Source organism: Pristiophorus japonicus, chromosome 25, assembly GCF_044704955.1.
Source record: "Pristiophorus japonicus isolate sPriJap1 chromosome 25, sPriJap1.hap1, whole genome shotgun sequence".
NCBI classification, from domain to species: Eukaryota; Metazoa; Chordata; class Chondrichthyes; family Pristiophoridae; genus Pristiophorus; species Pristiophorus japonicus.
In genome coordinates, this window is record NC_092001.1 from 31,769,080 (window position 1) to 31,913,258 (window position 144,179).

The window sequence follows — 144,179 nt, forward strand, 5'->3', positions numbered from 1 at the left end:
CCTGAGACATCAAATCCAGGACCACTTACACTGAGACATCAAATCCAGGGACCCCTTATACTGAGACACCAAATCCAGGGAACCCTTACACTGAGGCATCAAATCAAGGGACCCCTTACACTGCGACACCAAATCAAGGGACCCTTTGCATTGAGGCACCAAATCCAGTGAGCACTTACACTGAGACATCAAATCCACGGACCACTTACACTGAGACATCAAATCCAGTGAGCCCTTCCACTGAGGCAACAAATCCAGGGACCACTTCCACTGAGACACCAATACCAGGGACCACTGACACTGAGGCATCAAATCCAGGTACCCCTTACCCTGAGACATCAAATCCAGGACCACTTACACTGAGACATCAAATCCAGGGACCCCTTATACTGAGACACCAAATCCAGGGAACCCTTACACTGAGGCATCAAATCAAGGGACCCCTTACACTGCGACACCAAATCAAGGGACCCTTTGCACTGAGGCAACAAATCCAGGGAGCCCTTACACTGAGGCACCAAATCCAGGGAGCACTTACACTGAGACACCAAATCCAGGGACCGCTTACAATGAGGCATCACAGCCAGGGACCCCTTGAATTGAGGCACCAAATCCAGTGAGCACTTACACTGAGACATCAAATCCACGGACCACTTACACTGAGACATCAAATCCAGGGAGCCCTTCCACTGAGACATCCAATCCAGGGACCCCTTACACTGAGGCAACAAATCCAGGGACCACTTCCACTGAGACACCAATACCAGCGACCACTGACACTGAGGCATCAAATCCAGGGACCGCTTACACTGATACACCAATCGAGGGACCACTTATACTGAGGCATCAAATCCAGGGACCCCTTACACTGAGGCATCAAATCCAGCGACCACTTACTCTGAGACACCAAATCCAGGACCCCTTACAATGAGGCATCAAATCCTGGGACCCCTTACAATGAGGCTTCAAATCCTGGGACAACTCACACTGAGTAATCAAATTCAGAGATCCCTTACACTGAGGCATCAAATCCTGTGACCAGTTACAATGATGCACCAAATCCAGGGACCCCTTGCACTGCGAAACCAAATCAAGGGACCCTTTGCACTGAGGGATCAAATCCAGGGAGCCCTTACACTGAGACATCAAATCCAGGGACCCCTTAGACTGAGACACCAAATGCAGGTACCCCTTACCCTGAGGCATCAAATCCAGGGACCACTTACAATGAGTCATGAAATCCTGGGACCCCTTACACTGAGACATCAAATTCAGGGACCCCTTACACAGATGCATCAAATCCAGGGATCCCTTACACTGAGGCATCAAATGCAGGGAACCATTACCCTGAGGCATCAAATCCAGGGAACCCTTATATTGAGACACCAAATCCAGGGAACCCTTACACTGAGGCATCAAATCCAGGGGCCTTTTTACACTGATGCATCAAATCCAGGGACCCCATTACACTGCGACATCAAATCCAGGGACCCCTTACACTGCGACATCAAATCCAGGGACCCCTTACACTGAGGCACCAAATCCAGGGACCCCTTACACAGAGGCACCAAATTCAGGGACCCCTTACACTGAGGCATCAAATCGAGGGACCACTTCCTCTGAGACAGCAAACCCAGGGACCACTGACACTGATGCATCAAATCCAGGGACCCCTTACACTGAGACACCAAATCGAGGGACCCCTTATACTGAGGCATCAAATCCAGGGACCCCTTTCACTGAGGCATCAAATCCAGGGAACCTTTACACTGAGGCATCAAACCCAGGGACCCCTTTCACTGAGGCAACAAATCCAGGGACCCCTTACACTGAGACATCAAATCCAGGGACCCCTTACAATGAATCACCAAATCCAGGGACCCCTTACACTGAGGAATCAAATCCAGGCACCCCATACACTGAGACACCAAATCCAGGGAACCCCTCCACTGAGGCATCAAATTCAGCGACCCCTTACACTGAGGCATCAAATCCAGGGAGCCCATACACTGAGGCATCAAATCCAGGTAGCCCATGCACTGAGGCATCAAATTCAGGGACCCCTTACACTGAGGCATCAAATGCAGGGACCCCTTACCGAGGCATCAAATCCAGGACCACTTACACTGAGACACCAAATCCAGGGACCCTTACACTGAGGCAACAAATCCAGGGACACCTTACATTGAGACACCAAATCAATGGAAAATTGACACTGAGGCATCAAATCCAGGGACCCCATACACTGAGGCAACAAATCCAGGGACACCTTACACTGAGGCATCAAATGCAGGAACCCCTTACCGAGGCATCAAATCCAGGACCACTTACACTGAGATACCAAATCCAGGGACCCTTACAATGAGGCAACAAATCCAGGGACCCCTGACACTGAGGCATCTATTGCAAGTACCCCTTACCCTGAGGCATCAAATGCAGGGACCCCATTACACTGAGGTATCCAATCCTGGGACCCCTTACACTGCGACACCAAATGCAGGGATTCCTTGCACTGAGGCATCAAATCCAGGGAACCCTTACACTGAGGCATCAAATCCAGGGACCCCTTACACTGAGGCATCAAATCCTGGGACACCTCACAATGAGGCTTCAAATCCTGGGACCCCTCACACTGAGGCATCAAATCCAGGGACCCCTTACACTGAGGCTTCAAATCCAGGGATCGCTTATACTGAGGCACCAAATCCAGCGACATCTGACAGTGAGACACCAAATCCAGGGACCCCTTGCACTGAGACATCAAATCCAGGGTCCCCTTACACTGAGACACCATATCCAGGGACCCCATTACACTGAGGCATCCAATCCTGGGACCCCTTACACTGAGACATCAAATCCAGGGACCCCTGACACTGAGGCACCAAATCCAGGGACACCTTACATTGAGACACCAAATCCAGGGACCCCTTGCACTGAGACACCAAATCCAGGGACAACTTGCACTGAGGCTTCATATCCAGGGACCCGATACACTGAGGCAACAAATCCAGGGACCCCATACACTGAGGCAACAATCCAGGGATCCCCGACACTGAGGCATCAAATGCAGGGACCCCTTACCCTGGGGCATCAAATCCAGGTCCACTTACACTGAGACACCAAATCCAGGGACCGTTACTCTGAGGCAACAAATCCAGGGACTCATTACACTGAGGCATCAATTGCAGGTACCCCTTACCCTGAGGCATCAAATCCAGCGACCCCTTACACTGAGGTATCAAATCCAGGGACCCCTTACAATGAAACACCAAATCCAGGGAACCCTTACACTGAGGAATCAAATCCAGGCACCCCTTACACTGAGACACCAAATCCAGGGAACCCCTCCACTGAGACATCCAATCCAGGGACCCCTTACACTGAGGCATCAAATCCAGGGAGCCCATACACTGAGGCATCAAATCCAGGGAGCCCATACACTGAGGCATCAAATTCAGGGACCCCTTACACTGAGGCATCAAATGCAGGGACCCCTTACCGAGGCATCAAATCCAGGACCACTTACATTGAGACACCAAATCCAGGGACCCTTACACTGAGGCAACAAATCCAGGGACACGTTACATTGAGACACCAAATCAATGGAAAATTGACACTGAGGCATCAAATCCAGGGACCCCATACACTGAGGCACCAAATTCAGGGACCCCTTACACTGAGGCATCAAATCGAGGGACCACTTCCCCTGAGACAGCAAACCCAGGGACCACTGACACTGATGCATCAAATCCAGGGACCCCTTACACTGAGACACCAAATCGAGGGACCCCTTACACTGAGGCACCAAATCCAGGGACCCCTTACACAGAGGCACCAAATTCAGGGACCCCTTACACTGAGGCATCAAATCGAGGGACCACTTCCCCTGAGACAGCAAACCCAGGGACCACTGACACTGATGCATCAAATCCAGGGACCCCTTACACTGAGACACCAAATCGAGGGACCCCTTATACTGAGGCATCAAATCCAGGGACCCCTTACACTGAGGCATCAAATCCAGGGAACCTTTACACTGAGGCATCAAACCCAGGGACCGCTTTCACTGAGGCAACAAATCCAGGGACCCCTTACACTGAGACATCAAATCCAGGGACCCCTTACACTGAGGAATCAAATCCAGACACCCCTTACACTGAGACACCAAATCCAGCGAACCCCTCCACTGAGGCATCAAATCCAGGGACCCCTTACACTGAGGCATCAAATCCAGGGAGCCCATACACTGAGGCATCAAATCCAGGGAGCCCATACACTGAGGCATCAAATCCAGGGACCCCATTACACTGAGGCATCCAATCCTGGGACCCCTTACACTGAGACATCAAATCCAGGGACCCCTGACACTGAGGCACCAAATCCAGGGACACCTTACATTGAGACACCAAATCCAGGGACCCCTTGCACTGAGACACCAAATCAAGGGACAACTTGCACTGAGGCTTCATATCCAGGGACCCCATACACTGAGGCAACAAATCCAGGGACCCCATACACTGAGGCAACAATCCAGGAATCCCCGACACTGAGGCATCAAATGCAGGGACCCCTTACCCTGGGGCATCAAATCCAGGTCCACTTACACTGAGACACCAAATCCAGGGACTCATTACACTGAGGCATCAATTGCAGGTACCCCTTACCCTGAGGCATCAAATGCAGCGACCCCTTACACTGAGGTATCAAATCCAGGGACCCCTTACAATGAAACACCAAATACAGGGAACCCTTACACTGAGGAATCAAATCCAGGCACCCCTTACACTGAGACACCAAATCCAGGGAACCCCTCCACTGAGACATCCAATCCAGGGACCCCTTACACTGAGGCATCAAATCCAGGGAGCCCATACACTGAGGCATCAAATCCAGGGAGCCCATACACTGAGGCATCAAATGCAGGGACCCCTTACCGAGGCATCAAATCCAGGACCACTTACATTGAGACACCAAATCCAGGGACCCTTACACTGAGGCAACAAATCCAGGGACACGTTACATTGAGACACCAAATCAATGGAAAATTGACACTGAGGCATCAAATCCAGGGACCCCATACACTGAGGCACCAAATTCAGGGACCCCTTACACTGAGGCATCAAATCGAGGGACCACTTCCCCTGAGACAGCAAACCCAGGGACCACTGACACTGATGCATCAAATCCAGGGACCCCTTACACTGAGACACCAAATCGAGGGACCCCTTACACTGAGGCACCAAATCCAGGGACCCCTTACACAGAGGCACCAAATTCAGGGACCCCTTACACTGAGGCATCAAATCGAGGGACCACTTCCCCTGAGACAGCAAACCCAGGGACCACTGACACTGATGCATCAAATCCAGGGACCCCTTACACTGAGACACCAAATCGAGGGACCCCTTATACTGAGGCATCAAATCCAGGGACCCCTTACACTGAGGCATCAAATCCAGGGAACCTTTACACTGAGGCATCAAACCCAGGGACCGCTTTCACTGAGGCAACAAATCCAGGGACCCCTTACACTGAGACATCAAATCCAGGGACCCCTTACACTGAGGAATCAAATCCAGACACCCCTTACACTGAGACACCAAATCCAGCGAACCCCTCCACTGAGGCATCAAATCCAGGGACCCCTTACACTGAGGCATCAAATCCAGGGAGCCCATACACTGAGGCATCAAATCCAGGGAGCCCATACACTGAGGCATCAAATCCAGGGACCCCATTACACTGAGGCATCCAATCCTGGGACCCCTTACACTGAGACATCAAATCCAGGGACCCCTGACACTGAGGCACCAAATCCAGGGACACCTTACATTGAGACACCAAATCCAGGGACCCCTTGCACTGAGACACCAAATCAAGGGACAACTTGCACTGAGGCTTCATATCCAGGGACCCCATACACTGAGGCAACAAATCCAGGGACCCCATACACTGAGGCAACAATCCAGGAATCCCCGACACTGAGGCATCAAATGCAGGGACCCCTTACCCTGGGGCATCAAATCCAGGTCCACTTACACTGAGACACCAAATCCAGGGACTCATTACACTGAGGCATCAATTGCAGGTACCCCTTACCCTGAGGCATCAAATGCAGCGACCCCTTACACTGAGGTATCAAATCCAGGGACCCCTTACAATGAAACACCAAATCCATGGAACCCCTCCACTGAGGCATCCAATCCAGGGACCCCTTACAATGAAACACCAAATCCAGGGAACCCTTCCACTGAGGAATCAAATCCAGGCACCCCTTGCACTGAGACACCAAATCCAGGGAACCCCTCCACTGAGACATCCAATCCAGGGACCCCTTACACTGAGGCATCAAATCCAGGGAGCCCATACACTGAGGCATCAAATTCAGGGACCCCTTACACTGAGGCTTCAAATGCAGGGACCCCTTACCGAGGCATCAAATCCAGGACCACTTACACTGAGACACCAAATCCAGGGACCCTTACACTGAGGCAACAAATCCAGGAACACGTTACATTGAGACACCAAATCAATGGAAAATTGACACTGAGGCATCAAATCCAGGGACCCCATATACTGAGGCACCAAATTCAGGGACCCCTTACACTGAGGCATCAAATCGAGGGACCACTTCCCCTGAGACAGCAAACCCAGGGACCACTGACACTGATGCATCAAATCCAGGGACCCCTTACACTGAGACACCAAATCGAGGGACACCTTACACTGAGGCACCAAATCCAGGGACCCCTTACACAGAGGCACCAAATTCAGGGACCCCTTACACTGAGGCATCAAATCGAGGGACCACTTCCCCTGAGACAGCAAACCCAGGGACCACTGACACTGATGCATCAAATCCAGGGACCCCTTACACTGAGACACCAAATCGAGGGACCCCTTATACTGAGGCACAAAATCCAGGGACCCCTTACACTGAGGAATCAAATCCAGGGAACCTTTACACTGAGGCATCAAACCCAGGGACCCCTTTCACTGAGGCAACAAATCCAGGGACCCCTTACACTGAGACATCAAATCCAGGGATCCCTTACAATGAAACACCAAATCCAGGGACCCCTTACACTGAGGAATCAAATCCAGACACCCCTTACACTGAGACACCAAATCCAGGGAACCCCTCCACTGAGGCATCAAATCCAGGGACCCCTTACACTGAGGCATCAAATCCAGGGAGCCCATACACTGAGGCATCAAATCCAGGGAGCCCATACACTGAGGCATCAAATTCAGGGACCCCTTACACTGAGGCATCAAATGCAGGGACCCCTTACCGAGGCATCAAATCCAGGACCACTTACACTGAGACACCAAATCCAGGGACCCTTACACTGAGGCAACAAATCCAGGGACACCTTACATTGAGACACCAAATCAATGGAAAATTGACACTGAGGCATCAAATCCAGGGACCCCATACACTGAGGCAACAAATCCAGGGACCCCATACACTGAGGCAACAAATCCAGGGACACCTTACACTGAGGCATCAAATGCAGGAACCCCTTACCGAGGTATCAAATCCAGGACCACTTACACTGAGATACCAAATCCAGGGACCCTTACAATGAGGCAACAAATCCAGGGACCCCTGACACTGAGGCATCTATTGCAGGTAACCCTTACCCTTAGGCATCAAATCCAGGGACCCCATTACACTGAGGTATCCAATCCTGGGACCCCTTACACTGCGACACCAAATCCAGGGATTCCTTGCACTGAGGCATCAAATCCAGGGAGCCCTTACACTGAGGCATCAAATCCAGGGACCCCTTACACTGAGGCATCAAATCCTGGGACACCTCACAATGAGGCTTCAAATCCTGGGACCCCTCACACTGAGGCATCAAATCCAGGGACCCCTTATACTGAGGCACCAAATCCAGCGACACCTGACAGTGAGACACCAAATCCAGGGACCCCTTGCACTGAGACATCAAATCCAGGGTCCCCTTACACTGAGACACCAAATCCAGGGACCCCATTACACTGAGGCATCCAATCCTGGGACCCCTTACACTGAGACATCAAATCCAGGGACACCTTAATTGAGACACCAAATCCAGGGACCCCTTGCACTGAGATACCAAATCAAGGGACAACTTGCACTGAGGCATCATATCCAGGGACCCCATACACTGAGGCAACAAATCCAGGGACCCCATACACTGAGGCAACATTCCAGGGATCCCCGACACTGAGGCATCAAATGCAGGGACCCCTTACAATGAAACACCAAATCCAGGGAACCCTTACACTGAGGAATCAAATCCAGGCACCCCTTACACTGAGACACCAAATCCAGGGAACCCCTCCACTGAGGCATCCAATCCAGGGACCCCTTACACTGAGGCATCAAATCCAGGGAGCCCATACACTGAGGCATCAAATCCAGGGAGCCCATACACTGAGACATCAAATTCAGGGACCCCTTACACTGAGGCATCAAATGCAGGGACCCCTTACCGAGGCATCAAATCCAGGACCACTTACACTGAGACACCAAATCCAGGGACCCTTACACTGAGGCAACAAATCCAGGGACCCCTTACACTGAGGCATCTATTGCAGGTACCCCTTACCCTGAGGCATCAAATCCAGGGACCCCATTACACTGAGGTATCCAATCCTGGGATCCCTTACACTGAGACATCAAATCCAGGGACCCCTTACACTGAGGCACCTAATCCAGGGAGCCCATACACTGAGGCACCAAATCTACCTAACCCTTAATCTGAGGCACCAAATCCAGCGACCCCATTACACTGATGCGTCAAATCCTGGGACCACTTACACTGAGGCATCAAATCTCAGGGACCACTTACACTGACGCACCAAGTGCAGTGACCCATTACACTGAGGCATCAAATCCAGGGACCACTTATACTGAGGCACAAAATCAAGGGACCCCTTAAACTGAGACATCAAATCCAGGGACCCCTTACACTGAGGCATCAAATCCACGGACCCCTCACACTGAGGAATCAAATCCAGTAACCCCTTACACTGAGGCATCAAATCCAGGGATCCCTTACACTGAGGCAGCAAATCCAGGGACCACTTATATTGAGACATAAATCCAGGGACCCCTGACACTGAGGCAGCAAATTCAGAGATCCCTTACACTGAGACAACAAATCCAGGGACCCCTTACACTGAGGCATCAAATCCAGCGACCCCTTACACTGAGGCATCAAATCCAGGGACCCCTTACACTAAGGCACCAAATCCAGGGAACCCTGAGACTGAGACACCAAATCCATGGACCCCTTACACTGAGGCATAAAATCCAGGGACTTCTTACACTGAGGCATCAAATGCAGGTAACCCTTACCCTGAGGCATTAAATCCAGGGACCACTTACACTAATGCATCAAATCCAGGGACCCCTGACACTGAGACACCAAATCCAGTGACCCTTTACACTGAGGCGTCAAATCCAGTGACCAGTTACAATGATGCATCAAATCCAGGGAGCCCATAAACTGAGGCATCAAATTCAGGGACCCCTTACACTGAGGCACCAATTCCAGGGACCCCATTACACTCATGCATCAAATCCAAGGACCCCTTACACTGAGGCACCAAATCCAGGGATTCCTTGCACTGAGACACCACATCCAGAGAAGCCTTACACTGAGGCACCAAATCCAGTGACCCCTTACACTGCGACACCAAATCCAGGGATTCCTTGCACTGAGGCTTCAAATCCAGGAACCCCTTATGCTGAGGCACCAAATCCAGCGACACCTTGCACTGAGACACCAAATCCAGGGACGCCATTACACTGAGGCATCCAATCCTGGGACCCCTTACACTGAGACATCAAATCCAGGGACCCCTGACACTGAGACACCAAATCAAGGGACAACTTACACTGAGGCATCATATCCAGGGACCCCATACACTGAGGCAACAAATCCAGGGACCTCATACACTGAGGCAACAAATCCAGGGATCCCCCTACACTGAGGCATCAAATGCAGGGACCCCTTACCCTGGGGCATCAAATCCAGGACCACTTACACTGAGACACCAAATCCAGGGACCCTTACACTGAGGCAACAAATCCAGGGACTCATGACACTGAGGCATCAATTGCAGGTACCCCTTACCCTGAGGCATCAAATCCAGGGACCCCTTACACTGAGGCAGGAAATCCAGCGACCCCTTACACTGAGGTATCAAATCCAGGGACCCCTTACACTGACACATCAAATTCAGGTACCCCTTACACTGAGGCATCAAATGAAGGTACCCCTTAAACTGAGGCACCAAATCCAGGGACGCCTTACACTGAGGCATCAAATCCAGGGACCCCTTGTACTGAGACATCAAATCCAGGGACCACTGACACTGAGGCACCAAATCCAGGACCACTTACACTGAGACACGAAATACAGGGACCCTTTCACTGAGGAAAACAAATCCAGGGAACCCTTACACTGAGGCATCAATTGCAGGTACCCCTTACACTGAGACATCAAATCCAGGACCACTTACACTGAGACATCAAATCCAGGAACCCCTTACACTGACACATCAAATCCAGGGACCCCTTACACTGAGACATCAAATCCAGGGAGCACTTACACGGAGGCACCAAATCCAGGACCACTTACACTGAGACACGAAATACAGGGACCTTTTCACTGAGGAAAACAAATCCAGGGACCCCTTACACTGAGGCATCAATTGCAGGTACCCCTTACACTGAGACATCAAATGCAGGACCACTTACACTGAGACATCAAATCCAGGAACCCCTTACACTGACACATCAAATCCAGAGTCCCCTTACACTGAGACATCAAATCCAGGGAGCACTTACACGGAGGCATCAAATGCAGGGAACCCTTACTCTGAGGCATCAAATCCAGGGACCACTGAGACATCAAATCCACGGACCACTTACACTGAGGCAACAAATCCAGGGAGCCCTTCCACTGAGGCAACAAATCCAGGTACCACGACCACTGACACTGAGGCATCAAATCCAGGGACCCCTTACACTGATACACCAATCGAGGGACCCCTTACAATGAGGCATCAAGTCCATGGACCCCTTACACTGAGGCATCAAATCCAGCGACCACTTACACTGAGACACCAAATCCAGGACCCCTTACAATGAGGCATCAAATCCTGGGACCCCTTACAATGAGGCTTCAAATCTTGGGACAACTCACACTGAGGCATCAAATCCAGGGACCCCTTACACTGAGGCACCAAATCCAGGGACACCTTCCATTGAGACACCAAATCCAGGGACCCCTTACACTGAGGCATCAAATTCAGCGACCACTTACACTGAAACACCAAATCCAGGGACCACTTACATTGAGACATCAATCCAGGGACCCCTGACACTGAGGCATCAAATTCAGAGAACCCTTACACTGAGACATCAAATCCAGGGACCCCTTACACTGAGACATCAAATCCAGGGACCCCTTAAACTGAGGCACCAAATCCAGGGACCAGTTACAATGATGCACCAAATCCAGGGACCATTTGCACTGAGACATCAAATCCTGGGACCCCTTACACTGAGGCATCAAATCCAGGGACCACTTCCACTGAGACACCAAACCCAGGGACCACTGACACTGAGGCATCAAATCCAGTGACCCCTTAGACTGAGACACCAAATCGAGGGACCCTTTATACTGAGGCATCAAATTCAGGGAGACCTTACAGTGAGGCATGAAATCCAGGGACCCCTTACACTGAGACACCAAATCCAGGACCCCTTACAATGAGGCTTCAAATCCTGGGACCCCTCACACTGAGGCATCAAATCCAGGGACCCCTTACACTGAGGCTTCAAATCCAGGGACCCCTTACACTGAGGCCCCAAATCCAGCGACCCCTTACAGTGAGACACCAAATCCAGGGAACCCTTGCACTGAGACATCAAATCCAGGGACCCCTTACACTGAGACACCAAATCCAGGGACCCTTACACTGAGGCATCAATTGCAGGTACCCCTTACCCTGAGGCATCAAATCCAGGGACCCCTTACACTGAGGCATCAAATCCAGGGACCCATTACACTGAGACATCAAATTCAGGGACCCCTTACACAGATGCATCAAATGCAGGGAACCCTTACACTGAGGCATCAAATCCAGGGAGCCCTTACACTGAGACACCAAATCCAGGGACCCCATTACACTGCGACATCAAATTCAGGGACCATTTACACTGAGGCACCAAATCCAGGGACCCCTTACACAGAGGCACCAAATTCAGGGACCACTTACACTGAGACATCAAATCGAGGGACCACTTCCACTGAGACAGCAAACCCAGGGACCACTGACACTGATGCATCAAATTCAGAGATCCCTTCCACTGAGACATCAAATCCAGGGACCCCTTAAACTGAGGCACCAAATCCAGGGACCCCTTACACCGAGGCATCAAATCCAGTGACCAGTTACAATGATGCATCAAATCCAGGGACCACTCACACTGAGGCATCAAATCCATGGACCCCTTACATTGAGGCACCAACTCCAGGGACCTCTTACACTGAGACATCAAATCCATGGGGCACTTACACTGAGGCATCAAATGCAGGTACCCCTTACCCTGAGACATCAAATTCAGAGACCCCTTACACTGAGACATCAAATCCAGGGACCCCTTACACTGAGGCATCAAATCCAGGCACCCATTACACTGAGGGAACAAATCCAGCGACCACTTACACTGAGGCACCAAATCCAGGGACCACTTACATTGAGACATCAATCCAGGGACCCCTGACACTGAGTCATCAAATTCAGAGATCCCTTACACTGAGGCACCAAATCCAGGGACCACTTACATTGAGACATCAATCCAGGGACCACTGACACTGAGTCATCAAATCCAGTGACCCCTTAGACTGAGGCACCAAATCGAGGGACCCTTTATACTGAGGCATCAAATTCAGGGAGCCCTTACAGTGATGCATCAAATCCAGGGACCCCTTGCACTGAGGGATCAAATCCAGGGACCCCTGACACTGAGGCATCATATCCAGGGACCACTTACACTGAGACACCTAATCCAGGGACCCTGACACTGAGGCAACAAATCCAGGGAGCACTTACACTGAGGCATCAAATGCAGGTACCCCTTACCCTGAGGCATCAAATCCAGGACCACTGACACTGAGACACCAAATCCAGGGACCCCTTACACTGCGGCAACAAATCCAGGGACCACTTACACTGAGGCATCAATTGCAGGTACCCCTTACCCTGAGGCATCAAATCCAGGACTCCTTACACTGAGACATCGAATCCAGGGACCCGTTAAACTGAGGCATCGAATCCAGGGACCCCTTACACTGAGACATCAAATTCAGGGACCCCTTACACAGATGCATCAAATCCAGGGAGCCCTTACACTGATGCATCAAATCCAGGGACCCCTTACACTGAGACATCAAATCCAGGGACCCCTTACACTGAGGCACCAAATCCAGGGACCCCTTCCACAGAGGCACCAAATTCAGGGACCCCTTACACTGAGGCGTCAAATCTAGGGACCACTTCCACTGAGACAGCAAACCCAGGGACCACTGACAATGATGCATCAAATCCAGGGACCCCTTACACTGAGACACCAAATCGAGGGAACCCTTTTACTGAGACACCAAATACAGTGACGCTGACACTGAGGCATCAAATCCAGGACCCCTTACAATGAGGCATCAAATCCTGGGACCTCTTATACAGAGGCATCAAATACAGCGACCACTTACAATGAGACACCAAATCCAGGTACCCCTTACACTGACGCATCAAATCCAGGGACCACTTACACTGAGGCACCAAATCCAGGGAGCCCTGACACTGAGACACCAAATCCAGGGACCCTTTACACTGAGGCATCAAATCCAGTGACCAGTTACAATGATGCACCAAATCTAGGGACCCTTTACACTGAGACATCAAATCCAGGGACCACTTATAATGAGGCAACAAATGCTGGGACCCCTTACACTGAGACATCAAATCCAGGGACCCCTTACACTGAGACACCAAATCCAGGGAACCCTTACACTGAGACACCAAATCCAGGGAACCCTCACACTGAGGCATCAAATCCAGGGAACCCTCACACTGATGCATCAAATCCATGGACCCCTTACACTGAGGCATCAAATCCAGGGAGCCCATACACTGAGGCATCAAATCCAGGGAGCCCATACACTGAGGCAAGAAATTCAGTGACCCCTTACGCTGAGGCATCAAATCCAGGGAGCCCTTACACTGTGAGACCAAATCCAGGGACCCCATTACACTCATGCATCAAATCCTGGGACCCCTTGCACTGATGCATCAAATCCAAGGATCCCTTACACTGATGCATCAAATCCAGAGATCCCTGTCACTGCGACACCAAATCAAGGGACCCTTTGCACTGAGGCATCAAATCCAGGGACCCCTTACACTGAGACATCAAATCCAGGGACCCATTATACTGAGGTATCAAATTCAGGGACCCCTTACACTGAGGCATCAAGTGCAGGGACCTCTTACACTGAGACATCAAATCCAGAGACCCCTTAAACCGAGGCATCAAAACCAGAGACCACTTACACTGAGACATCAAATCCAGGGACCATTTACACTGAGGCATCAAATCCAGGGACCACTTCCACTGAGACGTCAAATCCAGGGAACCCAAGCACTGAGACACCAAATCCAGGGACCCCTTACACTGAGACATCAAATCCAGGGACCCCTTACACTGAGACATCAAATACAGGGACCCCTGACACTGAGACATCAAATCCAGGGAGCACTTACACTGAGACATCAATCCAGGGACCCCTAACACTGAGGCACCAAATCCAGGGAGCCCTGAGACTGAGGCATCAAATCCAGGGACTCCTTACACTGAGGCACCAAATCCAGGGACCATTTACACTGAGGTACCAAATCCAAGGACCCCTGACAGTGAGACACTAAATCCAGGGACACCTTACACTGAGACACCACATCCAGGGACCCCATTCACTGAGGCATCAAATATATGGACCACTTACACTGAGGCAAAAAATCCAGGGACCCCTTACACTGGTGCATCAAATCCAGGGATCCCTTGCACTGAGGCATCAAATCCAGTGACTCCTTACACTGATGCACCAAATCCAGGGAATCATGTACTGAGGCATCAAATCCAGGGACCACTTAGACTGAGGCATCAAATCCATGGACCCCTTACATTGAGGCACCAACTCCAGGGACCTCTTACACTGAGGCATCAAATCCGAGGACCCGTTACACTGAGGCATCAAATCCGCAGACCCCTTACCCTGAGGCATCAAATCCAGGGATCCTTTACACTGAGGCATCAAATCCAGTGACCCCTTACACTGAGGCATCAAATCCAGGGACCCCTGACACTGAGGCATTATAATCAGCGACCCCTTACACTGAGGCATCAAATTCAGGGACCCCTTACACTGAGGCATCATATCGAGGGAGCCCTTGCACTGAGACACCACATCTAGGGACCCCTTACACTGATGCATCAAATCCAGGGACCCCTTACACAGACATCAAATCAACGGAACCCTTACACTGAGACACCAAATCCAGGGACACCTTACACTGAGACACCACATCCAGGGACCCCATTCACTGAGGCATCAAATATATGGACCACTTTCACTGAGGCAAAAAATCCAGGGACCCCTTACACTGATGCATCAAATCCAGGGATCCCTTACACTGAGGCATCAAATCCAGGGACTCCTTACACTGATACACCAAATCCAGGGAATCATGTACTGAGGCATCAAATCCAGGGACCACTTAGACTGACGCATCAAATCCATGGACCCCTTACATTCAGGCACCAACTCCAGGGACCTCTTACACTGAGGCATCAAATCCAGGGACCCGTTACACTGAGGCATCAAATCCGAAGACCCCTTACCCTGAGGCATCAAATCCAGGGACCCCTTACACTGAGGCATCAAATCCAGGCACCCCATTACACTGATGCATCAAATCCAGGGACACCTTACACTGAGGCATCAAGTGCAGGGACCCCTTAAACTGAGACATCCAATCAAGGGACCCCTTATACTGAGGCATCAAATCCAGCAAACCTTTAAACCGAGGCATCAAATCCAGGGAACCCTAACACCGAGGCATCAAATCCAGGGACCCCTTACACTGAGACATCAAATCCAGGGACCCCTTGCACTGAGACACCAAATCCAGGGTCCCCTTGCACTGAGACACCAAATCCAGAGACCCTTTACACTGAGACATCAAATCCAGGGACCCCTTACACTGAGACATCAAATCCAGGGAGCATTTACACTGAGACATCAAACCAGGACCCCTTACACTGAGACATCAAATCCAGGGACCCCTAACACTGAGGCACCAAATCCAGGGACCCCTTACACTGAAGCATCAAATCCAGGGACCCCTTACACTGAGGCATCAAATCCAGGGACCTCTTACACTGAGGCATTATAATCAGCGACCCCTTACACTGAGACATCAAATTCAGGGACCCCTTATACTGAGGCACCAAATCCAGGGACACCTAACACTGAGACATCAAATCCAGGGACGCCTTACACTGAGACACCAAATCCAGAGACCCCTTAAACTGTGGCATTAAATCCAAGGACCCCTTGCACTGAGGCACCAATTCCAGGGATTCCTTACACTGAGGCACCAAGTCCAGGGACGCCTGACACTGAGACACCAAATCCAGGGACCCCTTGCACTGAGGCATCAAATCCAGGGACCCCTTACACTGAGACATCAAATCCAGGGACCCCTTACACTGAGGCATCAAATCCAGGAACCCCTTACATTTAGGCATCAAATCCAGCGACCCCTGACACTGAGGCATCAAATCCAGGGACCACTTACACTGAGAAATCAAATTCAGGGACCCCTTACATTTAGGCATCAAATCCAGCGACCCCTGACACTGAGGCATCAAATCCAGGGACCACTTACACTGATAAATCAAATTCAGGGACCCCTTACACTGATGCATCAAATCCAGGGACCGCATTACAGTGAGGCATCAAATACTGGGACCCCTTACACTGAGGCATCAAATCCTGGGACCGCTTACACTGAGGCACCAAATCCAGGGACCCTTTACAATGTGCCATCAAATCCAGGGACCCCTTACTCTGAGCATCATATCAATGTGCCCCTTACACAGAGGCACCATATTCAGGGACCACTTTCACTGAAGCATCAAATCCAGGGACCCCTTACACAGACACTAAATCAAGGGAAAACTTATACTGAGACATCAAATCCATGGATCACTTACACTGAGACACCAAATCCAGGGACCACTAACACTGAGGCATCAAATCCAGGGACCCCTTTCACTGAGGCATTAAATCCAGGGACCCCTAACACTGAGGCTTCATATCCAGGGACCCCTTACGCTGAGGCTCCAAATCCAGGGACCCTTTACACTGAGGCAGCAAATCCAGGGAGCCCTTACACTGAGACACCAAATCCAAGCACCCCATTACACTGAGGATCAAGTGCAGGGGCCCCTTAAACTGAGATATCCAATCCAGGGATCCCTTACACTGAGGCATTAAATCCAGCAAACGCTTAAACCGAGGCATCAAATCCAGGGAACCCTAACACCGAGGCATCAAATCCAGGGACCACAGACACTGAGACATCAAATCCAGGGAAAATTTACACTGAGGCATCAAATCAGGGGACCCCTTACACTGAGGCATCAAATCAGGGAGCACTTACACTGAGACATCAATCCACGGACCCCTTACACTGAGACATCAAATCCAGGGAGCCCAGACAGTGAGGCATCAAATCCAAGCGACCCCTTACACTGAGACACCAAATCCAGAGACCGCATTACACTGAGGCATCAAATCCAGGGACCACTGACACAGAGACACCAAATCCAGGGACCCCTAACACCGAGGCATCAAATCCAGGGACGCCTTACACTGAGGCATCAAATCCAGGGAACCCTTAAACTGAGCCTTCAAATCCAGGGAGCCCATACACTGAGGCATCAAAATCAGGGACCCCTTACACTGATGCATGAAATCCAGGGAGCCCTTACACTGAGACACCAAATCCAGAGACCACTTAAACTGTGGCATTAAATCCAAGGACCCCTTGAACTGAGGCACCAAATCCAGGGATTCCTTACACTGAGACACCAAATCCAGGGACCCCTTGTACTGAGGCATCAAATCCAGGGAACCCTTACACTGAGGCATCAAATCCAGGAACCCTTACACTTAGGCATCAAATCCAGCGACCCCTGACACTGAGGCATCCAATCCAGGGACCACTTACACTGAGAAATCAAATTCAAGGAACCCTTACACTGATGCATCAAATCCAGGGACCCCTTACACTAAGGTATCAAATCCAGGGAGCCCAGACAGTGAGGCATCAAATCCAGCGACCCGTTACACTGAGACACCAAATCCAGGGACCGCATTACACTGAGGCATCAAATCCTGGGACCCCTTACACTGAGGCACCAAATCGAGGGACCACTGACACTGAGGCACCAAATCCAGGGACCCTTTACAATGAGGCACCAAATCCAGGGACCCCTTAAAATGTGCCATCAAATCCAGGGACCCCTTACTCTGAGCATCATATCAATGTGCCCCTTACACAGAGGCACCATATTCAGGGACCACTTTCACTGAAGCATCAAATCCAGGGACCCCTTACACAGACACTAAATCAAGGGAAAACTTATACTGAGACATCAAATCCATGGATCACTTACACTGAGACACCAAATCCAGGGACCACTAACACTGAGGCATCAAATCCAGGGACCCCTTTCACTGAGGCATTAAATCCAGGGACCCCTAACACTGAGGCTTCATATCCAGGGACCCCTTACGCTGAGGCTCCAAATCCAGGGACCCTTTACACTGAGGCAGCAAATCCAGGGAGCCCTTACACTGAGACACCAAATCCAAGCACCCCATTACACTGAGGATCAAGTGCAGGGGCCCCTTAAACTGAGATATCCAATCCAGGGATCCCTTACACTGAGGCATTAAATCCAGCAAACGCTTAAACCGAGGCATCAAATCCAGGGAACCCTAACACCGAGGCATCAAATCCAGGGACCACAGACACTGAGACATCAAATCCAGGGAAAATTTACACTGAGGCATCAAATCAGGGGACCCCTTACACTGAGGCATCAAATCAGGGAGCACTTACACTGAGACATCAATCCACGGACCCCTTACACTGAGACATCAAATCCAGGGAGCCCAGACAGTGAGGCATCAAATCCAAGCGACCCCTTACACTGAGACACCAAATCCAGAGACCGCATTACACTGAGGCATCAAATCCAGGGACCACTGACACAGAGACACCAAATCCAGGGACCCCTAACACCGAGGCATCAAATCCAGGGACGCCTTACACTGAGGCATCAAATCCAGGGAACCCTTAAACTGAGCCTTCAAATCCAGGGAGCCCATACACTGAGGCATCAAAATCAGGGACCCCTTACACTGATGCATGAAATCCAGGGAGCCCTTACACTGAGACACCAAATCCAGAGACCACTTAAACTGTGGCATTAAATCCAAGGACCCCTTGAACTGAGGCACCAAATCCAGGGATTCCTTACACTGAGACACCAAATCCAGGGACCCCTTGTACTGAGGCATCAAATCCAGGGAACCCTTACACTGAGGCATCAAATCCAGGAACCCTTACACTTAGGCATCAAATCCAGCGACCCCTGACACTGAGGCATCCAATCCAGGGACCACTTACACTGAGAAATCAAATTCAAGGAACCCTTACACTGATGCATCAAATCCAGGGACCCCTTACACTAAGGTATCAAATCCAGGGAGCCCAGACAGTGAGGCATCAAATCCAGCGACCCGTTACACTGAGACACCAAATCCAGGGACCGCATTACACTGAGGCATCAAATCCTGGGACCCCTTACACTGAGGCACCAAATCGAGGGACCACTGACACAGAGACACCAAATCCAGGGACCCCTTACACTGAGGCACCAAATCCAGGGACCCCTTACACTCAGGCACAAAATCCAGTGACACCTTACACTGATGCATCAAATCCAGGGACCCCTGACACTGAGACATCAAATCAAGGGAACCCTAACACTGAGGCATCAAATCCAGGGACGCCTTACACTGAGGCATCAAATCCAGGGAACCCTTACACAGACATCAAATCAAGGGAACCCTGACACTGAGACATCAAATACAGGAACCCCTGAGACTAAGGCATCAAATCCAGGGACCCCTTACACTGCGACACCAAATCAAGGGACCCTTTGCACTGAGGCAACAAATCCAGGGAGCCCTTACACTGAGACACCAAATCCAGGGACCGCTTACAATGAGGCATCACATACAGGGACCCCTTGAATTGAGGCACCAAATCCAGCGTGCACTAACACTGAGACATCAAATCCAGGGACCACGACCACTGACACTGAGGCATCAAATCCAGGGACCCCTTACACTGATACACCAATCGAGGGACCCCTTACGCTGAGGCACCAAATCCAGTGACCCCTACATTGCGACACCAAATCCAGGACCCCTTACAATGAGGCATCAAATCCTGGCACCCCTTACAATGAGGCTTCAAATCCTGGGACAACTCACACGGAGACATCAAATCCAAGGACCCCTTACACTGAGGCATCAAATCCAGGGACCCCTTACACTCAGACACCAAATCCAGGGATACCTTACATTGAGACACCAAATCCAGGGACTCCTTACACTGAGGCATCAAATCCAGCGACCACTTACACTGAGACACCAAATCCAGGGACCCCTGACACTGAGGCATCAAATTCAGAGATCCCTTACACTGAGACATCAAATCCAAAGACCCCTTAAACTGAGGCACCAAATCCAGGGACACTTTACACTGAGGCATCAAATCCAGTGACCAGTTACAATGATGTACCAAATCCAGGGACCCCTTGCACTGCGAAAATAAATCATGGGACCCTTTGCACTGAGGCATCAAATCCAGGGACCCCTTAAACTGTGGCATCAAATCCAGGGACCACTTCCATTGAGACACCAAATCCAGGGACCCTGACACTGAGGCAACAAATCCAGGGGGCACTTACACTGAGGCATCAAATGCAGGTACCCTTACCCTGAGACATCAAATTCAGAGACCCCTTACACTGAGACATCAAATCCAGGGACCCCTTACACTGAGACATCAAATCCAGGCACCCATTACACTGAGGGAACAAATCCAGCGACCACTTACACTGAGGCACCAAATCCAGGGACCACTTACATTGAGACATCAATCCAGGGACCCCTGACACTGAGTCATCAAATTCAGAGATCCCTTACACTGAAGCACCAAATCCAGGGACCGCTTACATTGAGACATCAATCCAGGGACCACTGACACTGAGTCATCAAATCCAGTGACCCCTTAGACTGAGGCACCAAATCGAGGGACCCTTTATACTGAGGCATCAAATTCAGGGAGCCCTTACAGTGATGCATCAAATCCAGGGACCCCTTGCACTGAGGGATCAAATCCAGGGACCCCTGACACTGAGGCATCATATCCAGGGACCACTTACACTGAGACACCAAATCCAGGGACCCTGACACTGAGGCAACAAATCCAGGGAGCACTTACACTGAGGCATCAAATGCAGGTACCCCTTACCCTGAGGCATCAAATCCAGGACCACTTACACTGAGACACCAAATCCAGGGACCCCTAACACTGAGGCAACAAATCCAGGGACCACTTACACTGAGGCATCAATTGCAGGTACCCGTTACCCTGAGGCATCAAATCCAGGACTCCTTACACTGAGACATCGAATCCAGGGACCAGTTAAACTGAGGCATCGAATCCAGGGACCCCTTACACAGATGCATCAAATCCAGGGAGCCCTTACACTGAGACATCAAATCCCGAGACCCCATTACACTGCGACATCAAATCCAGGGACCCCTTACACTGAGGCACCAAATCCAGGGACCCCTTCCACAGAGGCACCAAATTCAGGGACCCCTTAAACAGAGGCACCAAATTCAGGGACCCCTTACACTGAGGCGTCAAATCTAGGGACCACTTCCACTGAGACAGCAAACCCAGGGACCACTGACACTGATGCATCAAATCCAGGGACCCCTTACACTGAGACACCAAATCGAGGGAAACCTTTTACTGAGACACCAAATACAGTGACCCTGACACTGAGGCAACAAATCCAGGGACCACTTACACTGAGGCATCAAATCCTGGGACCTCTTATACATAGGCATCAAATCCAGCGACCACTTACAATGAGACACCAAATCCAGGTACCCCTTACACTGATGGATCAAATCCAGGGACCACTTACACTGACGCATCAAATCCAGGGACCACTTACACTGAGGCACCAAATCCAGTGACCCCTTACACTGCGACACCAAATCCAGGGACCCTTTACACTGAGGCATCAAATCCAGTGACCAGTTACAATCATGCACCAAATCTAGGGACCCTTTACACTGAGACATCAAATCCAGGGACCACTTACAATGAGGCAACAAATGCTGGGACCCCTTACACTGAGACATCAAATCCAGGGACCCCTTACACTGAGACACCAAATCCAGGGAACCCTTACACTGAGACACAAAATCCAGGGAACCCTCACACTGAGGCATCAAATCCAGGGAACCCTCACACTGATGCATCAAATCCATGGACCCCTTACACTGAGGCATCAAATCCAGGGAACCCATACACTGAGGCATGAAATTCAGTGACCCCTTAAGCTGAGGCATCAAATCCAGGGAGCCCTTACACTGTGAGACCAAATCCAGGGACCCCATTACACTCATGCATCAAATCCTGGGACACCTTACACTGATGCATCAAATCCAAGGACCCCTTACACTGATGCATCAAATCCAGAGATCCCTGACTCTGCGACACCAAATCAAGGGACCCTTTGCACTGAGGCATCAAATCCAGGGACCCCTTACACTGAGACATCAAATCCAGGGACCCATTACACTGAGGTATCAAATTCAGGGACCCCTTACACTGAGGCATCAAGTGCAGGTTCCCCTTACACTGAGACATCAAATCCAGGGACCCCTTAAACTGAGGCATCAAATCCAGCGACCCCTTAAACCGAGGCATCAAATCCAGAGACCACTTACACTGAGACATCAAATCCAGGGACCATTTACACTGAGGCATCAACTCCAGGGACCCCTTCCACTGAGACATCAAATCCAGGGACCCCAAGCACTGAGGCATCAAATCCAGGGACCCCTGACACTGAGACATCAAATCCAGGGAGCACTTACACTGAGACATCAATCCAGGGACCCCTAACACTGAGGCACCAAATCCTGGGAGCCCTAACACTGAGACATCAAATCCAGGGACCCCTTACACTGAGACACCAAATCCAGGGAACCCTGAGACTGAGGCATCAAATCCAGGGACACCTTACACTGAGGCACCAAATCCAGGGACCATTTACACTGAGGTACCAAATCCAAGGACCCCGGACAGTGAGACACCAAATCCAGGGACACCTTACACTGAGACACCACATCCAGGGACCCCATTCACTGAGGCATCAAATCCATGGACCACTTACACTGAGGCAAAAAATCCAGGGACCCCTTACACTGATGCATCAAATCCAGGGATCCCTTACACTGAGGCATCAAATCCAGGGACTCCTTACACTGATACACCAAATCCAGGGAATCATGTACTGAGGCATCAAATCCATGGACCCCTTACATTGAGGCACCAACTCCAGGGACCTCTTACACTGAGGCACCAAATTCAGGGACGTCTTACACTGAGACACCAAATCCAGGGACCCCTGACACTGAGGCATTATAATCAGCGACCCCTTACACTGAGGCATCAAATTCAGGGACCCCTTACACTGAGGCATCATATCCAGGGAGCCCTTGCACTGAGACACCACATGTAGGGACCCCTTACACTGATGCATCAAATCCAGGGACCCCTTACACAGACATCAAATCAACGGAACCCTTACACTGAGACACCAAATCCAGGGAGACCTTACACTGAGACACCAAATCCAGGCACCCCATTACACTGATGCATCAAATCCAGGGACACCTTACACTGAGGAAACAAATTCAGGGACCCCTTACACTGAGGCATCAAGTGCAGGGACCCCTTAAACTGAGACATCCAATCCAGGGACCCCTTACACTGAGGCATCAAATCCAGCAAACCCTTAAACCGAGGCATCAAATCCAGGGAACCCTAACACCGAGGCATCAAATCCAGGGCCCCCCTACACTGAGACACCAAATCCAGGGACCCCTAACACTGAGGCACCAAATCCAGGGACCCCTTACACTGAGGCATCAAATCCCGGGACCCCTTACACTGAGGCATCAAATCCAGGGACCTCTTACACTGAGGCATTATAATCAGCGACGCCTTACACTGAGACATCAAATTCAGGGACTCCTTATACTGATGCATTAAATCCAGGGACCCCTTACACTGAGCCTTCAAATCCAGGGAGCCCATACACTGAGGCATCAAATTTAGGGACCCCTTACACTGATGCATGAAATCCAGGGAGCCCTGACACTGAGACACCAAATCCAGAGACCACTTAAACTGTGGCATTAAATCCAAGGACCCATTGCACTGAGTCACCAAATCCATGGATTCCTTACACTGAGACACCAAATCCAGGGAATCATTACACTAAGGCACCAAATCCAGGGACGCCTGACACTTAGGCATCAAATCCAGCGACCCCTGACACTGAGGCATCAAATCCAGGGACCACTTACACTGAGACATCAAATCCAGGGACGCCTTACACTGAGACACCAAATCCAGAGACCCCTTAAACTGTGGCATTAAATCCAAGGACCCCTTGCACTGAGGCACCAATTCCAGGGATTCCTTACACTGAGACACCACATCCAGGGACCCCATTCACTGAGGCATCAAATCCATGGACCACTTACATTGAGGCAAAAAATCCAGGGACCCCTTACACTGATGCATCAAATCCAGGGATCCCTTACACTGAGGCATCAAATCCAGGGACTCCTTACACTGATACACCAAATCCAGGGAATCATGTACTGAGGCATCAAATCCATGGACCCCTTACATTGAGGCACCAACTCCAGGGACCTCTTACACTGAGGCACCAAATTCAGGGACGTCTTACACTGAGACACCAAATCCAGGGACCCCTGACACTGAGGCATTATAATCAGCGACCCCTTACACTGAGGCATCAAATTCAGGGACCCCTTACACTGAGGCATCATATCCAGGGAGCCCTTGCACTGAGACACCACATGTAGGGACCCCTTACACTGATGCATCAAATCCAGGGACCCCTTACACAGACATCAAATCAACGGAACCCTTACACTGAGACACCAAATCCAGGGAGACCTTACACTGAGACACCAAATCCAGGCACCCCATTACACTGATGCATCAAATCCAGGGACACCTTACACTGAGGCACCAAATCCAGGGACCCCTAACACTGAGGCACCAAATCCAGGGACCCCTTACACTGAGGCATCAAATCCCGGGACCCCTTACACTGAGGCATCAAATCCAGGGACCTCTTACACTGAGGCATTATAATCAGCGACGCCTTACACTGAGACATCAAATTCAGGGACTCCTTATACTGATGCATTAAATCCAGGGACCCCTTACACTGAGCCTTCAAATCCAGGGAGCCCATACACTGAGGCATCAAATTTAGGGACCCCTTACACTGATGCATGAAATCCAGGGAGCCCTGACACTGAGACACCAAATCCAGAGACCACTTAAACTGTGGCATTAAATCCAAGGACCCATTGCACTGAGTCACCAAATCCATGGATTCCTTACACTGAGACACCAAATCCAGGGAATCATTACACTAAGGCACCAAATCCAGGGACGCCTGACACTTAGGCATCAAATCCAGCGACCCCTGACACTGAGGCATCAAATCCAGGGACCACTTACACTGAGACATCAAATCCAGGGACGCCTTACACTGAGACACCAAATCCAGAGACCCCTTAAACTGTGGCATTAAATCCAAGGACCCCTTGCACTGAGGCACCAATTCCAGGGATTCCTTACACTGAGACACCAAATCCAGGGAACCATTACACTAAGGCACCAAGTCCAGGGACGCCTGACACTGAGACACCAAATCCAGGGACCCCTTGCACTGAGGCATCAAATCCAGGGACCCCTTACACTGAGACATCAAATCCAGGGACCCCTTACACTGAGGCATCAAATCCAGGAACCCCTTACATTTAGGCATCAAATCCAGCGACCACTGACACAGAGACACCAAATCCAGGGACCCCTTACACTGATGCATCAAATCCAGGGACGCCTTACACTGAGGCATCAAATCCAGGGAGCCCAGACAGTGAGGCATCAAATCCAGCGACCCCTTACACTAAGACACCAAATCCAGGGACCGCATTACACTGAGGCATCAAATCCTGGGACCCCTTACACTGATGCATCAAATCCAGGGACGCCTTACACTGAGGCATCAAATCCAGGGAGCCCAGACAGTGAGGCATCAAATCCAGCGACCCCTTACACTAAGACACCAAATCCAGGGACCGCATTACACTGAGGCATCAAATCCTGGGACCCCTTACACTGAGGCATCAAATCCAGGGACCACTGACACAGAGACACCAAATCCAGGGACCCCTTACACTGAGGCACAAAATTGAGTGACCCCTTACACTGATGCATCAAATCCAGGGACCACTTACACTGAGACATCAAATCAAGGGAACCCTTACACTGAGGCATCAAATCCAGGGACAACTGAGACTGAGGCACAAAATCCAGTGACCCCTTACACTGATGCATCAAATCCAGGGACCACTTACAATGAGGCACCAAATCCAGGGACACCTGACACTGAGGCATCAAATCCAGAGACCTCTTACACTGAGGCACCAAATTCAGGGACGCCTTACACTGAGGCATCAAATCCAGGGACCCGTTACACTGAGGCATCAAATACAGGGATTCCTTACACTGAGGCATTATAATCAGCGACCCCTTGCACTGAGGCATCAAATTCAGGGACCCCTTACACTGATGCATCAAATCCAGGGACCCCTGACACAGACATCAAATCAAGGGAACCCTTACACTGAGACATCAAATAGAGGAACCCCTGAGTCTGAGGCATCAATTCCAGGGACCCCTTACACTGAGGCACCAAATCCTGGGACCCCTTACACTGAGGCACCAAATCTAGGGACCACTTACACTGAGGCATCAAATCCAGGGACCCTTTACAACGAGGCACCAAATTCAGCGACCCCTTAAAATGTGGCATCAAATCCAGGGACCCCTTACTCTGAGCATCATATCAATGGGCCCCTTACCCAGAGGCACCAAATCAAGGGAAAGATTACACTGAGGCATCAAGTGCAGGGACCCCTGAAACTGAGACATCCAATCCAGGGACCCCTTACACTGAGGCATCAAATCCAGGGAACCCTTAAACCGAGGCATCAAATCCAGGGAACCCTAACACCGAGGCATCAAATCCAGGGACCACTGACACTGAGACATCAAATCCAGGGACCATTTACACTGAGGCATCAAATCCAGGGACCCCTTACACTGAGACGTCGAATCCAGGGACCCCTTGCACTGAGACACCAAATCCAGGGCCCCCTTGCACTGAGACACCAAATCCGGAGAACCTTTACACTGAGACATCAAATCCAGGGACCCCTTACACTGAGACATCAAATCCAGGGAGCACTTACACTGAGACATCAATCCAGCGACCCCTTACACTGAGACATCAAATCCAGGGACCCCTAACACTGAGGCACCAAATCCAGGGACCCCTAACACTGAGACATCAAATCCAGGGACGCCTTACACTGAGGCATCAAATCCAGGGACCCCTTGCACTGAGACATCAAATCCAGGGACCCCTTACCCTGAGACATGAAATCCAGGGACACCTTACAGTGAGGGATCAACTCTAGGGACCCCTTAACTGAGACATCAAATCCAGGGACCCCTTAACTGAGACATCAAATCCAGGGACCCCTTGCACTGAGACTTCAAATCCAGGGAACCGTGACACTGAGAGAGAAAATCCAGGGACCCCTTACACTGAGGCATCAAATCCAGGGAACTCTTACACTGAGGCTTCAAATCCACGGACCACTACACTGAGGCACAAAATCCAGGGACCACTTACACTGATGCATCAAATCCAGGGACCCCTTAAACTGAGGCACCAAATCCAGGGACCCCTTACACTGAGGCATCAAATCAAGGGAACCCTTACACTGAGACATCAAATCCAGGGACCGCTGACACTGAAGCACCAAATCCAGGGACCCCATTACACTGATGCATCAAATCCTGGGACCCCTGACACTGAGGCATCAAATCCAGGGAACCCTTAAACCGAGGCATCAAATCCAGGGAACCCTGACACCGAGGCATCAAATCAAGGGACCACTGACACTGAGGCATCAAATCCGGGGAACCCTTACACTGAGGCATCATATCCAGGGACCCCTAACACTGAGGCACCAAATCCAGGTACCCCAAACACTGAGACATCAAATCCAGGGACGCCTTACACTGAAGCATCAATCCAGGGACGCCTTACACTGAAGCATCAATCCAGGGACTCCTTACACTGAGACATCAAATCCAGGGACTCCTTACACTGAGACATCAAATCCAGGGACCCCTACACTGAGGCATTATAATCAGTGACCCCTTACACTGAGACATCAAATTCAGGGACCCCTTATACTGATGCATCAAATCCAGGGACCCCTTGCACTGAGACATCAAATCCAGGGAACCCTGACACTGAGACAGCAAATCCAGGGACCCCTTACACTGAGGCATCAAATCTAGGGAACCCTTGCACTGAGGCATCAAATCCAGGGAACCCTTACACTGAGGCTTCAAATCCACGGACCACTACACTGAGGCACAAAATCCAGGGACTACTTACACTGATGCATCAAATCCAGGGACCCCTTAAATTAAGGCACCAAATCCAGGAACCCCTTACACTGAGGCATCAAATCAAGGGAACCCTTACACTGAGACATCAAATCCAGGGACCCCTTACACTGAAGCACCAAATCCAGGGACCCCAGTACACTGATGCATCAAATCCTGGGACCCCTTACACTGAGGCATCAAATCCAGGGAACCCTTACACTGAGGCATCAAATCCAGGGAACCATTACACTAAGGCAACAAATCCAGGGACGCCTGACACTGAGATACCAAATCCAGGGACCCCTTGCACTGAGGCATCAAATCCAGGGACCCCTTACACTGAGAAATCAAATCCAGGGACCCCTTACACTGAGGCATCAAATCCAGCGACCCCTGACACTGAGGCAACAAATCCAGGGACCGCATTACACTGAGGCATCAAATCCTGGGACCCCTTACACTGAGGCATCAAATCCAGGGACCACTTACACTGAGGCACCAAATCCAGGGACCACTGACACTGAGGGATCAAATCCAGGGACCCTTTACAACGAGGCACCAAATTCAGCGACCCCTTAAAATGTGGCATCAAATCCAGGGTCCCCTTACTCTGAGCATCATATCAATGGGCCCCTTACACAGAGGCACCAAATCAAGAGAAAAATTACACTGAGGCATCAAGTGCAGGGACCCCTGAAACTGAGACATCCAATCCAGGGACCCCAAACACTGAGACATCAAATCCAGGGACGCCTTACACTGAGGCATCAAATCCAGGGACCCCTTACACTGAGACATCAAATCCAGGGACCCCTTACACTGAGACATGAAATCCAGGGACCCCTTACACTGAGGGATCAACTCTAGGGACCCCTTAACTGAGACATCAAATCCTGGGACCCCTTACACTGAGGCACCAAATCCAGGGATCCCATTACACTGAGGCATCAAATCCTGGGACCCCATACACTGAGACACCAAATCCAGCGACCCTTTATACTGAGGCATCAAATCCACGGACCACTTACACTGAGGCACAAAATCCAGGGACCCCTTACACTGAGGCATCAAATCCAGGGAATCCTTACACTGAGCCATCAAATCCTGCGACCACTTACACTGAGGCATCAAATCCAGGGACCCTTTACAACGAGGCACCAAATTCAGCGACCCCTTAAAATGTGGCATCAAATCCAGGGACCCCTTACTCTGAGCATCATATCAATGGGCCCCTTACACAGAGGCACCAAATCAAGGGAACAATTACACTGAGGCATCAAATCCAGGGAACCCTTAAACCGAGGCATCAAATCCAGAGAACCCTAACACCGAGGCATCAAATCCAGGGACCACTGACACTGAGACATCAAATCCAGCGACCATTTACACTGAGGCATCAAATCCAGGGACCCCTTGCACTGAGACGTCAAATCCAGGGACCCCTTGCACTGAGACACCAAATCCAGAGACCCTTTACACTGAGACATCAAATCTAGGGACCCCTTACACTGAGACATCAAATCCAGGGAGCACTTACACTGAGACATCAATCCAGGGACCCCTTACACTGAGACATCAAATGCAGGGACCCCTAACACTGAGGCACCAAATCCAGGGACCCCTAACACTGAGACATCAAATCCAGGGACGCCTTACACTGAGGCATCAAATCCAGGGACCCCTTACACTGAGACATCAATCCAGGGACCCCTTACCCTGAGACATGAAATCCAGGGACCCCTTACACTGAGGGATCAACTCTAGGGACCCCTTAACTGAGACATCAAATCCAGGGACCCCTTGCACTGAGACATCAAATCCAGGGAACCCTGACACTGAGACAGCAAATCCAGGGACCCCTTACACTGAGGCATCAAATCTAGGGAACCCTTACACTGAGGCATCAAATCAAGGGAACCCTTACACTGAGACATCAAATCCAGGGACCCCTGACACTGAAGCACCAAATCCAGGGATCCCATTACACTGATGCATCAAATCCTGGGACCCCTTACACTGAGGCATCAAATCTAGGGAACCCTTAAACCGAGGCATCAAATCCAGGGAACCCTGACACCGAGGCATCAAATCCGGGGAACCCTTACACTGAGGCATCATATCCAGGGACTCCTTACACTGAGACATCAAATCCAGGGACCCCTACACTGAGGCATTATAATCAGTGACCCCTTACACTGAGACATCAAATTCAGGGACCCCTTATACTGATGCATCAAATCCAGGGACCCCTTGCACTGAGACATCAAATCAAGGGAACCCTTACACTGAGGCATCAAATCCAGGGACCCCAGACACTGTGGCACCAAATCCAGGGACCCCATTACACTGATGCATCAAATCCTGGGACCCCTTACATTGAGGCATCAAATCCAGGGACCACTTACAATGAGGCACCAAATCCAGGGACACCTGACACTGAGGCATCAAATACAGGGACCCCTTAAACTGAGGCATCAAATACAGGGACCCCTTACACTATGGCATCAAATACAGGGATCCCTTACACTGAGGCATTATAATCAGCGACCCCTTACACTGAGGCATCAAATCCAGGGACCCCTTACACACACATTAAATCAAGGAACCCCTGAGTCTGAGGCATCAAATCCAGGGACCCCTTACACTGAGGCACCAAATCCAGGGATCCCATTACACTGAGGCATCAAATCCTGGGACGCCTTCCACTGAGACACCACATCCAGGGACCCCTTATACTGAGGCATCAATTCAACGGACCACTTACACTGAGGCACAAAATCCAGGGACCACTTACACTGAGGCACAAAATCAAGGGACCCGTTACACTGAGACATCAAATTCAGGGACCCCTTAAATTGATGCATCAAATCAAGTGATCCCTTACACTGAGGCATCAAATCCACGGACCCCTTACACTGAGGCATCAAATCCAGGGACCCCTTACACTGAGACATCAAATTCATGGACCCCTTCAATTGATGCATCAAATCAAGGGATCCATTACACTGAGGCACCAAATCCAGGGACCCCTTACACTAAGGCACCAAATCCAGGGACCCCTGAGACTGAGACACCAAATTCATGGACCCCTTACACTGAAGCACCAAATCCAGGGACCACTTACATTGCGACACAAAATCAAGGGAACCTGAACATTGAGGCATCAAATCCAGGGACCCCTTAACCTGAGCCATCATATCCAGGGTACCCTTAGACTGAGGCACCAAATCAAGGGACAACTTCCACTGAGGCATCAAATGCAGGGAACCCTTACCCTGAGGCATCAAATCCAGGGACCACTTACACTGAGGCATCAAATCCAGTGACCAGTTACAATGATGCACCAAATCCAGGGATCACTTACACTGAGGCATCAAATCCAGGGACCCCTTACACTGAGACACAAAATCCAGGGAACCCTTACACTGAGGCATCAAATCCAGGGAGCCTTTACACTGAGGCATCAAAATCAGGGACCCCATTACACTCATGCATCAAATCCAGGGACCCCTTACACTGAGGCACCAAATCCAGGGATTCCTTACACTGAGGCACCAAATCCAGGGATTCCTTACACTGAGACATCAAATCCAGGGACCCCTTACACTGAGACGTCGAATCCAGGGACCCCTTGCACTGAGACACCAAATCCAGGGCCCCCTTGCACTTAGACACCAAATCCGGAGAACCTTTACACTGAGACATCAAATCCAGGGACCCCTTACACTGAGACATCAAATCCAGGGAGCACTTACACTGAGACATCAATCCAGCGACCCCTTACACTGAGACATCAAATCCAGGGACCCCTAACACTGAGGCACCAAATCCAGGGACCCCTAACACTGAGACATCAAATCCAGGGACGCCTTACACTGAGGCATCAAATCCAGGGACCCCTTGCACTGAGACATCAAATCCAGGGACCCCTTACCCTGAGACATGAAATCCAGGGACCCCTTACAGTGAGGGATCAACTCTAGGGACCCCTTAACTGAGACATCAAATCCAGGGACCCCTTGCACTGAGACTTCAAATCCAGGGAACCCTGACACTGAGAGAGAAAATCCAGGGACCCCTTGCACTGAGGCATCAAATCCAGGGAACTCTTACACTGAGGCTTCAAGTCCACGGACCACTACACTGAGGCACAAAATCCAGGGACCACTTACACTGATGCATCAAATCCAGGGACCCCTTAAACTGAGGCACCAAATCCAGGGACCCCTTACACTGAGGCATCAAATCAAGGGAACCCTTACACTGAGACATCAAATCCAGGGACCGCTGACACTGAAGCACCAAATCCAGGGACCCCATTACACTGATGCATCAAATCCTGGGACCCCTGACACTGAGGCATCAAATCCAGGGAACCCTGACACCGAGGCATCAAATCAAGGGACCACTGACACTGAGGCATCAAATCCGGGGAACCCTTACACTGAGGCATCATATCCAGGGACCCCTAACACTGAGGCACCAAATCCAGGTACCCCAAACACTGAGACATCAAATCCAGGGACGCCTTACACTGAAGCATCAATCCAGGGACTCCTTACACTGAGACATCAAATCCAGGGACTCCTTACACTGAGACATCAAATCCAGGGACCCCTACACTGAGGCATTATAATCAGTGACCCCTTACACTGAGACATCAAATTCAGGGACCCCTTATACTGATGCATCAAATCCAGGGACCCCTTGCACTGAGACATCAAATCCAGGGAACCCTGACACTGAGACAGCAAATCCAGGGACCCCTTACACTGAGGCATCAAATCTAGGGAACCCTTACACTGGGGCATCAAATCCAGGGAACCCTTACACTGAGGCTTCAAATCCACGGACCACTACACTGAGGCACAAAATCCAGGGACTACTTACACTGATGCATCAAATCCAGGGACCCCTTAAATTAAGGCACCAAATCCAGGGACCCCTTACACTGAGGCATCAAATCAAGGGAACCCTTACACTGAGACATCAAATCCAGGGACCCCTTACACTGAAGCACCAAATCCAGGGACCCCAGTACACTGATGCATCAAATCCTGGGACCCCTTACACTGAGGCATCAAATCCAGGGAACCCTTACACTGAGGCATCAAATCCAGGGAACCATTACACTAAGGCAACAAATCCAGGGACGCCTGACACTGAGATACCAAATCCAGGGACCCCTTGCACTGAGGCATCAAATCCAGGGACCCCTTACACTGAGAAATCAAATCCAGGGACCCCTTACACTGAGGCATCAAATCCAGCGACCCCTGACACTGAGGCATCAAATCCAGGGACCGCATTACACTGAGGCATCAAATCCTGGGACCCCTTACACTGAGGCATCAAATCCAGGGACCACTTACACTGAGGCACCAAATCCAGGGACCACTGACACTGAGGGATCAAATCCAGGGACCCTTTACAACGAGGCACCAAATTCAGCGACCCCTTAAAATGTGGCATCAAATCCAGGGTCACCTTACTCTGAGCATCATATCAATGGGCCCCTTACACAGAGGCACCAAATCAAGAGAAAAATTACACTGAGGCATCAAGTGCAGGGACCCCTTACACTGAGACATCAAATCCAGGGACCCCTTACACTGAGACATGAAATCCAGGGACCCCTTACACTGAGGGATCAACTCTAGGGACCCCTTAACTGAGACATCAAATCCTGGGACCCCTTACACTGAGGCACCAAATCCAGGGATCCCATTACACTGAGGCATCAAATCCTGGGACCCCATACACTGAGACACCAAATCCAGCGACCCTTTATACTGAGGCATCAAATCCACGGACCACTTACACTGAGGCACAAAATCCAGGGACCCCTTACACTGAGGCATCAAATCCAGGGAATCCTTACACTGAGCCATCAAATCCAGGGACCACTTACACTGAGGCATCAAATCCAGGGACCCCTTACACTGAGACATCAAATCCAGGGACCCCTTACACTGAGACATGAAATCCAGGGACCCCTTACACTGAGGGATCAACTCTAGGGACCCCTTAACTGAGACATCAAATCCTGGGACCCCTTACACTGAGGCACCAAATCCAGGGATCCCATTACACTGAGGCATCAAATCCTGGGACCCCATACACTGAGACACCAAATCCAGGGACCCCATACACTGAGACACCAAATCCAGCGACCCTTTATACTGAGGCATCAAATCCACGGACCACTTACACTGAGGCACAAAATCCAGGGACCCCTTACACTGAGGCATCAAATCCAGGGAATCCTTACACTGAGCCATCAAATCCTGCGACCACTTACACTGAGGCATCAAATCCAGGGACCCTTTACAACGAGGCACCAAATTCAGCGACCCCTTAAAATGTGGCATCAAATCCAGGGACCCCTTACTCTGAGCATCATATCAATGGGCCCCTTACACAGAGGCACCAAATCAAGGGAACAATTACACTGAGGCATCAAATCCAGGGAACCCTTAAACCGAGGCATCAAATCCAGAGAACCCTAACACCGAGGCATCAAATCCAGGGACCACTGACACTGAGACATCAAATCCAGGGACCCCTTGCACTGAGACGTCAAATCTAGGGACCCCTTGCACTGAGACACCAAATCCAGAGACCCTTTACACTGAGACATCAAATCCAGGGACCCCTTACACTGAGACATCAAATCCAGGGAGCACTTACACTGAGACATCAATCCAGGGACCCCTTACACTGAGACATCAAATGCAGTGACCCCTAACACTGAGGCACCAAATCCAGGGACCCCTAACACTGAGACATCAAATCCAGGGACGCCTTACACTGAGGCATCAAATCCAGGGACCCCTTACACTGAGACATCAAATCCAGGGACCCCTTACCCTGAGACATGAAATCCAGGGACCCCTTACACTGAGGGATCAACTCTAGGGACCCCTTAACTGAGACATCAAATCCAGGGACCCCTTGCACTGAGACATCAAATCCAGGGAACCCTGACACTGAGACAGCAAATCCAGGGACCCCTTACACTGAGGCATCAAATCTAGGGAACCCTTACACTGAGGCATCAAATCCAGGGAACCCTTACACTGAGGCTTCAAATCCACGGACCACTACACTGAGGCACAAAATCCAGGGACCACTTACACTGATGCATCAAATCCAGGGACCCCTTAAACTGAGGCACCAAATCCAGGGACCCCTTACACTGAGGCATCAAATCAAGGGAACCCTTACACTGAGACATCAAATCCAGGGACCCCTGACACTGAAGCACCAAATCCAGGGATCCCATTACACTGATGCATCAAATCCTGGGACCCCTTACACTGAGGCATCAAATCTAGGGAACCCTTAAACCGAGGCATCAAATCCAGGGAACCCTGACACCGAGGCATCAAATCCGGGGAACCCTTACACTGAGGCATCATATCCAGGGACTCCTTACACTGAGACATCAAATCCAGGGACCCCTACACTGAGGCATTATAATCAGTGACCCCTTACACTGAGACATCAAATTCAGGGACCCCTTATACTGATGCATCAAATCCAGGGACCCCTTGCACTGAGACATCAAATCAAGGGAACCCTTACACTGAGGCATCAAATCCAGGGACAACTGAGACTGAGGCATCAAATCCAGGGACCCCAGACACTGTGGCACCAAATCCAGGGACCCCATTACACTGACGCATCAAATCCTGGGACCCCTTACATTGAGGCATCAAATCCAGGGACCACTTACAATGAGGCACCAAATCCAGGGACACCTGACACTGAGACACCACATCCAGGGTCCCCTTACACTGAGGCATCAAATCCACGGACCACTTACACTGAGGCACAAAATCCAGGGACGCCTTACACTGAGGCATCAAATCCAGGGACCCCTTACACAGACATTAAATCAAGGAACCCCTGAGTCTGAGGCATCAAATCCAGGGACCCCTTACACTGAGGCACCAAATCCAGGGATCCCATTACACTGAGGCATCAAATCCTGGGACGCCTTCCACTGAGACACCACATCCAGGGACCCCTTATACTGAGGCATCAAATCCACGGACCACTTACACTGAGGCACAAAATCCAGGGACCACTTACACTGAGGCACAAAATCAAGGGACCCGTTACACTGAGACATCAAATTCAGGGACCCCTTAAATTGATGCATCAAATCAAGTGATCCCTTACACTGAGGCATCAAATCCACGGACCCCTTACACTGAGGCATCAAATCCAGGGACCCCTTCAATTGATGCATCAAATCAAGGGATCCATTACACTGAGGCACCAAATCCAGGGACCCCTTACACTAAGGCACCAAATCCAGGGACCCCTGAGACTGAGACACCAAATTCATGGACCCCTTACACTGAAGCACCAAATCCAGGGACCACTTACATTGCGACACAAAATCAAGGGAACCTGAACATTGAGGCATCAAATCCAGGGACCCCTTAACCAGAGCCATCATATCCAGGGTACCCTTAGACTGAGGCACCAAATCAAGGGACAACTTCCACTGAGGCATCAAATGCAGGGAACCCTTACCTTGAGGCATCAAATCCAGGGACCACTTACACTGAGGCATCAAATCCAGTGACCAGTTACAATGATGCACCAAATCCAGGGATCACTTACACTGAACATCAAATCCAGGGACCCCTTACACTGAGACACAAAATCCAGGGAACCCTTACACTGAGGCATCAAATCCAGGGAGCCTTTACACTGAGGCATCAAATTCAGGGACCCCATTACACTCATGCATCAAATCCAGGGACCCCTTACACTGAGGCACCAAATCCAGGGATTCCTTACACTGAGGCACCAAATCCAGGGATTCCTTACACTGAGACATCAAATCCAGGGACCCCTTACACTGAGGCATCAAATCCTGGGACCCCTTACAATGAGGCTTCAAATCCTGGGACCCCTCACACTGAGGCATCAAATCCAGGGACCCCTTAGACTGAGGCACCAAATCCAGCGACACCTGACGGTGAGACACCAAATCCAGGGACCCCTTGCACTGAGACATCAAATCCAGGGACCGCTGACACTGAGACACAAAATCCAGGGACTCCTTACACTGAGGCATCAAATCCAGGGACCCTGACACTGAGGCAACAAATCCAGGGACTCCTTACAATGAATTATCAAATACAGCACCCCTTACAATGAGGCTTCAAATCCGGGGACCCCTCACACTGAGGCATCAAATCCAGCGACCCCTTGCACTGAGACATCAAATCCAGGGACCCCTTACACTGAGACACCAAATCCAGGGACCCCATTACACTGAGACACCAAATCCAGGAACCCCTTACACTGAGGCATCAAATGCAGGGACCCCTGAGGCATTAAATCCAGGACCACTGACACTGAGACACCAAATCCAGGGACCTTTTCACTGAGGCATCAAATCCAGGACCCCTTACACTGAGACATCAAATCCAGGGAGCACTTACACTGAGGCATCAAATGCAGGGAACCCTTACCCTGAGGCATCAAATCCAGGGAACCTTTATACTGAGACACCAAATCCAGGGAACCCTTACACTGATGCATCAAATCCAGGGTCCCTTCACACTGAGACACAAAATCCAGGGAGCCCTTACACTGAGGCACCAAATCTAGGGACCGCTTACAATGAGGCATCACATCCAGGGACCCCTTGAATTGAGGCACCAAATCCACGAACCACTTCCATTGAGACATCAAATCCAGGGAGCCTTTCCACTGAGACATCAAATCCAGGGACCCCTTGCACTGAGACATCAAATCCAGGGACCCCTTACACTGAGACACCAAATCCAGGGACCCCATTACACTAAGGCATCCAATCCTGGGACCCCTTGTACTGAGACATCAAATCCAGGGACCACTGACACTGATGCACCAAATCCAGGGACACCTTACATTGAGACACCAAATCCAGGGACCCCTTACACTGAGGCATCAAATCCAGGGAACCCTCACACCGAGGCATCAAATCCAGGGACGCCTCACACTGAGGCATCAAATCCAGGGAACCCTTACACTGAGACATCAAATCCAGGGAACCCTTACACTGAGGCATGAAATCCAGGGAACCCTAAAACTGAGCCTTCAAATCCAGGGAGCCCATACACTGAGGCATCAAAATCAGGGACCCCTTATACTGATGCATGAAATCCAGGGAGCCCTTACACAGACACCAAATCCAGGGAACCATTACACTAAGGCACCAAATCCAGGAACCCCTTACACTTAGGCATCAAATCCAGCGACCCCTGACACTGAGGCATCAAATCCAGGGACCACTTACACTGAGAAATCAAATTCAAGGAACCCTTACACTGATGCATCAAATCCAGGGACCCCTTACACTGAGGTATCAAATCCAGGGAGCCCAGACAGTGAGGCATCAAATCCAGCGACCCGTTACACTGAGACACCAAATCCAGGGACCGCATTACACTGAGGCATCAAATCCTGGGACCACTGACACAGAGACACCAAATCCAGGGACCCCTTACACTGAGGCACAAAATCCAGTGACCCCTTACACTGAGACATCAAATCAAGGGAACCCTTACACTGAGGCATCAAATCCAGGGACACCTGAGACTGAGGCACCAAATCCAGGGAACCCTTACACTGATGGATCAAATCCTGGGACCCCTTACACTGAGGCATCAAAACCAGGGACCACTTACATTGAGGCATCAAATCCAGGCACCACTTACAATGAGGCACCAAATCCAGGGACACCTGACACTGAGACAGCACATCCAGGGTCCCCTTACACTGAGGCATCAAATCCACGGACCACTTACACTGAGGCACAAAATCCAGAGACCTCTTGCACTGAGGCACCAAATTCAGGGACGCCTTACACTGAGGCATCAAATCCAGCGACCCCTTACACTGAGGCATTATAATCAGCGACCCCTTACACTGAGGCATCAAATACAGGAACCCCTGAGACTGAGGCATCAAATCCAGGGACCCCTTACACTGAGGCATTATAATCAGCGACCCCTTACACTGAGGCATCAAATACAGGAACCCCTGAGACTGAGGCATCAAATCCAGGGACCACTTACACTGAGGCATCATATCCAGGGACCCTTTACAACGATGCACCAAATCCAGGGACCCCTTACTCTGAGCATCATATCAATGGGCCCCTTACACAGAGGCATCAAATCCAGGGACCCCTTACACTGAGACACCAAATCCAGGGACCCCTTACTCTGATGCATCAAATCCAGGGACCCCTTACGCTGAGGCACCAAATCTAGTGACCCCTACATTGCGACACCAAATCCAGGGAGCCCATTACACTGAGGCATCAAATTCAGGGACCCCTTACACTGAGGCACCCTGTGCAGGGACCCCTTACACTGAGACATCCAATCCAGGGAACCCTTAAACCGAGGCATCAAATCCAGGGAACCCTAACACCGAGGCTTCAAATCCAGGGACACCTCACAGTGAGGCATCAAATCCAGGGAACCCTTATACTGTGGCATTAAATCCAAGGACCCCTTGCACTGAGGCACCAAATCCAGGGACCCCTTGCACTGAGGCATCAAATCCAGGGAGCCCAGACAGTGAGGCATCAAATCCAGCGACCCGTTACACTGAGACACCAAATCCAGGGACCCCTTAAACTGAGGCACAAAATCCAGGGACCCCTTACACTGAGGCACAAAATCCAGTGACCCCTTACACTGAGACATGAAATCAAGGGAACCCTTACACTGAGGCATCAAATCCAGGGACAACTGAGACTGAGGCATCAAATCCAGGGACCCCAAACACTGAGGCACCAAATCCAGGGAACCCTTACACTGAGGCACCAAATTCAAGGACCCCATTACACTGATGCATCAAATCCTGGGACCCCTTACACTGAGGCATCAAATCCAGGGACCACTTACAATGAGGCACCAAATCCAGGGACACCTGACACAGACATCAAATACAGGGACCCTTACACTGAGGCATTATAATCAGCGACCCCTTACACTGAGGCATCAAATTCTGGGACCCCTTACACTGAGGCATCAAATCCAGGGAGCCCTTACACTGAGACACCACATCTAGGGACCCCTTACACTGATGCATCAAATCCAGGGACCCCTTACACATACATCAAATCAAGGGAACCCTTACACTGAGACATCAAATACAGGAACCCCTGAGACTGAGTCATCAAATCCAGGGAACGCTTACACTGAGGCATCAAATCCACGGACCACTTACACTGAGGCACAAAATCCAGGGACCCCTTACACTGAGACATCAAATCCAGGGAATCCTTACACTGAGGCATCAAATCCTGGGACCGCTTACACTGAGGCACCATATCCAGGGACCACTTACACTAAGGCATCAAATCCAGGGACCCTTTACAACGAGGCACCAAATCCAGGGACCCCTTACTCTGAGCATCATATCAATGGGCCCCTTACACAGAGGCATCAAATCCAGGGACCCCTTACACTGAGGCATCAAATCCAGGGACCCCTTACACTGATGCATCAAATCCAGGGACCCCTTACGCTGAGGCACCAAATCTAGTGACCCCGACATTGCGATACCAAATCCAGGGACCCTTTACACTGAGGCATCAAGTGCAGGGACCCCTTAAACTAAGACATCCAATCCAGGGACCCCTTACACTGAGGCATCAAATCCAGGGAACCCTAAAATCGAGGCATCAAATCCAGGGACCACTGACACTGAGACATCAAATCCAGGGACCATTTACACTGAGACATCAAATCGAGGGACCCCTTACACTGAGGCATTATAACCAGCGACCCCTTACACTGAGACATCAAATCCAGGGACGCCTTACACTGAGGCACCAAATTCAGGGACGCCTTACACTGAGACATCAAATCCAGGGACCCCTTACACTGAGGCATCAAATCCAGGGACCCCTTACACTGAGGCATTATAATCAGCGACTCCTTACACTGAGGCATCAAATACAGGAACCCCTGAGACTGAGGCATCAAATCCAGGGACCCCTAACACTGAGGCACCAATTCCAGGGACCACTTACACTGAGGCATCATATCCAGGGACCCTTTTCAACGAGGCACCAAATCCAGGGACCCCTTACTCTGAGCATCATATCAATGGGCCCCTTACACAGAGGCATCAAATCCAGGGACCCCTTACACTGAGACACCAAATCCAGGGACCACTAACACTGAGGCTTCAAATCCAGGGACCCCTTACTCTGATGCATCAAATCCAGGGACCCCTTACGCTGAAGCACCAAATCTAGTGACCCTACATTGCGACACCAAATCCAGGGACCCTTTACACTGAGGCAGCCAATCCAGGGAGCCCTTACGCTGAGAAACCAAATCCAGGCACCTTATTACACTGAGGCATCAAATTCAGGGACCACTTACACTGAGGCATCATGTGCAGGGACCCCTTAAACTGAGACATCCAATCCAGGGACCCCTTACACTGAGGCAACAAATCCAGGGAACCCTTAAACCGAGGCATCAAATCCAGGGAACCCTAACACCGAGGCATCAAATCCAGGGACGCCTCACACTGAGGCATCAAATCCAGGGAACCCTTACACTGAGACATCAAATCCAGGGACCCCTTGCACTGAGGCATGAAATCCAGGGAACCCTTAAACTGAGCCTTCAAATCCAGGGAGCCGATACACTGAGGCATCAAAATCAGGGACCCCTTACACTGATGCATGAAACCAGGGAGCCCTTACACTGAGATACCAAATCCAGAGACCACTTAAACTGTGGCATTAAATCCAAGGACCCCTTGCACTGAGGCACCAAATCCATGGATTCCTTACACTGAGACACCAAATCCAGGGACCCCTTGCACTGAGGCATCAAATCCAGGGACCCCTACACTGAGGCATCAAATCCAGGAACCCCTTACACTTAGGCTTCAAATCCAGCGACCCCTGACACTGAGGCATCAAATCCAGGGACCCCTTACACTGAGGTATCAAATCCAGGGAGCCCAGACAGTGAGGCATCAAATCCAGCGACCCGTTACACTGAGACACCAAATGCAGGGACCGCATTACACTGAGGCATCAAATCCTGGGACCACTGACACAGAGACACCAAATCCAGGGACCCCTTACTCTGAGGCACAAAATCCAGGGACCCCTTACACTGAGGCACAAAATCCAGTGACCCCTTACACTGAGACATCAAATCAAGGGAACGCTTACACTGAGGCATCAAATCCAGGGACACCTGAGAGTAAGGCATCAAATCCAGGGACCCCAAACACTGAGGCACCAAATCCAGGGAACCCTTACACTGAGGCACCAAATTCAGGGACCCCATTAAACTGATGCATCAAATCCTGGGACCCCCTTACACTGAGGCATCAAATCCAGGGACCACTTACAATGAGGCACCAAATCCAGGGACACCTGACACTGAGACATCAAATACAGGGACCCCTTACGCTGAGGCATAAAATCCAGGGAGCCCTTACACTGATGCATCAAATCCAGGGACCCCTTACACTGCGACACTAAATCAAGGGACCCTTTGCACTGAGGCATCAAATCCAGGGATCCCTTACACTGAGGCACCAAATTCAGGGACACTTACACTGAGGCATCAAGTCCATGGACCACTTCCAGTGAGACACCAAACCCAGGGACCATTGACACTGATGCATCAAATCCAATGACCCCTTACACTGAGACACCAAATCGAGGGACCCCTTGCACTGAGGCACCTAATCCAGGGAGCCCATACACTGAGGCACCAAATCTACGTAACCGTTACACTGAGGCATCAAATCCAGGGACCACTTAAACACCAAATCCAGGGACCCTTTGCACTGAGACACCACATCCAGGGACCCCTTACAGTGCGGCATCAAATCCAGGGACCACTTACACTGAGGCACAAAATCAAGGGACCCCTTAAACTGAGACATCAAATCCAGGGACCACTTACACTGAGGCATCAAATCCAGGGACCCATTACACTGAGGCATCAAATCCAGTGAACCCTTACACTGCCACACCAAATCTAGGGACCCTTTACACTGAGGCATCAAATCCAGTGAACAGTTACAATGATGCACCAAATCCAGGGACCCCTTACTCTGAGGCATCAAATCCAGGGATCCTTTACACTGAGGCATCAAATCCAGGGACCCCTTACACTGAGGCAACAAATCCAGGGACCCCTTACACTGAGATATTAAATCCAGGGACCCCTTACAATGAAACACCAAATCCAGGGAACCCTTACACTGAGGGATCAAATCCAGGCACCCCTTACACTGAGACATCAAATCCAGGGACCCCTTACACTGAGGCATCAAATCCAGGGAGCCCATACACTGAGGCATCAAATCCAGGGAGCCGATTAGAATCATGCATCAAATCCTGGGTCCCCTTACACTGAGGCATCAAATCCAAGGACCCCTTACACTGAGGCACCAAATCCAGGGATTCCTCACACTGAGACACCAAATCCAGAGACGCCTTGCACTGAGGCATCAAATCCAGGGACCCCTTACACTGCGACACTAAATCAAGCGACCCTTTGCACTGAGGCATCAAGTCTGGGGATCACTTCCACTGAGACACCAAACCCAGGGACCACTGACACTGATGCACCAAATCGAGGGACCCCTGAATCTGAGGCATCAAATCCAGGGACCCCTTATACTGAGGCATAAAATCCAGGGACCCCTTACACTGAGGCATCAAATCCAGGGACCACTTACACTGACACACCAAATCCAGTGACACCTTACATTGAGACACCAAATCCAGTGACACCTTACATTGAGACACCAAATCCAGGGACCTATACACTGAGGCAACAAATCCAGGCCCACTTACACTGAGACACCAAATCCAGGGACCCTTACCCTGAGGCAACAAATCCAGGGACACCTTACATTGAGACACCAAATCAATGGACAATTGACACTGAGGCAACAAATCCAGGGAGCCCATACACTGAGGCACCAAATCCAGCGAGCCCATTACACTGATGCATCAAATCCTGTGACCACTTACACTGACGCACCAAGTGCAGGGACCCATTACACTGAGACACCAAATCCAGGGACCCCTTGCACTGTGGCACAAAATCAAGGGACCCCTTACACTGAGGCATCAAATCCACAGACCCCTTACACTGAGACATCAAATTCAGGGACCCCTTAAATTGATGCATCAAATCAAGGGATCTCTTGCACTGAGACACAAAATCCAGGGACCCCTGAGACTGAGACACCAAATCCATGGACCCCTGACACTGAGGCATAAAATCCAGGGACTTCTTACACTGAAGCATCAAATCCAGGGACCCCTTATATTGCGACACAAAATCAAGGGAACCTGAACATTGAGGCATCAAATCCAGGGAGCCCTTACACTGAGGCACCAAATCCAGGGACACTTTACAATGAGGCACCAAGTCCAGGGACCACTTATACTGAAGCATCAAATCTAGGGACCCCTTACACTGAGGCATCAAATGCAGGGAACCCTTACATGAAGGCACCAAATCCAGGGACCCCTGACACTGAGACACCAAATCCAGTGAGCCCTTACACTGCGACACCAAATCCAGGGACCTTTTACACTGAGACATCAAATCCAAGGGACCACTTACACTGAGGCACAAAATCAAGGGACCCCTTAAACTGAGACATAAAATCCAGGGACACCTTACATTGAGACACCAAATCCAGGGACCCCTTGCACTGAGACACCAAATCAAGGGACAACTTACACTGAGGCATCAATTGCAGGTACCCCTGAGGCATGAAATCCAGGGACCACTTGCACTGAGACACCAAATCCAGGGACCACATTACACTGAGGCAACAAATCCAGGGACCACATTACACTGAATCATCAAATCCAGGGACCACTGACACTGATGCACCAAATCCAGGGACACCTTACATTGAGACACCAAATCAAGGGACAACTTTCACTGAGGCATCATATCCAGGGACCCCTTACACTGAGGCATCAAATGCAGGGACCCCTGAGGCATCAAATCCAGGACCACTTGCACTGAGACACCAAATCCAGGGACCCTTTCACTGAGGCAACAAATCCAGGGATCCCTTACACTGAGGCATAAATTGCAGGTACCCATTACACTGAGACATCAAATTCAGGTACCCCTTACACTGATGTGTCAAATCCAGCGACCCCTTATACTGAGGCATCAAATCCAGGACCCCTTACACTGAGACATCAAATCCAGGGACCCCTTACACAGAGGCAACAAATCCAGGGACCACTTCCACTGAGACACCAATACCAGGGACCACTGACACTGAGGCATCAAATCCAGGGACCCCTTACACTGATACACCAATCGAGGAACGACTTATACTGAGACATCAAATCCAGGGACCCCTTACACTGAGGCATCAAATACAGTGAGCTCTTACACTGAGACATCAAATCCAGGGACCCCTTACACTGAGGCACCAAATCCAGGCACCACTTACATTGAGACATCAATCCAGGTACCCCTGACACTGAGGCATAAAATTCAGAGATCCCTTACACTGAGACATCAAATCCAGGGAGCCCTTATACTGAGGCACCAAATCCTGGGACCCCTGACACTGAGGCATCAAATCCAGGGACCACTTACACTGAGACACCAAATCCAGGGACCACTTACATTGAGACATCAATCCAGGGACCCCTGACACTGAGTCATCAAATTCAGAGATGCCTTACACTGAGACATCAAATCCAAAGACCCCTTAAACTGAGGCATCAAATCCAGGGACCCTTTACACTGAGGCATCAAATCCAGTGACCAGTTACAATGATGCACCAAATCCAGGGACCCCTTGCACTGCGAAACCAAATCAAGGGACCCTTTGCACTGAGGCATCAAATCCAGGGAGCCCTTACACTGAGACATCAAATCCAGGGACCACTTCAACTGAGACACCAAACCCAGGGACCACTGACACTGAGGCATCAAATCCAGTGACCCCTTAGACTGAGACACCAACACGAGGGACCCTTTATACTGAGGCATCAAATTCAGGGAGCCCTTGCAGTGAGGCATCAAATCCAGGGACCCCTTGCACTGAGGGATCAAATCCAGGGACACCTTACACTGAGGAATCAAATCCAGGGACCACTTACACTGAGACACCAAATCCAGGGAGCCCTTACAGTGAGGCATCAAATCCAGGGATCCCTCACACTGAGGCATCAAATCCAGGGACCTCTTACACTGATGCATCAAATCCAGGGAACCCTGACACTGCGACACCAAATCCAGGGTCCCTTCACACTGAGGCATCAAATCCAGTGACCACTTACACTGAGACATCAAATCCAGGGAGCACTTACACTGAGGCATCAAATGCAGGGAACCCTTACCCTGAGGCATCAAATGCAGGGAACCCTTACCCTGAGGCATCAAATCCAGGGACCGCTTACAATGAGGCATCAAATCCAGGGACCGCTTACACTGAGGCATCAAATCCAGGGACCTCTTACACTGAGGCACAAAATCCAGGGACCCCTTCCACTGATGCATCAAATCCAGGGACCCCTTACAGTGAGACACCAAATCCAGGGAACCCTTACACTGAGGCATCAAATCAAGGGAACCCTTACACTGAGACATCAAATCCAGGGACCACTTACACTGAGGCATCAAATGCAGGGACCCCATACACTGAGGCAACAAATCCAGGGACCACTTACACTGAGGCATCAAATGCAGGGACCCCTTACCGAGGCATCAAATCCAGGACCACTTAGGCACAAAATCAAGGGACCCCTTAAACTGAGACACCAAATCCAGGGACAATTGACACTGAGGCATCAAATCCAGGGACCCCATACACTGAGGCAACAAAACCAGGGAGCCCATACACTGAGGCATCACATCTAGGGACCCCTGACACTGATGCACCAAATCCAGGGACCCCTTGCACTGAGGCATCAAATCCAGGGACCACTTACACTGAGACACCAAATCCAGGGACCCCTTACAATGAGGCATCAAATCCAGGGACCGCTTACACTGAGGCATCAAATCCAGGGAGCTCTTACACTGAGGCACAAAATCCAGGGACCCCTTACACTGATGCATCAAATCCAGGGACCCCTTACAGTGAGACACCAAATCCAGGGAACCCTTACACTGAGGCATCAAATCGAGGGAACCCTTACACTGAGACATCAAATGCAGGGACCTCACACACTGAGGCAACAAATCCAGGGACCACTTACACTGAGGCATCAAATGCAGGGACCTCTTACCGAGGCATCAAATCCAGGACCACTTAGGCACAAAATCAAGGGACCCCTTAAACTGAGATACCAAATCTAGGGACAATTGACACTGAGGCATCAAATCCAGGGACCCCATACACTGAGGCAACAAAACCAGGGAGCCCATACACTGAGGCATCACATCTAGGGACCCCTGACACTGATGCATCAAATCCAGGGACCCCTTACACTGAGACATCAAATACAGGGACCCCTTGCACTGAGACATCAAATCCAGGGACCCCTGACACTGAGACACCAAATCCAGGGACCCCTTGCAATGAGACACCAAATCAAGGGACAACTTACACTGAGGCATCAAATCCAGGGACCATACACTGAGGCAACAAATCCAGGGACCCCATACACTGAGGCAACAAATCCAGGGACCCCTTACACTGAGGCATCAAATGCAGGGACCCCTTACCCTGGGGCTTCAAATCCAGGACCACTTACACTGAGACACCAAATCCAGGGACCCTTATACTGAGGCAACAAATCCAGGGACTCCTTACACTGAGGCATCAATTGCAGTTACCCCTTACCCTGAGGCATCAAATCCAGGACCCCTTACACTGAGACATCAAATCCAGGGACTCCTTACACTGAGGCAGGAAATCCAGCGACCCCTTACACTGACACATCAAATTCAGGGACCCCTTACACTGAGGCATCAAATGAAGGTACCCCTTAAACTGAGGCACCAAATCCGGGGACCCCTTACACTGAGGCAACAAATCCAGGGACCACTTACACTGAGACACCAAATCCAGGGACCCTGACACTGAGGCAATAAATCCAGGGACTCCTTACACTGAATCATCAAATACAGCACCCCTTACAATGAGGCTTAAAATCCTGGGACCCCTCACACTGAGGCATCAAATCCAGGGACCCCTTACACTGAGGCACCACATCCAGCGACCCCTTGCACTGAGACATCAAATCCAGGGACCCCTTAAACTGACGCACCAAATTCATGGGACCCCTTACACTGAGGTAGCAAATCCAGGGACCCCTTACACTGACACATCAAATTCAGGTACCCCTTACACTGATGCATCAAATCCAGGGACCCCTGACACTGAGGCATCAAATCCAGTGACCAGTTACAATGATGCACCAAATCCAGGGATCACTTACACTGAGACACCAAATCCAGGGAACCCTTACACTGAGGCATCAAATCCAGGCACCCCTTACACTGAGACACCAAATTTAGGGAACCCTTACACTGAGGCATCAAATCAAGGGATCCCTTACACTGAGACATCAAATCCAGGGAGCTCTTACTCTGCGACATCAAATCAAGGGACCCTTTGCACTGAGGCAACAAATCCAGGGAGCCCTTACACTGAGGCATCAAATGCAGTGAGCTCTTACACTGAGACATCAAATCCAAGGACCCCTTACACGGAGGCATCAAATCCAGGGACGCCTACACTGAGACATCAAATCCAGGGACACCTTACATTGAGACACCAAATCCAGGGACCCCTTACACTGAGGCATCAAATCCAGTGACCCCTTAGACTGTGACACCAAATCGAGGGACCCTTTATACTGAGGCATCAAATCAAGGGACCACTTACACTGAGACACCAAATCCAGGGACCACTTACATTGAGGCATCAAATGCAGGTACCCCTTACCCTGAGGCATCATATCCAGGACACCTTACAATGAGTCATCAAATCCTGGGACCCCTTACAATGAGGCTTCAAATCCTGGGACCCCTCACACTGAGGCATCAAATCCAGGGACCCCTTACACTGAGGCTTCAAATGCCGGGACCCCAACACTGAGGCACCAAATCCAGCGACCCCTTACACTGAGGCAACAAATCCAGGGACCCCTTACCCTGAGGCATCAAATCCAGGACTACTTACACTGAGACATCAAATCCAGGGACCCTTTAAACTGAGGCATAAAATTCAGGGAACCCTTATACTGAGACAACAAATCCAGGGAACCCTTATACTGAGGCATCAAATCCAGGCATTCCTTACACTGACACACCAAATCCAGGGAAACCTTACACTGAGGCATCAAATCCAGGGACCCCTCACACTGAGGCATCAAATCCAGGGACACCTTACACTGAGGCAACACATCTAGGGACCCCTTACACTGATGCATCAAATCCAGGGACCCCTTACACAGACATCAAATCAAGGGAACCCTTGCACTGAGACATCAAAGACAGGAACCCCTGAGTCTAAGGCATCAAATCCAGGGACCCCTTACACTGAGGCACCAAATCCAGGGACCACTTACACTGAGGCATCAAATCCTGGGACCCCTTTCACTGAGACACCAAATCAAGGGAAAACTTATACTGAGGCATCAAATCCATGAACCACTTACACTGAGAAACCAAATCCAGGGACCACTAACACTGAGGCATCAAATCCAGGGACCCCTTTCACTGAGGCATCAAATCCAGGGACCCCTTATACTGATGCATCAAATCCAGAGACCCCTTATGCTGAGGCACCAAATCTGGTGACTCCTACATTGCGACACCAAATCTAGTGACCCTTTACACTGAGGCAGCAAATCCAGGGAGCCCTTACACTGAGACACCAAATCCAGGCACCCCATTACACTGATGCATCAAATCCAGGGACCCCTTACACTGAGGCATCAAGTGCAGGGACCCCTTAAACTGTGACATCCAATCCAGGGAACCCTTACACTGAGGCATCAAATCAGGGACCCTTTACACTGAGGCAGCAAATCCAGGGAGCCCTTACACTGAGACACCAAATCCAGGCACCCCATTACACTGATGCATCAAATCCATGGACCGCTTGCACAGAGGCATCAAATTCAGGGACCCCTTACACTGAGGCATCAAGTGCAGGGACCCCTTAAACTGAGACATCCAATCCAGGGACCCCTTACACTGAGGCATCAAATCCAGGAACCCTAAAACCGAGGCATCAAATCCAGGGAACCTTAACACCGAGGCATCAAATCCAGGGATCACTGACACTGAGACATCAAATCCAGGGACCATTTACACTGAGGCATCAAATCCAGGGACCACTTACACTGAGACGTCAAATCCAGGGACCCCTTGCACTGAGATACCAAATCCAGGGCCCCCTTGCACTGAGACACCAAATCCAGGCACCCCATTACACTGATGCATCAAATCCATGGACCGCTTGCACAGAGGCATCAAATTCAGGGACCCCTTACACTGAGACATCAAATCCAGGGACCCCTTACACTGAGACATCAAAACCAGGGAGCACTTACACTGAGACATCAATCCAGGGACCCCTTACACTGAGACATCAAATCCAGGGACCCCTAACACTGAGGCACCAAATCCAGGGACCCCTAACACTGAGACATCAAATCCAGGGACAGCTTACACTGAGGCATCAAATCTCAAGGACCCCTTACACTGAGGCATCAAATCCAGGGACCCCTTACCCTGAGACATAAAATCCAGGGACCCCTTGCACTGAGACATCAAATCCAGGGAACCCTGACACTGAGACAGCAAATCCAGGGACCCCTTACACTGAGGCATCAAATCTAGGGAACCCTTACACTGAGGCATCAAATCCAGGGAAACCTGACACTGAGGCTTCAAATCCCCAGACCACTACACTGAGGCACAAAATCCAGGGACCCCTTACACTGATGCATCAAATCCAGGGACCCCTTAAACTGAGGCACCAAATCCAGGGACCCCTTACACTGAAGCATCAAATCAAGGGAACCCTTACACTGAGACACCAAATCCAGGGACAATTGACACTGAGGCATCAAATCCAGGGACCCCATACACTGAGGCAACAAATGCAGGGACCACTTACACTGAGGCATCAAATGCAGGGACCCCTTACTGAGGCATCAAATCCAGGACCACTGACACTGAGGCAACAAATCCAGGGACACCTTACATTGAGACACCAAATCAATGGACAATTGACACTGAGGCATCAAATTCAGGGACCCCATACACTGAGGCAACAAATCCAGGGAGCCCTTACACTGAGACATCAAATGCAGTGACCCCATTACACTGAGGTATCCAATCCTGGGACACCTTACACTGAGACATCAAATCCAGGGACCCCTTACACTCAGGCACCTAATCCAGGGAGCCCATACACTGAGGCACCAAATCTACGTAACCCTTAATCTGAGGCACCAAATCCAGCGACCCCATTACACTGATGCATCAAATCCTGGGACCACTTACACTGAGGCATCAAATCTCAGGGACCACTTACACTGAGGCACAAAATCAAGGGACCCCTGAAACTGAGATATCAAATCCAGGGACCACTTACACTGAGGCATCAAATCCACAGACCCCTTACACTGAGGCATCAAATCCAGGGACCCCTTACACTGAGGCATCAAATTCAGGGACCCCTGAAATTGATGCATCAAATCAAGGAATCCCTTACACTGAGGCACCAAATCCAGGGACTCCTTACACTGAGACACCAAATCCAGGGACACCTGAGACTGAGACACCAAATCCATGGACCCCTTACACTGAGGCATAAAATCCAGGGACTTCTTACACTGAAGCATCAAATCCAGGGACCCCTTACATTGCGACACAAAATCAAGGGAACCTGAACATTGAGGCACCAAGTCCAGGGACCCCTTACAATGAGGCATCAAATCCAGGGACCACTTATACTGAAGCATCAAATCCAGGGACCCCTTACACTGAGGCATCAAATCCAGGGACCCGTTACACTGAGACACCAAATCAAGGGACAACTTACACTGAGGCATCAAATCCAGGGTGCCCTTACACTGAGGCATCAAATGCAGAGAACCCTTACCCTGAGGCATCAAATCCAGGCACCCATTACACTGAGGGATCAAATCCAGGGACCACTAACACTAATGCATCAAATCCAGCGACCCCTGACACTGAGACACCAAATCCAGTGACCACTTACACTGCGACACCAAATCCAGGGACCCTTTACACTGAGGCATCAAATCCAGTGACCAGTTACAACGATGCACCAAATCCAGGGACCACTTACACTGAGGCATCAAATCCAGAGACCCCTTACACTGAGACACAAAATCCAGGGAACCCGTACACTGAGGCATCAAATCCATGGAGCCCATACACTGAGGCATCAAATCCAGGGACCCCTTACACTGAGGCATCAAATCCAGGGATTCCTTACACAGACATCAAATCCAGGGACCCCTTACACTGAGGCATCAAATCCTGCGACCTCTTACAATGAGGCTTCAAATCCTGGGACCCCTCACACTGAGGCATCAAATCCAGGGTCCCCTTAGACTGAGGCACCAAATCCAGGGACCCCTTGCACTGAGACATCAAATCCAGGGACCCCTGACACTGAGACACCAAATCCAGGGACACCTTACATTGAGACACCAAATCCAGGGACCCCTTGCAATGAGACACCAAATCAAGGGACAACTTACACTGAGGCATCAAATCCAGGGACCCCATACACTGAGGCAACAAATCCAGGGACCCCATACACTGAGGCATCAAATGCAGGGACCCCTTACCCTGGGGCTTCAAATCCAGGACCACTTACACTGAGACACCATATCCAGGGACCCTTATACTGAGGCAACAAATCCAGGGACTCCTTACACTGAGGCATCAATTGCAGTTACCCCTTACCCTGAGGCATCAAATCCAGGACCCCTTACACTGAGACATCAAATCCAGGGACTCCTTACACCGAGGCAGGAAATCCAGCGACCCCTTACACTGACACATCAAATTCAGGGACCCCTTACACTGAGGCATCAAATGAAGGTACCCCTTAAACTGAGGCACCAAATCCGGGGACCCCTTACACTGAGGCAACAAATCCAGGGACCACTTACACTGAGACACCAAATCCAGGGACCCTGAAACTGAGGCAATAAATCCAGGGACTCCTTGCACTGAATCATCAAATACAGCACCCCTTACAATGAGGCTTAAAGTCCTGGGACCCCTCACACTGAGGCATCAAATCCAGGGACCCCTTACACTGAGGCACCACATCCAGCGACCCCTTGCACTGAGACATCAAATCCAGGGACCCCTTAAACTGACGCACCAAATTCATGGGACCCCTTACACTGAGGTAGCAAATCCAGGGACCCCTTACACTGACACATCAAATTCAGGTACCCCTTACACTGATGCATCAAATCCAGGGAGCACTTACACTGAGGCATCAAATGCAGGGAACCCTTACCCTGAGGTATCAAATCCAGGGAACCCTTATACTGAGACACCAAATCCAGGGAACCCTGACACTGCGACACCAAATCCAGGTTCCCTTCACACTGAGGCATCAAATCCAGTGACCAGTTATAATGATGCACCAAATCCAGGCACCCCTTACACTGAGACACCAAATCCAGGGAACCCTTACACTGAGGAATCAAATCCAGGGATCCCTTACATTGAGACATCAAATCCAGGGAGCCCTTACACTGCGACATCAAATCAAGGGACCCTTTGCACTGAGGCAACAAATCCAGGGAGCCCTTACACTGAGACATCAAATCCACGGACAACTGACACTGAGGTATCAAATCCAGGGACCCCTTACACTGAGGCATCAAATGCAGTGAGCTCTTACACTGAGACATCAAATCCAAGGACTCCTTACACGGAGGCATCAAATCCAGGGACGCCTTACACTGAGACATCAAATCCAGGGACACCTTACATTGAGACACCAAATCCAGGGACCCCTTACACTGAGGCATCAAATCCAGTGACCGCTTAGACTGAGACACCAAATCGAGGGACCCTTTATACTGAGGCATCAAATCAAGGGACCACTTACATTGAGACACCAAATCCAGGGACCATTTACATTGAGGCATCAAATGCAGGTACCCCTTACCCTGAGGCATCATATCCAGGACCCCTTACAATGAGTCATCAAATCCTGGGACCCCTTACAATGAGGCTTCAAATCCTGGGACCCCTCACACTGAGGCAACACATCTAGGGACCCCTTACACTGATGCATCAAATCCAGGGACCCCTTACACAGACATCAAATCAAGGGAACCCTTAAACTGAGACATCAAATACAGGAACCCCTGAGTCTGAGGCATCAAATCCAGGGACCCCTTACACTGAGGGACCAAATCCAGGGAACCCTTACACTGAGGCACCAAATCCAGGGATCCCATTACACTGAGGCATCAAATCCTGGGACCCCTTACACAGAGACACCACATCCAGGGACCCCTCACACTGAGGCACCAAATCCAGCGACCCCTTACAGTGAGACACCAAATCCAGGGAACCCTTGCACTGAGACATCAAATGCAGGGACACCTTACACTGAGACACCAAATCCAGGGAGCCCATTACACTGAGGCATCCAATCCTGGGACCCCTTACACTGAGACATCAAATCCAGGGACCCTTACACTGAGGCATCAAATCCAGGGACCCCTTTAACTGAGGCATCAAATCCAGGGAACCCTTACACTGAGGCATCAAATCCAGGCATTCCTTACACTGAGACACCAAATCCAGGGAAACCTTACACTGAGGCATCAAATCCAGGGACCCCTTACACTGAGGCATCAAATCCGGGGAGCCCATACACTGAGGCATCAAATCCAGGGACCCCTTACACTGAGGCAAAACATCTAGGGACCCCTTACACTGATGCATCAAATCCAGGGAACCTTTACACTGACATCAAATCAAGGGAACCCTTACACTAAGACATCAAATACAGGAACCCCTGAGTCTGAGGCATCAAATCCAGGGACCCCTTACACTGAGGCACCAAATCCAGGGAACCCTTACACTGAGGCACCAAATCCAGGGATCCCATTACACTGAGGCATCAAATCCTGGGACCCCTTACACAGAGACACCACATCCAGGGACCCCTCACACTGAGGCACCAAATCCAGCGACCCCTTACAGTGAGACACCAAATCCAGGGAACCCTTGCACTGAGACATCAAATGCAGGGACACCTTACACTGAGACACCAAATCCAGGGAGCCCATTACACTGAGGCATCCAATCCTGGGACCCCTTACACTGAGACATCAAATCCAGGGACCCTTACACTGAGGCATCAAATCCAGGGACCCCTTTAACTGAGGCATCAAATCCAGGGAACCCTTATACTGAGACAACAAATCCAGGGAACCCTTACACTGAGGCATCAAATCCAGGCATTCCTTACACTGAGACACCAAATCCAGGGAAACCTTACACTGAGGCATCAAATCCAGGGACCCCTTACACTGAGGCATCAAATCCGGGGAGCCCATACACTGAGGCATCAAATCCAGGGACCCCTTACACTGAGGCAACACATCTAGGGACCCCTTACACTGATGCATCAAATCCAGGGAACCTTTACACTGACATCAAATCAAGGGAACCCTTACACTGAGACATCAAATACAGGAACCCCTGAGTCTGAGGCATCAAATCCAGTGACCCCTTACACTGAGGCACCAAATCCAGGGAACCCTTACAATGAGGCACCAAATCCAGGGATCCCATTACACTGAGGCATCAAATCCTGGGACCCCTTACACTGAGACACCACATCCAGGGACCCCTTACACTGAGGCATCAAATCCTGGGACCCCTTACACTGAGACACCACATGCAGGGACCCCTGACACTGAGGCATCAAATCCACGGACCACTTACACTGAGGCATCAAATCCAGGGAATCCTGACACTGAGGCATCAAATCCTGGGACCGCTTACACTGAGGCATCAAATCCAGGGACCCTTTACAACGAGGCACCAAATCCAGGGACCCCTTAAAATGTGGCATCAAATCCAGGGACCCCTTACTCTGAGCATCATATCAATGGGCCCCTTTCACAGAGGCATCAAATCCAGAGACCCCTTACGCTGAGGCACCAAATCTGGTGACTCCTACATTGCGACACCAAATCTAGGGACCCTTTACACTGAGGCAGCAAATCCAGGGAGCCCTTACACTGAGACACCAAATCCAGGCACCCCATTACACTGAGGCATCAAGTGCAGGGACCACTTAAACTGTGACATCCAATCCAGGGAACCCTTACACTGAGGTATCAAATCCAGGGAACCCTAACACCGAGGCATCAAATCCAGGGACCATTTACACTGAGGCATCAAATCCAGGGATCTCTTACACTGAGACGTCAAATCCAGGGACCCCTTGCACTGAGACACCAAATCCAGGGAACCCTTACACTGAGGCATCAAATGCAGGGAACCCTTACCCTGAGGCATCAAATCCAGGGAACCCTTATACTGAGACACCAAATCCAGGGAACCCTTACACTGATGCATCAAATCCAGGGACCACTTACACTGAGACACCAAATCCAGGGACCCCTGACACTGCGACACCAAATCCAGGTTCCCTTCACACTGAGGCATCAAATCCAGTGACCAGTTACAATGATGCATCAAATCCAGGGACCACTTACACTGAGACACCAAATCCAGGGAACCCTTGCACTGAGTTATCAAATCCAGGCAACCCTTACACTGAGACACCAAATCCAGGGACCCTTTGCACTGAGGCAAAAAATCCATGCATCCCTTACACTTAGGCACCAAATCTAGGGACCGCTTCCAATGAGGCATCTCATCCAGGGACCACTGACACTGAGGCATCAAATGCAGTGAGCTCTTACACTGAGACATCAAATCCAGGGACCACTTACATTGAGACATCAATCCAGGGACCCCTGACACTGAGGCTTCCAATCCAGGGACCCCTTAAACTGAGGCACCAAATCCAGGGACCCCTTACACTGAGGCATTAAATCCAGGCACCCATTACACTGAGAGAACAAATCCAGGGACCATTTACACTGATGCATCAAATCCAAAGACCCCTGAAACTGAGGCACCAAATCCAGGGACCCTTTACACTGAGGCATCAAATCCAGTGACCAGTTACAATGATGCACCAAATCCAGGGACCCCTTGCACTGCGAAACCAAATCAAGGGACCCTTTGCACTGAGGCATCAATTCCAGGGAGCCCTTACACTGAGACATCAAATCCAGGGACCCCTTACACTGAGACATCAAATCCAGGGACCACTTCCACTGAGACACCAAACCCAGGGACCACTGACACTGAGGCATCAAATCCAGTGACCCTGACACTGAGGCAACAAATCCAGGGACCACTTACATTGAGGCATCAAATGCAGGTACCACTTAACCTGAGGCATCATATCCAGGACCACTGACAATGAGGCAACAAATCCAGGGACCCCTTACCCTGAGGCATCAAATCCAGGAGTACTTACACTGAGACATCAAACATAGGGACCCCTTAAACTGAGGCATCAAATCCAGGGACCCCTTAAACTGAGGCATCAAATCCAGGGACCCCTTAAACTGAGGCATCAAATCCAGGGACCCCTTAAACTGAGGCATCAAATCCAGGGACCCCTTACACTGAGGCATCAAATGCAGGGAACCCTTACTCTGAGGCATCAAATCCAGGGAACCCTTACACTGATGCATCAAATCCAGGGACCACTTACACTGAGACACCAAATCCAGGGACCCCTGACACTGCGACACCAAATCCAGGTTCCCTTCACACTGAGGCATCAAATCCAGTGACCAGTTACAATGATGCATCAAATCCAGGGACCACTTACACTGAGACACCAAATCCAGGGAACCCTTGCACTGAGTTATCAAATCCAGGCACCCCTTACACTGAGACACCAAATCCAGGGACCCTTTGCACTGAGGCAAAAAATCCATGCATCCCTTACACTTAGGCACCAAATCTAGGGACCGCTTCCAATGAGGCATCTCATCCAGGGACCACTGACACTGAGGCATCAAATGCAGTGAGCTCTTACACTGAGACATCAAATCCAGGGACCACTTACATTGAGACATCAATCCAGGGACCCCTGACACTGAGGCTTCCAATCCAGGGACCCCTTAAACTGAGGCACCAAATCCAGGGACCCCTTACACTGAGGCATTAAATCCAGGCACCCATTACACTGAGAGAACAAATCCAGGGACCATTTACACTGATGCATCAAATCCAAAGACCCCTGAAACTGAGGCACCAAATCCAGGGACCCTTTACACTGAGGCATCAAATCCAGTGACCAGTTACAATGATGCACCAAATCCAGGGACCCCTTGCACTGCGAAACCAAATCAAGGGACCCTTTGCACTGAGGCATCAATTCCAGGGAGCCCTTACACTGAGACATCAAATCCAGGGACCCCTTACACTGAGACATCAAATCCAGGGACCACTTCCACTGAGACACCAAACCCAGGGACCACTGACACTGAGGCATCAAATCCAGTGACCCTGACACTGAGGCAACAAATCCAGGGACCACTTACATTGAGGCATCAAATGCAGGTACCACTTACCCTGAGGCATCATATCCAGGACCACTGACAATGAGGCAACAAATCCAGGGACCCCTTACCCTGAGGCATCAAATCCAGGAGTACTTACACTGAGACATCAAACATAGGGACCCCTTAAACTGAGGCATCAAATCCAGGGACCCCTTAAACTGAGGCATCAAATCCAGGGACCCCTTAAACTGAGGCATCAAATCCAGGGACCCCTTAAACTGAGGCATCAAATCCAGGGACCCCTTACACTGAGGCATCAAATGCAGGGAACCCTTACTCTGAGGCATCAAATACAGGAACAGTTATACTGAGAAAACAAATCCAGGGAACCCTTACACTGAGGCATCAAATCCAGGCATCCCTTACACTGAGACACCAAATCCAGGGAACCCTTACACTGAGGCATCAAATCCAGGGGCCTTTTACACTGATGCATCAAATCCAGGGACCCCTTACACTGAGGTATCAAATCCAGGGAGCCCATACACTGAGGCATCAAATCCAGGGAGCCCATACACTGAGGCATCAAATCCAGGGACCCCTTACACTGATGCATCAAATCCAGGGACCCCTTACACTGAGGCACCAAATCCAGGGAACCCTTACACTGAGGCACCAAATCCACGGACCACTTACACTGAGGCACAAAATGCCGGGACCCCTTACACTGAGGTATCAAATCCAGGGACCCCTTACACTGAGGCATCAAATCCAGGGAATCCTGACACTGAGGCATTAAATCCTGGGACCGCTTACACTGAGGCACCAAATCCAGGGACCACTTACACTGAGGCATCAAATCCAGGGACCCTTTACAACGAGGCACCATATCCAGGGACCCCTTACTCTGAGCATCATATCAATGAGCCCCTTACACAGAGGCATCAAATCCAGGGACCCCTTACACTGAGACACCAAATCAAGGGAAAACTTACACTGAGGCATCAAATCCATGGACCACTCACACTGAGGCATCAAATCCAGGGACCCCTTTCACTGAGGCATCAAATCCAGGGACCCCTTACACTGATGCATCAAATCCAGGGACCCCTTACGCTGAGGCACCAAATCTAGTGACCCCTACATTGCGACACCAAATCCAGGGACCCTTTACACTGAGGCAGCAAATCCAGGGAGCCCTTACACTGAGACACCAAATCCAGGCACCCCATTACACTGATGCATCAAATCCAGGGACCCCTTACACTGAGGCATCAAGTGCAGGGACCCCTTAAACTGAGACATCAAATCCAGGGACCCCTTGCACTGAGACACCAAATCCAGGGCCCCCTTGCACTGAGACACCAAATCCAGAGACCCTTTACACTGAGACATCAAATCCAGGGACCCCTTACACTGAGACATCAAATCCAGGGAGCACTTACACTGAGACATCAAATCCAGGGAGCCCGAACACTGAGAAATCAAATCCAGGGACGCCTTACACTGAGACATCAATCCAGGGACCCCTTACACTGAGACATCAAATCCAGGGAGCCCGAACACTGAGACATCAAATCCAGGGACAGCTTACACTGAGGCATCAAATGCAGGAACCCCTTACACTGAGGGAACAACTCTAGGGACCCCTTAACTGAGACATCAAATCCAGGGACCCCTTGCACTGAGACATCAAATCCAGGGACCCCTTACACTGAGGCATCAAATCTTGGGAACCCTTACACTGAGGCATCAAATCCAGGCATCCCTTACACTGAGACACCAAATCCAGGGAACCCTTACACTGAGGCATCAAATCCACGGGCCTTTTACACTGATGCATCAAATCCAGGGACCCCTTACACTGAGGCATCAAATCCAGGGAGCCCATACACTGAGGCATCAAATCCAGGGAGCCCATACACTGAGGCATCAAATCAAGGGAGCCCTTACATTGAGACACCAAATCCAGGGACCCCATTACACTGCGACATCAAATCCAGGGACCCCTTACACTGAGGCACCAAATCCAGGGACCCCATTACACTGCGACATCAAATCCAGGGACCACTGACACTGAGGCACCAAATCCAGGGACCCCTTACACTGAGGCATCAAATCGAGGGACCACTTCCACTGAGGCATCAAATCCAGGGACCCCTTACACTGAGGCATCAAATGCAGGGAACCCTTACTCTGAGGCATCAAATCCAGGAACAGTTATACTGAGAAAACAAATCCAGGGAACCCTTACACTGAGGCATCAAATCCAGGCATCCCTCACACTGAGACACCAAATCCAGGGAACCCTTACACTGAGGCATCAAATCCAGGGGCCTTTTACACTGATGCATCAAATCCAGGGACCCCTTACACTGAGGTATCAAATCCAAGGAGCCCATACACTGAGGCATCAAATCCAGGGAGCCCATACACTGAGGCATCAAATCCAGGGACCCCTTACACTGAGGCATCAAATCCAGGGAGCCCTTACACTGAGGCAACACATCTAGGGACCCCTTACACTGATGCATCAAATCCAGGGACCCCTTACACAGACATCAAATCAAGGGAACCCTTACACTGAGACATCAAATACAGGAACCCCTGAGTCTGAGGCATCAAATCCAGGGACCCCTTACACTGAGGCACCAAATCCACGGACCACTTACACTGAGGCACAAAATGCCGGGACCCCTTACACTGAGGTATCAAATCCAGGGACCCCTTACACTGAGGCATCAAATCCAGGGAATCCTGACACTGAGGCATTAAATCCTGGGACCGCTTACACTGAGGCACCAAATCCAGGGACCACTTACACTGAGGCATCAAATCCAGGGACCCTTTACAACGAGGCACCAAATCCAGGGACCCCTTACTCTGAGCATCATATCAATGGGCCCCTTACACAGAGGCATCAAATCCAGGGAACCCTTACACTGAGACACCAAATCAAGGGAAAACTTACACTGAGGCATCAAATCCAGGGACCCCTTTCACTGAGGCATCAAATCCAGGGACCCCTTACACTGATGCATCAAATCCAGGGACCCCTTACGCTGAGGCACCAAATCTAGTGACCCCTACATTGTGACACCAAATCCAGGGACCCTTTACACTGAGGCAGCAAATCCAGGGACCCCTTACACTGAGACATCAAATCCAGGGAGCACTTACACTGAGACATCAATCCAGGGACCCGTTACACTGAGACATCAAATCCAGGGAGCCCGAACACTGAGACATCAAATCCAGGGACGCCTTACACTGAGACATCAATCCAGGGACCCCTTACACTGAGACATCAAATCCAGGGAGCCCGAACACTGAGACATCAAATCCAGGGACAGCTTACACTGAGGCATCAAATGCAGGAACCCCTTACACTGAGGGAACAACTCTAGGGACCCCTTAACTGAGACATCAAATCCAGGGAACCCTGACACTGAGACAGCAAATCCAGGGACCCCTTACACTGAGGCATCAAATCTTGGGAACCCTTACACTGAGGCATCAAATCCAGGCATCCCTTACACTGAGACACCAAATCCAGGGAACCCTTACACTGAGGCATCAAATCCACGGGCCTTTTACACTGATGCATCAAATCCAGGGACCTCTTACACTGAGGCATCAAATCCAGGAAGCCCATACACTGAGGCATCAAATCCAGGGAGCCCATACACTGAGGCATCAAATCCAGGGAACCTTTACACTGACATCAAATCAAGGGAACCCTTACACTGAGACATCAAATACAGGAACCCCTGAGTCTGAGGCATCAAATCCAGTGACCCCTTACACTGAGGCACCAAATCCAGGGATCCCATTACACTGAGGCATCAAATCCTGGGACCCCTTACACTGAGACACCACATCCAGGGACCCCTTACACTGAGGCATCAAATCCTGGGACCCCTTACACTGAGACACCACATGCAGGGACCCCTGACACTGAGGCATCAAATCCACGGACCACTTACACTGAGGCATCAAATCCAGGGAATCCTGACACTGAGGCATCAAATCCAGGGACCCTTTACAACGAGGCACCAAATCCAGGGACCCCTTAAAATGTGGCATCAAATCCAGGGACCCCTTACTCTGAGCATCATATCAATGGGCCCCTTACACAGAGGCATCAAATCCAGAGACCCCTTACGCTGAGGCACCAAATCTGGTGACTCCTACATTGCGACACCAAATCTAGGGACCCTTTACACTGAGGCAGCAAATCCAGGGAGCCCTTACACTGAGACACCAAATCCAGGCACCCCATTACACTGAGGCATCAAATTCAGGGACCCCTTACACTGAGGCATCAAGTGCAGGGACCACTTAAACTGTGACATCCAATCCAGGGAACCCTTACACTGAGGTATCAAATCCAGGGAACCCTAACACCGAGGCATCAAATCCAGGGACCATTTACACTGAGGCATCAAATCCAGGGACCTCTTACACTGAGACGTCAAATCCAGGGACCCCTTGCACTGAGACACCAAATCCAGGGAACCCTTACACTGATGCATCAAATCCAGGGACCACTTACACTGAGACACCAAATCCAGGGACCCCTGACACTGCGACACCAAATCCAGGTTCCCTTCACACTGAGGCATCAAATCCAGTGACCAGTTACAATGATGCATCAAATCCAGGGACCACTTACACTGAGACACCAAATCCAGGAAACCCTTGCACTGAGTTATCAAATCCAGGCACCCCTTACACTGAGACACCAAATCCAGGGAACCCTTACACTGAGACACCAAATCCAGGGACCCTTTGCACTGAGGCAAAAAATCCATGCATCCCTTACACTTAGGCACCAAATCTAGGGACCGCTTCCAATGAGGCATCTCATCCAGGGACCACTGACACTGAGGCATCAAATGCAGTGAGCTCTTACACTGAGACATCAAATCCAGGGACCACTTACATTGAGACATCAATCCAGGGACCCCTGACACTGAGGCTTCCAATCCAGGGACCCCTTAAACTGAGGCACCAAATCCAGGGACCCCTTACACTGAGGCATTAAATCCAGGCACCCATTACACTGAGAGAACAAATCCAGGGACCATTTACACTGATGCATCAAATCCAAAGACCCCTGAAACTGAGGCACCAAATCCAGGGACCCTTTACACTGAGGCATCAAATCCAGTGACCAGTTACAATGATGCACCAAATCCAGGGACCCCTTGCACTGCGAAACCAAATCAAGGGACCCTTTGCACTGAGGCATCAATTCCAGGGAGCCCTTACACTGAGACATCAAATCCAGGGACCCCTTACACTGAGACATCAAATCCAGGGACCACTTCCACTGAGACACCAAACCCAGGGACCACTGACACTGAGGCATCAAATCCAGTGACCCTGACACTGAGGCAACAAATCCAGGGACCACTTACATTGAGGCATCAAATGCAGGTACCACTTACCCTGAGGCATCATATCCAGGACCACTGACAATGAGGCAACAAATCCAGGGACCCCTTACCCTGAGGCATCAAATCCAGGAGTACTTACACTGAGACATCAAATATAGGGACCCCTTAAACTGAGGCATCAAATCCAGGGACCCCTTAAACTGAGGCATCAAATCCAGGGACCCCTTAAACTGAGGCATCAAATCCAGGGACCCCTTACACTGAGGCATCAAATGCAGGGAACCCTTACTCTGAGGCATCAAATACAGGAACAGTTATACTGAGAAAACAAATCCAGGGAACCCTTACACTGAGGCATCAAATCCAGGCATCCCTTACACTGAGACACCAAATCCAGGGAACCCTTACACTGATGCATCAAATCCAGGGACCCCTTACACTGAGGCACCAAATCCAGGGAACCCTTACACTGAGGCACCAAATCCACGGACCACTTACACTGAGGCACAAAATGCCGGGACCCCTTACACTGAGGTATCAAATCCAGGGACCCCTTACACTGAGGCATCAAATCCAGGGAATCCTGACACTGAGGCATTAAATCCTGGGACCGCTTACACTGAGGCACCAAATTCAGGGACCACTTACACTGAGGCATCAAATCCAGGGACCCTTTACAACGAGGCACCAAATCCAGGGACCCCTTACTCTGAGCATCATATCAATGAGCCCCTTACACAGAGGCATCAAATCCAGGGACCCCTTACACTGAGACACCAAATCAAGGGAAAACTTACACTGAGGCATCAAATCCATGGACCACTTACACTGAGGCATCAAATCCAGGGACCCCTTTCACTGAGGCATCAAATCCAGGGACCCCTTACACTGATGCATCAAATCCAGGGACGCCTTACGCTGAGGCACCAAATCTAGTGACCCCTACATTGCGACACCAAATCCAGGGACCCTTTACACTGAGGCAGCAAATCCAGGGAGCCCTTACACTGAGACACCAAATCCAGGCACCCCATTACACTGATGCATCAAATCCAGGGACCCCTTACACTGAGGCATCAAGTGCAGGGACCCCTTAAACTGAGACATCAAATCCAGGGACCCCTTGCACTGAGACACCAAATCCAGGGCCCCCTTGCACTGAGACACCAAATCCAGAGACCCTTTACACTGAGACATCAAATCCAGGGAGCACTTACACTGAGACATCAAATCCAGGGAGCCCGAACACTGACACATCAAATCCAGGGACGCCTTACACTGAGACATCAATCCAGGGACCCCTTACACTGAGACATCAAATCCAGGGAGCCCGAACACTGAGACATCAAATCCAGGGACAGCTTACACTGAGGCATCAAATGCAGGAACCCCTTACACTGAGGGAACAACTCTAGGGACCCCTTAACTGAGACATCAAATCCAGGGACCCCTTGCACTGAGACATCAAATCCAGGGACCCCTTACACTGAGGCATCAAATCTTGGGAACCCTTACACTGAGGCATCAAATCCAGGCATCCCTTACACTGAGACACCAAATCCACGGGCCTTTTACACTGAGGCATCAAATCCACGGGCCTTATACACTGATGCATCAAATCCAGGGACCCCTTACACTGAGGCATCAAATCCAGGGAGCCCATACACTGAGGCATCAAATCCAGGGAGCCCATACACTGAGGCATCAAATCAAGGGAGCCCTTACATTGAGACACCAAATCCAGGGACCCCATTACACTGCGACATCAAATCCAGGGACCCCTTACACTGAGGCACCAAATCCAGGGACCCCTTACACTGAGGCATCAAATCGAGGGACCACTTCCACTGAGACAGCAAACCCAGGGACCACTGACACTGATGCATCAAATCCAGGGACCCCTTACACTGAGACACCTAATCGAGGGACCCCTTATACTGAGGCATCAAATCCAGGGACCCCTTACACTGAGGCATCAAATGCAGGGAACCCTTACTCTGAGGCATCAAATCCAGGAACAGTTATACTGAGAAAACAAATCCAGGGAACCCTTACACTGAGGCATCAAATCCAGGCATCCCTCACACTGAGACACCAAATCCAGGGAACCCTTACACTGAGGCATCAAATCCAGGGGCCTTTTACACTGATGCATCAAATCCAGGGACCCCTTACACTGAGGTATCAAATCCAAGGAGCCCATACACTGAGGCATCAAATCCAGGGAGCCCATACACTGAGGCATCAAATCCAGGGACCCCTTACACTGAGGCATCAAATCCAGGGAGCCCTTACACTGAGGCAACACATCTAGGGACCCCTTACACTGATGCATCAAATCCAGGGACCCCTTACACAGACATCAAATCAAGGGAACCCTTACACTGAGACATCAAATACAGGAACCCCTGAGTCTGAGGCATCAAATCCAGGGACCCCTGAGTCTGAGGCATCAAATCCAGGGACCCCTTACACTGAGGAACCAAATCCAGGGAACCCTTACACTGAGGCACCAAATCCACGGACCACTTACACTGAGGCACAAAATGCCGGGACCCCTTACACTGAGGTATCAAATCCAGGGACCCCTTACACTGAGGCATCAAATCCAGGGAATCCTGACACTGAGGCATTAAATCCTGGGACCGCTTACACTGAGGCACCAAATCCAGGGACCACTTACACTGAGGCATCAAATCCAGGGACCCTTTACAACGAGGCACCAAATCCAGGGACCCCTTACTCTGAGCATCATATCAATGGGCCCCTTTCACAGAGGCATCAAATCCAGGGAACCCTTACACTGAGACACCAAATCAAGGGAAAACTTACACTGAGGCATCAAATCCAGGGACCCCTTTCACTGAGGCATCAAATCCAGGGACCCCTTACACTGATGCATCAAATCCAGGGACCCCTTACGCTGAGGCACCAAATCTAGTGACCCCTACATTGCGACACCAAATCCAGGGACCCTTTACACTGAGGCAGCAAATCCAGGGAGCCCTTACACTGAGACACCAAATCCAGGCACCCCATTACACTGATGCATCAAATCCAGGGACCCCTTACACTGAGGCATCAAGTGCAGGGACCCCTTAAACTGAGACATCAAATCCAGGGACCCCTTGCACTGAGACACCAAATCCAGGGCCCCCTTGCACTGAGACAGCAAATCCAGAGACCCTTTACACTGAGACATCAAATCCAGGGACCCCTTACACTGAGACATCAAATCCAGGGAGCACTTACACTGAGACATCAATCCAGGGACCCGTTACACTGATGCATCAAATGCAGGGAACCCTTACACTGAGGCATCAAATCCACGGGCCTTTTACACTGATGCATCAAATCCAGGGACCCCTTACACTGAGGCATCAAATCCAGGGAGCCCATACACTGAGGCATCAAATCCAGGGAGCCCATACACTGAGGCATCAAATCCAGGGAGCCCTTACATTGAGACACCAAATCCAGGGACCCCATTACACTGCGGCACCAAATCCAGGGACCCCTTACACTGAGGCATCAAATCGAGGGACCACTTCCACTGAGACAGCAAACCCAGGGACCACTGACACTGATGCATCAAATCCAGGGACCCCTTACACTGAGACACCTAATCGAGGGACCCCTTATACTGAGGCATCAAATCCAGGGACCCCTTACACTGAGGCATCAAATGCAGGGAACCCTTACTCTGAGGCATCAAATCCAGGAACAGTTATACTGAGAAAACAAATCCAGGGAACCCTTACACTGAGGCATCAAATTCAGGCATCCCTCACACTGAGACACCAAATCCAGGGAACCCTTACACTGAGGCATCAAATCCAGGGGCCTTTTACACTGATGCATCAAATCCAGGGACCACTTACACTGAGGTATCAAATCCAGGGAGCCCATACACTGAGGCATCAAATCCAGGGAGCCCATACACTGAGGCATCAAATCCAGGGACCCCTTACACTGAGGCATCAAATCCAGGGAGCCCTTACACTGAGGCAACACATCTAGGGACCCCTTACACTGATGCATCAAATCCAGGGACCCCTTACACTGAGACATCAAATACAGGAACCCCTGAGTCTGAGGCATCAAATCCAGGGACCCCTTACACTGAGGCACCAAATCCAGGGAACCCTTACACTGAGGCACCAAATCCACGGACCACTTACACTGAGGCACAAAATGCCGGGACCCCTTACACTGAGGCATCAAATCCAGGGAATCCTGACACTGAGGCATTAAATCCTGGGACCGCTTACACTGAGGCACCAAATCCAGGGACCAGTTACACTGAGGCATCAAATCCAGGGACCCTTTACAACGAGGCACCAAATCCAGGGACCCCTTACTCTGAGCATCATATCAATGGGCCCCTTACACAGAGGCATCAAATCCATGGACCACTTACACTGAGGCATCAAATCCAGGGACCCCTTACACTATTGCATCAAATCCAGGGACCCCTTACGCTGAGGCACCAAATCTAGTGACCCCTACATTGCGACACCAAATCCAGGGACCCTTTACACTGAGGCAGCAAATCCAGGGACCCCTTGCACTGAGACACCAAATCCAGGGCCCCCTTGCACTGAGACAACAAATCCAGAGACCCTTTACACTGAGACATCAAATCCAGGGACCCCTTACACTGAGACATCAAATCCAGGGAGCACTTACACTGAGACATCAATCCAGGGACCCCTTACACTGAGACATCAAATCCAGGGAGCCCGAACACTGAGACAGCAAATCCAGGGACGCCTTACACTGAGACATCAATCCAGGGACCCCTAACACTGAGACATCAAATCCAGGGAGCCCGAACACTGAGACATCAAATCCAGGGACGGCTTACACTGAGGCATCAAATGCAGGAACCACTTACACTGAGGGAACAACTCTAGGGACCCCTTAACTGAGACATCAAATCCAGGGACCCCTTGCACTGAGACATCAAATCCAGGGAACCCTGACACTGAGACAGCAAATCCAGGGACCCCTTACACTGAGGCATCAAATCTTGGGAACCCTTACACTGAGGCATCAAATCCAGGCATCCCTTACACTGAGACACCAAATCCAGGGAACCCTTACACTGAGGCATCAAATCCACGGGCCTTTTACACTGATGCATCAAATCCAGGGACCCCTTACACTGAGGCATCAAATCCAGGGAGCCCATACACTGAGGTATCAAATCCAGGGAGCCCTTACATAGAGACACCAAATCCAGGGACCCCATTACACTGCGACATCAAATCCAGGGACCCCTTACACTGAGGCACCAAATCCAGGGACCCCTTACACTGAGGCATCCAATCGAGGGACCACTTCCACTGAGACAGCAAACCCAGGGACCACTGACACTGATGCATCAAATCCAGGGACCCCTTACACTGAGACACCTAATCGAGGGACCCCTTATACTGAGGCATCAAATCCAGGGACCCCTTACACTGAGGCATCAAATGCAGGGAACCCTTACTCTGAGGCATCAAATCCAGGAACAGTTATACTGAGAAAACAAATCCAGGGAACCCTTACACTGAGGCATCAAATCCAGGCATTCCTTACACTGAGACACCAAATCCAGGGAACCCTTACACTGAGGCATCAAATCCAGGGGCCTTTTACACTGATGCATCAAATCCAGGGACCCCTTACACTGAGGTATCAAATCCAGGGAGCCCATACACTGAGGCATCAAATCCAGGGAGCCCATACACTGAGGCATCAAATCCAGGGACCCCTTACACTGAGGCATCAAATCCAGGGACTCCTTACACGGAGGCATCAAATCCAGGGACGCCTTACACTGAGACATCAAATCCAGGGACGCCTTACACTGAGACATCAAATCCAGGGACACCTTACATTGAGACACCAAATCCAGGGACCCCTTACACTGAGGCATCAAATCCAGTGACCGCTTAGACTGAGACACCAAATCGAGGGACCCTTTATACTGAGGCATCAAATCAAGGGACCACTTACATTGAGACACCAAATCCAGGGACCATTTACATTGAGGCATCAAATGCAGGTACCCCTTACCCTGAGGCATCATATCCAGGACCCCTTACAATGAGTCATCAAATCCTGGGACCCCTTACAATGAGGCTTCAAATCCTGGGACCCCTCACACTGAGGCAACACATCTAGGGACCCCTTACACTGATGCATCAAATCCAGGGACCCCTTACACAGACATCAAATCAAGGGAACCCTTACACTGAGACATCAAATACAGGAACCCCTGAGTCTGAGGCATCAAATCCAGGGACCCCTTACACTGAGGCACCAAATCCAGGGAACCCTTACACTGAGGCACCAAATCCAGGGATCCCATTACACTGAGGCATCAAATCCTGGGACCCCTTACACAGAGACACCACATCCAGGGACCCCTCACACTGAGGCACCAAATCCAGCGACCCCTTACAGTGAGACACCAAATCCAGGGAACCCTTGCACTGAGACATCAAATGCAGGGACACCTTACACTGAGACACCAAATCCAGGGAGCCCATTACACTGAGGCATCCAATCCTTGGACCCCTTACACTGAGACATCAAATCCAGGGACCCTTACACTGAGGCATCAAATCCAGGGACCCCTTATCTGAGGCATCAAATCCAGGGAACCCTTATACTGAGACAACAAATCCAGGGAACCCTTACACTGAGGCATCAAATCCAGGCATTCCTTACACTGAGACACCAAATCCAGGGAAACCTTACAATGAGGCATCAAATCCAGGGACCCCTTACACTGAGGCATCAAATCCGGGGAGCCCATACACTGAGGCATCAAATCCAGGGACCCCTTACACTGAGGCAACACATCTAGGGACCCCTTACACTGATGCATCAAATCCAGGGAACCTTTACACTGACATCAAATCAAGGGAACCCTTACACTGAGACATCAAATACAGGAACCCCTGAGTCTGAGGCATCAAATCCAGTGACCCCTTACACTGAGGCACCAAATCCAGGGAACCCTTACACTGAGGCACCAAATCCAGGGATCCCATTACACTGAGGCATCAAATCCTGGGACCCCTTACACTGAGACACCACATCCAGGGACCCCTTACACTGAGGCATCAAATCCTGGGACCCCTTACACTGAGACACCACATGCAGGGACCCCTGACAATGAGGCATCAAATCCACGGACCACTTACACTGAGGCATCAAATCCAGGGAATCCTGACACTGAGGCATCAAATCCTGGGACCGCTTACACTGAGGCATCAAATCCAGGGACCCTTTACAACGAGGCACCAAATCCAGGGACCCCTTAAAATGTGGCATCAAATCCAGGGACCCCTTACTCTGAGCATCATATCAATGGGCCCCTTACACAGAGGCATCAAATCCAGAGACCCCTTACGCTGAGGCACCAAATCTGGTGACTCCTACATTGCGACACCAAATCTAGGGACCCTTTACACTGAGGCAGCAAATCCAGGGAGCCCTTACACTGAGACACCAAATCCAGGCACCCCATTACACTGAGGCATCAAATTCAGGGACCCCTTACACTGAGGCATCAAGTGCAGGGACCACTTAAACTGTGACATCCAATCCAGGGAACCCTTACACTGAGGTATCAAATCCAGGGAACCCTAACACCGAGGCATCAAATCCAGGGACCATTTACACTGAGGCATCAAATCCAGGGACCTCTTACACTGAGACGTCAAATCCAGGGACCCCTTGCACTGAGACACCAAATCCAGGGAACCCTTACACTGAGGCATCAAATGCAGGGAACCCTTACCCTGAGGCATCAAATCCAGGGAACCCTTATACTGAGACACCAAATCCAGGGAACCCTTACACTGATGCATCAAATCCAGGGACCACTTACACTGAGACACCAAATCCAGGGACCCCTGACACTGCGACACCAAATCCAGGTTCCCTTCACACTGAGGCATCAAATCCAGTGACCAGTTACAATGATGCATCAAATCCAGGGACCACTTACACTGAGACACCAAATCCAGGGAACCCTTACACTGAGGCATCAAATCCAGGCACCCCTTACACTGAGACACCAAATCCAGGGAACCCTTACACTGAGGAATCAAATCCAGGGATCCCTTACATTGAGACATCAAATCCAGGGAGCCCTTACACTGCGACATCAAATCAAGGGACCCTTTGCACTGAGGCAACAAATCCAGGGAGCCCTTACACTGAGACATCAAATCCACGGACAACTGACACTGAGGTATCAAATCCAGGGACCCCTTACACTGAGGCATCAAATGCAGTGAGCTCTTACACTGAGACATCAAATCCAAGGACTCCTTACACGGAGGCATCAAATCCAGGGACGCCTTACACTGAGACATCAAATCCAGGGACACCTTACATTGAGACACCAAATCCAGGGACCCCTTACACTGAGGCATCAAATCCAGTGACCGCTTAGACTGAGACACCAAATCGAGGGACCCTTTATACTGAGGCATCAAATCAAGGGACCACTTACATTGAGACACCAAATCCAGGGACCATTTACATTGAGGCATCAAATGCAGGTACCCCTTACCCTGAGGCATCATATCCAGGACCCCTTACAATGAGTCATCAAATCCTGGGACCCCTTACAATGAGGCTTCAAATCCTGGGACCCCTCACACTGAGGCAACACATCTAGGGACCCCTTACACTGATGCATCAAATCCAGGGACCCCTTACACAGACATCAAATCAAGGGAACCCTTACACTGAGACATCAAATACAGGAACCCCTGAGTCTGAGGCATCACATCCAGGGACCCCTTACACTGAGGCACCAAATCCAGGGAACCCTTACACTGAGGCATCAAATCCTGGGACCCCTTAAAAGAGACACCACATCCAGGGACCCCTCACACTGAGGCACCAAATCCAGCGACCCCTTACAGTGAGACACCAAATCCAGGGAACCCTTGCACTGAGACATCAAATGCAGGGACACCTTACACTGAGACACCAAATCCAGGGAGCCCATTACACTGAGGCATCCAATCCTGGGACCCCTTACACTGAGACATGAAATCCAGGGGCCCTTACACTGAGGCATCAAATCCAGGGACCCCTTTAACTGAGGCATCAAATCCAGGGAACCCTTATACTGAGACAACACATCCAGGGAACCCTTACACTGAGGCATCAAATCCAGGCATTCCTTACACTGAGACACCAAATCCAGGGAAACCTTACACTGAGGCATCAAATCCAGGGACCCCTTACACTGAGGCATCAAATCCGGGGAGCCCATACACTGAGGCATCAAATCCAGGGACCCCTTACACTGAGGCAACACATCTAGGGACCCCTTACACTGATGCATCAAATCCAGGGAACCTTTACACTGACATCAAATCAAGGGAACCCTTACACTGAGACATCAAATACAGGAACCCCTGAGTCTGAGGCATCAAATCCAGTGACCCCTTACACTGAGGCACCAAATCCAGGGAACCCTTACACTGAGGCACCAAATCCAGGGATCCCATTACACTGAGGCATCAAATCCTGGGACCCCTTACACTGAGACACCACATCCAGGGACCCCTTACACTGAGGCATCAAATCCTGGGACCCCTTACACTGAGACACCACATGCAGGGACCCCTGACACTGAGGTATCAAATCCACGGACCACTTACACTGAGGCATCAAATCCAGGGAATCCTGACACTGAGGCATCAAATCCTGGGACCGCTTACACTGAGGCATCAAATCCAGGGACCCTTTACAACGAGGCACCAAATCCAGGGACCCCTTAAAATGTGGCATCAAATCCAGGGACCCCTTACTCTGAGCATCATATCAATGGGCCCCTTACACAGAGGCATCAAATCCAGAGACCCCTTACGCTGAGGCACCAAATCTGGTGACTCCTACATTGCGACACCAAATCTAGGGACCCTTTACACTGAGGCAGCAAATCCAGGGAGCCCTTACACTGAGACACCAAATCCAGGCACCCCATTACACTGAGGCATCAAATTCAGGGACCCCTTACACTGAGGCATCAAGTGCAGGGACCACTTAAACTGTGACATCCAATCCAGGGAACCCTTACACTGAGGTATCAAATCCAGGGAACCCTAACACCGAGGCATCAAATCCAGGGACCATTTACACTGAGGCATCAAATCCAGGGACCTCTTACACTGAGACGTCAAATCCAGGGACCCCTTGCACTGAGACACCAAATCCAGGGAACCCTTACACTGAGGCATCAAATGCAGGGAACCCTTATACTGAAACACCAAATCCAGGGAACCCTTACACTGATGCATCAAATCCAGGGACCACTTACACTGAGACACCAAATCCAGGGACCCCTGACACTGCGACACCAAATCCAGGTTCCCTTCACACTGAGGCATCAAATCCAGTGACCAGTTACAATGATGCATCAAATCCAGGGACCACTTACACTGAGACACCAAATCCAGGGAACCCTTACACTGAGGAATCAAATCCAGGGATCCCTTACATTGAGACATCAAATCCAGGGAGCCCTTACACTGCGACATCAAATCAAGGGACCCTTTGCACTGAGGCAACAAATCCAGGGAGCCCTTACACTGAGACATCAAATCCACGGACAACTGACACTGAGGTATCAAATCCAGGGACCCCTTACACTGAGGCATCAAATGCAGTGAGCTCTTACACTGAGACATCAAATCCAAGGACTCCTTACACGGAGGCATCAAATCCAGGGACGCCTTACACTGAGACATCAAATCCAGGGACACCTTACATTGAGACACCAAATCCAGGGACCCCTTACACTGAGGCATCAAATCCAGTGACCGCTTAGACTGAGACACCAAATCGAGGGACCCTTTATACTGAGGCATCAAATCAAGGGACCACTTACATTGAGACACCAAATCCAGGGACCATTTATATTGAGGCATCAAATGCAGGTACCCCTTACCCTGAGGCATCATATCCAGGACCCCTTACAATGAGTCATCAAATCCTGGGACCCCTTACAATGAGGCTTCAAATCCTGGGACCCCTCACACTGAGGCAACACATCTAGGGACCCCTTACACTGATGCATCAAATCCAGGGACCCCTTACACAGACATCAAATCAAGGGAACCCTTACACTGAGACATCAAATACAGGAACCCCTGAGTCTGAGGCATCAAATACAGGAACCACTGAGTCTGAGGCATCAAATCCAGGGACCCCTTACACTGAGGAACCAAATCCAGGGAACCCTTACACTGAGGCACCAAATCCACGGACCACTTACACTGAGGCACAAAATGCCGGGACCCCTTACACTGAGGTATCAAATCCAGGGACCCCTTACACTGAGGCATCAAATCCAGGGAATCCTGACACTGAGGCATTAAATCCTGGGACCGCTTACACTGAGGCACCAAATCCAGGGACCACTTACACTGAGGCATCAAATCCAGGGACCCTTTACAACGAGGCACCAAATCCAGGGACCCCTTACTCTGAGCATCATATCAATGGGCCCCTTACACAGAGGCATCAAATCCAGGGAACCCTTACACTGAGACACCAAATCAAGGGAAAACTTACACTGAGGCATCAAATCCAGGGACCCCTTTCACTGAGGCATCAAATCCAGGGACCCCTTACACTGATGCATCAAATCCAGGGACCCCTTACGCTGAGGCACCAAATCTAGTGACCCCTACATTGCGACACCAAATCCAGGGACCCTTTACACTGAGGCAGCAAATCCAGGGAGCCCTTACACTGAGACACCAAATCCAGGCACCCCATTACACTGATGCATCAAATCCAGGGACCCCTTACACTGAGGCATCAAGTGCAGGGACCCCTTAAACTGAGACATCAAATCCAGGGACCCCTTGCACTGAGACACCAAATCCAGGGCCCCCTTGCACTGAGACAGCAAATCCAGAGACCCTTTACACTGAGACATCAAATCCAGGGACCCCTTACACTGAGACATCAAATCCAGGGAGCACTTACACTGAGACATCAATCCAGGGACCCGTTACACTGAGACATCAAATCCAGGGAGCCCGAACACTGAGACATCAAATCCAGGGACGCCTTACACTGAGACATCAATCCAGGGACCCCTTACACTGAGACATCAATCCAGGGACCCCTTACACTGAGACATCAAATCCAGGGAACCCTGACACTGAGACAGCAAATCCAGGGACCCCTTACACTGAGGCATCAAATCTTGGGAACCCTTACACTGAGGCATCAAATCCAGGCATCCCTTACACTGAGACACCAAATCCAGGGAACCCTTACACTGAGGCATCAAATCCACGGGCCTTTTACACTGATGCATCAAATCCAGGGACCCCTTACACTGAGGCATCAAATCCAGGGAGCCCATACACTGAGGCATCAAATCCAGGGAGCCCATACACTGAGGCATCAAATCCAGGGAGCCCTTACATTGAGACACCAAATCCAGGGACCCCATTACACTGCGGCACCAAATCCAGGGACCCCTTACACTGAGGCATCAAATCGAGGGACCACTTCCACTGAGACAGCAAATCCAGGGATCCCATTACACTGAGGCATCAAATCCTGGGACCCCTTACACTGAGACACCACATCCAGGGACCCCTTACACTGAGACACCACATCCAGGGACCCCTTACACTGAGGCATCAAATCCAGGGAATCCTGACACTGAGGCATCAAATCCTGGGACCGCTTACACTGAGGCATCAAATCCAGGGACCCTTTACAACGAGGCACCAAATCCAGGGACCCCTTAAAATGTGGCATCAAATCCAGGGACCCCTTACTCTGAGCATCATATCAAATGGCCCCTTACACAGAGGCATCAAATCCAGAGACCCCTTACGCTGAGGCACCAAATCTGGTGACTCCTACATTGCGACACCAAATCTAGGGACCCTTTACACTGAGGCAGCAAATCCAGGGAGCCCTTACACTGAGACACCAAATCCAGGCACCCCATTACACTGAGGCATCAAATTCAGGGACCCCTTACACTGAGGCATCAAGTGCAGGGACCACTTAAACTGTGACATCCAATCCAGGGAACCCTTACACTGAGGTATCAAATCCAGGGAACCCTAACACCGAGGCATCAAATCCAGGGACCATTTACACTGAGGCATCAAATCCAGGGACCTCTTACACTGAGACGTCAAATCCAGGGACCCCTTGCACTGAGACACCAAATCCAGGGAACCCTTACACTGAGGCATCAAATGCAGGGAACCCTTACCCTGAGGCATCAAATCCAGGGAACCCTTATACTGAGACACCAAATCCAGGGAACCCTTACACTGATGCATCAAATCCAGGGACCACTTACACTGAGACACCAAATCCAGGGACCCCTGACACTGCGACACCAAATCCAGGTTCCCTTCACACTGAGGCATCAAATCCAGTGACCAGTTACAATGATGCATCAAATCCAGGGACCACTTACACTGAGACACCAAATCCAGGGAACCCTTACACTGAGGCATCAAATCCAGGGAGCCCTTACACTGCGACATCAAATCAAGGGACCCTTTGCACTGAGGCAACAAATCCAGGGAGCCCTTACACTGAGACATCAAATCCACGGACAACTGACACTGAGGTATCAAATCCAGGGACCCCTTACACTGAGGCATCAAATGCAGTGAGCTCTTACACTGAGACATCAAATCCAAGGACTCCTTACACGGAGGCATCAAATCCAGGAACGCCTTACACTGAGACATCAAATCCAGGGACACCTTACATTGAGACACCAAATCCAGGGACCCCTTACACTGAGGCATCAAATCCAGTGACCGCTTAGACTGAGACACCAAATCGAGGGACCCTTTATACTGAGGCATCAAATCAAGGGACCACTTACATTGAGACACCAAATCCAGGGACCATTTACATTGAGGCATCAAATGCAGGTACCCCTTACCCTGAGGCATCATATCCAGGACCCCTTACAATGAGTCATCAAATCCTGGGACCCCTTACAATGAGGCTTCAAATCCTGGGACCCCTCACACTGAGGCAACACATCTAGGGACCCCTTACACTGATGCATCAAATCCAGGGACCCCTTACACAGACATCAAATCAAGGGAACCCTTACACTGAGACATCAAATACAGGAACCCCTGAGTCTGAGGCATCAAATCCAGGGACCCCTTACACTGAGGCACCAAATCCAGGGAACCCTTACACTGAGGCACCAAATCCAGGGATCCCATTACACTGAGGCATCAAATCCTGGGACCCCTTACACAGAGACACCACATCCAGGGACCCCTCACACTGAGGCACCAAATCCAGCGACCCCTTACAGTGAGACACCAAATCCAGGGAACCCTTGCACTGAGACATCAAATGCAGGGACACCTTACACTGAGACACCAAATCCAGGGAGCCCATTACACTGAGGCATCCAATCCTGGGACCCCTTACACTGAGACATCAAATCCAGGGACCCTTACACTGAGGCATCAAATCCAGGGAACCCTTATACTGAGACAACAAATCCAGGGAAACCTTACACTGAGGCATCAAATCCAGGGACCCCTTACACTGAGGCATCTAATCCGGGGAGCCCATACACTGAGGCATCAAATCCAGGGACCCCTTACACTGAGGCAACACATCTAGGGACCCCTTACACTGATGCATCAAATCCAGGGAACCTTTACACTGACATCAAATCAAGGGAACCCTTACACTGAGACATCAAATACAGGAACCCCTGAGTCTGAGGCATCAAATCCAGTGACCTCTTACACTGAGGCACCAAATCCAGGGAACCCTTACACTGAGGCACCAAATCCAGGGATCCCATTACACTGAGGCATCAAATCCTGGGACCGCTTACACTGAGGCATCAAATCCAGGGACCCTTTACAACGAGGCACCAAATCCAGGGACCCCTTAAAATGTGGCATCAAATCCAGGGACCCCTTACTCTGAGCATCATATCAATGGGCCCCTTACACAGAGGCATCAAATCCAGAGACCCCTTACGCTGAGGCACCAAATCTGGTGACTCCTACATTGCGACACCAAATCTAGGGACCCTTTACACTGAGGCAGCAAATCAAGGGAGCCCTTACACTGAGACACCAAATCCAGGCACCCCATTACACTGAGGCATCAAATTCAGGGACCCCTTACACTGAGGCATCAAGTGCAGGGACCACTTAAACTGTGACATCCAATCCAGGGAACCCTTACACTGAGGTATCAAATCCAGGGAACCCTAACACCGAGGCATCAAATCCAGGGACCATTTACACTGAGGCATCAAATCCAGGGACCTCTTACACTGAGACGTCAAATCCAGGGACCCCTTGCACTGAGACACAAAATCTAGGGAACCCTTACACTGAGGCATCAAATGCAGGGAACCCTTACCCTGAGGCATCAAATCCAGGGAACCCTTATACTGAGACACCAAATCCAGGGAACCCTTACACTGATGCATCAAATCCAGGGACCACTTACACTGAGACACCAAATCCAGGGACCCCTGACACTGCGACACCAAATCCAGGTTCCCTTCACACTGAGGCATCAAATCCAGTGACCAGTTACAATGATGCATCAAATCCAGGGACCACTTACACTGAGACACCAAATCCAGGGAACCCTTACACTGAGGAATCAAATCCAGGGATCCCTTACATTGAGACATCAAATCCAGGGAGCCCTTACACTGCGACATCAAATCAAGGGACCCTTTGCACTGAGGCAACAAATCCAGGGAGCCCTTACACTGAGACATCAAATCCACGGACAACTGACACTGAGGTATCAAATCCAGGGACCCCTTACACTGAGGCATCAAATGCAGTGAGCTCTTACACTGAGACATCAAATCCAAGGACTCCTTACACGGAGGCATCAAATCCAGGGACGCCTTACACTGAGACATCAAATCCAGGGACACCTTACACTGAGACACCAAATCCAGGGACCCCTTACACTGAGGCATCAAATCCAGTGACCGCTTAGACTGAGACACCAAATCGAGGGACCCTTTATACTGAGGCATCAAATCAAGGGACCACTTACATTGAGAAACCAAATCCAGGGACCATTTACATTGAGGCATCAAATGCAGGTACCCCTTACCCTGAGGCATCATATCCAGGACCCCTTACAATGAGTCATCAAATCCTGGGACCCCTTACAATGAGGCTTCAAATCCTGGGACCCCTCACACTGAGGCAACACATCTAGGGACCCCTTACACTGATGCATCAAATCCAGGGACCCCTTACACAGACATCAAATCAAGGGAACCCTTACACTGAGACATCAAATACAGGAACCCCTGAGTCTGAGGCACCAAATCCAGGGAACCCTTACACTGAGGCACCAAATCCAGGGATCCCATTACACTGAGGCATCAAATCCTGGGACCCCTTACACAGAGGCACCACATCCAGGGACCCCTCACACTGAGGCACCAAATCCAGCGACCCCTTACAGTGAGACACCAAATCCAGGGAACCCTTGCACTGTGACATCAAATGCAGGGACACCTTACACTGAGACACCAAATCCAGGGAGCCCATTACACTGAGGCATCCAATCCTGGGACCCCTTACACTGAGACATCAAATCCAGGGACCCTTACACTGAGGCATCAAATCCAGGGACCCCTTACACTGAGGCATCAAATCCAGGGAACCCTTATACTGAGACAACAAATCCAGGGAACCCTTACACTGAGGCCTCAAATCCAGGCATTCCTTACACTGAGACACCAAATCCAGGGAAACCTTACACTGAGGCATCAAATCCAGGGACCCCTTACACTGAGGCATCAAATCCGGGGAGCCCATACACTGAGGCATCAAATCCAGGGACCCCTTACACTGAGGCAACATATCTAGGGACCCCTTACACTGATGGATCAAATCCAGGGAACCTTTACACTGACACATCAAATACAGGAACCCCTGAGTCTGAGGCATCAAATCCAGTGACCTCTTACACTGAGGCACCAAATCCAGGGAACCCTTACACTGAGGCACCAAATCCAGGGATCCCATTACACTGAGGCATCAAATCCTGGGACCCCTTACACTGAGACACCACATCCAGGGACCCCTTACACTGAGGCATCAAATCCTGGGACCCCTTACACTGAGACACCACATGCAGGGACCCCTGACACTGAGGTATCAAATCCACGGACCACTTACACTGAGGCATCAAATCCAGGGAATCCTGACACTGAGGCATCAAATCCTGGGACCGCTTACACTGAGGCATCAAATCCAGGGACCCTTTACAACGAGGCACCAAATCCAGGGACCCCTTAAAATGTGGCATCAAATCCAGGGACCCCTTACTCTGAGCATCATATCAATGGGCCCCTTACACAGAGGCATCAAATCCAGAGACCCCTTACGCTGAGGCACCAAATCTGGTGACTCCTACATTGCGACACCAAATCTAGGGACCCTTTACACTGAGGCAGCAAATCCAGGGAGCCCTTACACTGAGACACCAAATCCAGGCACCCCATTACACTGAGGCATCAAATTCAGGGACCCCTTACACTGAGGCATCATGTGCAGGGACCACTTAAACTGTGACATCCAATCCAGGGAACCCTTACACTGAGGTATCAAATCCAGGGAACCCTAACACCGAGGCATCAAATCCAGGGACCATTTACACTGAGGCATCAAATCCAGGGACCTCTTACACTGAGACGTCAAATCCAGGGACCCCTTGCACTGAGACACCAAATCCAGGGAACCCTTACACTGAGGCATCAAATCCAGGGAGCCCATACACTGAGGCATCAAATCAAGGGAGCCCTTACATTGAGACACCAAATCCAGGGACCCCATTACACTGCGACATCAAATCCAGGGACCCCTTACACTGAGGCACCAAATCCAGGGACCCCTTACACTGAGGCATCAAATCGAGGGACCACTTCCACTGAGACAGCAAACCCAGGGACCACTGACACTGATGCATCAAATCCAGGGACCCCTTACACTGAGACACCTAATCGAGGGACCCCTTATACTGAGGCATCAAATCCAGGGACCCCTTACACTGAGGCATCAAATGCAGGGAACCCTTACTCTGAGGCATCAAATCCAGGAACAGTTATACTGAGAAAACAAATCCAGGGAACCCTTACACTGAGGCATCAAATCCAGGCATCCCTCACACTGAGACACCAAATCCAGGGAACCCTTACACTGAGGCATCAAATCCAGGGGCCTTTTACACTGATGCATCAAATCCAGGGACCCCTTACACTGAGGTATCAAATCCAAGGAGCCCATACACTGAGGCATTAAATCCAGGGAGCCCATACACTGAGGCATCAAATCCAGGGACCCCTTACACTGAGGCATCAAATCCAGGGAGCCCTTACACTGAGGCAACACATCTAGGGACCCCTTACACTGATGCATCAAATCCAGGGACCCCTTACACTGAGGAACCAAATCCAGGGAACCCTTACACTGAGGCACCAAATCCACGGACCACTTACACTGAGGCACAAAATGCCGGGACCCCTTACACTGAGGTATCAAATCCAGGGACCCCTTACACTGAGGCATCAAATCCAGGGAATCCTGACACTGAGGCATTAAATCCTGGGACCGCTTACACTGAGGCACCAAATCCAGGGACCACTTACACTGAGGCATCAAATCCAGGGACCCTTTACAACGAGGCACCAAATCCAGGGACCCCTTACTCTGAGCATCATATCAATGGGCCCCTTACACAGAGGCATCAAATCCAGGCAACCCTTACACTGAGACACCAAATCAAGGGAAAACTTACACTGAGGCATCAAATCCAGGGACCCCTTTCACTGAGGCATCCAATCCAGGGACCCCTTACACTGATGCATCAAATCCAGGGACCCCTTACGCTGAGGCACCAAATCTAGTGACCCCTACATTGCGACACCAAATCCAGGGACCCTTTACACTGAGGCAGCAAATCCAGGGAGCCCTTACACTGAGACACCAAATCCAGGCACCCCATTACACTGATGCATCAAATCCAGGGACCCCTTACACTGAGGCATCAAGTGCAGGGACCCCTTAAACTGAGACATCAAATCCAGGGACCCCTTGCACTGAGACACCAAATCCAGGGCCCCCTTGCACTGAGACAGCAAATCCAGAGACCCTTTACACTGAGACATCAAATCCAGGGACCCCTTACACTGAGACATCAAATCCAGGGAGCACTTACACTGAGACATCAATCCAGGGACCCGTTACACTGAGACATCAAATCCAGGGAGCCCGAACACTGAGACATCAAATCCAGGGACGCCTTACACTGAGACATCAATCCAGGGACCCCTTACACTGAGACATCAAATCCAGGGAGCCCGAACACTGAGACATCAAATCCAGGGACAGCTTACACTGAGGCATCAAATGCAGGAACCCCTTACACTGAGGGAACAACTCTAGGGACCCTTAACTGAGACATCAAATCCAGGGAACCCTGACACTGAGACAGCAAATCCAGGGACCCCTTACACTGAGGCATCAAATCTTGGGAACCCTTACACTGAGGCATCAAATCCAGGCATCCCTTACACTGAGACACCAAATCCAGTGAACCCTTACACTGAGGCATCAAATCCACGGGCCTTTTACACTGATGCATCAAATCCAGGGACCCCTTACACTGAGGCATCAAATCCAGGGAGCCCATACACTGAGGCATCAAATCCAGGGAGCCCATACACTGAGGCATCAAATCCAGGGAGCCCATACACTGAGACACCAAATCCAGGGACCCCATTACACTGCGGCACCAAATCCAGGGACCCCTTACACTGAGGCATCAAATCGAGGGACCACTTCCACTGAGACAGCAAACCCAGGGACCACTGACACTGATGCATCAAATCCAGGGACCCCTGACACTGATGCATCAAATCCAGGGACCCCTGACACTGAGACACCTAATCGAGGGACCCCTTATACTGAGGCACCAAATCCAGGGATCCCATTACACTGAGGCATCAAATCCTGTGACCCCTTACACTGAGACACCACATCCAGGGACCCCTTACACTGAGGCATCAAATCCAGGGAATCCTGACACTGAGGCATCAAATCCTGGGACCGCTTACACTGAGGCATCAAATCCAGGGACCCTTTACAACGAGGCACCAAATCCAGGGACCCCTTAAAATGTGGCATCAAATCCAGGGACCCCTTACTCTGAGCATCATATCAATGGGCCCCTTACACAGAGGCATCAAATCCAGAGACCCCTTACGCTGAGGCACCAAATCTGGTGACTCCTACATTGCGACACCAAATCTAGGGACCCTTTACACTGAGGCAGCAAATCCAGGGAGCCCTTACACTGAGACACCAAATCCAGGCACCCCATTACACTGAGGCATCAAATTCAGGGACCCCTTACACTGAGGCATCAAGTGCAGGGACCACTTAAACTGTGACATCCAATCCAGGGAACCCTTACACTGAGGTATCAAATCCAGGGAACCCTAACACCGAGGCATCAAATCCAGGGACCATTTACACTGAGGCATCAAATCCAGGGACCTCTTACACTGAGACGTCAAATCCAGGGACCCCTTGCACTGAGACACCAAATCCAGGGAACCCTTACACTGAGGCATCAAATGCAGGGAACCCTTACCCTGAGGCACCAAATCCAGGGAACCCTTACACTGATGCATCAAATCCAGGGACCACTTACACTGAGACACCAAATCCAGGGACCCCTGACACTGCGACACCAAATCCAGGTTCCCTTCACACTGAGGCATCAAATCCAGTGACCAGTTACAATGATGCATCAAATCCAGGGACCACTTACACTGAGACACCAAATCCAGGGAACCCTTACACTGAGGAATCAAATCCAGGGATCCCTTACATTGAGACATCAAATCCAGGGAGCCCTTACACTGCGACATCAAATCAAGGGACCCTTTGCACTGAGGCAACAAATCCAGGGAGCCCTTACACTGAGACATCAAATCCACGGACAACTGACACTGAGGTATCAAATCCAGGGACCCCTTACACTGAGGCATCAAATGCAGTGAGCTCTTACACTGAGACATCAAATCCAAGGACTCCTTACACGGAGGCATCAAATCCAGGGACGCCTTACACTGAGACATCAAATCCAGGGACACCTTACATTGAGACACCAAATCCAGGGACCCCTTTCACTGAGGCATCAAATCCAGTGACCGCTTAGACTGAGACACCAAATCGAGGGACCCTTTATACTGAGGCATCAAATCAAGGGACCACTTACATTGAGACACCAAATCCAGGGACCATTTACATTGAGGCATCAAATGCAGGTACCCCTTACCCTGAGGCATCATATCCAGGACCCCTTACAATGAGTCATCAAATCCTGGGACCCCTTACAATGAGGCTTCAAATCCTGGGACCCCTCACACTGAGGCAACACATCTAGGGACCCCTTACACTGATGCATCAAATCCAGGGACCCCTTACACAGACATCAAATCAAGGGAACCCTTACACTGAGACATCAAATACAGGAACCCCTGAGTCTGAGGCATCAAATCCAGGGACCCCTTACACTGAGGCACCAAATCCAGGGAACCCTTACACTGAGGCACCAAATCCAGGGATCCCATTACACTGAGGCATCAAATCCTGGGACCCCTTACACAGAGACACCACATCCAGCGACCCCTTACAGTGAGACACCAAATCCAGGGAACCCTTGCACTGAGACATCAAATGCATGGACACCTTACACTGAGACACCAAATCCAGGGAGCCCATTACACTGAGGCATCCAATCCTGGGACCCCTTACACTGAGACATCAAATCCAGGGACCCTTACACTGAGGCATCAAATCCAGGGACCCCTTTAACTGAGGCATCAAATCCAGGGAACCCTTATACTGAGACAACAAATCCAGGGAACCCTTACACTGAGGCATCAAATCCAGGCATTCCTTACACTGAGACACCAAATCCAGGGAAACCTTACACTGAGGCATCAAATCCAGGGACCCCTTACACTGAGGCATCAAATCCGGGGACCCCTTACACTGAGGCAACACATCTAGGGACCCCTTACACTGATGCATCAAATCCAGGGAACCTTTACACTGACATCAAATCAAGGGAACCCTTACACTGAGACATCAAATACAGGAACCCCTGAGTCTGAGGCATCAAATCCAGTGACCTCTTACACTGAGGCACCAAATCCAGGGAACCCTTACACTGAGGCACCAAATCCAGGGATCCCATTACACTGAGGCATCAAATCCTGGGACCCCTTACACTGAGGCATCAAATCCTGGGACCCCTTACACTGAGACACCACATGCAGGGACCCCTGACACTGAGGTATCAAATCCACGGACCACTTACACTGAGGCATCAAATCCAGGGAATCCTGACACTGAGGCATCAAATCCTGGGACCGCTTACACTGAGGCATCAAATCCAGGGACCCTTTACAACGAGGCACCAAATCCAGGGACCCCTTAAAATGTGGCATCAAATCCAGGGACCCCTTACTCTGAGCATCATATCAATGGGCCCCTTACACAGAGGCATCAAATCCAGAGACCCCTTACGCTGAGGCACCAAATCTGGTGACTCCTACATTGCGACACCAAATCTAGGGACCCTTTACACTGAGGCAGCAAATCCAGGGAGCCCTTACACTGAGACACCAAATCCAGGCACCCCATTACACTGAGGCATCAAATTCAGGGACCCCTTACACTGAGGCATCATGTGCAGGGACCACTTAAACTGTGACATCCAATCCAGGGAACCCTTACACTGAGGTATCAAATCCAGGGAACCCTAACACCGAGGCATCAAATCCAGGGACCATTTACACTGAGGCATCAAATCCAGGGACCTCTTACACTGAGACGTCAAATCCAGGGACCCCTTGCACTGAGACACCAAATCCAGGGAACCCTTACACTGAGGCATCAAATCCAGGGAGCCCATACACTGAGGCATCAAATCCAGGGAGCCCATACACTGAGGCATCAAATCAAGGGAGCCCTTACATTGAGACACCAAATCCAGGGACCCCATTACACTGCGACATCAAATCCAGGGACCCCTTACACTGAGGCACCAAATCCAGGGACCCCTTACACTGAGGCATCAAATCGAGGGACCACTTCCACTGAGACAGCAAACCCAGGGACCACTGACACTGATGCATCAAATCCAGGGACCCCTTATACTGAGGCATCAAATCCAGGGACCCCTTACACTGAGGCATCAAATGCAGGGAACCCTTACTCTGAGGCATCAAATCCAGGAACAGTTATACTGAGAAAACAAATCCAGGGAACCCTTACACTGAGGCATCAAATCCAGGCATCCCTCACACTGAGACACCAAATCCAGGGAACCCTTACACTGAGGCATCAAATCCAGGGGCCTTTTACACTGATGCATCAAATCCAGGGTCCCCTTACACTGAGGTATCAAATCCAAGGAGCCCATACACTGAGGCATCAAATCCAGGGACCCCTTACACTGAGGCATCAAATCCAGGGAGCCCTTACACTGAGGCAACACATCTAGGGACCCCTTACACTGATGCATCAAATCCAGGGACCCCTTACACAGACATCAAATCAAGGGAACCCTTACACTGAGACATCAAATACAGGAACCCCTGAGTCTGAGGCATCAAATCCAGGGACCCCTTACACTGAGGAACCAAATCCAGGGAACCCTTACACTGAGGCACCAAATCCACGGACCACTTACACTGAGGCACAAAATGCCGGGACCCCTTACACTGAGGTATCAAATCCAGGGACCCCTTACACTGAGGCATCAAATCCAGGGAATCCTGACACTGAGGCATTAAATCCTGGGACCGCTTACACTGAGGCACCAAATCCAGGGACCACTTACACTGAGGCATCAAATCCAGGGACCCTTTACAACGAGGCACCAAATCCAGGGACCCCTTACTCTGAGCATCATATCAATGGGCCCCTTACACAGAGGCATCAAATCCAGGGAACCCTTACACTGAGACACCAAATCAAGGGAAAACTTACACTGAGGCATCAAATCCAGGGACCCCTTACACTGAACCATCAAATCCAGGGACCCCTTACGCTGAGGCACCAAATCTAGTGACCCCTACATTGCGACACCAAATCCAGGGACCCTTTACACTGAGGCAGCAAATCCAGGGAGCCCTTACACTGAGACACCAAATCCAGGCACCCCATTACACTGATGCATCAAATCCAGGGACCCCTTACACTGAGGCATCAAGTGCAGGGACCCCTTAAACTGAGACATCAAATCCAGGGACCCCTTGCACTGAGACACCAAATCCAGGGCCCCCTTGCACTGAGACAGCAAATCCAGAGACCCTTTACACTGAGACATCAAATCCAGGGACCCCTTACACTGAGACATCAAATCCAGGGAGCACTTACACTGAGACATCAATCCAGGGACCCGTTACACTGAGACATCAAATCCAGGGAGCCCGAACACTGAGACATCAAATCCAGGGACGCCTTACACTGAGACATCAATCCAGGGACCCCTTACACTGAGACATCAAATCCAGGTAGCCCGAACACTGAGACATCAAATCCAGGGACAGCTTACACTGAGGCATCAAATGCAGGAACCCCTTACACTGAGGGAACAACTCTAGGGACCCCTTAACTGAGACATCAAATCCAGGGAACCCTGACACTGAGACAGCAAATCCAGGGACACCTTACACTGAGGCATCAAATCTTGGGAACCCTTACACTGAGGCATCAAATCCAGGCATCCCTTACACTGAGACACCAAATCCAGGGAACCCTTACACTGAGGCATCAAATCCACGGGCCTTTTACACTGATGCATCAAATCCAGGGACCCCTTACACTGAGGCATCAAATCCAGGGAGCCCATACACTGAGGCATCAAATCCAGGGAGCCCATACACTGAGGCATCAAATCCAGGGAGCCCTTACATTGAGACACCAAATCCAGGGACCCCATTACACTGCGGCACCAAATCCAGGGACCCCTTACACTGAGGCATCAAATCGAGGGACCACTTCCACTGAGACAGCAAACCCAGGGACCACTGACACTGATGCATCAAATCCAGGGACCCCTGACACTGAGACACCTAATCGAGGGACCCCTTATACTGAGGCACCAAATCCAGGGATCCCATTACACTGAGGCATCAAATCCTGGGACCCCTTACACTGAGACACCACATCCAGGGACCCCTTACACTGAGGCATCAAATCCAGGGAATCCTGACACTGAGGCATCAAATCCTGGGACCGCTTACACTGAGGCATCAAATCCAGGGACCCTTTACAACGAGGCACCAAATCCAGGGACCCCTTAAAATGTGGCATCAAATCCAGGGACCCCTTACTCTGAGCATCATATCAATGGGCCCCTTACACAGAGGCATCAAATCCAGAGACCCCTTACGCTGAGGCACCAAATCTGGTGACTCCTACATTGCGACACCAAATCTAGGGACCCTTTACACTTAGGCAGCAAATCCAGGGAGCCCTTACACTGAGACACCAAATCCAGGCACCCCATTACACTGAGGCATCAAATTCAGGGACCCCTTACACTGAGGCATCAAGTGCAGGGACCACTTAAACTGTGACATCCAATCCAGGGAACCCTTACACTGAGGTATCAAATCCAGGGAACCCTAACACCGAGGCATCAAATCCAGGGACCATTTACACTGAGGCATCAAATCCAGGGACCTCTTACACTGAGACGTCAAATCCAGGGACCCCTTGCACTGAGACACCAAATCCAGGGAACCCTTACACTGAGGCATCAAATGCAGGGAACCCTTACCCTGAGGCATCAAATCCAGGGAACCCTTATACTGAGACACCAAATCCAGGGAACCCTTACACTGATGCATCAAATCCAGGGACCACTTACACTGAGACACCAAATCCAGGGACCCCTGACACTGCGACACCAAATCCAGGTTCCCTTCACACTGAGGCATCAAATCCAGTGACCAGTTACAATGATGCATCAAATCCAGGGACCACTTACACTGAGACACCAAATCCAGGGAACCCTTACACTGAGGGATCAAATCCAGGGATCCCTTACATTGAGACATCAAATCCAGGGAGCCCTGACACTGCGACATCAAATCAAGGGACCCTTTGCACTGAGGCAACAAATCCAGGGAGCCCTTACACTGAGACATCAAATCCACGGACAACTGACACTGAGGTATCAAATCCAGGGACCCCTTACACTGAGGCATCAAATGCAGTGAGCTCTTACACTGAGACATCAAATCCAAGGACTCCTTACACGGAGGCATCAAATCCAGGGACGCCTTACACTGAGACATCAAATCCAGGGACACCTTACATTGAGACACCAAATCCAGGGACCATTTACATTGAGGCATCAAATGCAGGTACCCCTTACCCTGAGGCATCATATCCAGGACCCCTTACAATGAGTCATCAAATCCTGGGACCCCTTACAATGAGGCTTCAAATCCTGGGACCCCTCACACTGAGGCAACACATCTAGGGACCCCTTACACTGATGCATCAAATCCAGGGACCCCTTACACAGACATCAAATCAAGGGAACCCTTACACTGAGACATCAAATACAGGAACCCCTGAGTCTGAGGCATCAAATACAGGAACCCCTGAGTCTGAGGCATCAAATCCAGGGACCCCTTACACTGAGGAACCAAATCCAGGGAACCCTTACACTGAGGCACCAAATCCACGGACCACTTACACTGAGGCACAAAATGCCGGGACCCCTTACACTGAGGTATCAAATCCAGGGACCCCTTACACTGAGGCATCAAATCCAGGGAATCCTGACACTGAGGCATTAAATCCTGGGACCGCTTACACTGAGGCACCAAATCCAGGGACCACTTACACTGAGGCATCAAATCCAGGGACCCTTTACAACGAGGCACCAAATCCAGGGACCCCTTACTCTGAGCATCATATCAATGGGCCCCTTACACAGAGGCATCAAATCCAGGGAACCCTTACACTGAGACACCAAATCAAGGGAAAACTTACACTGAGGCATCAAATCCAGGGACCCCTTTCACTGAGGCATCAAATCCAGGGACCCCTTACACTGATGCATCAAATCCAGGGACCCCTTACGCTGAGGCACCAAATCTAGTGACCCCTACATTGCGACACCAAATCCAGGGACCCTTTACACTGAGGCAGCAAATCCAGGGAGCCCTTACACTGAGACACCAAATCCAGGCACCCCATTACACTGATGCATCAAATCCAGGGACCCCTTACACTGAGGCATCAAGTGCAGGGACCCCTTAAACTGAGACATCAAATCCAGGGACCCCTTGCACTGAGACACCAAATCCAGGGCCCCCTTGCACTGAGACAGCAAATCCAGAGACCCTTTACACTGAGACATCAAATCCAGGGACCCCTTACACTGAGACATCAAATCCAGGGAGCACTTACACTGAGACATCAATCCAGGGACCCGTTACACTGAGACATCAAATCCAGGGAGCCTGAACACTGAGACATCAAATCCAGGGACGCCTTACACTGAGACATCAATCCAGGGACCCCTTACACTGAGACATCAAATCCAGGGAGCCCGAACACTGAGACATCAAATCCAGGGACAGCTTACACTGAGGCATCAAATGCAGGAAGCCCTTACACTGAGGGAACAACTCTAGGGACCCCTTAACTGAGACACCAAATCCAGGGAACCCTTACACTGAGGAATCAAATCCAGGGATCCCTTACATTGAGACATCAAATCCAGGGAGCCCTTACACTGCGACATCAAATCAAGGGACCCTTTGCACTGAGGCAACAAATCCAGGGAGCCCTTACACTGAGACATCAAATCCACGGACAACTGACACTGAGGTATCAAATCCAGGGGCCCCTTACACTGAGGCATCAAATGCAGTGAGCTCTTACACTGAGACATCAAATCCAAGGACTCCTTACACGGAGGCATCAAATCCAGGGACGCCTTACACTGAGACATCAAATCCAGGGACACCTTACATTGAGACACCAAATCCAGGGACCCCTTTCACTGAGGCATCAAATCCAGTGACCGCTTAGACTGAGACACCAAATCGAGGGACCCTTTATACTGAGGCATCAAATCAAGGGACCACTTACATTGAGACACCAAATCCAGGGACCATTTACATTGAGGCATCAAATGCAGGTACCCCTTACCCTGAGGCATCATATCCAGGACCCCTTACAATGAGTCATCAAATCCTGGGACCCCTTACAATGAGGCTTCAAATCCTGGGACCCCTCACACTGAGGCAACACATCTAGGGACCCCTTACACTGATGCATCAAATCCAGGGACCCCTTACACAGACATCAAATCCAGGGAACCCTTACACTGAGACATCAAATACAGGAACCCCTGAGTCTGAGGCATCAAATCCAGGGACCCCTTACACTGAGGCACCAAATCCAGGGAACCCTTACACTGAGGCACCAAATCCAGGGATCCCATTACACTGAGGCATCAAATCCTGGGACCCCTTACACAGAGACACCACATCCAGGGACCCCTCACACTGAGGCACCAAATCCAGCGACCCCTTACAGTGAGACACCAAATCCAGGGAACCCTTGCACTGAGACATCAAATGCATGGACACCTTACACTGAGACACCAAATCCAGGGAGCCCATTACACTGAGGCATCCAATCCTGGGACCCCTTACACTGAGACATCAAATCCAGGGACCCTTACACTGAGGCATCAAATCCAGGGACCCCTTTAACTGAGGCATCAAATCCAGGGAACCCTTATACTGAGACAACAAATCCAGGGAACCCTTACACTGAGGCATCAAATCCAGGCATTCCTTACACTGAGACACCAAATCCAGGGAAACCTTACACTGAGGCATCAAATCCGGGGAGCCCATACACTGAGGCATCAAATCCAGGGACCCCTTACACTGAGGCAACACATCTAGGGACCCCTTACACTGATGCATCAAATCCAGGGAACCTTTACACTGACATCAAATCAAGGGAACCCTTACACTGAGACATCAAATACAGGAACCCCTGAGTCTGAGGCATCAAATCCAGTGACCTCTTACACTGAGGCACCAAATCCAGGGAACCCTTACACTGAGGCACCAAATCCAGGGATCCCATTACCCTGAGGCATCAAATCCTGGGACCCCTTACACTGAGACACCACATCCAGGGACCCCTTACACTGAGGCATCAAATCCTGGGACCGCTTACACTGAGACACCACATGCAGGGACCCCTGACACTGAGCTATCAAATCCACGGACCACTTACACTGAGGCATCAAATCCAGGGAATCCTGACACTGAGGCATCAAATCCTGGGACCGCTTACACTGAGGCATCAAATCCAGGGACCCTTTACAACGAGGCACCAAATCCAGGGACCCCTTAAAATGTGGCATCAAATCCAGGGACCCCTTACTCTGAGCATCATATCAATGGGCCCCTTACACAGAGGCATCAAATCCAGAGACCCCTTACGCTGAGGCACCAAATCTGGTGACTCCTACATTGCGACACCAAATCTAGGGACCCTTTACACTGAGGCAGCAAATCCAGGGAGCCCTTACACTGAGACACCAAATCCAGGCACCCCATTACACTGAGGCATCAAATTCAGGGACCCCTTACACTGAGGCATCATGTGCAGGGACCACTTAAACTGTGACATCCAATCCAGGGAACCCTTACACTGAGGTATCAAATCCAGGGAACCCTAACACCGAGGCATCAAATCCAGAGACCATTTACACTGAGGCATCAAATCCAGGGACCTCTTACACTGAGACGTCAAATCCAGGGACCCCTTGCACTGAGACACCAAATCCAGGGAACCCTTACACTGAGGCATCAAATCCAGGGAGCCCATACACTGAGGCATCAAATCCAGGGAGCCCATACACTGAGGCATCAAATCAAGGGAGCCCTTACATTGAGACACCAAATCCAGGGACCCCATTACACTGCGACATCAAATCCAGGGACCCCTTACACTGAGGCACCAAATCCAGGGACCCCTTACACTGAGGCATCAAATCGAGGGACCACTTCCACTGAGACAGCAAACCCAGGGACCACTGACACTGATGCATCAAATCCAGGGACCCCTTACACTGAGACACCTAATCGAGGGACCCCTTATACTGAGGCATCAAATCCAGGGACCCCTTACACTGAGGCATCAAATGCAGGGAACCATTACTCTGAGGCATCAAATCCAGGAACAGTTATACTGAGAAAACAAATCCAGGGAACCCTTACACTGAGGCATCAAATCCAGGCATCCCTCACACTGAGACACCAAATCCAGGGAACCCTTACACTGAGGCATCAAATCCAGGGGCCTTTTACACTGATGCATCAAATCCAGGGACCCCTTACACTGAGGTATCAAATCCAAGGAGCCCATACACTGAGGCATCAAATCCAGGGACCCCTTACACTGAGGCATCAAATCCAGGGACCCCTTACACTGATGCATCAAATCCAGGGACCCCTTACACAGACATCAAATCAAGGGAACCCTTACACTGAGACATCAAATACAGGAACCCCTGAGTCTGAGGCACCAAATCCACGGACCACTTACACTGAGGCACAAAATGCCGGGACCCCTTACACTGAGGTATCAAATCCAGGGACCCCTTACACTGAGGCATCAAATCCAGGGAATCCTGACACTGAGGCATTAAATCCTGGGACCGCTTACACTGAGGCACCAAATCCAGGGACCACTTACACTGAGGCATCAAATCCAGGGACCCTTTACAACGAGGCACCAAATCCAGGGACCCCTTACTCTGAGCATCATATCAATGGGCCCCTTACACAGAGGCATCAAATCCAGGGAACCCTTACACTGAGACACCAAATCAAGGGAAAACTTACACTGAGGCATCAAATCCAGGGACCCCTTTCACTGAGGCATCCAATCCAGGGACCCCTTACACTGATGCATCAAATCCAGGGACCCCTTACGCTGAGGCACCAAATCTAGTGACCCCTACATTGCGACACCAAATCCAGGGACCCTTTACACTGAGGCAGCAAATCCAGGGAGCCCTTACACTGAGACACCAAATCCAGGCACCCCATTACACTGATGCATCAAATCCAGGGACCCCTTACACTGAGGCATCAAGTGCAGGGACCCCTTAAACTGAGACATCAAATCCAGGGACCCCTTGCACTGAGACACCAAATCCAGGGCCCCCTTGCACTGAGACAGCAAATCCAGAGACCCTTTACACTGAGACATCAAATCCAGGGACCCCTTACACTGAGACATCAAATCCAGGGAGCACTTACACTGAGACATCAATCCAGGGACCCGTTACACTGAGACATCAAATCCAGGGAGCCCGAACACTGAGACATCAAATCCAGGGACGCCTTACACTGAGACATCAATCCAGGGACCCCTTACACTGAGACATCAAATCCAGGGAGCCCGAACACTGAGACATCAAATCCAGGGACAGCTTACACTGAGGCATCAAATGCAGGAACCCCTTACACTGAGGGAACAACTCTAGGGACCCCTTAACTGAGACATCAAATCCAGGGAACCCTGACACTGAGACAGCAAATCCAGGGACACCTTACACTGAGGCATCAAATCTTGGGAACCCTTACACTGAGGCATCAAATCCAGGCATCCCTTACACTGAGACACCAAATCCAGGGAACCCTTACACTGAGGCATCAAATCCACGGGCCTTTTACACTGATGCATCAAATCCAGGGACCCCTTACACTGAGGCATCAAATCCAGGGAGCCCATACACTGAGGCATCAAATCCAGGGAGCCCATACACTGAGGCATCAAATCCAGGGAGCCCTTACATTGAGACACGAAATCCAGGGACCCCATTACACTGCGGCACCAAATCCAGGGACCCCTTACACTGAGGCATCAAATCGAGGGACCACTTCCACTGAGACAGCAAACCCAGGGACCACTGACACTGATGCATCAAATCCAGGGACCCCTGACACTGAGACACCTAATCGAGGGACCCCTTATACTGAGGCACCAAATCCAGGGATCCCATTACACTGAGGCATCAAATCCTGGGACCCCTTACACTGAGACACCACATCCAGGGACCCCTTACACTGAGGCATCAAATCCAGGGAATCCTGACACTGAGGCATCAAATCCTGGGACCGCTTACACTGAGGCATCAAATCCAGGGACCCTTTACAACGAGGCACCAAATCCAGGGACCCCTTAAAATGTGGCATCAAATCCAGGGACCCCTTACTCTGAGCATCATATCAATGGGCCCCTTACACAGAGGCATCAAATCCAGAGACCCCTTACGCTGAGGCACCAAATCTGGTGACTCCTACATTGCGACACCAAATCTAGGGACCCTTTACACTGAGGCAGCAAATCCAGGGAGCCCTTACACTGAGACACCAAATCCAGGCACCCCATTACACTGAGGCATCAAATTCAGGGACCCCTTACACTGAGGCATCAAGTGCAGGGACCACTTAAACTGTGACATCCAATCCAGGGAACCCTTACACTGAGGTATCAAATCCAGGGAACCCTAACACCGAGGCATCAAATCCAGGGACCATTTACACTGAGGCATCAAATCCAGGGACCTCTTACACTGAGACGTCAAATCCAGGGACCCCTTGCACTGAGACACCAAATCCAGGGAACCCTTACACTGAGGCATCAAATGCAGGGAACCCTTACCCTGAGGCATCATATCCAGGGAACCCTTATACTGAGACACCAAATCCAGGGAACCCTTACACTGATGCATCAAATCCAGGGACCACTTACACTGAGACACCAAATCCAGGGACCCCTGACACTGCGACACCAAATCCAGGTTCCCTTCACACTGAGGCATCAAATCCAGTGACCAGTTACAATGATGCATCAAATCCAGGGAACCCTTACACTGAGGAATCAAATCCAGGGATCCCTTACATTGAGACATCAAATCCAGGGAGCCCTTACACTGCGACATCAAATCAAGGGACCCTTTGCACTGAGGCAACAAATCCAGGGAGCCCTTACACTGAGACATCAAATCCACGGACAACTGACACTGAGGTATCAAATCCAGGGACCCCTTACACTGAGGCATCAAATGCAGTGAGCTCTTACACTGAGACATCAAATCCAAGGACTCCTTACACGGAGGCATCAAATCCAGGGACGCCTTACACTGAGACATCAAATCCAGGGACACCTTACATTGAGACACCAAATCCAGGGACCCCTTACACTGAGGCATCAAATCCAGTGACCGCTTAGACTGAGACACCAAATCGAGGGACCCTTTATACTGAGGCATCAAATCAAGGGACCACTTACATTGAGACACCAAATCCAGGGACCATTTACATTGAGGCATCAAATGCAGGTACCCCTTACCCTGAGGCATCATATCCAGGACCCCTTACAATGAGTCATCAAATCCTGGGACCCCTTACAATGAGGCTTCAAATCCTGGGACCCCTCACACTGAGGCAACACATCTAGGGACCCCTTACACTGATGCATCAAATCCAGGGACCCCTTACACAGACATCAAATCAAGGGAACCCTTACACTGAGACATCAAATACAGGAACCCCTGAGTCTGAGGCATCAAATACAGGAACCCCTGAGTCTGAGGCATCAAATCCAGGGACCCCTTACACTGAGGAACCAAATCCAGGGAACCCTTACACTGAGGCACCAAATCCACGGACCACTTACACTGAGGCACAAAATGCCGGGACCCCTTACACTGAGGTATCAAATCCAGGGACCCCTTACACTGAGGCATCAAATCCAGGGAATCCTGACACTGAGGCATTAAATCCTGGGACCGCTTACACTGAGGCACCAAATCCAGGGACCACTTACACTGAGGCATCAAATCCAGGGACCCTTTACAACGAGGCAACAAATCCAGGGACCCCTTACTCTGAGCATCATATCAATGGGCCCCTTACACAGAGGCATCAAATCCAGGGAACCCTTACACTGAGACACCAAATCAAGGGAAAACTTACACTGAGGCATCAAATCCAGGGACCCCTTACACTGATGCATCAAATCCAGGGACCCCTTACGCTGAGGCACCAAATCTAGTGACCCCTACATTACGACACCAAATCCAGGGACCCTTTACACTGAGGCAGCAAATCCAGGGAGCCCTTACACTGAGACACCAAATCCAGGCACCCCATTACACTGATGCATCAAATCCAGGGACCCCTTACACTGAGGCATCAAGTGCAGGGACCCCTTAAACTGAGACATCAAATCCAGGGACCCCTTGCACTGAGACACCAAATCCAGGGCCCCCTTGCACTGAGACAGCAAATCCAGAGACCCTTTACACTGAGACATCAAATCCAGGGACCCCTTACACTGAGACATCAAATCCAGGGAGCACTTACACTGAGACATCAATCCAGGGACCCGTTACACTGAGACATCAAATCCAGGGAGCCTGAACACTGAGACATCAAATCCAGGGACGCCTTACACTGAGACATCAATCCAGGGACCCCTTACACTGAGACATCAAATCCAGGGAGCCCGAACACTGAGACATCAAATCCAGGGACAGCTTACACTGAGGCATCAAATGCAGGAACCCCTTACACTGAGGGAACAACTCTAGGGACCCCTTAACTGAGACACCAAATCCAGGGAACCCTTACACTGAGGAATCAAATCCAGGGATCCCTTACATTGAGACATCAAATCCAGGGAGCCCTTACACTGCGACATCAAATCAAGGGACCCTTTGCACTGAGGCAACAAATCCAGGGAGCCCTTACACTGAGACATCAAATCCACGGACAACTGACACTGAGGTATCAAATCCAGGGACCCCTTACACTGAGGCATCAAATGCAGTGAGCTCTTACACTGAGACATCAAATCCAAGGACTCCTTACACGGAGGCATCAAATCCAGGGACGCCTTACACTGAGACATCAAATCCAGGGACACCTTACATTGAGACACCAAATCCAGGGACCCCTTTCACTGAGGCATCAAATCCAGTGACCGCTTAGACTGAGACACCAAATCGAGGGAACCTTTATACTGAGGCATCAAATCAAGGGACCACTTACATTGAGACACCAAATCCAGGGACCATTTACATTGAGGCATCAAATGCAGGTACCCCTTACCCTGAGGCATCATATCCAGGACCCCTTACAATGAGTCATCAAATCCTGGGACCCCTTACAATGAGGCTTCAAATCCTGGGACCCCTCACACTGAGGCAACACATCTAGGGACCCCTTACACTGATGCATCAAATCCAGGGACCCCTTACACAGACATCAAATCAAGGGAACCCTTACACTGAGACATCAAATACAGGAACCCCTGAGTCTGAGGCATCAAATCCAGGGACCCCTTACACTGAGGCACCAAATCCAGGGAACCCTTACACTGAGGCACCAAATCCAGGGATCCCATTACACTGAGGCATCAAATCCTGGGACCCCTTACACAGAGACACCACATCCAGGGACCCCTCACACTGAGGCACCAAATCCAGCGACCCCTTACAGTGAGACACCAAATCCAGGGAACCCTTGCACTGAGACATCAAATGCATGGACACCTTACACTGAGACACCAAATCCAGGGAGCCCATTACACTGAGGCATCCAATCCTGGGACCCCTTACACTGAGACATCAAATCCAGGGACCCTTACACTGAGGCATCAAATCCAGGGACTACCTTTAACTGAGGCATCAAATCCAGGGAACCCTTATACTGAGACAACAAATCCAGGGAACCCTTACACTGAGGCATCAAATCCAGGCATTCCTTACACTGAGACACCAAATCCAGGGAAACCTTACACTGAGGCATCAAATCCGGGGAGCCCATACACTGAGGCATCAAATCCAGGGACCCCTTACACTGAGGCAACACATCTAGGGACCCCTTACACTGATGCATCAAATCCAGGGAACCTTTACACTGACATCAAATCAAGGGAACCCTTACACTGAGACATCAAATACAGGAACCCCTGAGTCTGAGGCATCAAATCCAGTGACCTCTTACACTGAGGCACCAAATCCAGGGAACCCTTACACTGAGGCACCAAATCCAGGGATCCCATTACACTGAGGCATCAAATCCTGGGACCCCTTACACTGAGACACCACATCCAGGGACCCCTTACACTGAGGCATCAAATCCTGGGACCCCTTACACTGAGACACCACATGCAGGGACCCCTGACACTGAGGTATCAAATCCACGGACCACTTACACTGAGGCATCAAATCCAGGGAATCCTGACACTGAGGCATCAAGTCCTGGGACCGCTTACACTGAGGCATCAAATCCAGGGACCCTTTACAACGAGGCACCAAATCCAGGGACCCCTTAAAATGTGGCATCAAATCCAGGGACCCCTTACTCTGAGCATCATATCAATGGGCCCCTTACACAGAGGCATCAAATCCAGAGACCCCTTACGCTGAGGCACCAAATCTGGTGACTCCTACATTGCGACACCAAATCTAGGGACCCTTTACACTGAGGCAGCAAATCCAGGGAGCCCTTACACTGAGACACCAAATCCAGGCACCCCATTACACTGAGGCATCAAATTCAGGGACCCCTTACACTGAGGCATCATGTGCAGGGACCACTTAAACTGTGACATCCAATCCAGGGAACCCTTACACTGAGGTATCAAATCCAGGGAACCCTAACACCGAGGCATCAAATCCAGGGACCATTTACACTGAGGCATCAAATCCAGGGACCTCTTACACTGAGACGTCAAATCCAGGGACCCCTTGCACTGAGACACCAAATCCTGGGAACACTTACACTGAGGCATCAAATCCAGGGAGCCCATACACTGAGGCATCAAATCCAGGGAGCCCATACACTGAGGCATCAAATCAAGGGAGCCCTTACACTGCGACATCAAATCCAGGGACCCCTTACACTGAGGCACCAAATCCAGGGACCCCTGACACTGAGGCATCAAATCGAGGGACCACTTCCACTGAGACAGCAAACCCAGGGACCACTGACACTGATGCATCAAATCCAGGGACCCCTTACACTGAGACACCTAATCGAGGGACCCCTTATACTGAGGCATCAAATCCAGGGACCCCTTACACTGAGGCATCAAATGCAGGGAACCCTTACTCTGAGGCATCAAATCCAGGAACAGTTATACTGAGAAAACAAATCCAGGGAACCCTTACACTGAGGCATCAAATCCAGGCATCCCTCACACTGAGACACCAAATCCAGGGAACCCTTACACTGAGGCATCAAATCCAGGGGCCTTTTACACTGATGCATCAAATCCAGGGACCCCTTACACTGAGGTATCAAATCCAAGGAGCCCATACACTGAGGCATCAAATCCAGGGACCCCTTACACTGAGGCATCAAATCCAGGGACCCCTTACACTGATGCATCAAATCCAGGGACCCCTTACACAGACATCAAATAAAGGGAACCCTTACACTGAGACATCAAATACAGGAACCCCTGAGTCTGAGGCATCAAATCCAGGGACCCCTTACACTGAGGAACCAATTCCAGGGAACCCTTACACTGAGGCACCAAATCCACGGACCACTTACACTGAGGCACAAAATGCCGGGACCCCTTACACTGAGGTATCAAATCCAGGGACCCCTTACACTGAGGCATCAAATCCAGGGAATCCTGACACTGAGGCATTAAATCCTGGGACCGCTTACACTGAGGCACCAAATCCAGGGACCACTTACACTGAGGCATCAAATCCAGGGACCCTTTACAACGAGGCACCTAATCCAGGGACCCCTTACTCTGAGCATCATATCAATGGGCCCCTTACACAGAGGCATCAAATCCAGGGAATCCTTACACTGAGACACCAAATCAAGGGAAAACTTACCCTGAGGCATCAAATCCAGGGACCCCTTTCACTGAGGCATCAAATCCAGGGACCCCTTACACTGATGCATCAAATCCACGGACCCCTTACGCTGAGGCACCAAATCTAGTGACCCCTACATTGCGACACCAAATCCAGGGACCCTTTACACTGAGGCAGCAAATCCAGGGAGCCCTTTCACTGAGACACCAAATCCAGGCACCCCATTACACTGATGCATCAAATCCAGGGACCCCTTACACTGAGGCATCAAGTGCAGGGACCCCTTAAACTGAGACATCAAATCCAGGGACCCCTTGCACTGAGACACCAAATCCAGGGCCCCCTTGCACTGAGACAGCAAATCCAGAGACCCTTTACACTGAGACATCAAATCCAGGGACCCCTTACACTGAGACATCAAATCCAGGGAGCACTTACACTGAGACATCAATCCAGGGACCCGTTACACTGAGACATCAAATCCAGGGAGCCCGAACACTGAGACATCAAATCCAGGGACGCCTTACACTGAGACATCAATCCAGGGACCCCTTACACTGAGACATCAAATCCAGGGAGCCCGAACACTGAGACATCAAATCCAGGGACAGCTTACACTGAGGCATCAAATGCAGGAACCCCTTACACTGAGGGAACAACTCTAGGGACCCCTTAACTGAGACATCAAATCCAGGGAACCCTGACACTGAGACAGCAAATCCAGGGACACCTTACACTGAGGCATCAAATCTTGGGAACCCTTACACTGAGGCATCAAATCCAGGCATCCCTTACACTGAGACACCAAATCCAGGGAACCCTTACACTGAGGCATCAAATCCACGGGCCTTTTACACTGATGCATCAAATCCAGGGACCCCTTACACTGAGGCATCAAATCCAGGGAGCCCATACACTGAGGCATCAAATCCAGGGAGCCCATACACTGAGGCATCAAATCGAGGGACCACTTCCACTGAGATAGCAAACCCAGGGACCACTGACACTGATGCATCAAATCCAGGGACCCCTGACACTGAGACACCTAATCGAGGGACCCCTTATACTGAGGCACCAAATCCAGGGATCCCATTACACTGAGGCATCAAATCCTGGGACCCCTTACACTGAGACACCACATCCAGGGAACCCTTACACTGAGGCATCAAATCCAGGGAATCCTGACACTGAGGCATCAAATCCTGGGACCGCTTACACTGAGGCATCAAATCCAGGGACCCTTTACAACGAGGCACCAAATCCAGGGACCCCTTAAAATGTGGCATCAAATCCAGGGACCCCTTACTCTGAGCATCATATCAATGGGCCCCTTACACAGAGGCATCAAATCCAGGGAACCCTTACACTGAGACACCAAATCAAGGGAAAACTTACACTGAGGCATCAAATCCTGGGACCCCTTACACTGAGACACCACATCCAGGGACCCCTTACACTGAGGCATCAAATCCAGGGAATCCTGACACTGAGGCATCAAATCCTGGTACCGCTTACACTGAGGCATCAAATCCAGGGACCCTTTACAACGAGGCACCAAATCCAGGGACCCCTTAAAATGTGGCATCAAATCCAGGGACCCCTTACTCTGAACATCATATCAATGGGCCCCTTACACAGAGGCATCAAATCCAGAGACCCCTTACGCTGAGGCACCAAATCTGGTGACTCCTACATTGCGACACCAAATCTAGGGACCCTTTACACTGAGGCAGCAAATCCAGGGAGCCCTTACACTGAGACACCAAATCCAGGCACCCCATTACACTGAGGCATCAAATTCAGGGACCCCTTACACTGAGGCATCAAGTGCAGGGACCACTTAAACTGTGACATCCAATCCAGGGAACCCTTACACTGAGGTATCAAATCCAGGGAACCCTAACACCGAGGCATCAAATCCAGGGACCATTTACACTGAGGCATCAAATCCAGGGACCTCTTACACTGAGACGTCAAATCCAGGGACCCCTTGCACTGAGACACCAAATCCAGGGAACCCTTACACTGAGGCATCAAATGCAGGGAACCCTTACCCTGAGGCATCAAATCCAGGGAACCCTTATACTGAGACACCAAATCCAGGGAACCCTTACACTGATGCATCAAATCCAGGGACCACTTACACTGAGACACCAAATCCAGGGACCCCTGACACTGCGGCACCAAATCCAGGTTCCCTTCACACTGAGGCATCAAATCCAGTGACCAGTTACAATGATGCATCAAATCCAGGGACCACTTACACTGAGACACCAAATCCAGGGACCCCTTACACTGAGGAATCAAATCCAGGGATCCCTTACATTGAGACATCAAATCCAGGGAGCCCTTACACTGCGACATCAAATCAAGGGACCCTTTGCACTGAGGCAACAAATCCAGGGAGCCCTTACACTGAGACATCAAATCCACGGACAACTGACACTGAGGTATCAAATCCAGGGACCCCTTACACTGAGGCATCAAATGCAGTGAGCTCTTACACTGAGACATCAAATCCAAGGACTCCTTACACGGAGGCATCAAATCCAGGGACGCCTTACACTGAGACATCAAATCCAGGGACACCTTACATTGAGACACCAAATCCAGGGACCCCTTACACTGAGGCATCAAATCCAGTGACCGCTTAGACTGAGACACCAAATCGAGGGACCCTTTATACTGAGGCATCAAATCAAGGGACCACTTACATTGAGACACCAAATCCAGGGACCATTTACATTGAGGCAACAAATGCAGGTACCCCTTATCCTGAGGCATCATATCCAGGACACCTTACAATGAGTCATCAAATCCTGGGACCCCTTACAATGAGGCTTCAAATCCTGGGACCCCTCACACTGAGGCAACACATCTAGGGACCCCTTACACTGATGCATCAAATCCAGGGACCCCTTACACAGACATCAAATCAAGGGAACCCTTACACTGAGACATCAAATACAGGAACCCCTGAGTCTGAGGCATCAAATACAGGAACCCCTGAGTCTGAGGCATCAAATCCAGGGACCCCTTACACTGAGGAACCAAATCCAGGGAACCCTTACACTGAGGCACCAAATCCACGGACCACTTACACTGAGGCACAAAATGCCGGGACCCCTTACACTGAGGTATCAAATCCAGGGACCCCTTACACTGAGGCATCAAATCCAGGGAATCCTGACACTGAGGCATTAAATCCTGGGACCGCTTACACTGAGGCACCAAATCCAGGGACCACTTACACTGAGGCATCAAATCCAGGGACCCTTTACAACGAGGCACCAAATCCAGGGACCCCTTACTCTGAGCATCATATCAATGGGCCCCTTACACAGAGGCATCAAATCCAGGGACCCCTTGCACTGAGACACCAAATCCAGGGCCCCCTTGCACTGAGACAGCAAATCCAGAGACCCTTTACACTGAGACATCAAATCCAGGGACCCCTTACACTGAGACATCAAATCCAGGGAGCACTTACACTGAGACATCAATCCAGGGACCCGTTACACTGAGACATCAAATCCAGGGAGCCTGAACACTGAGACATCAAATCCAGGGACGCCTTACACTGAGACATCAATCCAGGGACCCCGAACACTGAGACATCAAATCCAGGGAGCCCGAACACTGAGACATCAAATCCAGGGACAGCTTACACTGAGGCATCAAATGCAGGAACCCCTTACACTGAGGGAACAACTCTAGGGACCCCTTAACTGAGACATCAAATCCAGGGAACCCTGACACTGAGACAGCAAATCCAGGGACCCCTTACACTGAGGCATCAAATCTTGGGAACCCTTACACTGAGGCATCAAATCCAGGCATCCCTTACACTGAGACACCAAATCCAGGGAACCCTTACACTGAGGCATCAAATCCACGGGCCTTTTACACTGATGCATCAAATCCAGGGACCCCTTACACTGAGGCATCAAATCCAGGGAGCCCATACACTGAGGCATCAAATCCAGGGAGTCCATACACTGAGGCATCAAATCCAGGGAGCCCTTACATTGAGACACCAAATCCAGGGACCCCATTACACTGCGGCACCAAATCCAGGGACCCCTTACACTGAGGCATCAAATCGAGGGACCACTTCCACTGAGACAGCAAACCCAGGGACCACTGACACTGATGCATCAAATCCAGGGACCCCTGACACTGAGACACCTAATCGAGGGACCCCTTATACTGAGGCACCAAATCCAGGGATCCCATTACACTGAGGCATCAAATCCTGGGACCCCTTACACTGAGACACCACATCCAGGGACCCCTTACACTGAGGTATCAAATCCAGGGAACCCTAACACCGAGGCATCAAATCCAGGGACCATTTACACTGAGGCATCAAATCCAGGGACCTCTTACACTGAGACGTCAAATCCAGGGACCCCTTGCACTGAGACACCAAATCCAGGGAACCCTTACCCTGAGGCATCAAATCCATGGAACCCTTATACTGAGACACCAAATCCAGGGAACCCTGACACTGCGACACCAAATCCAGGTTCCCTTCACACTGAGGCATCAAATCCAGTGACCAGTTACAATGATGCATCAAATCCAGGGACCACTTACACTGAGACACCAAATCCAGGGAACCCTTACACTGAGGAATCAAATCCAGGGATCCCTTACATTGAGACATCAAATCCAGGGAGCCCTTACACTGCGACATCAAATCAAGGGACCTTTGCACTGAGGCAACAAATCCAGGGAGCCCTTACACTGAGACATCAAATCCACGGACAACTGACACTGAGGTATCAAATCCAGGGACCCCTTACACTGAGGCATCAAATGCAGTGAGCTCTTACACTGAGACATCAAATCCAAGGACTCCTTACACGGAGGCATCAAATCCAGGGACCCCTTACACTGAGGCATCAAATGCAGTGACCGCTTAGACTGAGACACCAAATCGAGGGACCCTTTATACTGAGGCATCAAATCAAGGGACCACTTACATTGAGACACCAAATCCAGGGACCATTTACATTGAGGCATCAAATGCAGGTACCCCTTACCCTGAGGCATCATATCCAGGACCCCTTACAATGAGTCATCAAATCCTGGGACCCCTTACAATGAGGCTTCAAATCCTGGGACCCCTCACACTGAGGCAACACATCTAGGGACCCCTTACACTGATGCATCAAATCCAGGGACCCCTTACACAGACATCAAATCAAGGGAACCCTTACACTGAGACATCAAATACAGGAACCCCTGAGTCTGAGGCATCAAATCCAGGGACCCCTTACACTGAGGCACCAAATCCAGGGAACCCTTACACTGAGGCACCAAATCCAGGGATCCCATTACACTGAGGCATCAAATCCTGGGACCCCTTACACAGAGACACCACATCCAGGGACCCCTCACACTGAGGCACCAAATCCAGCGACCCCTTACAGTGAGACACCAAATCCAGGGAACCCTTGCACTGAGACATCAAATGCAGGGACACCTTACACTGAGACACCAAATCCAGGGAGCCCATTACACTGAGGCATCCAATCCTGGGACCCCTTAAACTGAGACATCAAATCCAGGGACCCTTACACTGAGGCATCAAATCCAGGGACCCCTTTAACTGAGGCATCAAATCCAGGGAACCCTTATACTGAGACAACAAATCCAGGGAACCCTTACACTGAGGCATCAAATCCAGGCATTCCATACACTGAGACACCAAATCCAGGGAAACCTTACACTGAGGCATCAAATCCAGGGACCCCTTACACTGAGGCATCAAATCCGGGGAGCCCATACACTGAGGCATCAAATCCAGGGACCCCTTACACTGAGGCAACACATCTAGGGACCCCTTACACTGATGCATCAAATCCAGGGAACCTTTACACTGACATCAAATCAAGGGAACCCTTACACTGAGACATCAAATACAGGAACCCCTGAGTCTGAGGCATCAAATCCAGTGACCTCTTACACTGAGGCACCAAATCCAGGGAACCCTTACACTGAGGCACCAAATCCAGGGATCCCATTACACTGAGGCATCAAATCCTGGGACCCCTTACACTGAGACACCACATCCAGGGACCCCTTACACTGAGGCATCAAATCCTGGGACCCCTTACACTGAGACACCACATGCAGGGACCCCTGACACTGAGGTATCAAATCCACGGACCACTTACACTGAGGCATCAAATCCAGGGAATCCTGACACTGAGGCATCAAATCCTGGGACCGCTTACACTGAGGCATCAAATCCAGGGACCCTTTACAACGAGGCACCAAATCCAGGGACCCCTTAAAATGTGGCATCAAATCCAGGGACCCCTTACTCTGAGCATCATATCAATGGGCCCCTTACACAGAGGCATCAAATCCAGAGACCCCTTACGCTGAGGCACCAAATCTGGTGACTCCTACATTGCGACACCAAATCTAGGGACCCTTTACACTGAGGCAGCAAATCCAGGGAGCCCTTACACTGAGACACCAAATCCAGGCACCCCATTACACTGAGGCATCAAATTCAGGGACCCCTTACACTGAGGCATCATGTGCAGGGACCACTTAAACTGTGACATCCAATCCAGGGAACCCTTACACTGAGGTATCAAATCCAGGGAACCCTAACACCGAGGCATCAAATCCAGGGACCATTTACACTGAGGCATCAAATCCAGGGACCTCTTACACTGAGACGTCAAATCCAGGGACCCCTTGCACTGAGACACCAAATCCAGGGAACCCTTACACTGAGGCATCAAATGCAGGGAACCCTTACCCTGAGGCATCAAATCCAGGGAACCCTTATACTGAGACACCAAATCCAGGGAACCCTTACACTGATGCATCAAATCCAGGGACCACTTACACTGAGACACCAAATCCAGGGACCCCTGACACTGCGACACCAAATCCAGGTTCCCTTCACACTGAGGCATCAAATCCAGTGACCAGTTACAATGATGCATCAAATCCAGGGACCACTTACACTGAGACACCAAATCCAGGGAACCCTTACACTGAGGCATCAAATCCAGGCACCCCTTACACTGAGACACCAAATCCAGGGAACCCTTACACTGAGGAATCAAATCCAGGGATCCCTTACATTGAGACATCAAATCCAGGGAGCCCTTACACTGCGACATCAAATCAAGGGACCCTTTGCACTGAGGCAACAAATCCAGGGAGCCCTTACACTGAGACATCAAATCCACGGACAACTGACACTGAGGTATCAAATCCAGGGACCCCTTACACTGAGGCATCAAATGCAGTGAGCTCTTACACTGAGACATCAAATCCAAGGACTCCTTACACGGAGGCATCAAATCCAGGGACGCCTTACACTGAGACATCAAATCCAGGGACACCTTACATTGAGACACCAAATCCAGGGACCCCTTACACTGAGGCATCAAATCCAGTGACCGCTTAGACTGAGACACCAAATCGAGGGACCCTTTATACTGAGGCATCAAATCAAGGGACCACTTACATTGAGACACCAAATCCAGGGACCATTTACATTGAGGCATCAAATGCAGGTACCCCTTACCCTGAGGCATCATATCCAGGACCCCTTACAATGAGTCATCAAATCCTGGGACCCCTTACAATGAGGCTTCAAATCCTGGGACCCCTCACACTGAGGCAACACATCTAGGGACCCCTTACACTGATGCATCAAATCCAGGGACCCCTTACACAGACATCAAATCAAGGGAACCGTTACACTGAGACATCAAATACAGGAACCCCTGAGTCTGAGGCATCAAATCCAGGGACCCCTTACACTGAGGCACCAAATCCAGGGAACCCTTACACTGAGGCACCAAATCCAGGGATCACATTACACTGAGGCATCAAATCCTGGGACCCCTTACACAGAGACACCACATCCAGGGACCCCTCACACTGAGGCACCAAATCCAGCGACCCCTTACAGTGAGACACCAAATCCAGGGAACCCTTGCACTGAGACATCAAATGCAGGGACACCTTACACTGAGACACCAAATCCAGGGAGCCCATTACACTGAGGCATCCAATCCTGGGACCATTTACACTGAGACATCAAATCCAGGGACCCTTACACTGAGGCATCAAATCCAGGGACCCCTTTAACTGAGGCATCAAATCCAGGGAACCCTTATACTGAGACAACAAATCCAGGGAACCCTTACACTGAGGCATCAAATCCAGGCATTCCTTACACTGAGACACCAAATCCAGGGAAACCTTACACTGAGGCATCAAATCCAGGGACCCCTTACACAGATGCATCAAATCCGGGGAGCCCATACACTGAGGCATCAAATCCAGGGACCCCTTACACTGAGGCAACACATCTAGGGACCCCTTACACTGATGCATCAAATCCAGGGAACCTTTACACTGACATCAAATCAAGGGAACCCTTACACTGAGACATCAAATACAGGAACCCCTGAGTCTGAGGCATCAAATCCAGTGACCCCTTACACTGAGGCACCAAATCCAGGGAACCCTTACACTGAGGCACCAAATCCAGGGATCCCATTACACTGAGGCATCAAATCCTGGGACCCCTTACACTGAGACACCACATCCAGGGACCCCTTACACTGAGGCATCAAATCCTGGGACCCCTTACACTGAGACACCACATGCAGGGACCCCTGACACTGAGGTATCAAATCCACGGACCACTTACACTGAGGCATCAAATCCAGGGAATCCTGACACTGAGGCATCAAATCCTGGGACCGCTTACACTGAGGCATCAAATCCAGGGACCCTTTACAACGAGGCACCAAATCCAGGGACCCCTTAAAATGTGGCATCAAATCCAGGGACCCCTTACTCTGAGCATCATATCAATGGGCCCCTTACACAGAGGCATCAAATCCAGAGACCCCTTACGCTGAGGCACCAAATCTGGTGACTCCTACATTGCGACACCAAATCTAGGGACCCTTTACACTGAGGCAGCAAATCCAGGGAGCCCTTACACTGAGACACCAAATCCAGGCACCCCATTACACTGAGGCATCAAATTCAGGGACCCCTTACACTGAGGCATCAAGTGCAGGGACCACTTAAACTGTGACATCCAATCCAGGGAACCCTTACACTGAGGTATCAAATCCAGGGAACCCTAACACCGAGGCATCAAATCCAGGGACCATTTACACTGAGGCATCAAATCCAGGGACCTCTTACACTGAGACGTCAAATCCAGGGACCCCTTGCACTGAGACACCAAATCCAGGGAACCCTTACACTGAGGCATCAAATGCAGGAACCCTTACCCTGAGGCATCAAATCCAGGGAACCCTTATACTGAGACACCAAATCCAGGGAACCCTTACACTGATGCATCAAATCCAGGGACCACTTACACTGAGACACCAAATCCAGGGACCCCTGACACTGCGACACCAAATCCAGGTTCCCTTCACACTGAGGCATCAAATCCAGTGACCAGTTACAATGATGCATCAAATCCAGGGACCACTTACACTGAGACACCAAATCCAGGGAAACCTTGCACTGAGTTATCAAATCCAGGCACCCCTTACACTGAGACACCAAATCCAGGGAACCCTTACACTGAGACACCAAATCCAGGGACCCTTTGCACTGAGGCAAAAAATCCATGCATCCCTTACACTTAGGCACCAAATCTAGGGACCGCTTCCAATGAGGCATCTCATCCAGGGACCACTGACACTGAGGCATCAAATGCAGTGAGCTCTTACACTGAGACATCAAATCCAGGGACCACTTACATTGAGACATCAATCCAGGGACCCCTGACACTGAGGCTTCCAATCCAGGGACCCCTTAAACTGAGGCACCAAATCCAGGGACCCCTTACACTGAGGCATTAAATCCAGGCACCCATTACACTGAGAGAACAAATCCAGGGACCATTTACACTGATGCATCAAATCCAAAGACCCCTGAAACTGAGGCACCAAATCCAGGGACCCTTTACACTGAGGCATCAAATCCAGTGACCAGTTACAATGATGCACCAAATCCAGGGACCCCTTGCACTGCGAAACCAAATCAAGGGACCCTTTGCACTGAGGCATCAATTCCAGGGAGCCCTTACACTGAGACATCAAATCCAGGGACCCCTTACACTGAGACATCAAATCCAGGGACCACTTCCACTGAGACACCAAACCCAGGGACCACTGACACTGAGGCATCAAATCCAGTGACCCTGACACTGAGGCAACAAATCCAGGGACCACTTACATTGAGGCATCAAATGCAGGTACCACTTACCCTGAGGCATCATATCCAGGACCACTGACAATGAGGCAACAAATCCAGGGACCCCTTACCCTGAGGCATCAAATCCAGGAGTACTTACACTGAGACATCAAATATAGGGACCCCTTAAACTGAGGCATCAAATCCAGGGACCCCTTAAACTGAGGCATCAAATCCAGGGACCCCTTAAACTGAGGCATCAAATCCAGGGACCCCTTAAACTGAGGCATCAAATCCAGGGACCCCTTACACTGAGGCATCAAATGCAGGGAACCCTTACTCTGAGGCATCAAATACAGGAACAGTTGTACTGAGAAAACAAATCCAGGGAACCCTTACACTGAGGCATCAAATCCAGGCATCCCTTACACTGAGACACCAAATCCAGGGAACCCTTACACTGAGGCATCAAATCCAGGGGCCTTTTACACTGATGCATCAAATCCAGGGACCCCTTACACTGAGGTATCAAATCCAGGGAGCCCATACACTGAGGCATCAAATCCAGGGAGCCCATACACTGAGGCATCAAATCCAGGGACCTCTTACACTGATGCATCAAATCCAGGGACCCCTTACACTGAGGCACCAAATCCAGGGAACCCTTACACTGAGGCACCAAATCCACGGACCACTTACACTGAGGCACAAAATGCCGGGACCCCTTACACTGAGGTATCAAATCCAGGGAATCCTGACACTGAGGCATTAAATCCTGGGACCGCTTACACTGAGGCACCAAATCCAGGGACCACTTACACTGAGGCATCAAATCCAGGGACCCTTTACAACGAGGCACCAAATCCAGGGACCCCTTACTCTGAGCATCATATCAATGAGCCCCTTACACAGAGGCATCAAATCCAGGGACCCCTTACACTGAGACACCAAATCAAGGGAAAACTTACACTGAGGCATCAAATCCATGGACCACTTACACTGAGGCATCAAATCCAGGGACCCCTTTCACTGAGGCATCAAATCCAGGGACCCCTTACACTGATGCATCAAATCCAGGGACCCCTTACGCTGAGGCACCAAATCTAGTGACCCCTACATTGCGACACCAAATCCAGGGACCCTTTACACTGAGGCAGCAAATCCAGGGAGCCCTTACACTGAGACACCAAATCCAGGCACCCCATTACACTGATGCATCAAATCCAGGGACCCCTTACACTGAGGCATCAAGTGCAGGGACCCCTTAAACTGAGACATCAAATCCAGGGACCCCTTGCACTGAGACACCAAATCCAGGGCCCCCTTGCACTGAGACACCAAATCCAGAGACCCTTTACACTGAGACATCAAATCCAGGGACCCCTTACACTGAGACATCAAATCCAGGGAGCACTTACACTGAGACATCAAATCCAGGGAGCCCGAACACTGAGACATCAAATCCAGGGACGCCTTACACTGAGACATCAATCCAGGGACCACTTACACTGAGACATCAAATCCAGGGAGCCCGAACACTGAGACATCAAATCCAGGGACAGCTTACACTGAGGCATCAAATGCAGGAACCCCTTACACTGAGGGAACAACTCTAGGGACCCCTTAACTGAGACATGAAATCCAGGGACCCCTTGCACTGAGACATCAAATCCAGGGACCCCTTACACTGAGGCATCAAATCTTGGGAACCCTTACACTGAGGCATCAAATCCAGGCATCCCTTACACTGAGACACCAAATCCAGGGAACCCTTACACTGAGGCATCAAATCCACGGGCCTTTTACACTGATGCATCAAATCCAGGGACCCCTTACACTGAGGCATCAAATCCAGGGAGCCCATACACTGAGGCATCAAATCCAGGGAGCCCATACACTGAGGCATCAAATCCAGGGAGCCCTTACATTGAGACACCAAATCCAGGGACCCCATTACACTGCGGCACCAAATCCAGGGACCCCTTACACTGAGGCATCAAATCGAGGGACCACTTCCACTGAGACAGCAAACCCAGGGACCACTGACACTGATGCATCAAATCCAGGGACCCCTTACACTGAGACACCTAATCGAGGGACCCCTTATACTGAGGCATCAAATCCAGGGACCCCTTACACTGAGGCATCAAATGCGGGGAACCCTTACTCTGAGGCATCAAATCCAGGAACAGTTATACTGAGAAAACAAATCCAGGGAACCCTTACACTGAGGCATCAAATTCAGGCATCCCTCACACTGAGACACCAAATCCAGGGAACCCTTACACTGAGGCATCAAATCCAGGGGCCTTTTACACTGATGCATCAAATCCAGGGACCCCTTACACTGAGGTATCAAATCCAGGGAGCCCATACACTGAGGCATCAAATCCAGGGAGCCCATACACTGAGGCATCAAATCCAGGGACCCCTTACACTGAGGCATCAAATCCAGGGAGCCCTTTCACTGAGGCAACACATCTAGGGACCCCTTACACTAATGCATCAAATCCAGGGACCCCTTACACAGACATCAAATCAAGGGAACCCTTACACTGAGACATCAAATACAGGAACCCCTGAGTCTGAGGCATCAAATCCAGGGACCCCTTACACTGAGGCACCAAATCCAGGGAACCCTTAAACTGAGGCACCAAATCCACGGACCACTTACACTGAGGCACAAAATGCCGGGACCCCTTACACTGAGGTATCAAATCCAGGGACCCCTTACACTGAGGCATCCAATCCAGGGAATCCTGACACTGAGGCATTAAATCCTGGGACCGCTTACACTGAGGCACCAAATCCAGGGACCAGTTACACTGAGGCATCAAATCCAGGGACCCTTTACAACGAGGCACCAAATCCAGGGACCCCTTACTCTGAGCATCATATCAATGGGCCCCTTACACAGAGGCATCAAATCCAGGGACCCCTTACACTGAGACACCAAATCAAGGGAAAACTTACACTGAGGCATCAAATCCATGGACCACTTACACTGAGGCATCAAATCCAGGGACCCCTTTCACTGAGGCATCAAATCCAGGGACCCCTTACACTATTGCATCAAATCCAGGGACCCCTTACGCTGAGGCACCAAATCTAGTGACCCCTACATTGCGACACCAAAACCAGGGACCCTTTACACTGAGGCAGCAAATCCAGGGAGCCCTTACACTGAGACACCAAATCCAGGCACCCCATTACACTGATGCATCAAATCCAGGGACCCCTTACACTGAGGCATCAAGTGCAGGGACCCCTTAAACTGAGACATCAAATCCAGGGACCCCTTGCACTGAGACATCAATCCAGGGACCCCTTACACTGAGACATCAAATCCAGGGAGCCCGAACACTGAGACAGCAAATCCAGGGACGCCTTACACTGAGACATCAATCCAGGGACCCCTAACACTGAGACATCAAATCCAGGGAGCCCGAACACTGAGACATCAAATCCAGGGACGGCTTACACTGAGGCATCAAATGCAGGAACCCCTTACACTGAGGGAACAACTCTAGGGACCCCTTAACTGAGACATCAAATCCAGGGACCCCTTGCACTGAGACATCAAATCCAGGGAACCCTGACACTGAGACAGCAAATCCAGGGACCCCTTACACTGAGGCATCAAATCTTGGGAACCCTTACACTGAGGCATCAAATCCAGGCATCCCTTACACTGAGACACCAAATCCAGCGAACCCTTACACTGAGGCATCAAATCCACGGGCCTTTTACACTGATGCATCAAATCCAGGGACCCCTTACACTGAGGCATCAAATCCAGGGAGCCCATACACTGAGGCATCAAATCCAGGGAGCCCATACACTGAGGCATCAAATCCAGGGAGCCCTTACATTGAGACACCAAATCCAGGGACCCCATTACACTGCGACATCAAATCCAGGGACCCCTTACACTGAGGCACCAAATCCAGGGACCCCTTACACTGAGGCATCAAATCGAGGGACCACTTCCACTGAGACAGCAAACCCAGGGACCACTGACACTGATGCATCAAATCCAGGGACCCCTTACACTGAGACACCTAATCGAGGGACCCCTTATACTGAGGCATCAAATCCAGGGAGCCCTTACATTGAGACACCAAATCCAGGGACCCCATTACACTGAGGCATCAAATCCAGGCATCCCTTACACTGAGACACCAAATCCAGGGAACCCTTACACTGAGGCATCAAATCCAGGGGCCTTTTACACTGATGCATCAAATCCAGGGACCCCTTACACTGAGGCATCAAATCCAGGGAGCCCTTACACTGAGGCAACACATCTAGGGACCCCTTACACTGATGCATCAAATCCAGGGACCCCTTACACAGACATCAAATCAAGGGAACCCTTGCACTGAGACATCAAATACAGGAACCCCTGAGTCTGTGGCATCAAATCCAGGGACCCCTTACACTGAGGCACCAAATCCAGGGACCGCTTACACTGAGGCACCAAATCCAGGGACCACTTACACTGAGGCATCAAATCCAGGGACCCTTTACAACGAGGCACCACATCCAGGGACCCCTTAAAATGTGGCATCAAATCCAGGGACCCCTTACTCTGAGCATCATATCAATGGGCCCCTTACACAGAGGCATCAAATCCAGGGACCCCTTACACTGAGACACCAAATCAAGGGAAAACTTACACTGAGGCATCAAATCCATGGACCACTTACACTGAGACACCAAATCCAGGGACCACTAATACTGAGGCATCAAATCCAGGGACCCCTTTCACTGAGGCATCAAATCCAGGGACCCCTTACACTGATGCATCAAATCCAGAGACCCCTTACGCTGAGGCACCAAATCTGGTGACTCCTACATTGCGACACCAAATCTAGTGACCCTTTACACTCAGGCAGCAAATCCAGGGAGCCCTTACACTGAGACACCAAATCCAGGCACCCCATTACACTGATGCATCAAATCCAGGGACCCCTTACACTGAGGCATCAAATTCAGGGACCCCTTACACTGAGGCATCAAGTGCAGGGTCCCCTTAAACTGTGACATCCAATCTAGGGAACCATTACACTGAGGCATCAAATCCAGGGACCCTTTACACTGAGGCAGCAAATCCAGGGAGCCCTTACACTGAGACACCAAATCCAGGCACCCCATTACACTGATGCATCAAATCCATGGACGGCTTGCACAGAGGCATCAAATTCAGGGACCCCTTACACTGAGGCATCAAGTGCAGGGACTCCTTAAACTGAGACATCCAATCCAGGGACCCCTTACACTGAGGCATCAAATCCAGGAACCCTTAAACCGAGGCATCAAATCCAGGGAACTTTAACACCGAGGCATCAAATCCAGGGACCACTGACACTGAGACATCAAATCCAGGGACCATTTACACTGAGGCATCAAATCCAGGGACCCCTTACACTGAGACGTCAAATCCAGGGACCCCTTGCACTGAGACACCAAATCCAGGGCCCCCTTGCACTGAGACACCAAATCCAGAGACCCTTTACACTGAGACATCAAATGCAGGGACCCCTTACACTGAGACATCAAATCCAGGGAGCACTTACACTGAGACATCAAATCCAGGGAGCACTTACACTGAGACATCAAATCCAGGGAGCACTTACACTGAGACATCAAATCCAGGGACCCCTTACACTGAGACATCAAAACCAGGGAGCACTTACACTGAGACATCAATCCAGGGACCCCTTACACTGAGACATCAAATCCAGCGACCCCTAACACTGAGGCACAAAATCCAGGGACCCCTAACACTGAGACATCAAATCCAGGGACAGCTTACACTGAGGCATCAAATCTCAAGGACCCCTTACACTGAGGCATCAAATCCAGGGACCCCTTACCCTGAGACATAAAATCCAGGGACCCCTTGCACTGAGACATCAAATCCAGGGAACCCTGACACTGAGACAGCAAATCCAGGGACCCCTTACACTGAGGCATCAAATCTAGGGAACCCTTACACTGAGGCATCAAATCCAGGGAAACCTTACACTGAGGCTTCAAATCCCCAGACCACTACACTGAGGCACAAAATCCAGGGACCCCTTACACTGATGCATCAAATCCAGGGACCCCTTAAACTGAGGCACCAAATCCAGGGACCCCTTACACTGAGGCATCAAATCAAGGGAACCCTTACACTGAGACACCAAATCCAGGGACAATTGACACTGAGGCATCAAATCCAGGGACGCCATACACTGAGGCAACAAAACCAGGGACCACTTACACTGAGGCATCAAATGCAGGGACCCCTTACTGAGGCATCAAATCCAGGACCACTGACACTGAGGCAACAAATCCAGGGACCCCTTACACTGAGGCATCAAATCTAGGGAACCCTTACACTGAGGCATCAAATCCAGGGATCCCTTACACTGAGGCATCAAATCCAGGGACACTTTACAATAAGGCACCAAGTCCAGGGACCCCTTACAATGAGGAATCAAATCCAGGGACCACTTATACTGAAGCATCAAATCCAGGGACCCCTTACACTGAGGCATCAAATCCAGGGACCCGTTACACTGAGACACCAAATCAAGGGACAACTTACACTGAGGCATCAAATCCATGGTGCCCTTACACTGAGGCATCAAATGCAGAGAACCCTTACCTTGAGGCATCAAATCCAGGCACCCATTACACTGAGGGATCAAATCCAGGGACCACTAACACTAATGCATCAAATCCAGGGACCCCTGACACTGAGACACCAAATCCAGTGACCCCTTACACTGCGACACCAAATCCAGGGAACCTTTACACTGAGGCATCAAATCCAGTGACCAGTTACAACGATGCACCAAATCCAGGGACCACTTACACTGAGGCATCAAATCCAGGGACCCCTTACACTGAGACACAAAATCCAGGGAACCCTTCCACTGAGGCATCAAATCCATGGAGCCCATACACTGAGGCATCAAATCCAGGGAGCCCATACACTGAGGCATCAAATTCAGGGACCCCTTACACTGAGGCATCAAATCTAGGGAGCCTTTACACTGAGACACCAAATCCAGGGACCCCTAACACTGAGGCATCAAATCCAGGGATTCCTTACACAGACATCAAATCCAGGGACCCCTTACACTGAGGCATCAAATCCTGGGACCCCTTACAATGAGGCTTCAAATCCTGGGACCCCTCACACTGAGGCATCAAATCCAGGGTCCCCTTAGACTGAGGCACCAAATCCAGCGACACCTTACAGTGAGATATCAAATCCAGGGACCCCTTGCACTGAGACATCAAATCCAGGGACCCCTGACACTGAGACACCAAATCCAGGGACACCTTACATTGAGACATCAAATCCAGGGACCCCTTGCAATGAGACACCAAATCAAGGGACAACTTACACTGAGGCATCAAATCCAGGGTGCCCTTACACTGAGGCATCAAATGCAGAGAACCCTTACCTTGAGGCATCAAATCCAGGCACCCATTACACTGAGGGATCAAATCCAGGGACCACTAACACTAATGCATCAAATCCAGGGACCCCTGACACTGAGACACCAAATCCAGTGACCCCTTACACTGCGACACCAAATCCAGGGAACCTTTACACTGAGGCATCAAATCCAGTGACCAGTTACAACGATGCACCAAATCCAGGGACCACTTACACTGAGGCATCAAATCCAGGGACCCCTTACACTGAGACACAAAATCCAGGGAACCCTTCCACTGAGGCATCAAATCCATGGAGCCCATACACTGAGGCATCAAATCCAGGGAGCCCATACACTGAGGCATCAAATTCAGGGACCCCTTACACTGAGGCATCAAATCTAGGGAGCCTTTACACTGAGACACCAAATCCAGGGACCCCATTAGACTCATGTATCAAATCCAGGGACCCCTAACACTGAGGCATCAAATCCAGGGATTCCTTACACAGACATCAAATCCAGGGACCCCTTACACTGAGGCATCAAATCCTGGGACCCCTTACAATGAGGCTTCAAATCCTGGGACCCCTCACACTGAGGCATCAAATCCAGGGTCCCCTTAGACTGAGGCACCAAATCCAGCGACACCTTACAGTGAGATATCAAATCCAGGGACCCCTTGCACTGAGACATCAAATCCAGGGACCCCTGACACTGAGACACCAAATCCAGGGACACCTTACATTGAGACACCAAATCCAGGGACCCCTTGCAATGAGACACCAAATCAAGGGACAACTTACACTGAGGCATCAAATCCAGGGACCCCATACACTGAGGCATCAAATGCAGGGCCCCCTTACCCTGGGGCTTCAAATCCAGGACCACTTACATTGAGACACCAAATCTAGGGACCCTTATACTGAGGCAACAAATCCAGGGACTCCTTACACTGAGGCATCAATTGCAGTTACCCCTTACCCTGAGGCATCAAATCCAGGGACCCCTTAAACTGACGCACCAAATTCATGGGACCCCTTACACTGAGGTAGCAAATCCAGGGACCCCTTACACTGACACATCAAATTCAGGTACCCCTTACACTGATGCATCAAATCCAGGGACCCCTTACACTGAGGCATCAAATGCAGGGAACCCTTACACTGAGGCATCAAATCCAGGGAACCCTTACACTGAGACACCAAATCCAGGGAACCCTGACACTGCGACACCAAATCCAGTTTCCCTTCACACTGAGACATCAAAACCAGGGAGCCTTTACACTGAGACACCAAATGCAGGGACCCCATTACAGAGGGACCAAATCCAGGGACCCCTTACACTGAGACAGCAAATCCAGGGACACCTGACACTGAGGCATCAAATCCAGGGAACCCTTACACTGAGGCAGCAAATCCAGGGAGCCCTTACACAGAGACACCAAATCCAGGGACCCCTGACACGGAGGCACCAAATCCAGCAACCCCTTACACTGAGACATCAAATCCAGGGACACCTTACGCTGAGGCAACAAATCCAGAGACCACTTACACTGAGACATCAAGTCCAGTGACCCCTTACACTGAGGTATAAATCCAGGGAGCCCTGACACTGAGGCATCAAATCCAGGGACCCAATACACTGAGACACCAAATCCTGGGACCCATTACACTGAGACATCAAATCCAGGGACCCCTTACACTGAGACATCAAATTCAGGAAGCCCTTACACTGCGACATCAAATCCAGGGACCCCTTACACTGAGGCATCAAATCCAGGCACCACTTACACTGAGACATCAAATCCAGGGAACCTTTACACTGAGGCACCAAATCAATGGACCCCTTGCACTGAGCCACCAAACCCAGGGACCCCTTACACTGAGGCACCAAATCCAGGGACTCCTTACACTGACACATCAAATCCAGGGACCCCTGACACTGAGACATCAAATGCAGGGACCCATTACACTGAGGCATCAAATCCAGGGACCCCTTACACTGAGACATCAAATCCAGGGATCCCTTACACTGAGGTTTCAAATCCAGCGACAACTTACACTGAGACATCAAATCCAGGGACCCCTTACACTGCGACATCTAATCCATGGACCCCTTACACTGCGACATCAAATCCAGGGACCCCTTACACTGAGACATCAAATTCAGGGTCCCCTTACACTGAGACATCAAACCAAGGGACCACTTGCACTGAGGCATCAAATCCATGGGCCCCTTACACTGAGACATCAAATCCAGGGACCCCTTACACTGAGACATCAAATTCAGGGTCCCCTTACACTGAGACATCAAATCCACGGTCCCCTTACAATGAGGCATCAAATTTACGGACCACTTACATTAAGGCATCCAATCCATGGACCCCTTACACTGAGGCAACCAATCCATGGACCCCTTACACTGAGGCATCCAATCCAGGGACTCCTTACACTGATGCTTCAAATCCAGGGACCCCTTACACTGAGGCATCAAATCCGGGGACCCCTTACACTGAGACACAAAATCCAGGGACTCCTTACACTGATGCTTCAAATCCAGGGACCCCTTACACTGAGGCATCAAATCCGGGGACCCCTTACACTGAGACACTAAATCCAGGGACCCTTTACACTGAGACACCAAATCCAGGGACCCCTTACACTTAGACATCAAATCCAGGGAGCCTTTACACTGAGACACCAAATGCAGGGACCCCATTACTGAGGCAACAAATCCAGGGACATCTTACACTGAGGCACCAAATCCAGGGACCCCTTGCAATGAGGCACCAAATCCAGGGACCCCTTACACTGAGGCACCAAGTCCAGGGACTCCTTACACTGAGGCACCAAATCCAGGGACTCCTTACACTGAGACATCAAATCAAGGGTCCCCTTACACTGAGACATCAAATCCATGGACCCCTTACACTGAGACATCAAATCCAGGGACATCTTACACTGAGGCATCAAATCCTCGGACCCCTTACACTGAGGCATCAAATCCCGGGACCCCTTACACTGAGGCATCATATCCAGGGACCCCTTACACTGCGACATCAAATCCAGGGACCCATTACACTGAGACACCAAATGCAGGGACCCCATTACAGAGGGACCAAATCCAGGGACCCCTTACACTGAGACAGCAAATCCAGGGACACCTGACACTGAGGCATCAAATCCAGGGAACCCTTACACTGAGGCAGCAAATCCAGGGAGCCCTTACACAGAGACACCAAATCCAGGGACCCCTTACACTGAGGCACCAAATCTAGGGACCCCATACACTGAGGCACCAAATCCAGGGACCCCTTGCACTGAGGCACCAAATCCAGGGACCCCTTACACTGAGGCACCAAGTCCAGGGACTCCTTACACTGAGGCACCAAATCCAGGGACTCCTTACACTGAGACATCAAATCAAGGGTCCCCTTACACTGAGACATCAAATCCAGGGACCACTTGCACTGAGGCATCAAATCCATGGACCCCTTACACTGAGACATCAAATCCAGGGACATCTTACACTGAGGCTTCAAATCCAGGGTCCCCTTACACTGAGGCATCAAATTCACGGACCAATTACATTAAGGCATCAAATCCATGGACCCCTTACACTGAGGCATCAAATCCGGGGACCCCTTACTCTGAGAAACCAAATCCAGGGCCCCTTACATGGGGCACCAAATCCAGGGACTCCTTACACTGAGGCACCAAATCCAGCGTCCCCTTACACTGTGACATCAAATCCAGGGTCCCCTTACACTGTGGCAACAAATCCAGTGACCCCTTACACTGAGACACCAAACCGAGGGACCCCCTGCATGAGGCACCAAATCCATGGACCACTTACACTGAGGCATCAAATCCAGGGACCCCTTACACTGAGGCATCAAATCCAGTGACCCCTTAAATTGAGACATCAAATCCAGGGACCCTTACAATGAGGCACCAAATCCAGGGAGTCCTTACACTGAGACACCAAAACCAGGGACCCCTGACATTGAGGCACCAAATCCAGGGACCCCTTACAATGAGGCACCAAATCCATGGACTCGTTAAGCTGAGGCACCAAATCCAGGGAATCCTTACAGTGAGGCAACAAATCAATGGACACCTTACACTGAGACATGAAATCCAGGGACCCGTTACACTGAGACACCAAATCCAGGAACCCCTTACATTGAGACACAAAATCTAGGGATCCCTTACACTAGGGCACCAAATCCAGGGAACCCTTACACTGAGACATCAAATCCAGGGACCCCTTACACTGAGACACCAAATCCAGAGACCCCTTACACTGTGACATCAAATCCAGAGACCTCTTGCACTGAGACATCAAATCCAGGGACCCCTTACACTGAGACACCAAATCCAGAGACCCCTTACACTGAGACATCAAGTCCAGGGACCCCTTACAATGAGACATCAAATCCAGGGTGCCCTTACACTGAGACACCAAATCCAGGGACCCGTTACACTGAGACATCAAATCCAGGGACCCCTTACATTGAGACACAAAATCTAGGGATCCCTTACACTAGGGCACCAAATCCAGGGACCCCTTACACTGAGGCATCAAACCCAGGGATCCCTTACACTGTGGCACCAAATCCAGGGAATCCTTACAGTGAGGCAACAAATCCAGGGACCCCTTACACTGAGACATCAAATCCAGTGACCCGTAACACTGAGACATCAAATCCAGGGACCCCTTACACTGAGTCATCAAATCCAGGGACCCCTTACACTGAAACATCAAATCAAGGGATTCCTTACACTAAGGCACCAAATCCAGGAACCCCTTACATTACGACAACAAATCCATGGATCCCTGACACTGAGGCACCAAATCCAGCAACCCCTTACACTGAGACATCAAATCCAGGGACCCCTTACACTGAGACAACAAATCCAGAGACCCCTTACACTGAGACATCAAATCCAGTGACCCCTTACACTGTGACATCAAATCCAGGGACACCTTACGCTGAGGCACCAAATCCAGGCACCCCTTACACTGACACATCAAATCCAGCGACCCCTGACACTGAGGTATAAATCCAGGGAGCCCTGACACTGAGGCATTAAATCCAGGGACCCAATACACTGAGCCACCAAATCCTGGGACCCATTACACTGAGACATCAAATCCAGGGACCCCTTACACTGAGACATCAAATTCAGAAACCCTTACACTGCGACATCAAATCCAGGGACCCCTTACACTGCGACATCAAATCCAGGGACCCCTTACACTGAGACATCAAATTCAGGGTCCCCTTACACTGAGACATCAAACCAAGGGACCACTTGCACTGAGGCATCAAATCCATGGACCCCTTACACTGAGACATCAAATCCAGGAACCCCTTACACTGAGACATCAAATTCAGGGTCCCCTTACACTGAGACATCAAATCCACGGACCCCTTACAATGAGGCATCAAATTTACGGACCAGTTACATTAAGGCATCCAATCCATGGACCCCTTACACTGAGGCATCCAATCCATGGACCCCTTACACTGAGGCATCCAATCCAGGGACCAGTTGCACTGAGGCATCAAATCCATGGACCCCTTACACTGAGACATCAAATCCAGGAACCCCTTACACTGATGCTTCAAATCCAGGGACCCCTTACACTGAGGCATCAAATCCGGGGACCCCTTACACTGAGACACAAAATCCAGGGACTCCTTACACTGATGCTTCAAATCCAGGGACCCCTTACACTGAGGCATCAAATCCGGGGACCCCTTACACTGAGACACCAAATCCAGGGATCCCTTACACTGAGACACCAAATCCAGGGACCCCTTACACTGCGACATCAAATCCAGGGACCCCTTACACTGAGACATCAAATCCAGGGAGCCTTTACACTGAGACACCAAATCCAGGGTCCCCATTACTGAGGCAATAAATCCAGGGTCCCCTTACACTGAGACAGCAAATCCAGGGACACCTGACACTGAGGCATCAAATCCAGGGAGCCCTTACACAGAGACACCAAATCCAGGGACCCCTTACACTGAGGCACCAAATCTAGGGACCCCTTACACTGAGGCACCAAATTCAGGGACCCCTTACACTGAGGCACCAAATCCAGGGACCCCTTACACTGAGGCACCAAGTCCAGGGACTCCTTACACTGAGGCACCAAATCCAGGGACTCCTTACACTGAGACATCAAATCAAGGGTCCCCTTACACTGAGACATCAAATCCAGGGACCACTTGCACTGAGGCATCAAATCCATGGACCCCTTACACTGAGACATCAAATCCAGGGACATCTTACACTGAGGCATCAAATCCACGGACCCCTTACACTGAGACATCAAATCCAGGGACCCCTGACACTGAGACATCAAATCCCGGGACCCCTTACACTGAGGCATCATATCCAGGGACCCCTTACATTGAGACACAAAATCTAGGGATCCCTTACACTCGGGCACCAAATCCAGGGAACCCTTACACTAGGTCACCAAATCCAGGGAACCCTTACACTGAGACATCAAATCCAGGGACCCCTTACACTGAGACACCATAACCAGAGACCCCATACACTGAGACATCAAGTCCAGGGACCCCTTACACTGTGACATCAAATCCAGAGACCTCTTGCACTGAGACATCAAATCCAGGGACCCCTTACACTGAGACACCAAATCCAGAGACCCCTTACACTGAGACATCAAGTCCAGGGTCCCCTTACAATGAGACATCAAATCCAGGGTGCCCTTACACTGAGACACCAAATCCAGGGACCCGTTACACTGAGACATCAAATCCAGGGACCCCTTACATTGAGACACAAAATCTAGGGATCCCTTACACTCGGGCACCAAATCCAGGGAACCCTTACACTGAGACATCAAATCCAGGGACCCCTTACACTGAGGCATCAAACCCAGGGATCCCTTACACTGTGGCACCAAATCCAGGGACCCGTAACACTGAGACATCAAATCCAGGGACCCCTTACACTGAAACATCAAATCAAGGGATTCCTTACACTAAGGCACTAAATCCAGGAACCCCTTACATTACGACAACAAATCCATGGATCCCTGACACTGAGGCACCAAATCCAGCAACCCCTTACACTGAGACATCAAATCCAGGGACCCCTTACACTGAGACAACAAATCCAGAGACCCCTTACACTGAGACATCAAGTCCAGTGACCCCTTACACTGTGACATCAAATCCAGGGACACCTTACGCTGAGGCACCAAATCCAGGCACCTCTTACACTGAGACACCAAATCCTGGGACCCATTACACTGAGACATCAAATCCAGGGACCCCTTACACTGAGACATCAAATTCAGGAAACCCTTACACTGCGACATCAAATCCAGGGACCCCTTACACTGAGGCACCAAATAAATGGACCCCTTGCACTGAGACACCAAATCCAGGGACCCCTTACACTGAGGCACCAAATCCAGGGACTCCTTACACTGAGACATCAAATCCAGGGACCCCTGACACTGAGACATCAAATCCAGGGACCCATTACACTGAGGCATCAAATCCAGGGACCCCTTACACTGAGACATCAAATCCAGGGATCCCTTACACTGAGGCTTCAAATCCAGCGACAACTTACACTGAGACATCAAATCCAGGGACCCCTTACACTGCGACATCAAATCCATGGACCCCTTACACTGCGACATAAAATCCAGGGACCCCTTACACTGAGACATCAAATTCAGGGTCCCCTTACACTGAGACATCAAACCAAGGGACCACTTGCATTGAGGCATCAAATCCATGGACCCCTTACACTGAGACATCAAATCCAGGGACCCCTTACACTGAGACATCAAATTCAGGGTCCCCTTACACTGAGACATCAAATCCACGGACCCCTTACAATGAGGCATCAAATTTACGGACCAGTTATATTAAGGCATCCAATCCATGGACCCCTTACACTGATGCTTCAAATCCAGGGACCCCTTACACTGAGGCATCAAATCCGTGGACACCTTACACTGAGACACAAAATCCAGGGACTCCTTACACTGATGCTTCAAATCCAGGGACCCCTTACACTGAGGCATCAAATCCGGGGACCCCTTACACTGAGACACCAAATCCAGGGACCCCTTACACTGAGAAACCAAATCCAGGGACCCCTTACACTGCGACATCAAATCCAGGGACCCCTTACACTGAGACATCAAATCCAGGGAGCCTTTACACTGAGACACCAAATGCAGGGACCCCATTACTGAGGCAACAAATCCAGGGTCCCCTTACACTGAGACAGCAAATCCAGGGACACCTGACACTGAGGCATCAAATCCAGGGAGCCCTTACACAGAGACACCAAATCGAGGGACCCCTGACACTGAGGCACCAAATCTAGGGACCCCTTACACTGAGGCACCAAATCCAGGGACCCCTTGCAATGAGGCACCAAATCCAGGGACCCCTTACACTGAGGCACCAAGTCCAGGGACTCCTTACACTGAGGCACCAAATCCAGGGACTCCTTACACTGAGACATCAAATCAAGGGTCCCCTTACACTGAGACATCAAATCCAGGGACCACTTGCACTGAGGCATCAAATCCATGGACCCCTGACACTGAGACATCAAATCCAGGGACCCCTGACACTGAGACATCAAATCCCGGGACCCCTTACACTGAGGCATCATATCCAGGGACCCCTTACACTGCGACATCAAATCCAGGGACCCATTACACTGAGACATTAAATCCAGGGACCCCTTACACTGAGACATCAAATCCAGGGACCACTTGCACTGAGGCATCAAATCCACAGACCCCTTACAATGAGGCATCAAATCCAGGGACCCCTTACACTGAGGCATCAAATTTACGGACCACTTACATTGGCATCATATCCATGGACCCCTTACACTGAGGCATCAAATCCAGGGACTCCTTACACTGATGCTTCAAATCCAGGGACCCCTTACTCTGAGGCATCAAATCCGGGGACCCCTTACACTGAGACAACAAATCCAGGGACCCCTTACACTGCGACATCAAATCCAGGGACCCCTGACACTGAGACATCAAAACCAGGGAGCCTTTACACTGAGACACCAAATGCAGGGAACCCATTACAGAGGGACCAAATCCAGGGACCCCTTACACTGAGACAGCAAATCCAGGGACACCTGACACTGAGGCAACAAATCCAGGGAACCCTTACACTGAGGCGTCAAATCCAGGGAGCATTACACAGAGACACCAAATCCAGGGACCCCTTACACTGAGGCACCAAATCTAGGGACCCCTTACACTGAGGCACCAAATGCAGGGACCCCTTGCACTGAGGCACCAAATCCAGGGACCCCTTACACTGAGGCACCAAGTCCAGGGACTCCTTACACTGAGGCACCAAATCCAGGGACTCCTTACACTGAGACATCAAATCCAGGGACTCCTTACACTGAGACATCAAATCAAGGGTCCCCTTTCACTGAGACATCAAATCCAGGGACCACTTGCACTGAGGCATCAAAACCATGGACCCCTTACACTGAGACATCAAATCCAGGGACATCTTACACTGAGGCATCAAATCCAGGGACCCCTTACTCTGAGAAACCAAATCCAGGGCCCCTTACATGGGGCACCAAATCCAGGGACTCCTTACACTGAGGCACCAAATCCAGCGTCCCCTTACACTGTGACATCAAATCCAAGGGTCCCCTTACACTGTGGCATCAAATCCAGTGACCCCTTACACTGAGACACCAAACCGAGGGACCCCCTGCATGAGGCACCAAATCCATGGACCACTTACACTGAGGCATCAAATCCAGGGACCCCTTGCAATGAGGCACCAAATCCAGGGACCACTTACACTGAGTCACCAAGTCCAGGGACTACTTACACTGAGGCACCAAATCCAGGGACTCCTTACACTGAGACATCAAATCAAGGGTCCCCTTACACTGAGACATCAAATCCAGGGACCACTTGCACTGAGGCATCAAATCCATGGACCCCTGACACTGAGACATCAAATCCAGGGACCCCTGACACTGAGACATCAAATCCCGGGACCCCTTACACTGAGGCATCATATCCAGAGACCCCTTACACTGCGACATCAAATCCAGGGACCCATTACACTGAGACATTAAATCCAGGGACCCCTTACACTGAGACATCAAATTCAGGGTCCCCTTACACTGAGACATCAAATCCAGGGACCACTTGCACTGAGGCATCAAATCCACCGACCCCTTACAATGAGGCATCAAATCCAGGGACCCCTTACACTGAGGCATCAAATTTACGGACCACTTACATTAAGGCATCATATCCATGGACCCCTTACACTGAGGCATCAAATCCAGGGACTCCTTACACTGATGCTTCAAATCCAGGGACCCCTTACTCTGAGGCATCAAATCCGGGGACCCCTTACACTGAGACACCAAATCCAGGGACCCCTTACACTGCGACATCAAATCCAGGGACCCCTTACACTGAGACATCAAAACCAGGGAGCCTTTACACTGAGACACCAAATGCAGGGACCCCATTACAGAGGGACCAAATCCAGGGACCCCTTACACTGAGACAGCAAATCCAGGGACACCTGACACTGAGGCATCAAATCCAGGGAACCCTTACACTGAGGCACCAAATCCAGGGACTCCTTACACTGAGACATCAAATCCAGGGACTCCTTACACTGAGACATCAAATCAAGGGTCCCCTTACACTGAGACATCAAATCCAGGGACCACTTGCACTGAGGCATCAAAACCATGGACCCCTTACACTGAGACATCAAATCCAGGGACATCTTACACTGAGGCATCAAATCCAGGGACCCCTTACTCTGAGAAACCAAATCCAGGGCCCCTTACATGGGGCACCAAATCCAGGGACTCCTTACACTGAGGCACCAAATCCAGCGTCCCCTTACACTGTGACATCAAATCCAGGGTCCCCTTACACTGTGGCATCAAATCCAGTGACCCCTTACACTGAGACACCAAACCGAGGGACCCCCTGCATGAGGCACCAAATCCATGGACCACTTACACTGAGGCATCAAATCCAGGGACCCCTTACACTGAGGCATCAAATCCAGTGACCCCTTAAATTGAGACATCAAATCCAGGGACCCCTTACAATGAGGCACCAAATCCAGGGAGTCCTTACACTGAGACACCAAAACCAGGGACCCCTGACATTGAGGCACCAAATCCAGGGACCCCTTACAATGAGGCACCAAATCCATGGACTCCTTAAGCTGAGGCACCAAATCCAGGGAATTCTTACAGTGAGGCAACAAATCCATGGACACCTTACACTGAGACATGAAATCCAGGGACCAGTTACACTGAGACACCAAATCCAGGGACCCCTTACATTGAGACACAAAATCTAGGGATCCCTTACACTAGGGCACCAAATCCAGGGAACCCTTACACTGAGACATCAAATCCAGGGACCCCTTACACTGAGACACCAAAACCAGAGACCCCTTACACTGAGACATCAAGTCCAGGGACCCCTTACACTGAGACATCAAATCCAGAGACCTCTTACACTGAGACATCAAATCCAGGGACCCCTTACACTGAGACACCAAATCCAGAGACCCCTTACACTGAGACATCAAGTCCAGGGACCCCTTACAATGAGACATCAAATCCAGGGTGCCCTTACACTGAGACACCAAATCCAGGGACCCGTTACACTGAGACATCAAATCCAGGGACCCCTTACATTGAGACACAAAATCTAGGGATCCCTTACACTAGGGCACCAAATCCAGGGAACCCTTACACTGAGACATCAAATCCAGGGACCCCTTACACTGAGGCATCAAACCCAGGGATCCCTTACACTGTGGCACCAAATCCAGGGAATCCTTACAGTGAGGCAACAAATCCAGGGACCCCTTACACTGAGACATCAAATCCAGTGACACGTAACACTGAGACATCAAATCCAGGGACCCCTTACACTGAGTCATCAAATCCAGGGACCCCTTACACTGAAACATCAAATCAAGGGATTCCTTACAATAAGGCACCAAATCCAGGAACCCCTTACATTACGACAACAAATCCATGGATCCCTGATACTGAGGCACCAAATCCAGCAACCCCTTACACTGAGACATCAAATCCAGTGACCCCTTACACTGTGACATCAAATCCAGGGACACCTTACGCTGAGGCATCAAATCCAGGCACCACTTACACTGAGACATAAAATCCAGGGAACCTTTACACTGAGGCACCAAATCAATGGACCCCTTGCACTGAGACACCAAATCCAGGGACCCCTGACACTGAGACACCAAATCCTGGAACCCATTACACTGAGACATCAAATCCAGGGACCCCTTACACTGAGACATCAAATTCAGGAAGCCCTTACACTGCGACATCAAATCCAGGGACCCCTTACACTGAGGCATCAAATCCAGGCACCACTTACACTGAGACATCAAATCCATGGAACCTTTACACTGAGGCACCAAATCAATGGACCCCTTGCACTGAGACACCAAATCCAGGGACCCCTGACACTGAGGCACCAAATCCAGTGACTCCTTACACTGAGACATCAAATCCAGGGACCCCTGACACTGAGACATCAAATCCAGGGACCCATTACACTGAGGCATCAAATCCAGGAATCCCTTACACTGAGGCTTCAAATCCAGCGACAACTTACACTGAGACATCAAATCCAGGGACCCCTTACACTGCGACATCAAATCCATGGACCCCTTACACTGCGACATCAAATCCAGGGACCCCTGACACTGAGACATCAAATTCAGTGTCCCCTTACACTGAGACATCAAATCCAGGGACCACTTGCACTGAGGCATCAAATCCATGGACCCCTTACACTGAGACATCAAATTCAGTGTCCCCTTACACTGAGACATCAAATCCAGGGACCACTTGCACTGAGGCATCAAATCCACGGTCCCCTTACACTGAGACATCAAATCCAGGGACCCCTTACACTGAGGCATCAAATTTACGGACCACTTACATTAAGGCATCCAATCCATGGACCCCTTTCACTGAGGCATCCAATCCAGTGACTCCTTACACTGATGCTTCAAATCCAGGGACCCCTTACACTGAGGCATCAAATCCGGGAACCGCTTACACTGAGACACCAAATACAGGGACCCCTTACACTGAGACACCAAATCCAGGGACCCCTTACACTGCGACATTAAATCCAGGGACCCCTTACACTGAGACATCAAATCGAGGGAGCCTTTACACTGAGACACCAAATGCAGGGACCCCATTACTGAGGAACCAAATCCAGGGTCCCCTTACACTGAGACAGCAAATCCAGGGACACCTGACACTGAGGCATCAAATCCAGGGAGCCCTTACACAGAGACACCAAATCCAGGGACTCCTTACACTGAGGCATCAAATCCAGGGACTCCTTACACTGATGCTTCAAATCCAGGGACCCCTTACTCTGAGGCATCAAATCCGGGGACCCCTTACACTGAGACAACAAATCCAGGGACCCCTTACACTGCGACATCAAATCCAGGGACCCCTGACACTGAGACATCAAAACCAGGGAGCCTTTACACTGAGACACCAAATGCAGGGACCCCATTACAGAGGGACCAAATCCAGGGACCCCTTACACTGAGACAGCAAATCCAGGGACACCTGACACTGAGGCAACAAATCCAGGGAACCCTTACACTGAGGCGTCAAATCCAGGGAGCATTACACAGAGACACCAAATCCAGGGACCCCTTACACTGAGGCACCAAATCTAGGGACCCCTTACACTGAGGCACCAAATGCAGGGACCCCTTGCACTGAGGCACCAAATCCAGGGACCCCTTACACTGAGGCACCAAGTCCAGGGACTCCTTACACTGAGGCACCAAATCCAGGGACTCCTTACACTGAGACATCAAATCCAGGGACTCCTTACACTGAGACATCAAATCAAGGGTCCCCTTTCACTGAGACATCAAATCCAGGGACCACTTGCACTGAGGCATCAAAACCATGGACCCCTTACACTGAGACATCAAATCCAGGGACATCTTACACTGAGGCATCAAATCCAGGGACCCCTTACTCTGAGAAACCAAATCCAGGGCCCCTTACATGGGGCACCAAATCCAGGGACTCCTTACACTGAGGCACCAAATCCAGCGTCCCCTTACACTGTGACATCAAATCCAAGGGTCCCCTTACACTGTGGCATCAAATCCAGTGACCCCTTACACTGAGACACCAAACCGAGGGACCCCCTGCATGAGGCACCAAATCCATGGACCACTTACACTGAGGCATCAAATCCAGGGACCCCTTGCAATGAGGCACCAAATCCAGGGACCACTTACACTGAGTCACCAAGTCCAGGGACTACTTACACTGAGGCACCAAATCCAGGGACTCCTTACACTGAGACATCAAATCAAGGGTCCCCTTACACTGAGACATCAAATCCAGGGACCACTTGCACTGAGGCATCAAATCCATGGACCCCTGACACTGAGACATCAAATCCAGGGACCCCTGACACTGAGACATCAAATCCCGGGACCCCTTACACTGAGGCATCATATCCAGAGACCCCTTACACTGCGACATCAAATCCAGGGACCCATTACACTGAGACATTAAATCCAGGGACCCCTTACACTGAGACATCAAATTCAGGGTCCCCTTACACTGAGACATCAAATCCAGGGACCACTTGCACTGAGGCATCAAATCCACCGACCCCTTACAATGAGGCATCAAATCCAGGGACCCCTTACACTGAGGCATCAAATTTACGGACCACTTACATTAAGGCATCATATCCATGGACCCCTTACACTGAGGCATCAAATCCAGGGACTCCTTACACTGATGCTTCAAATCCAGGGACCCCTTACTCTGAGGCATCAAATCCGGGGACCCCTTACACTGAGACACCAAATCCAGGGACCCCTTACACTGCGACATCAAATCCAGGGACCCCTTACACTGAGACATCAAAACCAGGGAGCCTTTACACTGAGACACCAAATGCAGGGACCCCATTACAGAGGGACCAAATCCAGGGACCCCTTACACTGAGACAGCAAATCCAGGGACACCTGACACTGAGGCATCAAATCCAGGGAACCCTTACACTGAGGCACCAAATCCAGGGACTCCTTACACTGAGACATCAAATCCAGGGACTCCTTACACTGAGACATCAAATCAAGGGTCCCCTTACACTGAGACATCAAATCCAGGGACCACTTGCACTGAGGCATCAAAACCATGGACCCCTTACACTGAGACATCAAATCCAGGGACATCTTACACTGAGGCATCAAATCCAGGGACCCCTTACTCTGAGAAACCAAATCCAGGGCCCCTTACATGGGGCACCAAATCCAGGGACTCCTTACACTGAGGCACCAAATCCAGCGTCCCCTTACACTGTGACATCAAATCCAGGGTCCCCTTACACTGTGGCATCAAATCCAGTGACCCCTTACACTGAGACACCAAACCGAGGGACCCCCTGCATGAGGCACCAAATCCATGGACCACTTACACTGAGGCATCAAATCCAGGGACCCCTTACACTGAGGCATCAAATCCAGTGACCCCTTAAATTGAGACATCAAATCCAGGGACCCCTTACAATGAGGCACCAAATCCAGGGAGTCCTTACACTGAGACACCAAAACCAGGGACCCCTGACATTGAGGCACCAAATCCAGGGACCCCTTACAATGAGGCACCAAATCCATGGACTCCTTAAGCTGAGGCACCAAATCCAGGGAATTCTTACAGTGAGGCAACAAATCCATGGACACCTTACACTGAGACATGAAATCCAGGGACCAGTTACACTGAGACACCAAATCCAGGGACCCCTTACATTGAGACACAAAATCTAGGGATCCCTTACACTAGGGCACCAAATCCAGGGAACCCTTACACTGAGACATCAAATCCAGGGACCCCTTACACTGAGACACCAAAACCAGAGACCCCTTACACTGAGACATCAAGTCCAGGGACCCCTTACACTGAGACATCAAATCCAGAGACCTCTTACACTGAGACATCAAATCCAGGGACCCCTTACACTGAGACACCAAATCCAGAGACCCCTTACACTGAGACATCAAGTCCAGGGACCCCTTACAATGAGACATCAAATCCAGGGTGCCCTTACACTGAGACACCAAATCCAGGGACCCGTTACACTGAGACATCAAATCCAGGGACCCCTTACATTGAGACACAAAATCTAGGGATCCCTTACACTAGGGCACCAAATCCAGGGAACCCTTACACTGAGACATCAAATCCAGGGACCCCTTACACTGAGGCATCAAACCCAGGGATCCCTTACACTGTGGCACCAAATCCAGGGAATCCTTACAGTGAGGCAACAAATCCAGGGACCCCTTACACTGAGACATCAAATCCAGTGACACGTAACACTGAGACATCAAATCCAGGGACCCCTTACACTGAGTCATCAAATCCAGGGACCCCTTACACTGAAACATCAAATCAAGGGATTCCTTACAATAAGGCACCAAATCCAGGAACCCCTTACATTACGACAACAAATCCATGGATCCCTGATACTGAGGCACCAAATCCAGCAACCCCTTACACTGAGACATCAAATCCAGTGACCCCTTACACTGTGACATCAAATCCAGGGACACCTTACGCTGAGGCATCAAATCCAGGCACCACTTACACTGAGACATCAAATCCAGGGAACCTTTACACTGAGGCACCAAATCAATGGACCCCTTGCACTGAGACACCAAATCCAGGGACCCCTGACACTGAGACACCAAATCCTGGAACCCATTACACTGAGACATCAAATCCAGGGACCCCTTACACTGAGACATCAAATTCAGGAAGCCCTTACACTGCGACATCAAATCCAGGGACCCCTTACACTGAGGCATCAAATCCAGGCACCACTTACACTGAGACATCAAATCCATGGAACCTTTACACTGAGGCACCAAATCAATGGACCCCTTGCACTGAGACACCAAATCCAGGGACCCCTGACACTGAGGCACCAAATCCAGTGACTCCTTACACTGAGACATCAAATCCAGGGACCCCTGACACTGAGACATCAAATCCAGGGACCCATTACACTGAGGCATCAAATCCAGGAATCCCTTACACTGAGGCTTCAAATCCAGCGACAACTTACACTGAGACATCAAATCCAGGGACCCCTTACACTGCGACATCAAATCCATGGACCCCTTACACTGCGACATCAAATCCAGGGACCCCTGACACTGAGACATCAAATTCAGTGTCCCCTTACACTGAGACATCAAATCCAGGGACCACTTGCACTGAGGCATCAAATCCATGGACCCCTTACACTGAGACATCAAATTCAGTGTCCCCTTACACTGAGACATCAAATCCAGGGACCACTTGCACTGAGGCATCAAATCCACGGTCCCCTTACACTGAGACATCAAATCCAGGGACCCCTTACACTGAGGCATCAAATTTACGGACCACTTACATTAAGGCATCCAATCCATGGACCCCTTTCACTGAGGCATCCAATCCAGTGACTCCTTACACTGATGCTTCAAATCCAGGGACCCCTTACACTGAGGCATCAAATCCGGGAACCGCTTACACTGAGACACCAAATACAGGGACCCCTTACACTGAGACACCAAATCCAGGGACCCCTTACACTGAGACATCAAATCGAGGGAGCCTTTACACTGAGACACCAAATGCAGGGACCCCATTACTGAGGAACCAAATCCAGGGTCCCCTTGCACTGAGACAGCAAATCCAGGGACACCTGACACTGAGGCATCAAATCCAGGGAGCCCTTACACAGAGACACCAAATCCAGGGACTCCTTACACTGAGGCACCAAATCCAGGGACCCCTTGCAATGAGGCACCAAATCCAGGGACCCCTTAAACTGAGGCACCAAATCCAGGGACTCCTTACACTGAGCCATCAAATCAAGGGTCCCCTTACACTGAGACATCAAATCCAGGGACCACTTGCACTGAGGCATCAAATCCAGGGATCCCTTACACTGAGGAACCAAATCCAGGGACCCCTTACACTGAGGCATCAAATCCAGTGACCCCTTAAATTGTGACATCAAATCCAGAGACCCGTTATACTCAGACATCAAATCCAGGGACCCCTTACACTGAGGCATCAAATCCAGGGACCACTTACACTGAGACATCAAATCCAGGGACCCCTTATACTGAGACATCAAATCCAGGGACGCCTTACACTGAGACATCAAATCCAGGGACCCCTTACAATGAGGCACCAAATCCAGGGAGTCCTTACACTGAGACACCAAAACCAGGGACCCCTTATATTGAGTCACCAAATCCAGGGACCCCTTACAATGAGGCACCAAATCCATGGACTCCTTAAGCTGAGGCACCAAATCCAGGGAATCCTTACAGTCAGGCAACAAATCCATGGACCCCTTACACTGAGACATACAATCCAGGGACCCGTTACACTGAGACATCAAATCCAGGGACCCCTTACACTGAGGCATCAAATCCAGGGACCCCTTCCACTGAGACATCAAATCAAGGGATCCCTTAAACTGAGGCACCAAATCCAGGGACCCCTTACATTGAGACACAAAATCTAGGGATCCCTTACACTAGGGCACCAAATCCAGGGACCCCTTACACTGAGACACCAAATCCAGAGACCCATTACACTGAGACATCAAGTCCAGGGACCCCTGACAATGAGACATCAAATCCAGAGTGCCCTTACACTGAGAGACCAAATCCAGGGACCCCTGACACTGAGACATCAAATCCAGGGACCCCTTACACTGAGGCATCAATCCCAGGGATCCCTTACACTGAGGCACCAAATCCAGGGAATCCTTACAGTGAGGCAACAAATCCAGGGACCCCTTACACTGAGACATCAAATCCAGTGACCCCTTACACTGAGTCAACAAATCCAGGGACCCCTTACACTGAGACATCAAATCAAGGGATTCCTTACACTAAGGCACCAAATCCAGGAAACCCTTACATTCAGACAACAAATCCATGGATCCCTTACACTGAGGCACCAAATCCAGCAACCCCTTACACTGAGACATCAAATCCAGGGACCCCTGACACTGAGGCATCAAATCCAGGGACCCCTTACATTGAGACATCAAATCCAGGGATCCCTTACACTGAGGCTTCAAATCCAGCGACAACTTACACTGAGACATCAAATCCAGGGACCCCTTGCACTGCGACATCAAATCCAGGGACCCATTACACTTAGACATCAAATCCAGGGACCCCTTACACTGAGACATCAAATTCAGGGTCCCCTTACACTGAGACATCTCATCCAGGGACCACTTGCACTGAGGCATCAAATCCATGGACCCCTTACACTGAGACATCAAATCCAGGGACATCTTACACTAAGGCATCAAATCCACGGACCCCTTACACTGAGACATCAAATCCAGTGACCCTTTACACTGAGGCACCAAATCCAGGGACCCCTTACACTGAGGCACCAAATCCAGGGACTCCTTACACTGAGACTTCAAATCCAGGGACCTCTTACACTGAGACACCAAATCCAGGGACTCCTAACACTGATGCTTCAAATCCAGGGACCCCTTACACTGAGGCATCAAATCCGGGGACCCCTTACACTGAGACACCAAATCCAGGGACCCCTTACACTGCGACATCAAATCCAGGGACCTCTTACACTGAGACATCAAATCCAGGGAGCCTTTACACTGAGACACGAAATGCAGGGACCCCATTACAGAGGCACCAAATCCAGGGACCCCTTACACTGAGACAGCAAATCCAGGGACACCTGACACTGAGGCATCAAATCCAGGGACCCCTTACACTGAGGCATCAAATTCACGGACCAATTATATTAAGGCATCAAATCCATGGACCCCTGACACTGAGGCATCAAATCCGGGGACCCCTTACACTGTGATATCAAATCCAGGGTCCTCTTACACTGTGGCATCAAATCCAAGGACCACTTACACTGAGACACCAAACCGAGGGACCCCCTGCACTGAGGCACCAAATCCATGGACCCCTTACACTGAGGCATCAAATCCAGGGATCCCTTACACTGAGGCATCAAATCCAGGGACCACTTACACTGAGACATCAAATCCAGGGACCCCTTAAACTGAGACATCAAATCCAGGGACCCCTTACACTGAGACATCAAATCCAGGGACCCCTTACAATGAGGCACCAAATCCAGGGAGTCCTTACACTGAGACACCAAAACCAGGGACCCCTTACATTGAGGCACCAAATCCAGGGACCCCTTAAAATGAGGCACCAAATCCATGGACTCCTTAAGCTGAGGCACCAAATCCAGGGAATCCTTACAGTGAGGCAACAAATCCGTGGACCCCTTACACTGAGACATGAAATCCAGGGACCCGTTACACTGAGACATCAAATCCAGGGACCCCTTACACTGAGTCAACAAATCCAGGGACCCCTTACACTGAGACATCAAATCAAGGGATTCCTTACACTAAGGCACCAAATCCAGGAACCCCTTACATTCAGACAACAAATCCATGGATCCCTTACACTGAGGCACCAAATCCAGCAACCCCTTACACTGAGACATCAAATCCAGGGACCCCTTACACTGAGACATCAAATCCAGTGACCCTTTACACTGTGACGTCAAATCCAGGGACACCTTACACTGAGGCACCAAATCCAGGCACCCCTTACACTGAGACGTCAAATCCAGGGACCCTTTCGACTGAGGCACCAAATCAATGGACCCCTTGCACTGAGACACCAAATCCAGGGACCCCTTAAACTGAGGCACCAAATCCAGGGACCCCTTACGCTGAGACACCAAATCCAGGGATCCCTTACACTGAGGCATTAAATCCAGGGACATCTTACACTAAGGCATCAAATCCAGGAACCCCTGACATTGAGGCATCAAATCCACGGACCCCTTACACTGAGGCATCAAATCCAGGGACCCCTTACACTGAGGCATCAAATTCACGGACCACTTACATTAAGGCATCAAATCCATGGACCCCTTACACTGAGGCATCAAATCGAGGGACTCCTTACACTGATGCTTCAAATCCAGGGCCCCTTACATGGGGCACCAAATCCAGGGTCCCCTTACACTGTGGCATCAAATCCAAGGACCCCATACACTGAGACACCAAACCGACGGACCCCCTGCACTGAGGCACCAAATCCATGGACCCCTTACATTGAGGCATCAAATCCAGGACCCCTTACACTGAGGCATCAAATCCAGTGACCCCTTAAATTGAGACATCAAATCCAGGGACCCGTTACACTGAGACATCAAATCCAGGGACCCCTTACAATGAGGCACCAAATCCAGGGAGTCCTTACAGTGAGACACCAAAACCAGGGACCCCTTACACTGAGGCACCAAATCCAGGGAACCCTTACAATGAGGCACCAAATCCATGGACTCCTTACGCTGAGGCACCAAATCCAGGGAATCCTGACAGTGAGGCAACAAATCCATGGACCCCTTACACTGAGACATCAAATTCAGGGTCCCCTTACACTGAGACATCTCATCCAGGGACCACTTGCACTGAGGCATCAAATCCATGGACCCCTTACACTGAGACATCAAATCCAGGGACATCTTACACTAAGGCATCAAATCCACGGAACCCTTACACTGAGACATCAAATCCAGTGACCCTTTACACTGAGGCACCAAATCCAGGGACCCCTTACACTGAGGCATCAAATTCACGGACCAATTATATTAAGGCATCAAATCCATGGACCCCTGACACTGAGGCATCAAATCCGGGGACCCCTTACACTGTGATATCAAATCCAGGGTCCTCTTACACTGTGGCATCAAATCCAAGGACCACTTACACTGAGACACCAAACCGAGGGACCCCCTGCACTGAGGCACCAAATCCATGGACCCCTTACACTGAGGCATCAAATCCAGGGATCCCTTACACTGAGGCATCAAATCCAGGGACCACTTACACTGAGACATCAAATCCAGGGACCCCTTAAACTGAGACATCAAATCCAGGGACCCCTTACACTGAGACATCAAATCCAGGGACTCCTTACAATGAGGCACCAAATCCAGGGAGTCCTTACACTGAGACACCAAAACCAGGGACCCCTTACATTGAGGCACCAAATCCAGGGACCCCTTAAAATGAGGCACCAAATCCATGGACTCCTTAAGCTGAGGCACCAAATCCAGGGAATCCTTACAGTGAGGCAACAAATCCGTGGACCCCTTACACTGAGACATGAAATCCAGGGACCCGTTACACTGAGACATCAAATCCAGGGACCCCTTACACTGAGTCAACAAATCCAGGGACCCCTTACACTGAGACATCAAATCAAGGGATTCCTTACACTAAGGCACCAAATCCAGGAACCCCTTACATTCAGACAACAAATCCATGGATCCCTTACACTGAGGCACCAAATCCAGCAACCCCTTACACTGAGACATCAAATCCAGGGACCCCTTACACTGAGACACCAAATCCAGAGACCCCTTACACTGAGACATCAAATCCAGTGACCCTTTACACTGTGACGTCAAATCCAGGGACACCTTACACTGAGGCACCAAATCCAGGCACCCCTTACACTGAGACGTCAAATCCAGGGACCCTTTCGACTGAGGCACCAAATCAATGGACCCCTTGCACTGAGACACCAAATCCAGGGACCCCTTAAACTGAGGCACCAAATCCAGGGACCCCTTACGCTGAGACACCAAATCCAGGGATCCCTTACACTGAGGCATTAAATCCAGGGACATCTTACACTAAGGCATCAAATCCAGGAACCCCTGACATTGAGGCATCAAATCCACGGACCCCTTACACTGAGGCATCAAATCCAGGGACCCCTTACACTGAGGCATCAAATTCACGGACCACTTACATTAAGGCATCAAATCCATGGACCCCTTACACTGAGGCATCAAATCGAGGGACTCCTTACACTGATGCTTCAAATCCAGGGCCCCTTACATGGGGCACCAAATCCAGGGTCCCCTTACACTGTGGCATCAAATCCAAGGACCCCATACACTGAGACACCAAACCGACGGACCCCCTGCACTGAGGCACCAAATCCATGGACCCCTTACATTGAGGCATCAAATCCAGGACCCCTTACACTGAGGCATCAAATCCAGTGACCCCTTAAATTGAGACATCAAATCCAGGGAC